General features: G+C 32.7%; 10 protein-coding genes and 1 non-coding gene across 11 annotated transcripts; 6 read left to right on the top strand and 5 right to left on the bottom strand.

Annotated features, from left to right (window-relative positions):
• Nucleotides 1-9875: 9875 nt before the first annotated feature.
• LOC130636856 (uncharacterized) lies at nt 9876-11255 on the bottom strand. The gene is made up of 3 exons (XM_057446706.1): nt 11218-11255; nt 10654-10921; nt 9876-10499 (listed from the first exon to the last, which is right to left on the bottom strand). The coding sequence occupies exons 1-3, from the start codon at nt 11253-11255 to the stop codon at nt 9876-9878; spliced, it is 930 nt and encodes a 309-aa protein (XP_057302689.1).
• A 149-nt stretch (nt 11256-11404) lies between these two features.
• On the bottom strand, nt 11405-11875 carry LOC130636855 (ATP-dependent DNA helicase Q1-like). The gene has a single exon (XM_057446705.1). It carries the CDS (start codon nt 11873-11875, stop codon nt 11405-11407), a length of 471 nt encoding a protein of 156 aa, XP_057302688.1.
• A 26258-nt stretch (nt 11876-38133) lies between these two features.
• Nucleotides 38134-38206, bottom strand: Trnak-uuu (transfer RNA lysine (anticodon UUU)). The gene has a single exon. It is a non-coding gene; the product is annotated as a tRNA-Lys (tRNA).
• Nucleotides 38207-39820: 1614 nt separating this feature from the next.
• On the bottom strand, nt 39821-48805 carry LOC130635879 (omega-amidase NIT2-like). The gene is made up of 10 exons (XM_057445396.1): nt 48702-48805; nt 42327-42445; nt 41451-41660; nt 40944-41037; nt 40732-40806; nt 40584-40662; nt 40461-40476; nt 40293-40375; nt 40115-40170; nt 39821-40038 (listed from the first exon to the last, which is right to left on the bottom strand). Exons 1-10 carry the CDS (start codon nt 48718-48720, stop codon nt 39968-39970), a joined length of 822 nt encoding a protein of 273 aa, XP_057301379.1. The 5' UTR covers nt 48721-48805; the 3' UTR covers nt 39821-39967.
• A 2550-nt stretch (nt 48806-51355) lies between these two features.
• On the top strand, nt 51356-59157 carry LOC130635878 (serine/threonine-protein kinase Chk1-like). Its single transcript, XM_057445395.1, has 14 exons — nt 51356-51452; nt 52039-52138; nt 53506-53629; nt 54031-54095; nt 54185-54254; nt 54368-54474; nt 55118-55199; nt 55416-55523; nt 56474-56555; nt 56688-56810; nt 56995-57169; nt 57699-57830; nt 57947-58051; nt 58162-59157. The coding sequence occupies exons 1-14, from the start codon at nt 51382-51384 to the stop codon at nt 58228-58230; spliced, it is 1413 nt and encodes a 470-aa protein (XP_057301378.1). The 5' UTR covers nt 51356-51381; the 3' UTR covers nt 58231-59157.
• Nucleotides 59158-63632: 4475 nt separating this feature from the next.
• LOC130635877 (uncharacterized) lies at nt 63633-71431 on the top strand. The gene is made up of 9 exons (XM_057445394.1): nt 63633-63897; nt 64039-64152; nt 66903-67061; nt 67841-67974; nt 68360-68456; nt 68680-68780; nt 69135-69298; nt 69723-69863; nt 70538-71431. The coding sequence occupies exons 1-9, from the start codon at nt 63808-63810 to the stop codon at nt 70639-70641; spliced, it is 1104 nt and encodes a 367-aa protein (XP_057301377.1). The 5' UTR covers nt 63633-63807; the 3' UTR covers nt 70642-71431.
• A 4309-nt stretch (nt 71432-75740) lies between these two features.
• On the top strand, nt 75741-83365 carry LOC130635876 (tenascin-R-like). The gene is made up of 12 exons (XM_057445393.1): nt 75741-75841; nt 75969-76026; nt 76795-77073; nt 77188-77457; nt 77547-77825; nt 77930-78208; nt 78312-78599; nt 78710-79012; nt 79122-79409; nt 80789-81085; nt 81163-81450; nt 82233-83365. The coding sequence occupies exons 2-12, from the start codon at nt 75975-75977 to the stop codon at nt 82460-82462; spliced, it is 2853 nt and encodes a 950-aa protein (XP_057301376.1). The 5' UTR covers nt 75741-75841; nt 75969-75974; the 3' UTR covers nt 82463-83365.
• Nucleotides 83366-87812: 4447 nt separating this feature from the next.
• LOC130635873 (uncharacterized) lies at nt 87813-121732 on the top strand. Its single transcript, XM_057445389.1, has 28 exons — nt 87813-89714; nt 90009-90086; nt 93942-94062; nt 94575-94674; nt 94846-94933; nt 95014-95113; nt 95408-95437; nt 97145-97217; nt 97460-97531; nt 97790-97858; nt 98103-98183; nt 98804-98906; nt 99619-99668; nt 101466-101515; nt 101963-102061; nt 102389-102479; nt 103386-103509; nt 103793-103886; nt 116149-116279; nt 116780-116914; nt 116990-117042; nt 117636-117737; nt 117823-117940; nt 118859-118924; nt 119222-119334; nt 119854-119947; nt 120530-120584; nt 121220-121732. Exons 3-28 carry the CDS (start codon nt 93960-93962, stop codon nt 121303-121305), a joined length of 2280 nt encoding a protein of 759 aa, XP_057301372.1. The 5' UTR covers nt 87813-89714; nt 90009-90086; nt 93942-93959; the 3' UTR covers nt 121306-121732.
• LOC130635872 (tenascin-N-like) lies at nt 105900-112377 on the bottom strand. Its single transcript, XM_057445388.1, has 10 exons — nt 112070-112377; nt 111686-111955; nt 111318-111596; nt 110930-111211; nt 110555-110845; nt 110146-110448; nt 109752-110039; nt 107216-107512; nt 106802-107083; nt 105900-106710 (listed from the first exon to the last, which is right to left on the bottom strand). The coding sequence occupies exons 2-10, from the start codon at nt 111822-111824 to the stop codon at nt 106451-106453; spliced, it is 2421 nt and encodes an 806-aa protein (XP_057301371.1). The 5' UTR covers nt 111825-111955; nt 112070-112377; the 3' UTR covers nt 105900-106450.
• Nucleotides 121733-123479: 1747 nt separating the features above from the next.
• LOC130635874 (putative ankyrin repeat protein RF_0381) lies at nt 123480-125809 on the top strand. Its single transcript, XM_057445391.1, has one exon. The coding sequence runs from the start codon at nt 123642-123644 to the stop codon at nt 125196-125198; it is 1557 nt and encodes a 518-aa protein (XP_057301374.1). The 5' UTR covers nt 123480-123641; the 3' UTR covers nt 125199-125809.
• Nucleotides 125810-127457: 1648 nt separating this feature from the next.
• On the top strand, nt 127458-135531 carry LOC130635875 (NADH-ubiquinone oxidoreductase 49 kDa subunit-like). Its single transcript, XM_057445392.1, has 14 exons — nt 127458-127616; nt 131149-131279; nt 131458-131561; nt 131639-131719; nt 131933-132053; nt 132492-132604; nt 133287-133361; nt 133449-133526; nt 133617-133702; nt 133878-133997; nt 134082-134307; nt 134897-134980; nt 135260-135317; nt 135397-135531. Exons 1-14 carry the CDS (start codon nt 127534-127536, stop codon nt 135432-135434), a joined length of 1398 nt encoding a protein of 465 aa, XP_057301375.1. The 5' UTR covers nt 127458-127533; the 3' UTR covers nt 135435-135531.
• Nucleotides 135532-144179: the final 8648 nt, after the last annotated feature.

The following is a 144179-nucleotide window of genomic DNA, read 5'->3' as shown; positions in this document are numbered from 1 at the left end:
TCACTTTACATAAACGCTGAACGATAGCACTACATTTTGTGAAATCTGAGATATACTATCGTGTAAATGCTTAAGCGATCTACACAGATAAGCACGTCAAGGGAAGGGCACAGCAAAGGAAGGCAAGGAAACATAAAGAGGAATCAGCAAGGCAGAGATAGGCAATGCACAGGAAGGTCATAGTAGGCAGGTACCAGAAAAAAAAGCATAGGAATGGTAGGCAAAGGTGCGGTAATTACTGGTAAGGCAGGGGCAGGCATGTTAATAGCAACTCTTACATACTCAGACGTTTACACTTGAGTCTTACTAAGGTTTTCAAAAATATTGGTCTTGAAAATTTTCCCAACATGTAAAACAACGACTATTATCAGAACAAATTAGACCAAGAAAGCATTATTACGCACATTATATGCAGAATCTTGGAACAAAAATTCAAGAAACAAAAAAAGTTTATATATAAACAACAATCGAGTTGTATATTATTGACGTCTTTAACTACATTTATCATGGCAAGATTTTTATCAGCGCACTTCAAAATTACAAATACAATATTACAAAAAATGACGATTATTAATAAAAAAAAATTATAAAACTGATATGAAGATACTAACTGGATGTCTCTAATTAGGATGAATTTGTAGTCTTTGTACAGATTAAAAATCGAGGAGAGGAACGTTTACAAATAAAGATATCTTAACTATTAAGGGACTTTATTGAACGTCCTTTAAGATTATGGTACAATAAATAATAATGATTTTCAACGTACACTCAACATTACTTCTATATGTTCCTAGCAAGTCCTTATACCACTAGAACCTAAAATTTATTCAAAAATTACAAGTAATAGTTTTTCATAAGCATCGCAAGAATTTTATGGCGTCTAACATATCGACTATAGCTGCTATGGCTGCTGCTCAAGATGCTTGTTTATTGGAGATACGGACTATATAGAACTTTAAAATTGACTGCATATGCGGACGCATAAAATATTGTTGCACTTGAGAGCACGTTTAATCTTAATGAAGTCAAAGGAAAAAATTAGTTCACTATCGTAAACAATGGTCGCATTTAAAAAAAACAACCTTTATATGACATTATAACATTACAATATATTTGCCAAACCTTTAATAACAAAATTAACAATCTTTAGAACGCTCCAATAATCCAGTGAACGTCTTTGTTGTTCCCTTTGTACACCAAATATATATAGGCGCATAAATGCTACGAGTTCGGGTTTTTTCCGATGTGATTCTCCTCCTTCAAATTTGGTTGTCTTTATACCTGCACAGCCTTTCACCCAGGTGCCAGCTTTACATTGTTCATAAATGCTAACTTCATCCGTTCCAACCTTACCAGTTCCAGTTACCAGTTCCAGTGACATTACCATAATTTTTTGGCGAAGTTGCTGATCGTTTTATTCGCTGTTGCTCTTTTTCTTTTCCAAAGCTTACAACGAGATAGTTGACATCAAGCCTATGTCTTGATTTATCTGTTTGCAAAATGATCAGAACTTTTCCTCTTTTGTCATCTCCTTCTCTGTTTTTAACAATTGGCTGAGAACAATTGACATCGTCAATGGATTCACCCTTTAGGCAAGGAATATATCTCTGCAATGCTGCCTTAACTTTTTTGTATCCGATTTGGTGAAAACAAATGGAAATGGTATTGGGAAATCAATGTAAGAGCTTTCCCTTACGATTTCCAGTTTGATTGCAAACTTTCCCACTAGTTTCAAAAATTTATTTTTCCATCGTGGCTTTAATGTAACATCAATTTCGTTGATCGTTGTGCAACTAGCTGCAATGTACCCAAGAAGTTTGCTGTTAGTCCAGCACAACTTTGTTTGATGGGATTATTATGATCAAGTGATATGCGCATTTAAGCAAGAATAAATTGTATATACAGCAACCAAAAAAATTCCTTTGACATTAAGGAGTTTTGTTTGATACGAAACTTCATAATGTGCTAACATCCAAAATACCAAGACGATAATGATGTTCTTAAACAAATTATATTTTACAATTTGCACTGGTTAGCCCCTCTTAGTACTACTTAGGAGCTTTGTCTTCTGTAAAAGTTTATTTCAAATTATGTTTTCTTGGTTTGTTTTTTATAATTCGCAAAATAACATAAAATTTCCCAACTTACATTCTCATGCTGTCTTGTATTTCCCTTGCTTAAATAGAAGAGGAGAAGGAATGGAGCAGGTAGGAAAAGGTATTAGAAGAAAGAATTAACCCCAAGACATGCAACATTTCGCAAAAATATGCACCCATAGGAAATACGAATAGAAAGTATTCTTATAGCAGTGTATACACCAGTGATTGACGTAACAATTATTTAAAAAATTGTTTAAATAGCTTTCCACTGATTATATCGACAGCAGCTTTAATTAATTAACATTTATTAACGTTTCTTTAGAAATATGGTATTTGATTTACGTATATAATGGTACAATCATTATTGTAGCGACAAAAAGGTTATTATATGACATAAGATGTGGTACAGAAACTTTACAAAGAACTGAAGACGTATTGTGTTTGATAAAAGGTTGGGTCGTTTTGCTCGTGTGCAGAATATGTATATCCTGTTTCTGTTCAAACTACGCAGGAAATAATGACATCACAGTACTAACACAAAAACTTACTTTTGACATCGACTGTAGCAAACATTTTAAAACATTTCTATAATAAAAGACGAAAACGTTTGTGTAAAGGGTGCACTAGGAACAAACATAATTTTTTTTTATACTAATTGACCTATCCTCGAAAATGATTTATTTAGGTACAATTGGACGGTAATAATAATGATGCCATTAAGAACATCCAAATGTTGCATCAAATTACACACATCAATTTAATGATTCTTAATATAATACTTTAAGACAAAATACTAATATTTGTGATAACGGATAACGGGAAACCTGGTCAGTAGCAAGATAGGGGAAGCAAAAGAGGGCAATGACACACTTATCACCCCCCCTCCCCCCTCCCTCTTTCTCTCTTTCTCTCCCTTCATTCTTCCGACACACCTACATAATTTGATTTGATTGTCCTAATTACCTATCTAGTCTGAGTAGTTAGGTAAAATTTTGACAATAGATCTAAAAATTGTCTGTGCGCACACAGTTGTTTGATCTTTATTTTTTTTAATCTTGGAAAGGTTTTTCACTTTCCGTTAATCAAGCTTTGATTAACTATTCTTTCAAGTTTGAGGCATTTGTTAGCAATTGAGGTACCAGGTCAAATGTTAAGTTGCTACTTTTTAAACCGATTCGTATATCACATGTCAGCGTGTATCTATACAGTCGACTCTTTAGTTAACGGAAACTCTAAAACCGGACAACTCTATTAACAGAATCCATATGGAAGAATTTAGTCTAGCAGAAAACACTCGTTTCAGCGAACGGCTTCTAATAGATTGCACAAAATAAACTTTTCCACTGGAAGTACTCTCTAATTAGACAACAGGGAATTAAATATAACTTTTGTTTATTATTATTATTATTATTTATTATTATTTAATTCGGATTCCATTATATTTACAAATGGTTCTTCTCCCTATAATTTTAAAAAATATCTTATCTGCCAAACATAATCTCAAACTATAGTATTTACAATATTTTATGTCTAGCGCACTGCCGTTAATTCGGACCCTCATCCGTGGTACGAGTTGCAATGCATAATAAAAGCAAAAATAAAAATTCCATAAGTAAAATTGCTCCGGTAATAAAAGAAATACATGCAAAGAAAACCTACCACTGCAAAAGACAAGTAGGCGTAAATAGTTAGAAGTACACGAAGGAATATGTCATATGAAATATCTACGTATGTAACATTTAATAGCTACCATTATAAGCATGTTATATCCAAAAGCTGTCAATTGTGTTGCTAAGCAACATCAAATTTTATGGTAATGATATATCAGTTTATTGCCTCTACAAAAAGTTCAAAAACTTTCTCAACATGCCATTTGGTTATGGAACGTCTTCGTCTGTTTTTCTCTCCCTGCGTTTCTTGCGTTAAGTTTTACGTTCTGACGGTCTGCTGATGAGAAATAGGTTTGCATTTTGACTGTCCGTGTGATTGATTGGCAATGATCGTCTCATCAATGATTTCTTTCTCAATTTCTCAAAATCTATCACTAAGGAGGTAATATCAAAACCAAGGCTTCTTTTCTGTCTTTGTAATGTAAATAACGCTCTGCCAACATTGTTATCTGCTATGTTTTTTAAAATTGGTTTGGGACAAGTATAATCTGATCGGCCATCCAAGCATCTTCTGCATTTTTGCAATGCTATCTTGAGCTTTGCTGCATTTGCACTGGTGAGTTTAACTGGTGAATCTTCATTCAATACTTTTACGAAGACACTGAACTTTGCATGAAAATTCAGATTGTTTCTATTCAATGGTTTTAACGTGACGTCAATTTCGTCGTTCGTCATACAGACGACTGAGATAAACTTGTGAACAATAAAATTGTTGTGGCACTTTTTTTAGTTTGATCTCTAAAATGAAATATAAAAAGCTGCCGTAGGTTTGGAAGATTTATACCTACTGAAACTTACGGCAAGAAAATCGATACGATATATCACAAGTAGAATTTAGGCTAGAAATCCAGACATACCTTCACTAACTGCTGGCAACATGCAAGGATAAGATAAATAAAACATTTTGTGTAAATCATGATTGTTATTTTACTTGTTGAATTACTTGTACTTGTTAAGAAAACTGTTTGGTAGCTATAACATTTTATTTCTTCTTTTTGAAATGATTAAGACAAAAAAAACTAAAAAATCTCACGCCCGTTTTAACCTGTATTTCCGTTATTTAGCAATTACGGAAAATATTTCAATAATTGAAAGTCAACAGGAAAATTTTTGTTCTGACACTGAGTATAGCTAGAAAGTAAATATTCAACGTTGTAGGAAAATCTTCTTTATTAGATAATATTAAAAAAGAATGTTAATAGATGAATAGAAAGGATAGCTACATATGGGAAATTTAATAATATATATGACAAATATATTTCTGGATAAAGGAGATGCGTTATTTTGAAAGATGTGTAATAGGCTTTCGTTACACTAATGCCATTGAACATTAGGTTCGTAAAAAAAAGTGTGTAAAATATATTTTTTTTCATTCTGCTGTTTAATGTTGACAATGTACGTTCACACATTATTTATTACACGTTCCTTGTAATTCTCATCACACACGCTTCATGTTTTGCTTTAAAATTTATTAACGGGATTGTTTTCAGAAATGGGTGTGCTATGTAAACAACATTCTAACATTATACTTATTCAGGAGGATCAAATAAAAGAATATGCTCATGATAGTCAAACGCTTTATATTTTTATACTAATCATTGCATGACTTAAACATATGAGAATCTCAAAGTAGCGAAAAACGATCTTTCTCATAGCCAGTCTACACGTTACTACAGAAAGCCCATAACTAGCCGAATTCCCGTGGAAGAATCCACTGAATCTCTCATTAAACCGATGTAAGGGATATCATACAAAGACATACAACACAGTAATTTGATATTTCAAAACTAACGTTTCAACCTCGACCCCGGGCTCTTTGTCTCTTTTATAACGGCATGGCATAAAGAAAAAAAGCCCTGAGATCGAGGTTGCTCACAATCTGCATTTTCTAACGCTGAAACAAAAAATCTAAAAATATAAGTATGTGCAACAAAAAAAATAATAAAAAAAATTATGAAATAAAAATAGAAAAATGTCCAAAAAAAGCAAAGGCGTATAACAACCGTTACGTAAAAAGCGGAATACGCTAAAACTATGTACTTGCTTTGCCATTCCAGAAGTACACTAGGAAAAAAAAGAACACCAAACATTAAAAAAAATCCAACATTTTTTGTTAAGTCATACAAAATCAGCTATTCAGTCTGTTGCATACGGCAAACCTTCCAAAGTTATACTCTAAATATAAGAAATTAATAGTTGAAACACACATGAAAAAGAGAAATATAAAACTTGAATCATTTGGTATACTTTATATCTACCGAAATATTTCAATCCAAAATATTAAAAGAACAGTTTGCTTTAACAGACCCAAACTTATAATCAAGAAAATCATGCATAAAATCAAAGAAGATAACAACCTCGTTCCCAGGGCATTTTGCCTTGTTGATAAAGCTGATAGCGGCGAAAAGGCCCTGGAACAGGCTGGTCACATGATCGCTTATAATATATGATAATTATACCCAAAATATAATTTATGCATAGTTGTCTTTCGCGGCAGTAACAACAAACATGGCAGCTGGGCTGTTGGTCTCCAGCTTTAAAAAATTGACTCAACATTAGAAAAGATTAGGGATTGTGATATTACTTATATATATAGCTAGTTATTAATATTATATGTAACATAAGACACCAGGAATAGATAGAAATTTAAGTTTTTAGTTGCATGTAAAATACAGGCAAATGTAACTACCTTTACTGATTTGTTGTGTAGCAAACCAGACATAAAGATGCTAATGTCACTAGCTTTACTGATTTGTTGACGTTGTAGCAGATTAGACATAAAGGTAGCTAGTTACCTTTTCGCTAAAGTAATTCAATAAGTAATAAGCCTTTTTTTCCTTCTGTATATGAAACAGCCTACTATGTTTAAACTACTTTATGTTGAGTGTACAAAGGAATATAGTAACTATATTGTTTTTTGTTTTAGTTTAGCTAGCTACATATTGCTAAGTTAGTAGTGATAACAGTGCAAATGTTTTAAGTCAGTTTTGGAGTACTTTTGTCACTGTCATCTTCACATTGTAATGGCTGAAGTTGTTAATACACCAACAAAGATATATACTAAACATGCCACTTTACCTAAAAATGAAGTGCTTTGTCGGTTATGCTGTATTGTCACTGCTCAAAACCATGTGACAAAATGTTTTTCAAAAAGTGGAGAAAAAATTTACCTAACATTTAAAATTGAGCAAACATGTGGAATAAGAATGTCACAAGATGATGGAATGTCTGATGCTATATGTCGTAAATGTATATCGTTTATTCAAAAAATGCATGAATACCGATGTCAGTGCCAAAAAAATCAAAGTTTACATAGACAAAATGTTTCAGTTAAACGTTGTGCAGTTTCTTCACCAAGTAAAACCACATCTGTGGCAAAAAAGAAGCTTTTTGAAAATAAACCTGCTCTCTGTGATGTCACAAACATACAAAGAAATAAAGAAAATTGTGAAAATTCCATGGTAGACTTTGAAAGTAAAATGTTGCTGGAGGTTGAAAGTGATTCTGCAAAACTTTGTAGGAGAACTAAACCATCATACTTACATGATACAAGCTACAATGGCTTACAGACATTTGGTTTCGAAAGTTTATGGGAAGAGTTAGAATCAAATCATTCTTTATTGTTAAAAATTTTGCTAGCAAGCACTGGTTAATTACACCAACCCTTGAGTAATAGTTTAAAAGTTAAACTTTGTTTTGTCTATTCAGTGTTAATGCAGATTAGATGGCATGAATTAAGTCGACTACAGAGAATTAACACCATTCTTGCAATTGAAGGAGGTTGCAGTAGACAGGTATTATATATACAACTCTATTTCAACATACTTTAGTTTTTATCCAAATCAAAATATCAAAAATAAAAAAGTCTATATACAATTAAATTAAACTTCACAAAAAAATCAAAAAATTTAAAGAAAGATTTTTATATTGGCTTAGATAGACTAGAGGTAAATTAAATACTTCCAAGTCGTTTATTTGATATTACATACATTTACAATTTATATAGTTCCAAAGAAGATTAAATCAAGTTGGATTTTGCTTATCGAATTCAATGCGAGATGTTTTGTTAAAATTAGCAGGTGGTCATTTTATGGAAAAGGCTGTTAATATTATCAGAAATGGTGGATCTTTGCGTGGTACATCAGATAACTGGGATATGAGGGTGCTTGTGGCTACAAGAAAAAATGTTGACAATAACGACCTCCACATGATGGCCAGTAATCTAATTGAAAATCGAATACCATTGCAACATCTGTCTAATGATATTCCTTTAATCAAAAGTGTACGTACTGCATCACCAAATTTGTTTATGCCAAATGTTCAAGAATGGCAACATTATGCTGACACCTCGAAAATTTTAATTGGGAGAATAATGTTGGAATTTCTTTCACAATTTAAGTTTTTAAAAAACGTGCTGCCAGTGCATTTACCTCACCCACATAGTGAATGCATGAAACAAAAATCAACCATTATTTCCATGCCAATTATTAACGCAAACGAATCAAAATATTCAGACTGTGTTGAAATTCTTAGAACGTTTGAAAATTGGATTGCAGAAATCTACTATCAAGCGGAACAGTTAGAGAAGTTACCAGACCCACAGCGGTTACCAAATACAGTAGATGTTGACTATCAAGCAGATCCTGGTCAGACCATTGGTCATGTTGTTTTTACTGAAGACGATCCCATGAGGGAAATGAAAATACCTTTTTCTGGAGACGAGCTCACAAGAGTTCGGTTTGCTGGTGCAAAACACCTTCTTGGTGGAGCACACACACCATCTGATCGTTTGGAACACTGTGCTCCATTTAAACCTGTGATGTGGCATTGCAAAGCGTCACTATTGCAGTACAGTTATTCCCTGCTTTATGCACCTGAATCAGTCAAAGAAATTGGAATTCTTAAATATTTCAGGGAAAAGTATAACCGAAAGGATGCGAAACCGTCTAAAGTGTTAGATTCATATGAAGGTAGTGAACAATTATTTTTAAGTACGGGTCGTGCCTACATAATCGTCGCATTAATGAAATTTCTGGGTATGAGCTCTCTAGAAGACAGACCATCAAATTATCCGTTTCCAGTCAACATTACACATGACAAAGAAAAGCAAAGAAGGTATTTTGATGATGTGTTAGGTACATTTCTTTAAAATTTTTTGTTCCAAAAATATCCAAATGTCACAGGAGGGGATGATTATGTCAAGAACTATGGGTTATGTTCGATTTTTCTTACTATTTTAATTTTGCAAATGAAGGATACAGCCAAAGAGGGTGATGGTAAACGTAACCTTATTAATCAAAAGCTTTTGTTAACTGTATTCAGATCACTAGGAGGTTTTAGTAAGTATTCTATTGAAATGTTCGTTAGCATTGCACAAATTGAATGTATGTTGACACCACGTTTATCAGAACAGTTTAAATATGGCTTTTTTGTTAATTGGAGAGGTGGTCCTGGAAATAATATGGAAGAAGATCTTGCTCAGGAAATTTGCAACAAGTTAAGCAAGAGCATTGTTCAAAGAATGGGCCCTAATAAAACTGTTCAATTTATTAGCAAGGTATGTAAAGCTGTAAGTGGTATCAGAGAAATTTCAGAAAATTATGACAACACATCAGGGATCCATCCTCTGTCAGTACAACATCAAACCCGTGATTCAAGTCAAGACGAAAAGGAAATGATTGCTGATCTGCTGACAATTAAGCCTTTTGACCATGCACCATTGCGCCACCATTCTAGTTTTCTGAATATAAGACGATCTCCACTTCGATATATCAACGTCATGGAACATCAAAAATGGATTAAAAAACATCTAAGTGAACTACCAGAAAATTAGAAGTATATAAGTTATTTGTGATGGTTTTGGATGGGTTTTTTTCTACTTTATATATTTTACTAAACTTTTACTCTCTATATATATGTTTTTATTTCAAATTTTTGGACAGTTTGTTGCGTGAAACTAGTATCAAGAAAAAAAATATATACACTCTTTTCATAAAGCATAGATATAAAAGGCTGGTCATAATCTTCCTTAAACAATATAATACTTTACTGACCTCTGTAGAAAGACTTTTGGTATTTTTATGAAACAAAGTGTATATGTATTTTCTCAAAAATACTTTGACAAAATATTTTGAACTTCTTTAGCAATGTTCTCATCTAACATGGATAAATCAGGGGCACCTGTGTTTGATTGTGAGCTTGTGTAACAAATGTCAGCGGCAAGCTCTTTGGGAGTCCCAAACAAAAATATCGAATTTTCTTCACTAATGTTGGATAGGGCCATACATAGTTCCTTATTTAATTCATTTCTTAATTTTGCTGTTAAACGAGTTCTTACAGTGGTTGGTTTTTCTACCAATTCCACTTTTTCACAGATTGAACAACATTTTTCTTGAAGTTCGTGCTTGAAACCAAAATGTTTTTGAATATGCTCCCTTAGGCAAGTTGATGTCTGGCAGTACAATTTCATATTTTTATCCACATTTGTTTTATTTGCCGAAACATCGGAATTATTGTAAAACAAAATAGCTGTTGCAGGTTGCTCACTTCTGCCAGCTCGTCCTATTTCTTGAACATAAGCTTCAAGATTGCTGGGTGGGGTAATGTGGTAAACATTTTCTACATGTGGAATATTAACACCCATTCCGAGCGCAGTGGTAGCAAAGATAACTCTGATCCGTGAGTTCTTCTTAGAAATTTCCTTTATGATAATTTGTTTCATAGCTTTTGTCTGTGGTGCATGGTATTGACAAAACAAACGACTAGATGGTGTTTTTTCAAATCCCACGTATTGAAATGTGCTTAAAATTCTTTCAAATAGATTAAAGGCAAGACCACAATATTTTAATTTGATTGATGATTGTCATTGGAAATTGTTCTCTTACTGAATTTAATGAATTTGCTATAGGTAACAATATATTCTCATAGCTTTCGAATCCAGAAGCATTACTTTTGCGGATCTTTTTGTCAAGAAATATGTTTTTGCGGTTGGGATTTACTCTGATAACTTTTGCTGTTGACATATTCAATGACTTCACTAAACTTGTTATATGATGAGGTGAGGCAGTTGCAGTAAGGGCTAACATAGATGCTTTTGGAAAATAAGTGCGCACTGTGGAAAGTTCTTTAAAATCTTTTCTAAATTCTTCTCCCCTGAAATGTATATTTAGATATTTTATTGGTTAATTTTTTTTTATATAAAAGTACATAGTCCTTTTTAGAGCAGCATCTTATTAATTTATTTTGTTATATATTTTTTATTAATTATTTTCTTTGTCAACCTGACAAAGAAATAATCGAAACGTAAAATCAAAATGAAATGAATAGTTTTTTTTGACTCCATATGTATAGCTAGCTATTCGAGGTAATTTAATGACATGACCAGCTATTGTACAAAAACCCAATCAGGACTTGCACCCGAACTGCAGAGTTGCAGGTAGCTTATCTACTTTAGGTTTTCCACAATACAGTACACATAGCTAGTCATAACATTGTAAATTACTTTAACTTAGTCAAAAATGTTTCTAAGATGTAGCTAACTTGTTCTTAAATATATATATGAGAAGAAAAAAACAGTATATATATACTTATCAAAATTCTACACAATGGGCCTCGTCAATAACAATTCCAACAACATTATCTTAATACACAGTTGACTTTAATAAATTTCTGCCTTGCTCGGAAAGTATTGCCTCTGGATGAGCGAAGAGTAGATTTATATCCCCTTCTTGCACCTATTTTTGATATATTGATTTCTTCATGAGTTTTCATTTCGGCAAACAAACTTTCATAAGAGCTTGTGGAACTATTATTGCAATGAAGTGACATTGCTGAAATACCAACACTGTTTAAAAACTGCACTTGGTCTTCTATAATTGAAGATAAAGGACACACCACAATAACGATATTCCTTGTACTTTTTTGTGGTATAACGTCAGGAAGAAGTTGAAAAATTAACGACTTTCCATAACCCGTAGGAAGGACAGCTACAACATCCCTGCCCTTTAAAAGAGCTTTAAAACATTGAACTTGTTTAGGCTTAAGGCAGTGAGAAGGAAAACCTTCGTGCAAATTAAATACAAAATCCAAACGTTTCAACACATCCATCTTTTGGCTATCTGCTATCTCGCTTGTATTAATGCGTCTCTGTTAAAGCTTGAGACGAGCGTCAAATTTGATTTCAAATTTCAAATTTCAAAAATGCCCAGTATATCTGGGCATTTTTGTATCACATGACCAGCCTGTTCCAGGGTCATTGTTGGCCACTCCGAAATAACGGCTCAGGGGCCACAAGACCCTGGGGACGAGGATGAGAAGATAACAATGCAGCGTTTTCGAATTTAAGAATCAAATATATTTAAGAATCGAATATTTCTATTTTATAGGGGGTAAACTGTGTATAATTCACTGCCACTTGAAAGTCGAAAAATCCATAATATGTCTCTTTTTATGAAGGCGCTCACAGGGTACTTCTCTTAATAGACGATACCAGCTATAGCTATTAGGCGATTTTTATTCTCAGACAGGACGGACATTGATAGCAGTTTTTTTTGTATTTATGTATATATATTTGCAAATTACTGAAGTCCTCATTCTGTATAAGTATTTTTAAATAAATAAATAAATAAAATAATGAATATAAATAAATATAATTCAAACGATCGTAACGTGACAAATGTAAACATTGATTTAAGTTTAGATTTTAGGTTTAGGTTTTTTATAGCGACATCAACACTGAATCACACAGTCTGTAGTATTAAAAAAAGTAACCACGGAAAAATTACTTTTTACAGTTTATCTAAATCCTTCTCTAGGATATACACGCTGTCTTTATAAGAATAGTGTGTTTTAATTTCAGCCTCCATGTTCTTAACTTTTTTGACAAATGCTATCCTCATTATTCTCAATATGTTCTTAATATGACTATGGCCGGAAAATATATAATGCCTTAATAAAATAAAGCATGCTATAAGTTACTATGGCAATTCTACTACATGTAACGGCCCATTGCGTGGACACAAAAAAGTTTAGTTCGTTAGATATACAATAAAGAAAGTAAACTTCTGATCAATTTTGTGCGTCATACAAATGTTCATATTTAAACTATCAAGCTCAGACATATTCTTAGGATATTCTAAACTTCTGACCCATTTTTCAGAGTATATTCTTACAAAATAAGTGCTTAAAGAAATTATTTTCCGGCTCAAGACACAACAACAAACTTAAGATATATTTAAGGAAAAATTGAGCTTTGGAAGAAACGGCTAAATAATCGTTATACAACCAAATTCAATTCTCTATCAAATAATTTAGAGAACACACCTTCTTTTTTTTCGCTTTCTCAGTAGTCCAATCGGTTTTTTACTTCGATAACTAAGTTTTGTTTCATCCCAAAGAGAACAAATTGAAAAAGTATAGCTACAATTGTCTGATGCATTTCCAATCAATTCTTTTTGTGATGTTATATCATCGTGCGTTTCTCTTCGTTTTAAAAATTATTTCTGACAACAACATTATTAACTTCGTTCGACAACAACAGTTTGTTTTTTACATTTTAAATTCGAATTACAGTCATATTCGAATGAGATACAACCTCAGTCCCAGAACACAAAAATGTAAAATATAGAAAAAAAATGTAAGCTTTAAGCTAACCTCATGATGATTGAACATTGATGAGTAAACACTGGCATGCTTTGTTTGAAGTAACTTTTTTCAGGATTAACTTGGAAAACAGACAACCTTCCTTCGCCTCGGTTTTCTTCTTTCAGTTGATTATCAACTTGTTTCCATGAGATATGGCGCGCACATGGTAGGCCGGGGGTAAAGTGAAATTATTTCAACCGTAACAGCGCTGTAGCATAAATGACAAATGGATCCCCTGTTTTCTTATTTAGCAGCTTACTTATTTTTTTAGTAAATTTTAGCGTACGGCCACGCCATAAGAAAGTGACTTGTGAATTGCGTGTCGTGGACTCACAATTTTACACACGCAAGGGAATTAATATATAGGATAAAGTATATGACATACAGGCTCAGGTCGTTTCGTTAATGCCAGAAAACTAGATCCTGTTTCAGAACAAACAGAGAATTTAATAATATCTTAACAACAAAAAACGAAAGTAAAAATAGAAACTTAGTTTGCTGCCTTGGCTCTGTCATTGCTTAGTTAAACTGAGAATATATGGAGCTTAATTAAGTCTAATTAAGTTGCTAACAGCAACAATAATCATCATATAATTCCGTGTTATATATTGCGGCTGAAACAATAACACTCAAACGTCAATGGCTTTTTCGATTTTACTTAAATTTAAAGCACCTTTTTTATCAATTCCATTGCCAGCCACTTTTTCTATTTTTATTCGGTCAAAAATTACTTGGTTTCAGCTAAATCACGAGCAGTAACGTATTTCACATTTACTTTAATTAGGTACATTGCCGACATCTGTGTTTTTCTCTTAATATTGAAGCAAAAAAGGATAAAAAAATATGTGTATGTTTGCGAGCTTAAGGGCGTTGTATTAATGTGTGCCTATAGCAGAAAGGGTGGAGTGTAAGCACTTACTTTCGGCACACAGGAAAATTTTAATAGCGTTTGTTGCCAGGTATGCTGACGTCTTTTACAAGAAACAGACAGATTAAAACTTAAAAATGTGTTTTAATCTTTAAGTGAATAGGATCCCTATAATTGGTTAAACTCTCTGTATCATGGTATCTTAATTGGATGAACGCCAACCTCGATTCATATTAAATTATGACAGCCTACTTTGTGTTCATTTGGCGTAATGTAAAGAAACCAACGACGAAACTGCACGTTACTTAGGAGCGGCACTTTTTTAATCATTTGGGTGAACATTATCCGCCCTGAAAATGGGTAATGTGCATCGACTTTCCCTCTTATGTTCAGCGTTCAATCTCTAATGTTCTGAAGCTTAAGTATGTTTGTTTCTAAAGATCCTAAAAAATATTTGCTAAAAAATCTCCCTTAACAATCGTTACAGTAATATCTGCGATGAAGTAATGCTTTTTAGTTAAAATTACTCATATTTACCAACTTCGCCACTTGGCTTAATATGATATAGTACAAATCCTTTTTAAAAGGTTGATAAATGCTGAAAGATTCAAAATTATAGTGCAAATATTATTAAATGCATATCATCCTCTTAAAAACAAGGCATGGGATGATCAATCTAAAAATATAAAGCGTTTGATTGACATGAGCATATTCCTTTAATTGATCCTCCTGACTAGGTACAATGTTAAAATGTTGTTCACATAGCAGACCCATTTCTGAACACGAATGCAACAATCCTGTTAAATAAATTACAAAGTAAAATACGAAGTGGATGTGAGAAGTCAGAGCAACGTTTAATAATGTGTAAAACTGTGCGGTTTTAAAATTAAACAGTACCATGAGAAACATTTGTTTTTACAAACTTACCTAATGTTCAACCACAGTGGTGTAACGAAGGCCTATTACGCATCTCAAGATGACACCTCCTTTATCGAAAATTTATTTGTCATACATATTATTAAATTCCTCATATTTCTAGTATTATTATCTAATAAGGAACATTTTCCTGCATATTTGCATATTTACTTTTTATATTCAGATGCAGAACATAAATTTTCCGGTTGACTTTCGATTACCGAAATCTTTAAATTAACTGGGAAATAAGGGAAATACAGGACAAAACGGGTGTGTCATCGGGGTAATTTTTTAGTTTTTTGTCTTAATCTTATAAAAAGGAAGAAATGAAATGTTATACCAAGCAGCTTTTTTAACGAGTACAAGTATTTGAAAGAACCAAGTCAGAAGTTCAACAAAAAAAATAACAATCATGATTTACACAAAATGTTTTATTTTACTTATCCTTGCATGTTGCCAGCAGTTAGTGAAGGTATGTGTGCATTTTCAGCTTAAATTTTACTTGTGATATATCATATTGATTTTCTTTCCTTAAGATTCAGTAAGTATATTTCTTTCAAACCTACGTGAAGCTTTTTATATTTTATTTTAGGGATTAAACCAAAAAACAGTGTGCCAAACTACTTTTAAAGTTCGTAAGTTTCTCGCAGATGTGTGCATGACAAACGACGCAATTGACGTTACGTTAAAACCCTTGAGTAGAAAGTACCTGAAAGTTCCTGGAAAGTTCAGTGTCTTCGTGAAAGTATTGAATGAAGATTCACCATTTAAACTCACCAGTTCAAATGCAGCAAAACTCAAGTTAGCGTTGCAAAAGTACAAAAGATGTTTGGATGGCCGATCAGATATCACTTGTCACAAACCAATTGTAAAAAACATTGGAGAAAGCAATATTGGAAGAGCACTAATCATATTATGGAGACAGAAATCAAGCCTTGGGTTTGATATTACCTCCTTTGTGATAGATTTTGAGAAAGAGAGAAAGAATTCATTGATGAGACGATCATTGCCAATCAATCAAACGGACAAGCAAGATGCAAAACTTGTTGAAAACGATGCCGATCGTCAGAAAGTAAACTTAACACAAAAAACGCGTGGACATAAAAACAGACGATCATTGTCAATCAATACAATTTGTAATCAGGATACAGTGCCATGTCACAAGCAAAAACTTGTTCCAGCAGCACATGTAATAGATATATGTAAATCTGACAATCCCAATGCCGACTGCCAGAATGTAAACTTTCAAGAAACCCGTGGAGATAAAAACAAGCAGAGGCGTGCCATGGACGAATGGCATGTTGTGAAAGTTATTAAACTCTTTGTACAGGCTTTTAAGGCAATAAGCTGATATATCACTGCCTAAAACATTGATGTTGCTTGGCAACTCAATTGACAGCTTTTGAACATAACATTAGAAACTATTTTCCTATTATTTTCATTGTTTCTCGTACCACGGATGAGGGTCCGAACTTACGACAGTGCGCTATACATGAAATATTGTAAATATTATAGTTTTAGTAGTTTTTTAGATTATATTTAGCAAATGTTTTTTAAAAAAATTAATTTATTAATTTAATTTGTATTTCATGCCCTGTCGTCCAATTAGAGAGTACTTATAGTAGGGAAGTTTATTTTGTGCAATACACCTCTTCCGAGACTTATTCTTTTGATGTGCCGCAACTTTTTCTGTTGAGTTTTATGAAAAACGGACAACAGATTTGAATTCCTTATCAAAAATGTCATAAACAAAGAAAATTTGGAAACAATGCAGCAAGTAAACAACCTGCTATTCTAATTTAAAAATTTGTGGCATGTATAACCTCTTTTTGAAAACGGGACGGGACATAGTAACTTGAGCATTAAGAAGACTTTAACTGTGGTATATATCTCCTCAAAATAGCACTTTCTGTTGGCGTATCAAGTTCAACTTTTACACATAAATTAAACAAACTATGCTGAATTCAAATATGGTATTCATATTTACGATGACTCATGGTCTCGGGAAAGGTGTTTTAGAACCTGTTCGCTGATACGAGTGTTTTCTGTTAGAATAAATTCTGTTAATAGAGTTGTCCGGTCTTGGAGTACCTGTTAACTAAAGAGTCGACTGTATAAATACATGCTGTTATGTGATATACAATCAATTTAAAAAGTAGCAACTTAACAGTTGACCTGGTACCTCAATTGATAACAAATGTTTTAAACTTGATAGAACAGTTAATATAAAAAACTAACAACTGTGAGCGCACACACAATTGATAGATCTAATGTCAAAATTTTACCTTAGGAAAGTCAAATCAAGGGCTAGCTCCAGTGTGAACGACTGTCTTAGGGAACACAAAGAATAAGTTTGTTACCGTTATCCAATTTTGAACAAACTTCTTTTTGATTTTTGCTAAATTTAGTAGAGTTAGATGTTTGCTGATCAAAAAGCAAATACCTGCATACCATTCACATTCCTCCGTGATGATTTTGATTTGACTAATCATTTCCCATTAATATTACATTGATAAGTCAAGACAACATTATTTGTTTTCTATATCTGAAATATTTTAAGTGACAGAAGTATGCATTTAGTGTACTCCCTGACTTAAAAATTTGTAAGGAGAATATAAAAAATGATAAGTGATAGGTGCAACGCAGATTTTTTAAATGGGGTAAAATCTAGTAGGTATATTATGGAGTAGCTTCTTAGTATTAACAATTAAATAAAATGAATAATCCCAGGTTATGCAAGATGATGACTGAAATTTGTACAAAGGACGAAGCCGTGGATTTATTAACGTACTACTAGCTAGTATATACTTTAATGGTTGCAATCAATGTGTGTGAGAAAGTTGGTAGCCGCAAGTAGCGACGATGGAATTCTTGTGGAATTTTTCAAAGGATTAATTTGTCTGGATAATTTCTCAGGCTTGCGACTAGAAATTTAACATGTTATTTCTTATGTTACCCTACCCGTTAATCAAAATGCCTCTAGATAAGGATTTAATGAAATATAGGGATATAATTATATTACATCTTTATGGATGAATATAGATTTTTATGCTATTTCTGTTTGTTCATTTGTCAGACTAGTAATGTTTGAAAATGTATCCTGCAGACCAAAATGCACTTCATTAAGGCAGCGATGCGTCGATTTCGACAAACTGGATCGTGTATCGTCTAAAATCGTATGCTTTCGGCATGTTCAGACTTCTTGAATTCAATTTTTAAAAAATGGTAGAGTTGGTTTAACTTTTTCGATTATTCGAAAGGTTTTTAACCTATCAAAAATGCTTAAAATCTCTACATCAAATGTGCGTTTAAAAATTTGAGTTTCTATATGAAGAGAAAACATTTCTAGAGGACGTTTAAAAACATCATGTCTTCAAAAAGGAAAAAAACAGAGTTTAACGATATTTTTATCAGTGAATGGGTGTTGAAAGAAGCGCTCTGGAGCGTATTAGCAGAAAACATTCGAAGAAAATTAAAATAAACTTCTTCTTGTTCTAATGTTTCACACACTATCACGCACTCCTCGATTAGGTCTTTTCTCCAGTCATTTTTTGGTCCACATACGACTTCTTTGACCTTTTCTTAAATTTGTAATTGCTATAACAATGACTGCAACAGCAGCTAGTTTAACTTCTACTTCGCTCTCTGAAGACAAGACATAAAAGTCAGTTATCGCGCATCACCTGTGAAGTGTCGATTTTATTTTTATCCTAAAAATATAATTTCGACAAATGGAATTTAATTAGTTGGACCGTGTCTCATCACCTAAAGACAGTCAAATTATCCTGTCTAATAGCAGTATGGGATTGACGAATAAAATATAAAGAAGAAATATATTTAACGTCAAAAGAGCTGTCTCTATCTATCTCCCCATCTCCCCATGCTATTTTAGAAATTCCACCTCCGCCAGCGGAAATAAATTATTAGCGTTAAGGGGCTTGCCAGATATGTGGATGGCAACAAGTCACTGTTATTAACGTAACGAACAGTTATGTTGTTCACCGAATGAAATCTAGAGTAAGACTATCAGAATAAATTTCCTTGTTCCTAAACCACCAAGACTAACTGCTATAGCGAAAAGTAAATTTTCTCGTAGACAGATCAAATGTGATTAACAACTACTATTACTGTGGGCTGTTGAAATAAGTCTTCAAATAAATATAGCAACAATTTTTCTACAAAAGGGAACTTATTCGTACAATAAGAATCTATATTCGTAGATTATTTCTCATAAGCCTTTCGATTCTACATTTCGCGTGACGTTAAAACAAGTACACTTATTGAAAAATTATAAGAGCATTTTGAAAGAACAAGTCGTTAAAAGGCGGTTCTATATATCACGGTTCATTAGTTATAATCGATCGCTCATATTTTGCGCATTTTTTACACAAAGTAGTAATTTTTCTTGTTATATATATGCTACACCTGATTACTGTTTTGTGTCAATACTACGATTTAATTTTGAGATATTGCCCGTTTAGTTTAAGGAGAAACAGGATATATATTTTGCACACGAGCGAAACGACCCAACCTTTTAACAAAAACAATACGTATTAAGTTCTTTGTAAAGTTTACATCGACTTATTAATCGACATAATAAGTGCTTTGTAGGTACAATTAAGATTGTATGTTCTAAAAAAATGTAAATTTAAATCTAAAGTTAATTAATTAAAGCAGCTATCGATATAATCAGAGGAAAGTTGTTTAAACAATGTTTAAAATATTTCTTATGTCAATTACTGGTGTATATACTGTCATAATGCATGCCTTTTCCTCTTCTATTCAAGCAAGGGAAATACAAGATAGCATTGAAATATAATTTGGGAAATTTTATGTTATTTTGCGAATCATATGAAACAAACCACAAAAATCATCACTTGCAATGAACTTTCACAGAGGGCAAAGCTTGAATACAAGTAACAAACATATTTTGAAATTCGGTTTTAAAAAAGGCATTATTCGCCATACATTGATTTGAACATTATCTATCTTCTCTGTGTTCACCAAGATCGTCGTTCGTACTGACGTACGAGCTATCCCTTTATTTGTCTTTCCCAATTATCTATTTAGATTGGATAGTTAGGTAACATTTTGACATTACATCTAACAAATGTGTGTGTGCACAACAACACTTTAACCTATTCAGGAGGATCAGTGATAGGGATATGCCCATGATAGTCAAACGCTCTATATTCTCAGATTTATCATTCCATGCCTTAAACATATAAAAATCTCAAAGTTGCGAAAAACGAACTTTCTCATAGATCGTTCTACAGTTTAATACAGATAGCCCATGATCGTTTCGTCAATGCCCGGAAAACTAGATCCTGTTTCAAAATAAACAGAGAATTTAATAATATCTTAACAACAAAAAACGAAGTAAAACTAGAAACTTAATGTGTTACCTTGGCTTTGTCATTTTTCGCTTAGTTAAACTGAAAATATTAAGCCTAATTGAGTCTAACTAAGTTGCTTAGAGCAACACTAATAATTATATAGTTACGTGTTATATATTGCGGCTGAAATAATTACGCTAAAACGTCACCTGGCCTTTGGGATTTATTTTAATTTAAAGCACCTCTTTTATCAACTGCATTGTCAACCATATTTTTCTATCTTTATCTGGTCAAAAATTATTTGGTTTCAGCTAAATCACGAGCATTAACTTAATTCACATTTACATTTAGTTAGATGCTTACATTAATGACAGCTGTGTTTTACTCTCAATATTGACGCAAAAGGGGTATCTTAGGGAAAAAATAATATGTGTATGCTTGCGAGTTTCAGGGCGTTGTAATGATGATCGTCTGTAGCAGAAAAAGAGGGGTGTAAACACTTACTTTTAGCACAGGAAATTTTTTAATACCGTTTAATGCCAAGTATGGTGACGTAGTTTACAAGAAACAAGCAAATTAAAACTTAAAACATGTTTTAATCTTTACGTGATCTGTTATCAATGCAAAAGAATTGTTCATAATGCAAACACTAAGTTGTTCAATTATACAAAATTGGAGACGAAAGCAAAACTATGGTAACTTGTCTCAAAGAAAAGGATTACTATAACTGGTAAAACTCGATGTATTTTGATGTGTTAATTGGCTGAACGTCGACCTAGATTTAAATTAAATAATATCAAAATATCACACTTTTTAATCATTCGGGTCATTATTATCCGGCCTGCTGATGAGTAGTGTGCATGGGCTTTCCCTCTTATGTCCAGCTTTCAATCTCTAACATTTCTGAAGTTTGTTTCTAAAGATCCCAAAAACAATTTGCTAACAAACCTGCCTTAACAATCGTTACAGTAATATCTGCGATGAATTAATGCTTTTTAGTTAATAATTATTCATATTTACCAACTTCGCCACTTGGTTTAAAATGATATAGTTAAAATCCTATTTAAAAGTTTGATAAATGCAGAAAGAGTCAAAATTATAGTGCAAACTTAATTAATGTTGCAACTACCTTATTTTGAATATCCTCCTCTTAAAAACAAGGCATGGGATGATAAATCTAAAAATTTAAAACGTTTGATTGACATGAGCATATTCCTTTAATTGATCCTCCTGAATAGGTATAATGTAAAATGTTGTTTACATAGCACACCCATTTCTGAACACGAATGCAACAATCCCGTTAATGAATTTTCAGGTAAAATACGAAGTTGATGTGAGGAGAAGTCTGAGCAACGTGTAATAATGTGCAAAATCGTGCGGTTTCAATATTAAACAGTACCAGAAGAAGCATTCGTTTTTTACAAACTTACCTAATGTTCCAACAGTGGTGTAACGAAGGCCTATTACGCATCTCAAAATGACACATCTCCTATACCGAAAATTTACTTGTCATACATATTATTAAATTCCTCATATTTCTAGTATTATTATCTAATAAAGAACATTTTCCTGCATATTTGCACATTTACTTTTTATATTCAGATGCAGAACATAAATTTTCCGGTTGACTTTCGATTACCAAAATCTTATATTTAATGCGAAATGAGGGAAATACAGGACAAAACGGGCGTGTCATCGGGGTAATTTTATAGTTTTTTGTCTTAATCTTATAAAAAGGAAGAAATGAAATGTTATACCAAGCAGCTTTTTCAACGAGTACAAGTACTTGAGAGAACCAAGTCAGAAGTTCAACAAAAAAAATAACAATCATGATTTACACAAAATGTTTCATTTTACTTATCCTTGCATGTTGCCAGCAGTTAGTGAAGGTATGTGTGCATTTTCAGCTTAGATTTTACTTGTGATATATTATATTGATTTTCCTGCCTTAAGATTCAGTAAGTATATTTCTTCCAAACCTACGTGCAGCTTTTTGTATCTCATTATAGGGATCAAAACAAAAAACAGTTTGCCAAACTAATTTTAAAGTTCGCAAGTTTATCGCAGATGTCTGCATGACAAACGACGAAATTGACGTCACGTTAAAACCTTTGAGTATAAAGTACCTGAAAGTTCCTGGAAAGTTCAGTGTCTTAGTAAAAGTATTGAATGAAGATTCACCATTTAAACTCACCAGTTCAAATGCAGAAAAGCTCAAGTTAGCGTTGCAAAACTACAGAAGATGTTTGGATGGCCGATCAGATACCACTTGTCCCAAACCAATTGTAAAAAACATTGGAGAAAGCAATATTGGAAGAGCACTAATCATATTAAGGAGACAAAAATCAAACTTTGGGTTTCATATTACCTCCTTTATGATAGATTTTGAGAAAATGAGAAAGAAATCATTAATAAGACGATCATTGCCAATCAATCAACCGGATAGACAAAATGCAAAACTTGTTGAAAACGATGCCGACCGTCAAAAAGTAAACTTAACACAAAAAACGCGTGGAGATAAAAACAGACGATCATTGCCAATCATTACAAATTGTAATCAGGATACGGCGCCATGTGAGAAGGCAGATTTGGTTGAAGCAAAACCTGAACCTTTGTTAATAAATATAGGTGAATCTGGCAATCCTAAAGACTGTCAGAATGTAAAGTTTCAAGAAACGCATAGAGATAAAAACAGACCAAAACGTTCCATTGACGAATGGCATGTTGTGAAAGTTATTGAACTTTTTGTACAGGCTTTTAAGGCAATAAGCTGATATATCATTGCAAAACAACGATGTTCCTTGGCAACTCAATTGATAGTCTTTCAACATAGCATTATAAAATCTTCTATTGTTATTTACATTGTTACTCGTACCCTGGATGAGGGTCCGAATTAACGACACTGCGCTAGACATGAAGCATTGTAAATATTATAGTTTCAGATTATGTTTAGTAGATGCTTTTTAAGAAAAGTTTTAATTTAATAATTTAGTTTGTATTTCATTCCCTGTCGTCCATTACGAGAGTACTTATAGTAGGGAAATTTATTTTGTGCAATTAGAAGCCGTTCGCTGATACGAGTGTTTTCTGGTAGAATAAATTCTGTTAATAGAGTTGTCCGGTTATGGAGTACCTGTTAACTAAAGAGTCGACTGTATAAATACATGCTGTCATGTGATATACAATCAATTTAAAAAGTAGCAACTTAAAATCTGACTTGGTAACTCATTTGAGAACAAATGTTTTAAACTTGATAGAAAAGTTAATTTAAAAATCTAATAACTGTGAGCACACACACAATTGATAGATCTAACGTCAAAATTCTACCTAACTACTCAGACTAATTAGGTAATTACGAAAGTCAAATCAAGGGCTAGCTCCAGTGTGAACTACTGTCTTATGGAACACGAAGAATAAGTTTGTTAATTGTATCTAATTTTGTGTAAACTTCTTTTTGAGTTTTGCAATTATCGTAACACCAGCGAGTTTAACTTCTACTTCGCTCTCTGGAGACATTTTGTCGAAAGAAAAATATTAAAAACCTGTTCTCATGTATCACCTGTCAAGTGTCGATTTTATTTTTATGCTTATAATATAATTTCCACAAATCGAATTAAATTTATTGGACCGTGGATCATCACCTAAAGACATTCAAAATATCATGTCTAATAGCAGTATGGGGTTGACGAATAAAATATCACAAAATACATGTATTTAACATCAAAAGGGCTTTCTCTATCTATCTCCCTATCTCCCCAGGCTATTTTAAAAATTCCGCCTCCGCCGGCGGAAGTCAATTATAATCGTGGATAAAGGGACATTCCAGATGTGCATGGACAAAAAAATACTATTATTAAAGTAAACATCAGCCATAATTTTCACCGAATCAAATTTAGAGTAAGACTATCAGAATGAATTTCCTTGTTCCAAAACCACCAAGACTAATTGCTATAGCGGAAAAGTAAATTTTCTCGTAGGCAGACCAAATTCAAAAAAAAAACTACTATTACTGTGGCCTGTTGAAATAAGTGTTTAAATAAATATAGCAACCATTTTTCTACAAAAGGGAACTTATTCGTACAACAAGAATCTATATTCGTAGACTATTTCTCATAAGCCTTTTGATTCTACATTTTGCGTGACGTTAAAACAAGTACATTTATTGAAAAATTATAAGAGCATTTTGAAAGAACAGGTCGTTAAAGGGCAGTCCTATATATCACGGTCCATTGATTATAACCAGTTGCTCATATTTTGTGCACTTTTTACACAAAGTAGTAATTTGTCTTGTTGTATGATGTATGCTACACCCGATTATTATATTGCGTCAATACCACGCTTTCATTTTTAGAATATTCTCTCTCTCTCTCTTTTTAAGAGTAACAGAATATATATATTTTGCACACGAGCGAAACGACCCAACCTTTTAACAAAAACAATACGTATTAAGTTCTTTGTAAAGTTTATATACGACTTATTAATCGACATAATAAGCGCTTTGTAGGTACAATTAAGATTGTATGTTCTAAAAAAATGTTAATTTAAATCTTTAGAAATTTAAGTTAATTAATTAAAACTGCTATAGACATAATCAGTGGAAAGTTATTTAAACAATGTTTTAAATAATTGTTACGTCAATGACTTGTGTATATACTGCCATAAGAATACTTTCTATTCGCATTTTCAAAATGTTGCACGTCTTGGGTATTTGTTTTTTCTAATACCTTTTCCTTGCTGCTCCATGCCTTTTCCTCTTCTACTCAAGCAAAGGAAATACAAGACAGCATTGAAATAAAATTTGAGATATTTTATGTTATTTTGCTAATGATATGAAACAAACCAAAAAAATCATAATTTCCAATGAAATTTCACAGAGGGCAAAGCTTGAATACAAGTAACACATATATTTTAAAATTCGGTTTTAAAAAAAGGCATTATTCGCCATACATTGATTTGAACATTATCTATCTTCTCTGTGTTCACCAAGATATCGTTCGTACTGACGTACAAGCTATCCCTTTGTTTGTCCTTCCCAATTACCTATTTAGACTGCATAGTTAGGTAGAATTTTGACATTAGACCTAACAAATGTGTGTGTGCACAACAACACTCAAACCTATTCAGGAGGATCAGTTATAGGGATATGCTCATGATAGTCAACGCTCTATATTTTCAGACTTATCATTCCATGCCTTAAACATATGAAAATCTCAAAGTGGCGAAAAACGAACTTTCTCATAGACTGGTCTACAGTTTACTACAGATAGTCCATGAAACAGCACATGACATACAAGCTTAGTTCCTTTCGTCAAAGCCAGAAAAACTAGATCCTGTTTCATATTAAACAGAGATTTTAATAATATCTTAACAACAAAAAACGAAGTAAAACTAGAAACTTAATGTGTTACCTTGGCTCTGTCATTATTCACTTAGTTAAGCTAAAAATATATCGATGATAATCTAGTCTAACTAAGTTGCTTATAGCAACACTAATCATTATATAGTTCCGTGCTATATATTGCGGCTGAAATAATTACGCTAAAACGTCACCTGGCCTTTGTGATTTATTTTAATATAAAGCACCTTTTTTATCAACTGCATTGTCAACCATATTTTTCTATCTTGATCTGGTCAATAATTATTTGGTTTTAGCTAATTCACGAGCATTAACTTATTTCACATTTACTTTTAGTTAGATGCTTACATTACTGACAGCTGTGTTTTACTCTCAATATTGAAGTAAAGAGGATATTTTAGGGAAAAAATAATATGTGTATGCTTGCGAGTTTCAGGGCGTTGTATTAATGTGCGCTTGTAGCATAAAGAGAGGGGTGTAAGCACTTACTTTTAGCACAGGAAAATTTTTAATACCGTTTAATGCCAAGTATGGTGACGTGGTTTACAAGAAACAGGCAAATTAAAATTTAAAACATGTTTTTATCTTTACGTGATCTGTCATCAATGCAAAAGAATTGTTCATAATGCAAACACTAAGTTGTTCAATTATACAAAACTGGAGACGAAATCAAAACTATGGCAACTTGTCTCAAAGTAAAGGTTACTATAACTGGTAAAACTCGCTGTATTTTGGTGTGTTAATTAGCTGAACGTTGACCTAGATTTAAATTAAATAATATCGCAATCGTATTTGGATGAGTACTTTGTGATAATTTATGGTAATGGAAAGAATCCAAAGACGGAAACGCAAATTACTTAGGAGAAACACTTTTTTAATTATTCGGGTCATTATTATCCTTTCTGAAAACGGGTAGTGTGCATGGGTTTTTCCTCTTATGTCCAGCTTTCAATCTCTAAAATTTCTGAAGTTTGTTTCTAAAGATCCTAAAAAGTATTTGCTAAAAAACCTGCCTTAACAATCGTTACAGTAATATCTGCTATGAATTAATGCTTTTTAGTTAAAAACTACTCATATTTACCAACTTCGCCACTTGGTTTAATATGATGTAGTTAAAATCCTCTTTAAAACCTTGATAAATGCTGAAAGATTCAAAATTATAGTGCAAACATAATTAAGTACCGCAACTACCTTATTTTGTATATCCTCCTCTTAAAAACAAGGCATGGGATGACAAATCTAAAAATTTAAAACGTTTGATTGCTACGAGCAAATTCCTTTACTTGATCCTCCTGAATAGGTATAATGTTATAATATTGTTCACATAGCACACCCGTTTCTGAACACAAATGCAACAATCCCCTTAATGAATTTTCAGGTAAAATACGTAGTGAATGTGAGGAGAAGTCTGAGCAACGTGTAATAATGTGTAAAATCGTGCGGTTTCAATATTAAACAGTACCAGAAGAAGCATTCGTTTTTTACAAACTTACCTAATATTCCCACAGTTGTGTAACGAAGGCCTATTACGTTTCTCAAGATGACACATCTCATTTATCGAAAATTTATTTGTCATACATATTATTAAATTCCTCATATTTCTAGTATTATTATCTAATAAAGAACATTTTCCTGCATATTTGCATATTCACTTTTTATATTCAGATGCAGAACATAAATTTTCCGGTTGACTTTCGATTACCAAAATCTTATATTTAATTGCAAAATAAGGGAAATACAGGACAAAACGGGCGTGTCATCGGGGTAATTTTTTAGTTTTTTGTCTTAATCTTATAAAAAGAAAGAAATGAAATGTTATACCAAGCAGCTTTTTCAACGAGTACAAGTACTTGAGAGAACCAAGTCAGAAGTTCAACAAAAAAAATAACAATCATGATTTACACAAAATGTTTTATTTTACTTATCCTTGCATGTTGCCAGCAGTTAGTGAAGGTATGTGTGCATTTTCAGCTTAGATTTTACTCGTGATATATTATATTGATTTTCCTGCCTTAAGATGCAGTAAGTATATTTCTTCCAAACCTACGTGCAGCTTTTTTTATCTCATTATAGGGATCACAACAAAAAACAGTGTGCCAAACTAATTTTAAAGTTCGCAAGTTTATCGCATATGTCTGCATGACAAACGACGAAATTGACGTCACGTTAAAACCCTTGAGTAGAAAGTACCTGAAAGTTCCTGGAAAGTTCAGTGTCTTCGTAAAAGTATTGAATGAAGATTCACCATTTAAACTCACCAGTTCAAATGCAGCAAAGCTCAAGTTAGCGTTGCAAAAGTACAGAAGATGTTTGGATGGCCGATCGGATACCACTTGTACCAAACCAATTGTAAAAAACATTGGAGAAAGCAATATTGGAAGAGCACTAATCATATTAAGGAGACAAAAATCAAACCTTGGGTTTCATATTACCTCCTTTATGATAGATTTTGAGAAAATGAGAAAGAAATCATTGATGAGACGATCATTGCCAATCAATCAACCGGATAGCCAAAATGCAAAACTTGTTGAAAACGATGCCGACCGTCAAAAAGTAAACTTAACACAAAAAACGCGTGGAGATAAAAACAGACGATCATTGCCAGTCATTACAAATTGTAATCAGGATACGGCGCCATGTGAGAAAGCAGATTTGGTTGAAGCAAAACCTAAACCTTTGTTAATAAATATATGTGAATCTGGCAATCCTAAAGACTGTCAGAATGTAAAGTTTCAAGAAACGCATAGAGATAAAAACAGACCAAAACGTTCCATTGACGAATGGCATGTTGTGAAAGTTATTGAACTTTTTGTACAGGCTTTTAAGGCAATAAGCTGATATATCATTGCAAAACAACGATGTTGCTTGGCAACTCAATTGATAGTCTTTCAACATAACATTATAAATTCTTTTATTATTATTTACATTGTTACTCGTACCCAGGATGAGGGTCCGAATTAACGACACTGCGCTAGACATGAAATAATGTAAATATTATAGTTTTAGATTATATTTAGTAGATGTTTTATAAAAGAATATATAATTTAATAATATAGTTTCTATTTCATTCCCTGTCGTCCAATTGAAGAGTACTTATAGTAGGGAATTTTATTATGTGCAATTAGAAGCCGTTCGCTGATACGAGTGTTTTCTGTTAGAATATATTCTGTTATTAGAGTTGTCCGGTTTTGGAGTATCCGTTAACTAAAGAGTGGACTGTATAAATACTTTCTGCCATGTTATATACAATTAATTTAAAAAGTAGCAACTTAACATTGGACCTGGTACCTCAATTGACAACAGATGCTTTAAACTTGACAGTAAAATTAATTTAAAAATCTAACAACTGTTAGCGCACACACAATTGATAGATCTAATGTCAAAATTTTACCTAACTACTCAGACTGAATAGGTAATTAGGAAAGTCAAATCAAGGGCTAGCTCCAGTGTGAACCACTGTCTTATGGAACACGAAGAATAAGTTTGTTACTTGTATCTGATTTTGTGTAAACTTCTTTTTGATTTTTGCTAATTATCGTAACACCAGCGAGTTTGACTTCTACTTCGCTCTCTGGAGACATTTTGTCGAAAGAAAAATATAAAAAATTCTGTTCTCATGTATCACCTGTCAAGTGTTGTTGTTATTTTTATGCTTGTATTATAATTTCGACAAATCGAATTTAATTTATTGGACCGTGGATCATCACCTAAAGACATTCAAAATATCATGTCTAATAGCAGTATTGGGTTGACGAATAAAATATCAGAAAATACATGTATTTAACTTCAAAAGGGCTGTCTCTATCTATCTCCCTATCTCCCCAGGCTATTTTAAAATTCCGCCTCCGGTGGCGGAATTCAATTATTAGCGTGGATGAAGGGGCTTGCCAGATATCTGCATGGAGAACAGATTACTGTTATTAACGTAAACAACAGCCATGTTGTTCTCCGAATCAAATCTATAGTAAGACTATCAGAATGAATTTCCTTGTTCCTAAACCACCAAGACTAACTGCTATAGCGGAAAAGTAAATTTTCTCGTAGACAGATCAAATGTGATTAACAACTACTATTAATGTGGGCTGCTAAAATGTTCAAATAAATATAGTAACCATTTTTCTACAAAAGGGAACTTATTCGTACAATAAAAATCTATATTCGTAGACTATTTCTCATAAGCCTTTCGATTCTACATTTTGCGTGACGTTGGAACAAGTACATTTATTGAAAAATTATAAGAGCATTTTGAAAGAACAGGTCGTTAAAGGCCGGTCCTATATATCACGGTCCATTGATTATAACCAGTTGCTCATATTTTGTGTACTTTTTAAACAAAGTAGTAATTTGTCTTGTTGTATGATGTATGCTACACCCGATTATTATATTGCGTTAATACCGCGCTTTCATTTTTAGAATATTTCCTGTTTAGTTTTAAGAGAAACAGGATATATATATTTTGCACACGAGCGAAACGACCCAACCTTTTAACAAAAATAATACGTATTAAGTTCTTTGTAAAGTTTATATACGCCTTATTAATCGACATAATAAGCGCTTTGTAGGTACAATTAAGATTGTATGTTCTAAATAAATGTTAATTGAAATCTTTAGAAATTTAAGTTAATTAATTGAAGCTGCTATCGATATAATCAGGGGAAAGTTATTTAAACAATGTTTTAAATAATTGTTACGTCAATGACTTGTGTATATACTGTCATGAGAACACTTTCTATTCGTATTTTCTATGGGTGCCTATTTTTGCGAAATGTTGCATGTCTTGGGGTAATTCTTTCTTCTAATACCTTTTCCTTCATGCTCCATGCCTTTTCCTCCTCTGTTCAAGCAAGGGAAATAAAAGACAGCATTAGAATGTAAGCTGGGAAATTTTATGTTAATTTGCGAATCATATAAAACAAACGAAGAAAACATGCTTAACACTGAACTTTCAGAAAGGGTAAAGCTCCTAAGAAGTACCAAGTGGGATTAACCAGCGCAAATTTTAAAATGTGTTGTGTTTAAAAACTTCTATTATGGTTACGGCGTTTTGGATGTTAGCACAGGTATAAAGTTTTGTCTCAAACAAAACTCCATAATGTATGATGAATTTTTGGATTACTGTATGTAGAATTTATTCTCGTGTTATATGTGCATATTACTTGATCATAATAATCCCATCAAACAAAGTTGTGCTGGACTAACAGCAAACTTCTTGGGTACATTGCAGCTAGTTGCACAACGATCAACGAAATTGATGTTACATTAAAGCCACGATGGAAAAATAATTTTTTGAAACTAGTGGGAAAGTTTGAAATCAAACTGGAAATCGTAAGGGACACTTCTAACATTGATTTCCCATTAGCATTTCCATTTGTTTTTACCAAATCGAATGCAAAAAAAGTTACGGCAGCATTGCAGAGATATATTCCTTGTCTGAAGGGTGAATCAATTGGCGATGTGAATTGTTCTCAGCCAATTGTTAAAAGCAGAGAAGGAGATGACAAACGGGCAAAAGTTCTGATCATTTTGCAAACGGATAAAACAAGATATAGGCTTGATGTCAACCATCTCGTTGTAAACTTTGGAAAAGAGAAAGAGCAACAGCGAATAAAACGATCAGCAACTTCACCAAAAAGTTATGGTAATGTCACCAAAACTGGAACTGGTAAGGTTGGAACGGATGAAGTTAGCATTTATGAACAATGTAAAGCTGACACCTGGGTGAAAGGCTGTGCAGGTATAAAGACAACCAAATTTGAAGGAGGAGAATCACAAGAAAAGAAAAAACCCAAACGCGTAGCATTGATGTGCCTCTATATATTCGGTGTGCAAAAGGAACAGCAGAGACGTTCACTGGATTATTGGAGCGTTCTAAAGATTGTTAATTTTGTTATTAAAGGTTTAGCAACAATATTGTAATGTTATAATGTCATATAAAGGTTGTTTTTTTTAAATGCAACAATTGTTTACGATAGTGAAATAAATTTACTTTTTGATTAAGATTAAACGTGCTTTCAGGTGCAACTATATTTTATGCGTTCGCATATGTCAATTTTAGAGTTCTATATAGTCTCTATCTCCAATACACAGGCATTTTAAGAAGCAGCAATAGTCGTCATGGAAGTCTGGTGACGGTTATAGCAGAATCTATTATTTGCAAATCAACTTTAAATAGCTTTTAGCTTCTTTTGTATAAGAACTAATTAGGATCATATAGAAGTAACTTTAAGTTTACGTTGTTAATTATAATTATTTGCTTTACTATAATCTTCAGGCACATTAAATAATGAAACATAGAACTTAATAAATTCTCTTCCTAGTGAAGATATCTTCATTCATGAACCTTTCTCTACTCGATGCTTTTATTCTACACACAGACGACGAATTTATCATGATTGGAGGCACTACCAAGGAGAATTTACTGGAGGCATCCAGTTAATATCTTCACATCAATTTTATAATTATTAATCATCATCGTTTGTAATATTGTATTTGTAATTTTGAAGTATGCTGGTAAAAATGTTTCCATGATGAATATAGTTTAAGACATCTTAATACTATACAACTTGAATGTATCTAAAACTGTTGTTTTTATTTTTTAATGAACAACGTTCTTAATTAGCAATCTTTAATCATCCCCAAAAGTCATGGGTCTTGCCCCTATCCACTCCCGTCATTTAATGTTCAAGGATTAACTTCAGGGTAAAAGGGGGAGGGGGGATATCTGCAGGATATGTATGTTCTTTTGTTGATTTTGTTAAACTTTTTTTTTGTAAAATTGTGAGACTCGACATATTTTGCGGACGATTGTTGCGCCCATGCTGTCAAAGAATTATGGGGCTTCAAAACAGGTAATGTTAGATCTCTATTATTGATGTTATTCTTCATTCTTGCACTTCCTCAACAACAATTCGTCGTAAACAAATTATTTGAAAAGTCAAATTCACGAAGTAATGCGCAGTTGTAGACAACTTTTGATTATGAATTTGTTCTTTTTTGTGATCATTTTCAAACAATAGAGACATTGCCTTTAAGATAACGGAGATTGGCCTGTACCCATATGATATGAGGTTCAAGTTCCCACGCACCTGTAAATGTAGTGTTGTCAGCAATCTAAGGACCACCAATTGGTTTTTGTGGAAAGCAAGCAAGTTAGAGGAATGTTAGACATATCTCAGGCGATGAAGTAAGATTACTACAGTAGGAGTGGAGGAAAGCCAACCATTAGAATGAATCACCAAGAACAATAAAATCCTGCTTTACTTATTTATTTCAGAGTTTGATAGTATCCGTTTAGTGCTACAATAAGTTAAAACCTGCAAAAAATCGCAAGTTTGTTTTGACGAGGAAATAAAAACAACACGAGGTTTCGTATTTGGTAGAAAATACTATAGTGCTAGCTTTAAGAAGGCCATGAATACCTTTTAACGATTTCAAAGTGATTGTCGTTGCCTCGAGTGACTTTATGTGCGCTAATTTTGTAGCTTGTTGAATGAATATAGCTAGCTAGGTAACTAGTTTTAAGCATTTTGAACATTGTTTATTAAAAAGCTTGATTCTATGCCATGCTAAGTGTTACATAAAATAAAATATGGATATCAAGTACACGCAGGAAATTGTTGATGTTTTTAGTTGTGCTTGGATATCGACTCCTATTAAGTAAACTTTCGTGTAATTTACTATAAAGTCTAAATTTTGTTTAGTTTTGATATATTTTAACCCCCTGTAGCGTTCTAATACAATCATAGTTCCCAGGGTAACTAGAACATGATGACGAGTTAAAATTACCCCGAAAATATCAATATGTCTGATAACGTTAAATAACTGTGGTTAATAGGAGACTTTCAAACGGCCATGATGTGTTTGGTTTCTCAAGGAGTACGTGTAAATCCAAATTCCAGCTCTTTCAGGTCAACCGTTGAATTACTTTTTGTTTGTTGACATCACGAAATCAAGTAGCCATTAGGACTCTTGCCAACTTCTAAGCATTGGATGAAGTCAAAACGAAATGGTGGCTTGTTAGAAACGCCACACTATATTAGTATGAAGTATCGGAAAAAGTAGCTACACTTGGAAAAAGAGAAGGATTTAGCTTGAAATACACAGTTACACAAAATTACGCAGATATTAAAGTAGAATTTGTTAAATGTAAACACTATACAAATCGACTAATTTTTAAGGCACATCAACAAGAAACGAAGCAACAACACAAAGTCTATCAGCTGTAGCAGTTATCTTCAAAAGGCGATGCACCTGAGTATATCTGGGGATGCAAAGAAATTTTATTAGGCTGTTATGTTAGATAATAATTTAATACAGAAATACGATAGTGTAGAGGTAGTTGCTTTATCAGGCGGAATTCGTAAACATTTAATGTTAGCCAATCGATCTTATTTTATTGATTTTCATATATTGAATAATAAAGAACAATACCAAAGAAATATGTTATTCACATTGGCTTTATGTAGCCATTAGCCATTGTTATAAACTTCCATTCAAGCAACTAGTTTCTTTGGGGTTTTTTAATGCTGACAACAAAAATCAGGACGGGTAATGTTATCTACATTAAGTCCCTGTTCTAATAGAGAAGGCCAAAGAAGTCTTACCAATTGTGAAAGAATGTTGTTTCTCGCCGTCAAAAGGTCTCATTTATAACTCTAAAACCGTTTTACTCGCGTCCCACGGCCAATCGTTTTACTATGAAAAGTGATAGAACCCAGTAATATCATAAGTTTATCGCCAGAGTCATGTTTGTCAAATCTGTGACGCAACTTATAAAGCGCCCGTTATAAAGACAACGAAATGTAGTTTATAAAACTGTTTACGCTTTCTCACCGCGCGTTAAAAGTGTGGATTGGTACCACAGTAAAAAAAGTAATTTTAAAGTCATTTCATCACTTAGTAATCAGCACTTGCTAAGTTTTTTTATTTCAAAATTTGTAAAATAATTAATATTATCCTCATACTTTATTATTATTTTTAGAATTCTCGTCTGTTTCACAACCGCAGTTGATGTAGCATTTAATTTGACGTCGGATGAATCTAAAAAGGACACATTACCGTACCACAGCAGCCATGCAACCCAATCATAAAACATCATGGCCGTCGAATTACTGAAACATTTGGGGAGACGTATGATGCGAATTTTACGGCAGCCTACTATTATTCCATCAGAGGACATATTATGGAAAAGAACCCCGTAATTGACGGCATTACCAACGTTCAACAGAACTTATTGTACCATGCTGATACTACATTTCCAATGATATCGTCAAAAGCAGTAAATTTGATATTATTGTTATGTATTGAGAGGTATTGTATTTTTGATCCTTGTAATATTGTATTTTCAAGATACATACCTTGTTTCTTCTAATTTTTCAATATGGGTATTACGTGATTTTTTTATTGACATGTCACAGCAAGGTTGTGTTAAGATGTTTTCTAATTTAAATAAAGAAATTATGCGCATTTTTAAATATGAATAGCTTTTTGGTTTTTGTTTAATTTTACATGAATCTAGTTTAGTTTCTAACATGCTTTTACTTTGGTAGTTTGTTATTTCATGTATACGTAATTTCATTTATTTCATGTTTACTTAGCCTGGGACGAGTAAATGAGTGTCATTTTTGCAAAGAAAATATGTTAATCAATGCATATCCCTTAACGGAAAAATGTCATAATTTATGCAGCATAATTAAATCTGAAGTTCTTTGAATGTGAATATTTTAAGAACGAAAAAAGATTTTTAAAAAAATTAAAAAGACTTGTTAACCAACTTTTTATGCTCTATAATATAAACCCAACATCATTTTATACCTCAGATTTCCTTAAGATATTTTCTTACTGGTCATATAGGCTTATTTTCCAAAAACTCGAATAACCTTATAGATCTTATCGCATATTTTAGTTTTTGTGACGTATCGCTATTTTATTCATTGTTGTCAATAGGTATCATTAGTTGTCACTTATTATCTCTTGTTGTATGACTTGTTGTCACTTGTTGTCTCCCGTTGTATCTCTTGTTGTCACTCCTTGTCTCTCATTGTTTTGCTTGTTGTCATTTGTTGTCTCACATTGTTTTGCTTGTTGTCTCTCGTTGAATAGCTTGTTTTGCTTGTTGTCACTTGTTGTCACTTGTTGTATGGCTTGTTGTCACTTGTTGTCTCTTGTTCTCACTCGTTGTATGGCTTGTTGTTACTCGTTGTCATTTGTTCTCACTTGGTGTCAGTCGATTTCACTTAGTGTCATTCGTTGTCACTTGGTGTCACTCGTTGTCATTCGTTGTCACTTGGTGTCACTTGGTGTCACTTGGTGTCACTTGGTGTCAATCGTTATATGGCTTGTTGTCGTTGTTTTTTTTTATCAACGATCGCTCACATGCAGAGAAGTGTTAAGTGTAAAAAAAAGTGTCAAATTACAAAAATGCAAAAGAGAAGTGTAATAATGCGGAAGAGAAATGTTTAAAGTATAGAAGAGAAGTAAGCCATAAGGGCCATTGTAAAAAGTTTTTTTTTCTTTTTCTTGATGTATTTACTGCAAATCTCCTCGATAACTTATTTTCAGCATTAAGAAAAAAACAATTCTGCGTGGCTACCGGGCTCAGCGACATTTAATACGGGTTTCTCGTGTTCCCTGCCTCGTTTTAAAGTCACCTTAGAACCGAGGCTTGGAATGGTAGAATATTGTCAAAATGGCTACGGAAAGTAAATTAAGCATTAGCGCCATTAATTTTGCTTCACATATGTCACCCTAAGTGAAGCAAAGAAATATTTAAAGTTTGATATGCCCCACTTAAGGGGGATTTTCACGAAGCGAATTGAACGGCGAATTCGACGGCGAATTGTATCTGAGCATGCGCAGTTTTGTTTGTTTTGATTTTGCATCAAAATATTCGCTTCGCTGAAAAGTAGAAACAGTTCCTACTTTTTAGCGGCTAAAGGTTTCGCTACTAGTTTTTGACCAATCAGAACTTGGTTAACTAATGTAAACAATGAATTTGGCGCCTTATTTATTTTGTCGTGAAAATTAAAAAGCGAATTCGCCATCGAATTCGCCGCTCAATTCGCTTCGTGAGAATCCCCCTTTATGAAGACAACACCAGCAGCGAAAATTTCAAATTGCTGCCCCAGTTATGAAGTCATAACATAGGCAGCAAGTAAACCAACGTCTACCACACACAAACAGTTTTTTCCCGACCACAAATCTTTAAAATAAAGTGAACAAAACACTTCTAAACAATGTGCTTAAGACAAAAGCCACTACGTTCAAATTACATTCCCCCCGTATATGGATTAACTTCACTTTTCATTATTAGCATTAATAGCTTCACTTGTTGAAAACAAAACTGTATTGAACCATGATGTCGCATACATTTAACTTAACCAGCTTTTGACGGAAATGCGCCTAGACAAATTAACCTTACAAAGTCTTTCGAAAAATTTTAGTCCTTATCTTTTGTGTGTCATTTATGACATAAGTAATATAGCATGTAACAAATGTAACTGTGACAAGTCTTTACACATTGTGTAAAGCGAATAGAGTAGAAGTGTGCACAAAGTAATGTTTTGTGGCTAGATTTGTGGCTATAAAAATAGCCGTTTTTGTTGAGCAATGACGACGTTTAAGCTTCGACCTTGACGCTTTAAGGCATAATCAACATCCATAGCGGTAACGGTCTTGCGTTTAGCGTGCTCTGTGTATTTACATCAAATCTGGTTCATCCTTTAATTAACAGTCATGAAAAACTTCACGTGGTTTTTACAACAATAATGGTAGCAATGCTGCAGCCTAAGTGGAGCAGCAAAAATGCGTTTTTACGATGCTCCTGTTATGAATTCATAAGTGAAGCATATGTTGAAATTTTCACTGGTCATGTTATGAAGTCATAAGTAAACATGCGTTGAAGTTTTTTCTGCTCTTTTTAGGTATCATTAAGTGAGGCACAGAAACATTTTTATTTCATTACTCGTGTTATGTTCTAGGTGAGGCATCCAAAGAAAAATTAAAATATTTCTCTGCTTCACTTAGGGTGACATATGTGAAGCAAAATTAATGTGAAATTTATAAAAAGGGTGAATGTTTACGAATCAATACTTGATTCGTTGTGCTTGAAAGTTAATTTTAGAAGAAATACACGACTCTGTCTAAATTAGCGTTGGCTTGAAAAAAATATAGGAGAAAGTATAGAAGAAAAACAAAAAGTGAAAGTCGTAAAATACGATTGTCTTTAGAAAAAAAAGAAAAGCTTATGCGCCCGATGAGGGACTCGAACCCGCGACCCTCAGATTAAAAGTCTGATGCTCTACCGACTGAGCTAACCGGGCACGTCTAGATATGCCTAATTAATTTTATTGATAAGAAACCTTTTGTTTACGCGACCATCACTATTTCTTGTTTTCTATTAATATTTGAATTTGTTTATTTAGTGTCTAGTTACATTCTTTTGCGGTGGACGTAATATATGCCTTTTTCATAAAAATATATATATGTATATATGTTTTATTTTTTAGAATATAAGGTTGGGATTTTAGGCTAGAAACAATATTGTTTAGAGCGATAGAAAAGTTCAAATAAGGTAAAGCTAGCCTTTTTTGACAAAAAAGACGTGTAAGCGTAAAACATGTTTAGTCCTTTTTAAATAATCTATCACATCGAAAAATTTAGAGTAAATGTTAATCCAAAGTAGTTTTTAACCCACTAAAAGTTAAGATTTGCGTATCATCAATGCACTGGGGACAAACGCGTTCGGACGACATCAGTTCAAAACACTTTCTATTTTCCGAATAATCTTCTGCCACGGTACAATAGGTTTAAACATCAATTGATTAAGCAAAGAATTTTTGATTTCACCCAATCGCTAGGCAGCCTTTTCTTACATATTTGCCTAAATTTAAATATCCTGTATAAAAATTTTCTTTGTTTGGACATTCCTTTTTGAGAACTTTCTTTGTTGACTAAAAAAATGACTTCTTTTCTTTCTTTTCCTTTTAGATAAATAACGAAAACAAGTTACGCTGATGTAACACCGTTCAAATGAACGCAGCTTTAAAATAAGTATTTTTCAACCAATATTTTTGCCACCTCAAGCTTGTACAAGTTTGATTGCGTACAAAAATAAAACATCTTTCACATACTGAAGATGCAGACACTTGGAAAAAACATTGAATGTTAGTATTAAATAGTTTTTGTTGTGTCAGATATTTGTCTTGCATTAAATTTCAGTGATATTTTAAAATTGGGGAATTAATTTTTGTATAAAAAATAAAACAAGGTTTATGAATTAGAATCATCGTCACGCAACAGTCTGTGAAACAAATTCCCAAAAAAACCAAGCATTTAGCCATCCGCGAAATTAAAATTCCGCGAAAATTATCAAATTTCCCACAGCCAATCTGTTCCCTCACGTTACTACCAAACTCACGAATTAAAATACAGTTTGTAACGCAATACTTGCAAATTATTTTGCTGATAATGGGACCTATCATCCCATTATCAGCAAAATAATTACAGAAAAACCAAAAAATGAACTTGCATTACTCTTCGTTAACTAAGAATTGGTAAAAATGTTTTTCAGAGGACAGCATTGAAGTTAGCAAAAATGACCAAATTTTGGCACCAAACTAGAAGCACGAAAAACTTGGGTAAATTGGTCAAAATAGCGGTGTTGTAGTTCTTAAAAAAATTAATCTTTCAATTCTTTAAAAATATCCCACGTAGAGCAGTCGCTGAGGCCGGTGAAAAGAAAATTAGAGCAAAACTAGAGAATTCTTTTTTTCCAAACGTTTTGCTATGTTAATTTATTTTCACGAATTGACCCTACATATTTGCTAATAGGAATAAAATTCGCTAAATTCACGAAAATTAATCTTCGCAAAAATTAATTAACTGATTGTACTAGGTCAAAAGAAAGTTGCTTATAACAACACGGACACACAAAATAAAATCAATATAAAAGATTTATTGTAAATTAAGATACATAGATTGTAGATGCGTAAATATGTTTAAGAATTAAAGGCATTCCAGTCACCTTTCCTTTTAAGAATTCTATTCTTTAGTTTTATCATCGAGCGTCAATTCGAGCAGCACTAATATACATCTGATCTTTGTTGTGACTGAATGGGAATGGCAGTACGTACTGTGTCAACCACTGCTAGATCTGAAAAATCGATACTTAATGTAATCTTCACAGTAATAATATCGCAGAATTAATTAGCCCCGTATTCATTACTAACCTAAGTCTGAGTATATAATCTCCTCATCAGAACCAGCTTTTGCAATTATTTCTGCCCTAAACAGATTTGTTGATAACACGTTATAAGATTAAAAACAAACAAATTGATTCTCGCAATGAGGTTACCATATTTATAGCATTTGTTTTTTCAAAACGCAACCACATTATGAGCTACTTACCAGGGATTACAAACAGTGCTGTGGCCCCACGCTATGTACGAAGCATTCTCATCTCGTGCGGGAGAACATCCAGCTATATATGCCTAGAAGCCATTATAAGTTGTTATAATATCAAATCTATAGCAATCTTATAATCATAAATTGGATGTCTATGAATGTATTGGGTACCTGATTATCACACGCTCTAAAAAAATAAAAAAACTCTATGACTATTCGCAGTTACGTGAGATAATATCTTAGGAAAAGTAACTGATGCCAGTTAAATTATTTTAATATTGTATAATTAGTTACCTTGCTCTAACAAGCAATTCCCAATGCTTTGGTCCAGTTGTTATACTAAATGCACCAGGATAAATAAGCAGGTGACAACCTAATGCATTAAAAGAATTGTTTATCTGATGTCTACTGCTAAATTTTCACTACACAAATGCAAATGTACCTTCTTTTTCATATACTTTTGAAAACCCAGGAAACCGAATGTCATAACATATACCTAAACCAATTCTCCATAGTCCTGAAAAAGGCAAAAAAATAACAAACTAAAAATATTAAATATATATAAGCATAAAAAACTATTTAACAGCGCAAAGGCTTGTTGTCCACGATCAATCGGGGAACATGCAACGATATCAAACACGTTGATATATTTACCAATATTGAAAGTGGTAGTTTTATTTCCTGGACTAAGAACATCTGATTCAGTAAACTTAATTCCACCTGGCACGTCGACATCAAAAAGGTGAACCTAAAAATTTGGTAAAGTTGTTAAATATTTGCACTATGAATGGGCTCAGTAGACAATCCTGAAAGGGTGATTATTCGAAGCTTCTAGGCAGGGAGAAGCAATGGGGTTTAAGTAATATCTTCTTTTATCTGCAAAATTTCTAGTGTCTCACCACTAAATCAAGTTAAATATAATTTACCATATTAGGTATTACGAAAATCTTACATTATTAGGTATTACATTAATCTAATATTTTATTGGGAAAAAATTAAAGTACTTGACAACTACAATCTGCTCGTATATTTTGCAAAAACTGATAATAAAAAAAAATTTGAAACAACAAAATAGAATAGTAATACAACTATGGATAAAATTGAAATATAGAACAGGTTAATTGTTTTTTAACATCTGTATTAAATCAGCTGTATATATACCTTTCGATGCTTTGCTATTTCATTGCCCTCAGGATCGTATACCAAACATGTATTGTACAACTTTCCATTGTCTTCTTCTGGAATTGAGCCACCAATCAAGTATATAGACAAATCTTTTGCGAGACTAGACAGAAAGTTACTTGAATCTCCTGGTATCTTTTCAGCATATTCCGAGAAATATTGTACACCATATGGAGAGTTAAAACATTCCTATAAAGAATTTAACTTTGTGAAAACCATTACTATATATATATATCTATATATTTAAAAAAAAACACATTTTTTGTTCTATATATTTCGACTTCGAGACTTCATCAGTAATAAAATTTATTACTGATAAAGGCTTGGATTAAAATACTTGAATTAAGCATATTCCCAACAGCAAAAAAAGGATTTGTCAAGAGCAACTAAGGATATTTGGATTTATTTCTACAATTTTATACTTAGGCACACTTTTGTACATTTTTAACTCATTTACATAAAAAGTATTGCAAAAAAATGTTTGTCTTGGTTACAGCAGGTACACTTTTAAAATAAAAATAAAAGTTTCTTCCATGTAGTATTCATTTCTTAAAAAAGGTAGACCATGGATTCTGTTGAACCCACGAGGAAGATAATATGCTGTTAGGTGGTTTATCATTACTTTAAAATTTATAGTTTTAATGTTCCATGCACAATTAAAAGCAGCCTACTGGCCAATAAATGTGTTAAAAACAATCAAATGATAAATCAATTAATTTACTTAATCCCTTTTTATAACGTTTTCATCAGGATAACTAAAATGTGAGGTTTCAGTACTGCAGCCACCTCTTATGAAAGTCAGTACATAGAATCTGTATACAACCATAAAAAAGAAATAAAAACACATGTACTTACTGGTAGACAAACAACATTCGCTTTGTTTCTCACAGCTTCTTTCACCAATTCTTTGGCTCTTTGGAGATTTTGTGGCTTATTTGCACCTACCTTTAGTTGTAATAAAGCCAAACGAATACCTAAAAAGAAAAATATAGAAATTTTAAATTACAAAGAGGATATATAACTACCTTAATTGTTCTTAATTTTCATGTAACTAACCTTAAAAAATCTCCTTGTTTGAAAAAAAAAATTAAAACTAATAATAGTACATGATTGTTATGAATCATTATTAATAGCCTAATACACAGTATGATTTGTGATATACGATGTGAACTATAAGACAAAATGGTGTCATGTAAACACCTAACATCTGATAAAAAAGAACCAAACAAAACAGGTTTTAACATGGTAAATTTCTGCATGAATTTAGCCAAACCTTAACCACTTTTAGTAGTTTAGTGGTTATCACTCTCTCACTTTGTGGGAGAGACCGGCGTTAATTCCACTTGCCGGCGATTCAATATGGGAGAGTGAATGTTACCATAGCCCCGGGGCAACACTTTCCATTCACACACAGCTGCAATTTCTATCTGTGACCGATTAGCCTTGCAATAAAACTTTAAACATTTCAGAGAATGGGTCTGACGAGAACACAAGCTCACATGAAACATTCACGGTTTTTTGAGTTGTTTTTTTTCCTTTTGGTACCTTTTGTGTTCTTGTAGAAAACTTGCTTTAAGTGCATGGAATGCCTTCTCCAAAATCTCAATGGTAAACTTTCCATCAAACTCTTCTACCAATTCTTCTTTTATAATGTTTTCTGGCTCTTTCTAATACCCTGGTAAGCCCATAGTTCAAAATTTTATAAAATTCACGAAGCTTGAACTTTTCCTAATTGTTTAATTTTTGTTCCTTTTCTTCAGAAGCCATGTTGTTGTTGTCGAATGAAAACATCAATAAAAAAGTTCATGTTTTGTTGCAAATGTTTCCTACAGACATGGGTCGCGTGGAAATAATGCTGCAAAAGAACATTTTACATAAGAAGGTAAAAAATGTTGCAAAAATCATGCTCCATTATCAAATCAGTTTGATAATGCTGCACAAATTTTGCAACACTTAATCAAATTGCAACGCAACATTTTTTTGCTGCGTGTGGAAATGTTGCTCGTGGCCCCTGAGCTTAATTCTACATATGTTCTCACATAGCTGAGCAATCAAGGAAAAATAAAATGTCATGATTTTAATTTCAAAGGACTTCTTATTTGAGGCGCTAGTTGTGCATCATCATCATTCTCATCATCATTCTCGGCTTAACGTCCGTTTTCCATGCTAGCATGGGTTGGACGGGGTATATTTATGACCCTCTTCCAATCTGATCTAGACTGTGTTAGATCTAAACTCAACTTCCTCTCTATCAAGTCTGTCCTTATAACCTTCTGCCAAGTCTTTCTCGGTCTGCCTCTGGGCTTTGCCCCAGGAACTATCACGTCTCTACACTTTCTTACCCAATTATTCTCCTCCATTCTTTCCAAGTGCCCCAGCCAATTCAATCTTCTTATCTGGATAGCATCTTTAATTCTACGGAGAATGAGCCTGCTTCTTAACTCATCTAAACTCTTTCTGTCTCTCAGACTGGCGTTACACATCCACCTAACCATTCTCATATCATTTCTTTCTAAACGGTCAAGATCTTCCTGCTTCACTGCCCATGTCTCACTACCGTACAACATAACACTTTTTACACAGGCCTCATACAACCTACCTTTTACCTCAATTGACAGGGCTCTGCTAGTCAACAAAGGAAGTAACCCCCTGAACTTTTTCCAAGCAGAACCTATCCTGCAAGTAGCACTTCTTCCAACACCCCCTTCACTGCCCAACATATCACCTAAGTAACAGAACTTCTCAACTATCTCTAACGAGCCACTGTTGTACATCATTAAAGCTGGAAATACTTTATTCTCTATAATCTCACCTTTGCAACGCTTGCATACAAACTGAATGTCAGCTCTTAACCTTCCACTAATACTACTGCACTTCTTATGTACCCAATGCTTGCAAGTCTGACAAAAAATTGAGTTACTACCAACCCCTTTCCTGCAAACTCCACAAGGCCACTTTCCAACTACAAGGTCACACTTGGCTGTAATGCTACTAATCATGACTTTAGACTTTGCTGTGTTTACCTTTAGCCCTTTCTCTTCTAGTCCTTTCTTCCACTTCTCAAACTTTTCAACTAATTCTTCCATCGACTCTGCTATGAGAACCAAATCATCTGCATACAATAACTCCCATGGACAACCTGTTCTGAACTCCATCGACAGCGCTTCTAAGACTAGAATAAACAACAAGGGACTAAGTACAGAACCCTGATGTACACCAACATTTACACTAAATTCATCACTAGGTGAATCGTTAATCCTGGCACGACTTCTAGCATTGCTGTACATAGACTGTACCATCGTAACTAGCCACTCATCCACACCTAATTTTCTCATAGCCCACCAAATAACTTTACGTGGCACTCTATCAAAAGCTTTCTCTAAATCTGCAAAGGCAAAATAGAGATTCTTTCTCTTTTCTAAATACTTTTCCTGAAGCTGTCTGAGTAAAAATATTGCATCTGTAGTGCCACGCCCTGGAACAAAACCAAATTGCATCTTATCTATATCAATTCTTTCTCAAGTAACTTATCAATCACTCTTTCAATAACTTTCATTACTTGATCAACCAACTTCAAACCTCTATAGTTACCCCTTTCTAATGCATTACCCTTGCCTTGAAACAATTCACTATTACACTCGACTGCCACTCACTCGGAATAGCACCATCCTTTATAATCTGGTTAGCAAGACTTGTAATAAGCTCAACTCCAATATATCCAGATGCTTTTACCATCTCTGCAACAATACCTGATAGTCCTGCAGCCTTGCCAATCTTCAATTTCCTAATAGTCTCCACTACCCATTCTGTCTTGATCTGCATAGCTGGCCCTTCTACAACATCATCATCAGACAAATTATCCTCGTCCCAATCAAACTCAGTGTTAAGCAACCTCTGATAATGATTCTTCCAAGCTACCCTTTTCTCCTCCTCTGTGCTAGCCAAAACACCTTCATCATTACGTATACACTTCTCACCTACATCTTGATTAGTCTTCTTCATTTGCTTTGCTATCTTGAATACCTCATTGCGCTGGTCTTCCCTTCTTAACACATCTGCAAATCTGTTTCTCTCTGCTTCTGATTTTGCCTTATACACTGCTGTACGAGCGCGACGATTAGCTTCTAAGTAAATATTTTTACTACCACCTGACTTCCACTCTTTCCAAAGTTTCCTCTTTTCCTTTATACACTGGTCAACCTCATTATTCCACCACCAGGTCTGTCTATGTCTAGCTGGTCCTTTCGTCCACCCACAGGTATCATCAGAAGCTTCTAGAAGACAATTCTTCAAAGTAGTCCAAGTACTTTCAACATTGTCACTATCACATTGACCATTGTGGGCTAACTGCTGAACTTTTGCACTAAATTGTCTTGCTACAATCTCTTCCTTCAGCTTTCAGACTTTTCGACGAGGCCTGTACTTTCCCTTGGCTTCTTTAACACTCTTCAAGATAATATCACAAACCAGCAACCTATGCTGGGAAACACACTCTTCCCCCGATATAACTTTCACGTCCTTCACCACTTTCTTGTCTGACTTTTTAAGCAGGAAGTAATCTATCTGTGTCTTACAACCACCTGACTCATATGTTATCAGCCTACTCTGTCTCTTACTGAATGATGTGTTGCAAACCACCATGTCCGTTGCCATTCCAAACTCAAGCAATCTCTCCCCTTCCTTATTTCTGCTCCCAAATCCATAGCCTCCATGCACAGCTCTATAACCTTCAGATGACTTCCCAACATGACCATTAAAGTCGCCGCCCACCATGACAAGTTCAGTGTCTCCAAACTTTGATGTGACTGCTATTAACTCATCATAAAACTTATCTTTATCTTCCTCACTGAGTCCACACTGTGGAGCATAAACTGACAGAGAAGTGACAATCCTATTACCTATCAAAAACTTATAACACGACTATTAACACGCATAACATCTATTACTTTTTCTACCCACTTCTCTGCAACGAATATGCCAACTCCTCCATATCCATCACTATTACCGATCCAAAAAAGCTTATACCTTGCCCTCCTACCTTCCACAAATCTCACTAAAGCTCCTCTCCACCTGACTTCCTGAACACAACACATATCAACAGATCTACGTTCTAACATTTCAACTACTTCACCTGCTCTACCTCTCAGAGTACCAACATTTACACTAGCCATCCTCAACCTAGTGTTATCTACCTTGTGATGTGATAGCTTGGTAATGGTCTGATGATGCTCACACCTGACATCTGTCCTACCGTGTGCGACACTTTCACTCCTTAGAGTTCCAGCCCTGTTTACGCAGTTTGTCTGATGATGTCTGATCTGTGCATGATTTTTATTTTAAAGGACTTTTATTTGAGACGCAAGTTGTGCATGATTTTTATTTTAAAGGACTTTTATTTGAGACGCAGGTTATGAAAGTTACTGATTATTGAACATATCACACATTTGTGTATGTTTTTATTTCAAAAGGATATAGGAAGGCAAATATAAGTAACAAAATATCAGGGTGTGACTATAAGCCCATAGGATAAAGCGCAGTTACAACCTTTGTAATTTGGGACGGCATTTGAAATAAAATAAATCATGCACACACCTGCTTTTTTTTTCGTTTTATTGCTTAGACGGCTAGTATATCATGTTAATTTATTTTTTTAAAAAAACAACAAATCAATCGTGCAGAGATCGATGTGGAAAGTATGTTGAATTTTTGTAACTTTGTTGCGATATTATATTAATTGTTTTTGGCTATGAAAGTCATTAATAATAGTGAGTGAAAGTCATTAATTTGTGAGGGTTACTGAAATACTACATAACAGGGTCACGTGCCAATAAAAAGGACTAGAGCTAGCCTGAAATTTTTAAGGAACAAGTAGATCGAAGCAGCCATCAAGGCGGCAAGAAAAACAAATATTTACAAAATGATATCTGGGGTGACATGAACTTTTAACAAAAAGTGAATATGTCATTGGGAATGTCTTATGATATTCTTTTAGGTATAAGTCTAACTTGTAAAAGTACCTTGGGATCCCTTAAATATATCCTTTCATCTACAATATACAAAACCACACATGTTTGCAAGACCCAACAAATATTTTCAGCCACACTTATCATTATATTTGGGGGTTATAAACAAAAAGAAAATTTGCCAATACTGTCCTAGATTGGAGACAGTAAAATCAACATTATCAAATTTTGAAAGAGAAAACAAGGAACATTTAAGAAAAATGAGTGGCATATTTGGATTTATCAGCAGAAATTATATAACATAGGAGATTTAGAATACCAAAAGATTATTAGAGCAGGATTTATTATAATTTCAACCTTTTAAATTTTATAAGAGTTTGGCCATTACTTCTAATTGCAGTTGAATTTTTTTTACTGCAGTTAATTTGTGCTGATTTCTTCATAAAGTATCAAAAGATTGGCTACTAATAGAAGCAGTTGTACTTAGTGTATAAATTTGAAAATTTGCATGATTCCATAAATTTTGATGCTGAATTTAAATATGTTGGTAATTTTTGTTGAAAATGGTCAGAAAATTCCAAGCATGTTAACCCTGATCCGAGAATTATACATTTAGCATTTAAAAAATAAAATGTTTATATATGAAGGGTCAGATAAATCGGATTCAACGATATTATAGCTAGGCAACATGATTGAATATCTTCTTTTTCTTTACTGAGCTATAGCCAATTGGGCATCACATACATCTTGTATAACATTTTAGCCTTTTGATTTGACAAAAAAAGTATCAATTCAATGTTAATTCAATGGATTTGGCAAACCAGTCTTAAGACCAGCCACCCATTTGTGACTGTTGGAATATTCGCTAGGTCATTCTTAAGATAAGATTCGTTTCAAGATTGGGCAGAACATATACAACAAATCATAAACCATAACAGGTACTGTCCTGTGTTCAATTAAACAGTCATGCAATGCATTTTTTTGCAAAAAAATATACGCAGTAAAATACATGCAAAAATATTTAACATGTATGTATGTAGCTAGCTAGCTAGATAGAGGATGTTGAGGCAACATGTCCTACTAGCTATAACAGAGAAAATATATAGCATAGTGTTAGGTAAAAAGACAATTTCATTAAGTAATTAAAATTTAATTTGGCATGTAAAAAAAAGCTTACTGTTACCAAAACACCGGTTTATTTGTCGGAATTGGAAGAAGGGGGCTTAAAGAAATACTTACTATGAATTCCAAAAAAACGAGTACCTACATTTGCCAACGGACGCCATTATTTACATCGAATATTTTTCGAATGTTTCAAAATTCGTGGAAATGTGATGAAACTTCAGCCTCTTCATTGGTTAAAAATATTCCCGCGTTTCCAATTTGCCGAATCATCATTTTTGCATAAACAAACGCCATGTGATGTGGTGCGAGGAGACTTTTTGAGTGATCTGGTCTGAAGGAAAATATATGGGCATTTGATTTGTTCTTTCACTCGATAGAATAGAATATGGGACACATCTGTAGCACATATAAGTATAGAAATTATGTGTAAACCTTCAACTAGCTATCTGTATGTAAAATTTCCTAAGAGATAAGCAACATTGATAAAACAGAAAGATTTATTGCTACGCTACGCGCAGAGGCATAGGTTCCTAGCTAACTACACAAATGATCGCTGATGTTTGCATATTAGTTGTGAATTCACAAACAAGCTAGTCTTCTACCTCTTGCACTTTAATTAGGTCACCATAAAAAATGTGTCATATGTCTATGTGATCCTATTCAACTTGGCTGTATGTTTTTCAAAGATTTTCTGATTAGCAAAAGTAAGGTTGATAATATGACAATTTAGCATCAATTAGCCATTCCCTTTTACTGTTTTTTGACTAGACTGGTGCAAACATAACAGATTTTCAATGGTGGTCTTGGTTCTTGTACCCTGGGCTATGTTGGTTATTCTGGCCTAATACATTGGAAACACAGTCCTGATATTTACTTGCATGTGCATTTAAGTGATTATGTAATGGCCAATGGAGGTAAAAATGTCAACAAGCCAAGCAGACAACTTACCTTTATTTTTGCACACGCAGGAAAAACACAGCACTATGATTGAGTGTATTAGTTTCACCCATTTCAAATACTCTCAGTCAGTTACTTTTCTTAATAAATTCTACCACTCACCCTGGAGTCGATAGCTCAGTTGGTAGAGTGTTTAATTCATGTTTAAGAGCTTGTAGGTTTAAATTCATCTCCACATAAGGCTAGTCTAATTGAGCAGCTTAAAAATGGTTTTGTATCTTGATTTCTGCATTGGAAATGATATTTTTGTATGTTATAGAGGATAGAAGGTTGTTTATATGTCACGTTTTGTGGAATTTTTTTAAAAATCTTCTTCGTTTCCAAGATATTTAGCTTCCAAGATTTCCATCTGACCTTATGACATCATCATTGATGATGTAATAAGATAGTAAGCATAAATCAATATTCAAAATATCTTGCAAACTTACATAATACCAAATTTTAAGCAGTGTGGACTTTGCTCTTGATGATATTTTGGCATTTAGATCATATTAGGTTTTATTATTTCAAAAAGTAAGATGCTTTTTTCACCTAATTTCTTCGATCATTGTAGTCTGCTCTTTATATTTATACTGTCCATTGTGTTAGACGCAATGTCAAAACAAGTACGTCACACTGCAACTCATCTGTAATGTCAGCATGTTTCAAAACTTTTTTATGATATCATAAGATCCCAGATTTTAAATACTTAAAATTTTAAATATCTTTAGAATGAAAAAGAATTTTAAAGACTTAATAAACAATTTTTTATTGTAAATTGTATCCACATCAATGTAATTAAAAATTAACAAAATACGACATTGTTTTTTTTTTTTACATAGATAAACTTTTGGCTTACACTTATGTTCACACCAAATTACAATTCTTTTTATTCTCCACAACATATAAAAATATCATTTTTAATGCAGGAATCTCTTTAAATGGAAGTGAGGCTAACCACATCAAATATAAATCACTACAGTAACTACAGGACTTTTAAGCATGTTATTATTACTATCTCTAGCAAATTGCGCTTTTGACGTATATTTTCTCTTTTCTTTTTTTTCACCCAGACTAACTAGACGAGTTAGTTTACCAAACTTCTTTAAAAGGACATCAAAGTTGGGTTATTATTTTATTTTCTGGTAGTAAAACAATTACAGGGAGAAGTACCACAGAATACCATGGTACCGCAGAATACCTTGGTACCGCAGAATACGAGTCTTTGTAGTACCTAGGGATTTTTTTAAAGTAAAAAAAGTAAAAAAGTTAAAAAAATGCTGAAACATAATGAAAAAATATTGAAGGGTGCCAGGAAAGATTTATACGATGTAAAACTACAATAAAAACATAAAAAAATATTACCGTAATGCTTCGAATAAACGCCCGGGGCTTTAATTAAATTTTTTGACATCTTGGAGGGGCTTCTATTCGAGGGGGGGGGGGCGTTTATTTAAAAAATGACTGAAAAGGAGGGGCGTCTATTCGAGGGGGGCGTTTAATAGAAGGGAGCATTTATTCAAAGCATTACGGTAAGTTCCATATCAGGACCAAATTACATAGCCTATGCAAATTTCTGTGATATTCTGTGGTACTTCTACCTGTAAAAATATATCTCATCATTCAATGTTGCTTTGGTTATTTCCTGGTTTTATTTTTTTGTGTTTTTTTAAATTATTGTTTATTTTTATTGTAATTAACTAATTCTAGACATGTAATTCAAATTATTATTATTATTATTATTATTATTATTATTATTATTATTATTATTATTATTATTATTATTATTATTATTATTATTACTACTACTATTATTACTATTACTATTACTATTAATTATTATAATTAACTATACAGAGTGTCTAGAAAATACAACCAAAAAAGTTATGTCTGTTTATGAACCTTTTGTTGAAGGATGGGATTTTGTGGAGACACTTGGTGAAGGTGCCTATGGAGAGTAAGTAAGACAGATTTATTGAATATTGAGATAAATTCACACTGAAAATACAGTTCCCTGTGGCTCCGCTGCATGACCTTTGCATTGCAATTAAGTCATTAATTTTTTTTAGAACAACATACTACATTAGTGATTTTTAAATAGCTAATGGTTTTGTTCTAATAATGTGTTTTACTCAGAGAATATGGCCAGGTACACTTTTAAGTGTATTCTGAACTTGGTATATAAAGCAATTTAAAATGGTCCATGGCTTTGTCAATTTTAGTAAATTGTGCCAAATGTGTCTAGTTTTTTTATTATAAACAAAGATCCTAGAATGAATATTTGAGTGTCCAATGGTGAATTCAAATATTAGCTATATATAGATGCCAAAGTTTGACTAGCACCTATTTCACACCTAATGCCTTTATAGCCCACCAAATAACGTAATCTTTACTAAAATCTTTTTCCAAATCTACAAAGGCAAAATAAATATGTACTGCAATTTGTCAACCTCTGCCTTCCAATAGATACTCCATCTAGTCTAATGACAGGAAATGTAATTTCATTATTTACTTTGAGGTCGCAATTTTTCATTTTATTTTAGGGTCAGGCTGGCAATCAATAGGAAAACGCAAGAAGCAGTTGCTGTAAAGATTGTAAATGCAGACAAACTTGTTGGGAATAAAGATAATTTAAAAAAAGAAGTATACTTATCATTTTTTACTGAAATTATTATGTGTGCAGACTTTCTCATTCTAACATGTGTGATCACAATCACAACACACTCACAAACCTGCATGCAAGCCTGAAACAGACTTGGGTGTGCTGTTTTAAGATTGTAATGCAGAAATTTATTTTTTGTAGGACGACTAGTTAAGAGTTAAGAATCCAGAGTTCCCACCCCTCCTAAAAATCCTAAAAAATTCTAAAATATCCTAAAATTTCCTGATTTTTTTGCAAATACTCCTAAAAATATAACTTAGAAAAAAATTTAATTATTTTTTATTTTCCAAGTTACCCTTGTCACTAATTTAAAATTCTCCTCAAATCTTTTAAATTTTTGTATGTCTTTTCCCCGCTTTATTGAAAAAATTTCCTAAAAAAACAGCTCAAATTCTTCTAAATTCTCCTAATTATCCTAAAAAAAGTTACTTGCAAAATGAGTGGGAACCCTGGAATCACACATCCAGAAACTAGCAATTTTGTGTGTGCAATTTACCACACAACCTTTTCTTCGTTGACAAGACAGCAGCTGTATACAAACACTGCAAATAAGATATAACAAATTGTGTTCTTAAAGAAAAAAATTGGAAACATGGACATTTAAGTCAACATCCAATCATTAAAAAAATTATAATTTAGTGCAAATGAAAGTTCCATTTAAATAGTGTAGCATTTAGGCAAAGTTTGAATTCAAGTTCACAACAATAATGCTGTGTATATCTTGGGACTATTTTACCTTTTGGTTACGAATAATTTAATGGTTTACGCATATATGGATAGGATGGATCTACCCTTCACCATCTAAAATAAATTAAGGATTGCCAGCCCAAAAAAATCAAAAATACACAAGATTAATTAGTTTACTTAAAATTTTATTTTTGTAGTGTAAACAAAAATGACATTCAAACGTACAGATACATGATTTCCGTTATATATGTCTCATTTTCTTTGTTAGGAAGCCTTGTTACACCTTCGTTTGACTAAAAAACCATGTCCTTAAGGATCATTGACTGTTATTTTCAGGTTTCTTTGCTGAACAACAAAATGTTCTCAAACATTTGTACTTATAAACCCCCAAAGTTAGCTCTTAGTTTTTTATGTTTTTTTCCTATAATTACTAACATGTTTTAGATTGTGATTACTACTTATTGTGAATGTAAGGTAATTCTATCTGTTTATATAGATCAAATGTTGTAAGGACTTTTTAATAGAGAACAAATTTTCAAAAATCAGCACAAATGTTAAATTCATATTCACAATGTTTTCATGTCTTTAAGTCTTTCCTTGTTTCTTTTATTTTTTTTCATAAGATGCACCTCTGTTTATCTACCTTGTGTTTTATGTTCAGGTGTGCATCCACAGAATGTTAGAACATAACCACATAGTCAAATTTTACGGTCAGAGAACAGAAGCTGATCGTATCTATTTATTCCTAGAATATGCTCCAGGCGGTGAGCTCTTTGACAAAATAGGTATATATTATCACTTTTTTTGTTTGTTTTTGTTGGTTTGTTGTTCACAGATATTGTACATATCTACTAAGAAGTGAGTTATTCATGTTGGTTGAGAATATAATATCCTTTAGCCATATCTTTCTTATATCTTGTAACGAAAAGACACTTTTGTCAATTAAATGTAGCTTTTTATGTTAATGCTAAAAATAAATAGAATCCTCATGTCTACAAAGTTTGTACCAACAAGTGCAATTTGATGAATTATTTTTTTCTTTGTATATTCTTTCTTACTGTTGATTAAATTCTTAACTCCTAACAAATATTTAGTGATCATATTGATGATTATGTGCAAAAATGAAGTTAGAAAATGTCTCAGAGTTCAGCATGTTTGTATTTTATTTCCTCCATATTTTTTCTAGAACCTGATGTAGGTATGCCTGTTTCACAAGCTAATAAATATTTTAAACAGCTCATCAGTGGGTTGGTAAGTCACCATTTTTTAATATTTACATCATGAGCCACTTATGTGTAACAGAGGTGTTATCGTTTTTATTATGTTTTGATATCGTTTAGGAGTATATTCATTCAAAAGGTGTTACACATCGTGATATTAAACCAGAAAATCTGTTAGTTGATATAGAAGGTTTGTAAGACAAGTGTAATTTGTGCTTTAATACTAATAATATTAAGGTGATACATAATATCAATCAGTTTTGTATACTAAGTAAACTGTTTAATATATTTTTCTTGTTTTAGAGAATCTAAAGATTACAGATTTCGGGTTATCAACTGTGTTCAAATATAAAAATAAAGAGCGTTTGTTAAAAAGATGTTGTGGTACACCACCCTACGTTGCACCAGAGGTATTCTTATGTTATATCAGTTTTCAGTACATCAGCCAAAAAAACAAATGAATTTCCCAAATTTCTTTTTAGGTCCCAATGTTTTTATTTCTTTATTTTTTACTCTTGTTTTATATAATAAATATTTATTCTTGCACTATATAAGAATGTAATAAGAATGTATATTATGGTGATAAAAACGGACAGCATTCATATGAATGCTCGGTAAAATATCAGTTGTAATTACATATAATCGATATTAGCTATTAGTTAGAAATAGGGAAAGTAAAAGATATACTATTTTAATTAAAATATTATTTAAATAATAATTACTAATATTGGTTACTGGTTGTTACTAAAATGTCTGTTTTGGCTAGTGTAACTAGAAAACCCCTCTCAGTCATGGTAATGCTCTTATGGTTGTGGAAATGTCATTTTCGAAAGAAACACTCCATGCCCATACCAATTTTTTATATCTAAAACATAAAATTAGGTGCTTTCTCTTCTTTCTTTTGAAATTTTATCGCCTTAGACAGAATATAAATTATGTAATATCAGCTAACTGGGTTTTGTATATTTTATATAACCCAAAACAAACATAAAAATCTTACTTATTAACTGTAGGAATTGTTTTTCGGATATGAAGAATATTTAAATGTTGTAGGTATTGAAACAAAGTGAATATAAAGCTGAACCAGCGGACATTTGGTCTTGTGGGATTGTTCTTACTGCTATGTTAGCTGGAGGTGTGTATACCTTATGTATTCATGCTACTTCAGAAAATTTCGATTCGATCAATTGTGCATAACTTATTTAAGATTTACCTTAATATTATTGTGATTTTTTTCACCTATTTATAAATGATACCTTTTAGAGTTGCCATGGGATGAACTTTCTAAAAACTGTAAAGAATATGTCTTAATTAAGATTTCTTTCACCTATTTATAAATCATACCTTTTAGAGTTGCCATGGGATGAACCTTCTAGAAACTGTAAAGAATATGTGAACTGGATAGAGTCAAAAAAGGTGCATACGACACCCTGGATTAAAATTGATACATTATCATTAGGTAAGTTGTGTTAATCTAAACAAGTCTGCATAATGTAAAACAGGATATTAATTTTCGTCAGTCACTATAAAGTTATCAATTAATATTTTGCACGAATTAAATCAATTGAATGTCATAAAAAAATTGATTTCTGTAAGAGACACAAAATACTGAGTTGATGTATCTAAAAAATAATTTAAATCATTTTTCCAAAGTTTGCGAATGGCAAGTTTACCAATTTTTGTTTTTGTTAGAATTAATTTCATTTGTGGTGTCTTGGATTAAACAAGAAAATTGTCGTGTAAACAACAACTTTCTGTGTTAATAATCGCTAAAAATTCTATTCGAATATTTTTTTACTTTTTATACAAACAAATCTTATATAAAAGTTTCAAAATTGTGTATGTGGAATTAGATGATCTAAGAAAAAAGGTGAAAAGTTTTTTTCGAAGGATATTTACAAGATAATGATAAGCTTGTCAATAATTTTTGGTGAAACTATAGTTGTGAAAGCTGCAAAAATTAATTTTTTCTTGGTGGTGTCTTTGCTTCTGATCTTAATCTTTTACCTTTCTTTTGTTTTGAGAGGGGAGGAGGAAGGAATAGTAATTCTGCAAAAATGCTATGAAATCTACTCTAAGTGTTTATACTAACTGATTATCATGTCTAAACATGAAGTATATGTGTAGCAATTTTAGCTCCTGCTAGCGTTGATAGCCTGAATATGTTTTAAACTTATTGTTGTGCCCCTGCTTCACAGGAGCGTATGTTTCAGTGCTTGAGTTTTGGCGATACTTAAACATATTTTTTTGATTTTGAAATTTAGGTAAATATAAGAAGAGCTTAAAGTGCAAACGTCTTATATACTAAATGGTTGGCATGCACTTATCGATTTGGGAGTCATCCATAAGTCTGTAAATCAAAGTTATTGGTGTTAATAAGTTTCCTCAAAAAATTATTTTATTTCATAGGTTTTCTTAAAAAGATTTTGGTTGCCACACCTAATCAGAGGTATACGATATCTCAAATCAAAAAAGATAAATGGTTTAATAGGTACGCCAGGGATTTTTGGGAAATAATAAAAAAGAATAAAAATCAATTGTTGTCTTTAGTATATGTTTAATGATAAATATTGGTCTTAGGATAAACGCTGCGATTCTTTTTAAGATAGTGTACGTTTTTTAGGTCATATTCTGGATCAAAGAGTAAAACTCCTCGGACAGGTTTTTCAAATTCTGAATCACCAGCAATGAAAAGACACTGCTCAAACACTGAGGCTGTAAGCCCCTTAGACGTAAAACATTGTAGGTAGGTTGTTTTTGTATGTAAAATAGAGGAATGCCTGGAATATATAAAAGAACTATTGGCTACCGTATTCTATACAGGTAATTTTTAATTTTGTGTTTAAACAAGTAGTATTCATCTTTCTGTATTTCATGGATTCAGAGCAACTTACAATACAGAATTAAACAATTCGTATTTATTTTCATAGTAACCGCATTTCGCTGTCGCAACCGGACCCCTCTATTTCTTCTCGTGATACGTACGAGAATGATGATCACGTGAATGATGAGAATGATTTAAGAGCGCCGCTATGGTATTCACAACCGACACATATAGAAGATATGTTGCTGAGTCAAATATCTGCAACACCTGGTTCGTCACAGGTAAAGTACTGTACAAGTCTTTTATATCCATTACTTTGTTCATTCTTTTACTTGTATGCGTTATAAAAATTTAATTTTTGTTTGGTTTGCTTACATTCCCTACATGAAAAGCTTATATAAAAGAAACCAGTAACCAGGAATTGTAAATCCATGCGAAGCATACTTTTCACAAGGAGTTTTATTCAAATGATACTGTCATAGATGTAAAAGAACTCTTAGTAAATATCTGACGTCTTCTATATTACCTTTTTTTCAAACTGTTGCATTTTTGCACTCTTTATAATTTACGTAGCGTACTAAATGTTTTTTCTAAATTTTTATGTTTTCTTTAAGTAATTCACCGTTTACACTTCTTATTATGTAATACCCCTTCTTTACTCGGTGTAGAGTTTGTTATTTACGTTTTACGCGCCATATTTTTCAAGTTTTGGATCGTTTTGGTTTGTGTACGTTTAAGTTAACCTAACACTCGTCTTTTCGAACTAAAAAGGTCGTCACTTTGATCGGTTAACAAAAACTTATGTTTTAGAATCCATTCACTCATCTTGTAAAACGAATGACCAGATTTAATGTTGGTATGGGCTTAGATGAAGCTGCTAAGAAAATATCGAAAACACTAGAAGATTTATCGTATTCCTATAAAATAACGTCACAGAATCAAGTAATTATCTTTTTGTTACTCAAATCATAATCGGCATGTAGTGTGTTTTTATCTACACCGACATCTGATTTGAATTTTCAACAGTTTAACGTTTTTTTTATTGTTGCTAAATTTAGATAAGAGTCACCACAATAGATCGAAGAAAAACTACTTTGGTATATCTTATCAACTTTATTGAAATTCATCAAAAACCGTTATTGGCGGATTTTAGATTAGCTAAGGTGTGTAACTTCTTTATGCAAGTGTGCCTAACTTTTCAAATTTATCGAAGTGTCCTTTGGTACGTTTAATTATGTGGTTTTTATTTATTTTGATATTCTTTATTTATCAGGGTGATGGGCTCGAGTTTAAAAGAGAATTTCAAAAAATCAAAAGAGAGATGAAGGAATATTTAGTATAGCTGATTCATTTTCGCTCAGTTGTACTAAATGAGAAATGCATTGGATGAAATTTCACAATTACGAGGTGAACACGACAATATTACGTTTTCATGGTGATCGATCAACGTTAATCAGACTGCGTGTTTCTTCAAAAAACCTTAATTGTTCGCTGTTAACACATTTCTCATGCTGTCAAAAGTATAAATCACTTCTCTTATTTGGTGGAGATTAGGTCAGCTAATTAATATAATTAGATTATTTCCTACTAAATATTGCGCACAGGATTTCGGTCCGTTTTTGCGATAATAAAGCAAAAGAGCTAGTCCTGAGTGATAATCTGTAAGAGTTGTGCCGGTTTCTCTGAACGGCGCTGATATTTAGTTAAAACGCTGTGTTTCCCAACTGGGTGACGTAATTACACTGTATGCCTTCTATGTGTACTTTATTTGATTGTCCGACAAAACCGTGTAGAAAATGTAAAAGTTGATTTAGTCCTGGAAAATCTGAAAACAGCTATTTTAGAAAAATGTTCTGCTAAAAAATATACGCTTTTAATAATAATCTCTTTTTTAATAATAAGTCTCATAAAAAATCAATACTTTATCATGCTCCTGTTAAATCTGACATAAATCATTATATTAGAATTTTTTTAAGTACTGGCCTTAAATTTGCACCTTATTGTTAAACCATTGCTGTTATAGCCCTAAGCAGCTGCTAATTTATCCCAGACATAACTTCTTTTTTTTTTGATTCTAGACTTGTAGGGAAAAGGAGAAAAGGTGTTGACTTTATGTTCATATACTTCTTGTTTGCATTTAAGAAATGCTGAACATTTTATTATACCTTCTTATAACTTTGCCTTTTATTTATCGTTGGTTTTTGTTAAAAAATGTTTTGTTAAGTAATTTGTAAATAATATACTAAAAAAATATATTTTTATGACTATATTTTTTTATATGATTCTCTCCATCAAAATATTTTCATTTTGCCGAACACATGAGAATTACGAACCGTAAACGGAATTGCTATGTTTTTTCAAATTCCCAAAGAATCTTCCTCACTTCTCATCTTTATGCAACAGTATAAAAAAGCCACCTTGTGTATATTAATAGTTTATGCTTTGTAGGCTCTTAAATTTCAACCCTTAAAACTCTTAAATATACATAAACATTCGTTTATGTATATTTAATCTTTCTTTTGAAAGCCAAAAGGTCAAGAAATAGCAAACATATGTGACTCGAGTAACAGTGCAATACTTACTGAAGTAAACTTTTTTTTTTGATTTCAAGGATATTTGAACTTCAGAAATGAACTTAAACATCTGATAAAACCTTTCAACACTTTTCAATTAAGAAGTTTTAAAGCAAGATTAACCAAATAAAATCTTATTCTTGATAGGAAGCCATAGTAAGCGATGCATAGCCAGGACTAAACTTTCGCTTTAATTTCTATTAAGATGCGTCTTCTGGAATAAAAGAAAAACTATACTTACACATATCACCGCTCAAAATTGCATGCGCTCGTGATTTTCTTCACGAATGTTTTGTTTTAGGCAAATACCGACTCATTGGGTCAACCCCCTACGGCTTTTTGTTAGGGTTGTTGTTTTTTTATTTCCTCGCCTTCTGCGGGAGAAAATAATTTCATATTCAAGTCCTATCCCGGCAAACACTCCTTTTTTGCTGTGCTTCTTTTCCATGAGAGCGTGGAAAGGAGCATAGCGAGAGAAGCATTTTCCTGGCGTTATCCGCCCAGCCTTTGTTGTAAAACTTAATAAAACACAGACGTATTATCATACTCTTCTTTCTTTTTTCATTAATTTTTCTTTTTTTTCTTTTTTTATTTAACAATTAAATTCAGCAACTTTTAACGTTTTGAAATGTTTTTACAGTGTGCTCTTGGTATAGGTGGGATGATTATAAAAATTAGCAACAAATCGTGATTTATATTTCTGAGAATCTCATAATGTTTGATAAAAATACTCTCGGTCTTCATAATAAGCCATTTTATGCTAGGTGTCTTCGCCGTTTGTACAGTAGATTCTCAATAAAACGAACATCGAAGGAAAATGAAAAATAGTACGTTACATCGAGAGTTTGTTAAATTGACAATTGAAAACAATTGGTAATTTTTTCCATAATATTTATTTGCTTTGATTTTATGACAATCTATCAAGAAGGTGTTTAAAAGTAACAAGTCTTACAACTTAAAAAATTCAGTAGTAAAAAAAGATTATCCGCTTCTGCTTTAGTAATAAAATTTCTGCCACTTTTTCAGCATCTTTTGCTTGCCATTACCTTGGTGAAGACAGCACAACTGAAGAATTTCTAAAGCTTGATGGATTTGATCTTTCGTTGTTGGTAACATTTTCCTGATCTACATCATCCACATCATTCTATTTATCACCAGCTGCATCAAGCTCTGATTAAGTAAGCCGAGCGATGATTTTATAATCATATACGTAGTCACGAACTGTAAGATCAATTAAAGGTTCATACCTATCTTGAAACACTTCAGGCTTTGCTGCAGGCAACTCAAAAAGAGGCATCTTCATCAATCTGGCTTCGTGCTTGGCTTTTAGAAGTTATGCTGGCTTCCCTGAAGCAGTTATTTTCCTTGGTGAGTCGCATTCCCAAGCTGCAGATAGCAAAGCCATGACCTCTAACATACTAAATTTTGTATACGATTTGTCTCTATCAATGCTTGTAAAAGAGCGCCTAATAATTAAATGACGGTAAAATGCTTTTAAACTTCTAATATCAGCTCACTCCATGGATTGCATCTAGACGTTATGTTCGGCGGTAGAAAGCTAAGTTCAATTGCTTCCAGGTCCTCGAATGGGCAAAACAGTTGTTGATAATTATAGCGGTCTTGAGCTGCAATTTCTTAGTCAAACTTCTTTACCCATATCGGAAAACAAACCTGCATTTATCTAACTCGTCTTTTGAGAAGGATAATGACAAGTCCAATTTTCACAGGAAGACTTTCCGATTTCAAACATGGGTAGATTTTTTTCTGTAGCATTGCAAGCAGCCAATGCTTTAAGTCGCACTTGGTTTTTCTTACCATTACTATAACGCCCTTTCCAGTACAAAGACTTATCTGAAAGTGCTTGGTAGAAGAGACTGATTTCATCAGCGTTGTAAATATCTTTCGGCTAATACTTTGACAGAATGGTTGACAAATAGATAGCACTCCAACTGGCTGCCATTTCTGCTGTTCTGGCGTTCTCTTCCCCTAACACAGATGTAAAGATAATATTATATATATATTTGCTTTTATTTATCTACACATCAGAGGCATGAACTTGTGATAACTCTGATAGTTTTTTGTTAGGCTTGGGCTTTATCTTTGATGATAATTGTTTATGATAATCGTTTGTAAAAGTATTTGCGTTCTAAAATTGTCAACAAAGGAGAACCTTAACCCTAAAGACAAACACGTTGTCTATATGAAGAAAAATTAATAGATAGTTTGGGATTTGCCTCTTTTTTAACTTTTGCCCCTAAATTGGCTTATTCAAGTTCCAAAATATTGCGCTGAAAGCCTTCACAAAATGCAGGAGATTATATATAGAAATATAGATACGCCATATTCTATGTAAGATATATTTTCAAAATAAGCAGTAGTAACATCGAAGCAAAATAAAGATAATGCAGAGAAGGACTATAGTATCTGACAACGACCAGTCCTCCTTTGTATATTTCCCGAATACTTTAAGGACAAGTAATTTTCGCGGGCAGAAATTTTCGCAAGGATAAAAAATCGTGAATTTTCGCAAATTCTACTTCTGGAAGAAATTTTACAGAAAAAAATTTCGCGAATTTTCCAAAATCTTCATTTTTGGGAACAAAAATTTTTGCGAATGACAATGAATTTCAATGAAAAAAAAATAGATGGACCAAGTGTGATAAGTGCGCGGTGTTAACAATGCTTCAAACAAGACCGACAACACTCTACTTAGAATTGGTTCACAATATATATACTAAACCTGTGGAAAAAAATTGATGGGGGAACTTATTTTCAATTTCGTGATGACACTTCCTCCTTTAACTAGTACGAGATCAACAATGCTTCCAGTGCGTCTCAATTTCCACAAAGATAGGACTGACAAACCAGACATGATCGAAACTGCCAACGCATTTGTTCAATCGGACGACAACAGAAAGCAAGTACTTTAAGGGCAGAAATTTTCGCGATTTTCGCGATTTTGGCTTTTTTTCGCGAAAATTTCTGCCTGGTAAGAAATTTAACCTGAAATTCGCGAAAGTTATTTTCGCGAAAAATCAACCTTTTCTAAAAATCGAAAATTTTTTATCAAAGTTTTAAAAAGCAGAAAACTCTTAAATAACGAGGGCTCTAAAGACAAGGGTAAAAATAACAACTCTAAAACTGGCTCCAGAGCCCGGGAAATTAGCTAAAAATTGAAAAACGGAAGGGTTTTAATATTTTCGTATCAGAAATTTTAAATTTCAAGACAAAAAACGAAGAAAATAGTGAGGCAATAATTTGGCGATTTTTTCTATATAATATTTGATTGTTTCTTGTATCAAGAATTACTCGATAACAATACAATTTTCTTGCTAGACTATCTTCTTTTTTTTTTTTTGCCGCTTAAAAAAATTTTACGAATATCTCTACTCCCATATGCAGAATTTTGATCCAAAGTTGAATTTTTCTTTCTCTTGTTTTTCTTCAACGGTGTGGCGGGCATGCTATGGAGCATATGTGTATATTGATGAATTAATAATTGATTAAAACACATGACAACCCTATAAAAAACACCACTTCTAGTCAAAAAGGTGGGGGAGCTTTAGCCCCCCTAATCCCTAGGCTCTGCCGGGGGTGTTTGAGAGCAGAAGAATACAGCATATATGAAGTTAGAATTGCAGGAAAACTAATTAATTATTTAGGTTATAGTGACAGAATGAAGGTTTCCTTGTAAATTAAAGTTAACTGGAAGAAGCGAGGTTTTGAATACTTTTACAAAATTCCTTCAAAATTAAAAAAAAAAAATTACACTGACAGTAATTTTTTTCTTTACCTGCGTTTCCTTGTATTCCAAATTAGTGCTTCGTGAGTTCGTTAATTGAGGTATTTTAGGCTCGCGTAGAGAGGAAATTTAGATTGAAAAACGTGTTTAAAAGTGTTTAAAAGACTCTTGTTGAAAAAAAAAACAAAGGGAAAAGGGTTCGCAAAATAAAGGGGTGTTCGTGTTTGGGTAAAAGCAATCGGTATAAACAAGACACCTGGGCTTTTTGTTTACACTTGGACGGAATCTGTTCAGGTTGGCAATGGGGGTAAATAATTAGGAGTAAAATATCAAACCAATAAAAAGTCATTAAAAAATAATTTTTAAACATATGATGGCAACTATCAACGGCTTTAGGATTTTTAATATTCAACTAATGGAATACAGTTCATTCTCTCTTTTGTTTGGTTTAGGGTTTTGTCCGTCGAAAATTTTCCCACGGTTACGTGGTAAATTAAATGACGTTTGCATCAATCAAATATCGAATCAATGAATTGAACACGACTGTTGTTTTTGTTTTGCTGAAAAAAAAAATAACGAACGGGAATAAAAAAAACTTGGGAAAATGGCAGGAGCTTCTGCAGTTTCTATGCTTTCTTATAAGGCCCCTCGTTGGGCAGCGAAATTGAAAAATATGCCAGCTTCCTTTATTAAAGTAGGTGCTTTGTTATACTGTTTAAATTTTAGCAAATTGATGTTTTTTTTAGTGAAACTCGGCTGCGAATTTGTTGTTTGTTGCTGTTCATGGCTAGTTATATTATAGCTAACTGTTTTAGGTGTATTTCTTTATGTTTAGCTTGCCCATAGGCCAACACCTATACAAGAATGGCAATTAGATGAAGCTATGGAACCATTTAAACTTTACATAAAAAGGGATGACCAAACTGGCAATCTACTGTCTGGAAACAAGGTGAGCTTCTTATGATACAGAGGTAGACAAAAGTTATTAATACGTAATATTTCGTTGGTATATCAACCAACTTTCTCAAACGAATACTTTACAATTTGGTAAAATCTAGAATATATACTATTAAAAACGTTGCCTTGGTAACATAAGAAGGCAAGTAATTAAAAAAAATAAAATATATTATCACTAACTTAATGGTTTCTATAGCGTTCACTTATTAAGAGGATGGTTTCTCTCTGTCCGTACGTTTTTTCCGGTTCCAATCGTGGGTTCCGTATAGACAGCAATGCTGCGTCACCAACGTTCCTATCCAAAACTTTTCCTTTTCCAACAATAGCGAATCAATTTCACCCTTCGTAAGATTTTCAACATTATTAACCACGTCAATAATAATAAAACGAATGTTCCGCAACGCGTCGTTGGTACACTCTTCCGTAAAATGTCATACTATTCTACAGGATGGCACCTTCTTTTTTATATGCAATTTGTAATTTGGCAGTCTTGATTTCCAAGATACAGTTGAACCAACTCCTTGCTTACCACAATTTTTACATAATGCAACATACACAACGTTACTTGTGGTGCAAGTGCTGCTCCGTCTAATTCTAAATGTATTCCTTGTTGCAAATGATGTTAGCTATACAAGATGTTTCATCAACATAATTTTTGCAAGAATCACAATTTTTGTTGCACTTTATATAACCAGATGACATATTTGCGGTAAGATCAGGTTCCATATTGTATGGACTGCTACGTAGTAAAAGATCTCTCAGGTTTCGTTCCCTTTTATTCGCCACTAGTATTGATCCTTTGGGAAAGAGTTTGTTAAGCTCAGGTTGTTGTTATAGAAGTGATAAATTGCGGTTGATTATTGAGCTAACGTCTGGTCCCCTGGGATTGAAACAAGCGGTGAAATTGACTGGATTCTTTTGAGAACGTTTCGTCATCTTTTTTCTTGCTTCAATTCGTGTCATTTGTGAAACCATTTGAAATGAATGATCCACACATTTGCTCTTGTAGCCCCTTTGTTTCAGATACGATGTGTATTCCTTAGCCTTTTTCTGATAATTTCCGTCACTACTACATATTCGTCGAAGTCTCAATGCCACACCTTTAGGAATGCCTTTAATAGATGATTTATTATGGCATGATGTAGCATGAAGATACAAGTGTGAATCAGTAGGTTTGCTATAAACAGTGGTAGAAATAAAATTATTACTCAACTTTAATTGTAGATCCAAGCAACACAAGTCACTACGCCCTATTTCAATTGTAAATTTTAAATCTTCGTTCAATGAATTTAATAACATAAAAAATTCATTTAATCTTTCTGTTGAGCTACACCAGAGTGACAAACAGTCATCACGATACCAGCCATAGTATAACATTTCAGGATAAGTAGATTTCATGGATTCAAAAACTGCATCATCAATAAGCGAAATGGTTAAATCCGCATATGAACAGGAGTTTGGGGCACCTGTTGCTGTTCCATTTTTTTGTAGTAAGTTATCACTGGCAAATAATGAGTTGTTGTTAAAAAGGCATATATTGAGTCCTTCAATGATGCATGAGGTTGACAGCGTTTTGCTTGCTCGTTTATCCAAGGCTGCTTTAACTGCTTTTATGCCATTCGCGTTATCAATACTTGGGTACATGTTTATAATATCAAATGATACTAACATTGCATTGTCTGGAATACCATTAGCGCTAATTCCATCTATAATGTCGAGTAAGTTTGCAGTGTTTTTTATGCAACTACAAAGATTTTCCGTTAACGGGGCACAAACAAGTTCTATAAAATAAATATATATAGAACCTTACCATAAAAATAAAAAAGTAGATAATAACTTCACGAATATATTGGTTGTGATGTGAGGTAATGTCGTGATTTTGAGTTAAGATGAAAATGTGCATGCATAAAGGCAAAATTTATGAAGAAAACATGCGAATAGGCAAAGAAATCAAGTTAAAAATGCGAATTATGTTTACTCCTAAAAAGTGTTGATATATAGTTGAGAAATCAATTATAGCTCTTTTGTGATCTTTTATTCTTTAATAACATGTAATAAAATATAAATTAAGGTTATTATATACCTTAATAAGAGACAATTTTATATTTGCTCAATAAATTTTTGCAAAATTTAATGTTGGAGATGATGGTCGCAAAATGTTTCATTTGGCAGAACATATTTTTGTGATTGAATACATTGTATCGAAATTTGTGGATTATTACCACATATTTCCAAAATTTTGTGGTAATGTATCATAATAATTTTTGTGAATGGCAAAGATTCCGTTACTTCAATACATGCAAAATCAATATTTTGCACATATATATATATATATATATACATAGCTATCTGAAATTTAGGTATTTTTAAATGTGCAACAAAGAACTTAGCTTAGAAATAGTATATTCTGTGGAAAAATGTTTTGTGGATGACAATGTGGCATAACATACTTTTGTGAATTTGAGCTTAATCTTTAAAAATCAGGTCTAAAAGATACTTTGCAAAAATTTTCTTTTGCAAATAAATTGACCCTTAATCAGACAGTCAATCTGCAAATAAATTATACCTTTATCAGACAGTCAATTTGCCTTATGTTGTCTTTTTCTTGGATGTCAGGATTCATACCCAGATACAGAACTTTAACATTCACATCTTCCCTATATGTATATATATTTTATGTGTGTTCCATAAGTTGTATATTTATTAAATGCTGTTGACATTATTCCTGCTTTTAATTTTAAGGTGAGAAAATTGGAATTCATTTTAGCAGATGCTATTTTAAAGGGAAGTTCTTGTGTGATAACATGTGGTGGTCTACAATCTAATCATTGTCGAGCAACAGCAGTTGCTGCAAGACGACTTGGACTAAAATGTCATTTGTTACTAAGAAGTCACAACTTGGTATGTTCAGTTTTAGTACTTAAATAGGAAGTTGTAATTGCTAAGTAGAATATATTTTTAAAATTGTTTTTCCTGTATAAGTAAAACCTTTATTTTAATAAAAGGTCAACAATAATGCTGGTGACAACGATAGCAAATGTTTTTCTCAACTATTTTTCAACTGGAATTCTATAGTGCAAATTCTAGTGCAATTCTAGTGCTTACAGTAGGGATATTGTCAGTGAAAATTATAGATTGGAGCTAATATTTGTTGTGCATATTTACTTAGGTAAAAAATAAATTTAAAAAAAATGTTTTTTATATATATAATATATCTGAGTGGTCTCTGTTACCCAACTGTCCCATCTTTTGTGCTTAAAATTGCACAACCAAAACCTTTATTTGTATTTTTCCAAGTCAAAAGTAAAATATTAAGAAAAAATAGTCCTTTAATATGTATAGAAAAGTGACTGCTTGATTATATGATGTCGGAAACACCAAAGTCTCTCGAAACTTTCACAAAATCCACAAAGTGAATGCAGTACATTCCTTTATACCTTTCATAAAAAAAGTTTCAAATATGGTTGCCATAGAATTGAAATTTGCATGATGATTGATTTCACAGCAACTATATTTCCTTAAAAAAACACTGACTGACCCTCTTTTTCTTAACCATGTAATGAGAACAATGTAACAGGAAAAAAAATGTGTAGCAAATAGACGATTATATTCTTGTAGCAGGGTCTTGTACTCTAACTGATTGGGAATATGATTATGGGTTTACATTTAAATTTGTGTAGGAAGAAGATGCAAAAGTGGTCACAGGAAATATGTTACTTAATCGAATTCATGGTGCTAAATGCCACATTGTCAAATACCAATCTCTAGCAGGTGGTTTAAATGCTAAAATGCTGCAACTTGCTGAAGAATTGAAGTACCAAACTATATAATTATTTATTAAACGTATTAAATATTTCTGAAATGTATTAAATAATGTATTCTATACAAAGCGTAAGACGGCACTCCACAGTTGGAAAGAACACATCAGTAATAATGTTCTAGTTTGTTATGTAAAGTGCGAAAAATACAGAAACCGTCAAGAGAGTCCTTCAAAGTTATTGATTAATTTGTGAAAATTTGAAGATAGCAATGTGAAACCCTAAATGTGACTACCAATTTTGTCTTCCAGTCATGCACATATGTAAAATGCACCAGTTTCTGAAAAAATATTTTACTGACAGCAGGATAACCTTTTCTAGACTTGTCACCAAGAAAAGTGGTGCATCAGAGTTTGACTTATACTTGTATTTATGTTTTAGAAAACAAGGTGAAATTCCATACATAATTCCACTGGGTGGTTCAAATAATCTTGGAACATTTGGAATAATAAGTTCGTTTTTGGAGCTTATGGAGCAGGTAAAATTTTAAACAAAACATTCGTTCATCTATAATAATTCATGGAATAAAAATTTGTGTTTTTCAAATCATCAGATGCTGTAAAACTCCAAGGTAACCGATAAAAACATTATTGACCAAATTTCAACCACTTCCAACAACAACTTTGAGTTTTTTTGGTTTTATATCATTTAGCAAATTGGTGCAAAATTCTTGTTTTTGGTAAAGGGAGTGATATTTTTAGGATGTTCTAAAAAACTTCGATGACATTGTGTTGGCCACTGGTAGTGGTGGTACATTGGCTGGCCTTGCTGTGGCAAATTACTTAACTGGTGAGAAACTAAGGTGAATTGAGTTCTTTGTAAGTTTGCTGCACAATAGAATTCAAATTACCACTGTAATCTTCATAAGCCAATCATCCAGTTCGTTACATCTCTTATCAAGAAGATCCCCTTCTAATAATGAAGCGTGTAAGAGTCAATAAAGTAATGTTGCATGCTTGTACAGTTTATTCTAGTATAGTATACGAAATATTAATATTTTTTTAAACATTGTTATTTTTGTTTTTATATATATAAATATATATATTTTTTATGCGGGTTTAATTATAAAAAATGGTTAAATGCCAGTAAAAGAATGGTGAAAAATACATAGTGTATCCTGTGTAGGTTAATGTATATGTTCATACTTTGATTGCAGGGTACATGGAGTTTGTGTTTCCGATGACGCTGATTACTTTTATAAGTTTATTGAAGAAAACCTTCTAACTTATGGTATGAAGCGAGCAAAGGCTAGACAAATATGTGATGTTATTGAAGGATATAAACAACCAGGCTATTCAAAAACAACTCCTGAGGATTTAGGTATGTTAAAAACATTTCATAGTTTTAAACAGCATATCAAGTTAATTTTAGGGGTAAAATAACTTATAACGAAAGATCATTCTGCTGCATTGCCATTATGGTCATCCAGGCTCGTAGGAAGCAAAATCGTTTTTATATGGGGGCAATGATGATATAGTATCTACCGAACGGCCTACTGCGATTGGCCTTGAGGAGCAAAAATCTTTGAAAATAGACAGTTCAGAATATAATATATAAATCCTATGCAACTAATGTATTTTAAAATCTCATTGTAGTTTGTGGCGATTAGAGAAAGAGAGCATTATGCTTTCTCTCCTCAAAAGTATTGGAGACGGGAATGATGATCTCCGTTGTCCCCTCCACCTCCCCCCTGTTGCTACGGGCATGACATGCTAGTTACCATTTAAATACACATATCTTCTAGATCTTCTTGTGACAATCTGTCAACAAAGTGGAATTCTATTGGATTATGCATACACACTTAAAGCTGTAAAGGGGATGCTAGCTGAAATGAAGACAAATCCATCTCGATTTAAAGGAAATCGAGTTTTATATATACATACAGGTAAAATTCGTACTACTTGTTATATTTATCTTAAAGTAAAATAATTTTCTTTCTGACCTGGTCGTTAAAATAAGGTTACTTACATTTTTTATATTTAAGTTATTTCTCGTATTATATTTTTATTCATTTGCATATACTTTATTTTTATATAACGTGTGTGTGTTTTTAAAGAGTTACGAAACGAGGTGTTGATCTTAGACGACTGACACGAAGGTCCAGCTCACCGTATATTCAATGTCCATAATTTATTCTACTAAGCGCTTTTCTTGCTTTTAAATCAAGTTGTTTGATAAAAGAACTTTTTTGACCTAGCTAGGTTGCATATAAGCTAGCTAAAGTAATAACAATGACTTAACAAATATATACTTAAAAAATACAGCTCCTCCTGTTTCTTGCTTGCTCGAACAAACGTTTCATTGTTATGTCTGTATCCTATTTTTATGTATTTATTTTCTGGAAAATATCGTTAGAAATTAGAAAATCACAACAAAGTAATTATTAATTAACAGTTTGTCCATATTCTTGCAATAAAGTAGTTGTACCCAATGTTATGTAAATGTGCAAGGATGAAGAGTAACAACAATAACATCTTACTTGAGCCGTTTTGTAGCCCTTTTAACTTTACTCACAAGCAAAGATAGAAACTGACGGCAAAAAATATCTTCTTTTTTTAGGTGGCACATTTAGTATATTTGATGGAACCGTAAATGATATTTTAAAACAACGAAGTGAAAATATCCACGTGTGGAATGATGACGAAATAAGTGAACAAAAATAGCGATCGATTTTTTTTAACCGTTCCATTTTCAAACATTGATTGTATTTCTAAGATTGTAGCTTTTAAATGGTGTGTGTTAAATTATTGAAAAGTTGTAGAGTTTCTGTAAATAGGTTTTAAATGTGCGCATATGGAGAAAAAGACATTTATTTTTTTATTACAGGCTGCGATTGTCAGTATTTTTATTATTATGATAATACGAAATACTATGACCCGATTAAAACGGTAATTTTTTTTCATGTTGCGGCCCAGCATAGAATAATACATACATAAGACTAGAGTATAATGTCTACTAGTTTCCTTTTAAAACTGGACTCCGCTCCGTAATCGGAATGACGTAATCTTTTTAGCGGGGAAAAAGGATTAGGCTTTAGTTTACCATGGACGGGATAGTAATAATGACTATAGCCATTTACAGTGAAATAGTTGAAGAGAGAAGACAACCAAGTATAATTTTGGATTCAAAATTCATAGGATTCATATAGTATGTTGTGTTTTAAAAAAAAAAACAGTTTGTATAGATTTATGCTATTATGACTTGACGGTTTCGATTGAACTGATAAACCATCGCCGTCCATGGTAAACTAGAACCCAGTCCCATCCGCGCAATATCCATAATGGCGCATGTCCTGTCTGAATCGGTTTATTATCAAGCTTGCTACCTTATTAAACGTAGTTAGGAATTTTATGTTTGATTTGGAACCTTGTATCCTAGATTTATTTGTAAATTATTTATGTATTTAGTATTTTATTCTCTTTTTTATGAAAATAGATAAAATAATAACCTTGACCTCATTTTGTATTTTTATAAAAAGTGACCAGCTATTTTTGTAATACATATACCAGTAGACGTCCGTTAATTCGAATGCCGCCTAATTCGAACTTTTCGTTATTTCGAACAAATTACCAAGTCTCTTGAGTTTGGTTTAATAAAGTCATATATTTTGAGCTGCTTAATTCGAACTCCGCTAATTCGAATATTTTGCTAATTTGAACAATTTTTTAGTCCCAAGGTTACATTATGCTTGTTAATTCGAACTTTGTGTATCGATAAATAACATCTTATTGGAAAAATAAAAAAAACGCTTTCATTTTTTTTTTTATTATTATTACATCAATGGTAAAAAATTTCTTTCAATTTATCAATTAAATCGGCATTTCCAATAAAAATAAAGATTACAAGGGATTTTTCCCATCTCGAAGCAAACAACGTTGAAATATTTTTATAACAAGTTGTAGTAAAATTGTGATAAAGTTATATTAGCATAAAACCTTAAAACGTTTATTAAAATTCTTGTTTCTGAACTTCCGATAATCCAGACATTCGTTAATTCGAACAAATAATTTAGTCCCTTGCGTGTTCGAATTAACGACGGACGTCACTGGATTCCGATATACTTTATATCAGGTTTAGACTAAAAACAAATATAACAGCATTTTTGAAAAAAACGCGCGTAGAATTACATTGTAGTTAACGCAACATTGTTATAAACTTAAAGTTTTATGTCTAAAGCACGATGTCTATTTTCATCTTCAGTGTTAAGGCTTGGTTTATTGTCATCGATCTGTAACGTTTTCAATGTCACTGACGTCATTTTAAGCTTAGTTTTTATACGGATTAAATTTTGCGTTTTTCGCATTTTTATAAAAAAATTCACATAGCGAGATTTAATCAACAAATATATGGCTTTTTTTCTCTTTTTCATTTGGATGTAAAGTCAAACTGTAATTCTCCAAAATTTTAAAAAATCCCCTCAAATCACCTCTAAAAGATTATCCCTCCTCAATTTTAATTCCACAAACTTTTGCGTGTTTTTTATTTTTAAAATGCATGGAAATGCTGCATATATACAGTAATAATTTGTTCTTCACTCGTCGCGTAACCTTTAAAATCTCAAATCTAGATTAAACAAATTAATTCAAACAAGACGTATGATATACGTAAACAACCTCGCGAATAAAGTTTACAAAAAGCTGTCAATCAGATTGTGATTTCTGTTACGAAGTTAGAAACGACATATTATGCTATTCAGATAGGCTATATTTTGAACGGAAAACTCCTCGAATTTGAAGCCCAGAAGAGGAATGCAGAAAGTTGGTTGTCTTCGTTTCTCTCTTACGTAATGTTGGGAAAATTTTGCAGACTACTTTCCAGGCATTTGGGAGACCTTAAGTCTGCTTACATTCACCTTTGTAAAGTTTGATGGAGACACTTTTACTTTACCAGTTAGTTAAAAAATGCTTTTGAACACTTATCTTATATAACAGCAAAAAAAAAAAAGAAGTAAAAATAATTACCAAGATGAGATTCGAACACACGACTACTCCCGTTTCGGTGCTCAGAGAGGCAAAAATTTCCATTCTTGTGGGACACATTTGCGTTTTAATACAAGCTCACGAGCTTGTAAAAAGAGTATGTATAAATGTCTTATATCTTCCTTCCGATTAAGAAAAGTTCTGCTTTAACTTTTGTGTGTAGCTCTGTATTTCTTCCTCCAAGGTTAGCTGAATTGATATTCCATCGTGTTGCATTCGTGAAAATAAACTCTATTCAACAAGGTTTTTTGCAAGATTGAGAAATCTTCCTCCTCCTCTCCAAATGGTGTTGAGAAAATTACAACATGTTCGTGCATCAATAAATAGGAAATACTTTTTAATACACCTAACTAAAGGAGCAGCAGCTTTTATTAACATTCCTTTCTGATCACTTTGTTAAAAAATAAAACTTGGTATTAACCCCTTGATTGATACATAGCATTACAATGATGTCAGTATCTCCAGTTGCAACAAGAACAGAATTTCGTTCACCTACATTTAATTTCAGTATCCACATAATACCATTACAATGGTTACCTCTTGTCCATCCTGTCTCAAGCTTATAATTCTCAAAATGGATTCCTTTGATTTAATACTATGAACCTATGCTATGAACCGAATAATTCTTCTTTTTTTGTGTGTGTGTTAAGTGTTTAACACGTTGGAAAAGTAATTTGTAAACCAGTGTAATCATGCCAACCTTAGAGTTGGCGAAAGCTCACTTGCCAAAAAAAATAAAATATTTGGATATTTAAATTGTCATTTTATTCCACATCAATATGAACCGACTTACCTGACAAAGTTTGGTTGTAGTACTTTTTTATCCTGGGTTAAAGCTTTTAATGGCTAAGTTAGATATTTTATCACAAATAGCTTATTGCATATGAGGACATTTGAAGAAATGCTTTGTATAACTCGTCAAAACTTGCTGTATGGCAAGATGTGCATGAGAAATTTAATATAAGTAAATCTCCCGGCTAATCAAATTGTCTCTTTTTTGTCACATGGTCAGCTCTCGCCAAATAAAAATGTAAATAACAATTTTTATTAAATACAGTATATGGTTTACTGAGGATGTTTCATCGCTGCTGTTGTAGAAATTGTAAAAAGTGTAATTTTATCTCACAAATCAGACAGACGCGAGTAGAGTTTATAAGACAAGTTTCAACAAGAATTCACTTAAAAACAATTTTTAAAATTTCATAATGTAGATTTTAAGGGAAATTTCATAGATGTTGTTAAAGAAGATTGTAGAAAAACTTACTTTGGCCGTCAAAGAGAGTAGAGTCTCGTATTTTGTTCGTCTGTCATCTTTTCGCAATTTTTTAGAAACCAGGGCGTTATAAATATCAAAAACCGCATTATAATCGCATCTAGAATTATGGTAATTACCTCCGTCCAAACAAGTTTAAAACAAAAGGTGAAACCAAAGAATGAGTCTACTGACAAAAACATTTTAAAATTTTTTTCTCGTTGAAGATTTAAATAAAGCTTATAGATAGAACCACAATGGCTGACTCTTTGAACGCAGAGATAATTTGTGGCAAATCCAATGACAGCAGGCGGTACAGATCACATCATAAGAATTATGGATGTTTAGCAAATACATTATAAATTATCACATAGAAATCATGAACTAGGAAGTGTAGTAAAAGTGATTAAAATAAACTTCTTATGATACAGTGCCAATTTATAATGGCTTTGCAAATTATATTTATAATGGGTGGTTTCCATATCACGACCTTTGAGGCCAAGTTGCAAAAAAAGTGCAGTGGATTTCCATCTACAGAAGGTGCTTTATCCTCGTCAGCAATTTTCCTCACCTAAAAACAAAATTTTCCACAAAGGCTGACAAAGAATTAAGTTGGACGAACAGTTTAAACTATTTTTAAATTTTTGGTTTTTGAGTATTGTTATTTGGTGAGCTACTTACACCAAAATACAAATCAGTGCAAAGTTTGGATACATCTATAGCGTGACGTCAAAACGTATTTTATAGCTATAGAAAGTTGAATAGAACTTGAAGAATATGCATGCCTTTCTTCAGAAATGTTAGTATTATGCGCAAAAATAATAAATATGCGTCAAATATTCTCTCCAAATATTCTCAACATTAGGACCTCAGGACCGACCAATCTATTACAATTACCATTGATAGAACTGTACAGTAAAATGCTCGGGCACAATTGGAAAAAAAATTAACAGGCTCTACATTTAAGCGGTGACAATTTTTTACTTCAACTGAACAACCAATCCTAATCCATCTTGATTATCATCGCGCAATACTTTTTTGCAAAATTTCAAATTTTAAAATGGCTGACAACAACGAATGAAATTGATGTTGATTTGACACTTTGATAAAAAACAAATCAGGAAAAAAGACTCGAGTATATCTGCATATGCAAAAAATTTTGAATACTTATTGGTGTGAAAGGGTCTACGTGGTGGTTCCTAACCTTTTCTCAAACAGTTTTGTTTATTTGTCTATTATTGAATAATTTTGATAATTAATTTACTTTTTAAGTTCCAAGCAGCAAATATATTCTTTTATATTAGCCATTTCTTAATATGAACAATTATATTGACATAAGCGCGTGCAATGAAAGTTGATTGTTTGGCTGGCTGCAAGATGCAATTGTATAGAAACCGCCTTGAAATTGTTTTTGAAGGTCGATTGTTGTGTTGACGTTATATAATCACCACATCAATAAAACAAATTGTTCATTACGTAAACAGTTTTTTTTATTTTACCGCAATAAGAATTTTTATGCAAGAAGTTGGGTGTCGATTATTTCTTTGTATTGGTTGTTGTTGTTGTTGTTGTTTTTACTGAGTATTTTTTTACCTTCGCTAGTTTCTGGTCCTGTACTTCTTGAAGAAAAAGGTATAAATAGACAAATAAATATGTTTTGTATCTTTTGTATACTTTTTCAGTAGTTTATTAATAAAATTAACAATCATGTATTTTATGTTATATATACATAAAACTGCATGAAATTTAATTTCAGTAGAGCTCCATGATGCCATGTCTGCTAATCTTCCATCTGGTTATTTTGTGTCAATTTCAAGGTAACATAACGCTTCAGCATTATTAAAATAATTATCGCTAACTAATTTCCCTTTATATTTCGGTACACCTACAGTTTAATAGCTGAAAATTGTCCAATTGATGATAAATTGTCAGGCCAAGAACATGATTATAGTGAAAAATACACTTTGACGATTTTTTGTTTGTATCTTTCCTAACGATTTTTGTTTTATGATTAAGGGAAGACAAAAAAATCATTACATTATGCTTTCAGATCAATTTTTTAATCAAAATGTTAAAATTACTTTATAGAGCTTTAATTATTAGTTTTATAGCTGATAAAAAAATATTGTAAAATAAAATAAACTGAGGAATAAATCTTTAAATTTTTAAAAATAATTTTCGACAAGTTTAAGCTTCCAACTGAATATTTAACCCCCATCGTACCTTTCTTTGTAAAAAAATCCATTCTTTCTTTCAAACTCGGTTGCTATAGCCAAAATGTCAGGTAATGCTGCTAAGTAATTGCTAAACGTACTATTCAAATTTTATAACATTTTACCTTTGAAGAAAGTTTATTGTTATATAGGCCATTTCCCTTTAAAGCACTAATTTGTATGTTTTTTGTAAGGCTACAATCAGTTGCTTAACTTTCCAAATTTTAGTTGCTTAACTTTTTTAGTCTTACCCTAAATAAATCTCACGCCCTTCCCCCTTGTTAACCAAGCTTATAACAACGTTTCTACTATTATACGCTTTGGCACGCCTCGTGTTACTTCCCTGTCCCTCTAAACTGTTTCTTCGCTTAGGTATTTATCAGCAAGAACTTCGGCCTGTAGTTGACATAACATCCATAAGTATCGATGGAATAGACTTAAAATGGAATGCATACCCCGGTGCACGTGGCTACAAACTAAAATACTACACCTTTCCACAATCAGCCAAAGCAGAAAATAAAACAATTCTCCTTGGAACATCTTTTACTTTGAGTGGTTTAAAATCGGGAACAGCTTATCATGTTTTTGTAAGAGCAATTTTGTCTAATGAACAAAAAGGAGAATGGAGTACAGCAAAGTATTTTGTCACAAGTAAGATAATCTTTATTGTATATTGCTGAATCTGAGTTAAAACGAAGGGATATTATATTTCACTATTATATGTTTCTTTGTGTCACTATTAATTTTAATCCATTTTTACATTAGGGGGTTCAAAACCAGTACTAAAAGTGAGAGTAACAAATATTAAACGCCATGAAGCAACTGTTGAGATTACGCCTGACCCAACCCAAGAATACGATGAATTTATTATTGTTCTTAAGCCAGAAAACGGAACAATGATAGAAGTAAAAACACAGTTAAAATCATACACATTTAAGGATCTTCTTGAGAACACTGGATATTCTGTGCATGTCATTGGAAGAAAAGACAATAAACCAAGTACAGTTACACAATCAGGATTTCGAACAAGTTACAGTAAGTACTTTTTACTTGATCATAACACTCTCATCTCAAACACAATTATTACAAAACGCATTATTACAGCGTACATTATGTTATTTCAGAACTTTCAGTGGTACAAGAACTTAGAAATGATGAACCGAAATACGACTCAGTTGTTATCCATTGGAATGAACTACCTGATTCAACACCTGTTAAAAATTATATTCTCGAATATTCAGAAGTAGAATCTACTCTACTAACCAAGACAGTTACAAAACCACCAACAGATATATCTGGACTAACTCCAGAAAGAAGTTATAGTTACCGAGTTCACGCCGTGGGTACAACAGAATTTACAATAAGTCCATGGTCAAAGACCAATTTTTTTAGGACTCCAAAAGGTAATTATGGAAAGTGTTACGTGCTTACAATAACGTAATATATTTACCAATAGATAATATTATGCTTCACTCTTCGCCACTTCAAACATATTACATTTCTTTAGAAATAATTGATACACCGACGAATTTCACCGTACTTAAAGTAAGAGGTGTTGTAAAATTAACATGGTCGCCTTCATCACAACAAAGTCAAATTAAAAATTACATCATTAAATATTATCAAGCGGGATTTCATCAACAAGTTCGATATAAACAAGCGGGAAAAGAACTTCTATACACACTAACAGAACTTGAATCAGGATCAGAATATTTTGCGCAAGTGCAGGCTGTTTCATATCATGGTACTGTCAGTGGATATTCATTAGCAATAACATTTGTAACTCGTAAGAAGATTATTCTAGTTTATATTTCAGAATTATTTACCGTGTCATAAAAAATGTATTTTTTAATCATGTGTGATCATTGCATCTATCTACCTCCTTTTAGCCGGTCCAAAACCAGTGGCATCGCAAGTGATAACAGAAATCTCTACAAACTCAGCAAAAGTTTCTTGGACGTTTAAATCAAATCAAAATCATGATCAACTACAAATTATTTTAAACAACGTTCCTAAAACTCCAATAAGAACGATACCAATATTGAATTACAACGATACCAGTTATATACTATCTGACTTAACTAGCAACACACCATACATTGTCCAAGTGCAGACCTTAAAAGGCGGGTCTAAATCAAGCGATGTTATTTATAGCTTTAGGACAAGTTTAGACACAGGTAAGACAACTGAAATTATAAATTTCTTAAATGTAAAAATGTTATATTTTTTATAAAGAACATATTTCTTCATACTTCATAGTATTATTATCACCTATGTTCCTTTGTAGGAAAATTTACACTTAAAATAACAAAAATAGAAAAAGGTGTACAAATCTTCGATGAAGCAAAAATAATATTTGAAAAAATATCAGGAACAACAGTGACACTTTATCAAGTCCGAGCGCAGTTCCAACAACAGGTAAACAGAAGACCAATAATAAAAAACGTGACAGCTGATCTAACAGCGACAAGCAGTACGATAACATATAAACTACCTTTAATATCTGGATATGGGTTTACTATAGCCGTAAGACCAATCTTTCCTGAAAATAGAGTTGGCCAGTATTCAATAGAAGAAGCTATTGTAATTCGTAAGTACACACGTCTTCATGTTTTCGTTTATAATTTCAGAAAAGTTCTTTTGGAGAAAAAAATTGGTCATTCTCTTAAACATATTAAATAGTTTTTATATTTTTTTAGCATTTGGCAGACCTCCAACAGATATTGAAATTAGAGATATAACTGACAGAAGTGCTACAATCTCATGGCCTAACCCATATCAAGGAGAACAAATACAGCATAAATACCGTATAGCATACATCAACTTAGATGATCCTACAGACACTCAAAACTTTTTAGTATCGAAAAATTTCCACACGTTCGATACATTCAGAGCAGATAATAGATACAGTGTTTATGTAAGCACTAAATTAGATGCTGACAGTTACAACGGCACTGTGATTACAAAAGAATTCCGAGCTGAAAGAGGTAACATTATTGTCTGTTATTTCTTTTTATTGTGCATTTTTAAAAATGGAAAGGTCTGCATACAAATAATGTTTAAAAGTTATATAAACAACACTAATTTAAAAATTATTTATTTAGCAAGTTTTAGAAGTTTTAGCAGTCTGATGTTAATTTTTAAGAACTTTAATTCTGAAATATTTTGCAGTATTTTTTTCCTTTTCTTTCCTACTTGTTTCTCAAAGCTTTGGCTGTTATATCTATCAAGTATTATTTCACGAAAACAACAAAAATCATGCCTGTTTACATAAAACACCTATTACCCATGTTAAAAATATATATACTTATATGCACTTTCATTTCGCACTTTTAGGAAAGGACTCTCCAGTACTAAAAAAGTACATCGGTTCTGCTTTTTAGGGCTCAGTCAAAATTCATATAAAAAATTTGCTTTTGATACTTCTCCGTTGTGCTTCTTTCGCTTTTAAATCTAAACAATTTATTTTTAAGCATATAAAAAAGAACTGTCGCAGAGCTCCACATTACTGTTTCAGTATTGTCTTAAAATTTATAAATCTTGCAAACTTTAAACCTAACGCAAAAGTTTATATCAAGCAAAAGTAGTTTTTGAGGTAATCAAGTTTTTAAAAATTTTTAAAATGTTTTAACAGATTAACCCTTTATGTTATGCATTTTTGAGAGAAAGTTTTACTACGCGACGGGGCTTCGTTTTTGGTACGGCGGTCCCGAAGCCACTTAATCTTGTAGGAAATTTAATCTACTATCAGAAAAACAATCTACAGTGTCCAAAATTCACAAGATTTGGAGATATAGCTTTTTCAAAATGGTAGCCGCAACACCACCCACCCTGTTGGTGGCACGGAGTGAAAGTGTTAAGTTTTATTCCAAAAGGAAAAAAAGACTGTTTTTTATAAAATTAGGCAAAATTTAAGAATCCAGATCTAAAAATAAAATGTTTGAAAAAAATGATCCTCAAAAGGAAGGTTGCGTGTCTTCTCGCATTGAATGATTAATTAATCCCCTAAGTTCTCTATGACGTGGTTTGTATACCTATCCAAACACATTAATTTGCAATTATCTTGCCTGTATTTTGTTTATACTGGATATTGGTGTTTTAAATATTGTCTTGAGCTGTATCGCCTAAAAAGAACAACTATTACTTAATAGTTTTTAAGTTACTTCGTTTTATAATCCATCATTTATTTTTCTCATTCAAAATAACTTTGATTTCATGCTTCCCATATATTCTTGTATGTCCTTTTTCAAAAATTGCAAGATTGCAAACATTTCTTGCGATATGGAAATAGGATCAATATTATAAATTCAAAGATTGCTGTCATTAATGATTTCCAGGTATTGAATTCAATGTATTTGTCTCATAGAACAACCACCACCACCATTGGTTACGAAGGTTATACCAACTAACGTCTATGCTGTTATGTCATGGCAACGTATTCCAAGACGTAACGACATCAAATCATATGAAATTAGAGTTAATTCGGCAGATACCAAGTTGCAATTTTTGTATCGCACTAATGCATTGGATGACTTCTACACATTTACAGATCTGCCGGGAAATACAAGTCTTTTTGCACAAGTCAGAGCTGTTGTATCAGATCAAAATATTGCAAATAGAAAAGGAGAATGGTCTCTTGCTGCACCATTTACGATTTATGGATGTACGTTTTAAATTCTTTTAATTATTTGTAACTTTACGACTAAATAGGTTTATTATACTTTTAAAATGTTTTCTTAGATTCTAAAACTATACCAACGCCAGAAGGTGTGAAAATAACAGTGTTGGCAAGAAGTTACATAATGTTAAAATGGACCCCAGTACCTAGAAAAGACATCGTTCGTTTTGAACTCAAAGCTACCGAAATTGCTTCTAATGAAATCCTGATGAAAAAAACGGATCATAGCGTAGCTGAATTCAACTTCACCGACTTAAAGCCTGCAACGGCTTACACGTTAAAGATTCGAACAGTGGCATTGTATGATCGATTAAGTGAATGGAAAATAATTGAGAAATTCACCACAAAAGGTAAGTATAATACTATTACATTCATAACTATAGCAAGCTATTTGTGTGTTTATTTGCGAAAAAATATTTTATTGTCGCACTATTTTACCAAGTGACTTCTTAACACCTAATCCTCGGATAAACGTTTTTTTCTTTTTTTAAAAAAAGTTTTTCAATTTAAACCGCAATCGGGTGCTTTAAAAGAAACCTAGATGGTTCATGTTAAATAACATTGGATAGGCAACCTCATCCTTTTCCTAAGACATACACAGCACTTCTAATAGGAAACTGGCCTTGGGAGTTATGGCAGTCTAATTGTGAGGTGGTTTTGGCCAGATTTTGGCCTGATATATTCGCGACCTGAATACGTCATTATTTAAACAAGTTGAAGCTGTTCTATCCATTCAAAATAAAGATGTTGGTGAACTGATCTTTCAATTTCCAATGAAACATTTTGACATCATGTTGTCATATACACTAATCTAAGAATAGGATGAAACCGTGCCTCTAAAAAAAATTGACATAACAGCTAAACTAAGCGGTTTCTAAGTACTGTTTCATTGGCATATTTTACTTTTAACTTATGTGTAAATATTATGCTAAAGATAGGAGAAGTTGGAACAACAATACCTGCTTCAAGCAAAAGTATAGTGAGCTCCATTGCCTGTAAAACATTGATTATATAAATGAAGTTCGAAAAACTGACAAGAATGTCGGTGTAACAACAAAATACAGTTGATTGTATAATTTATCATGTTGACTGTCTTATTTTCATCTCTGTAGTAAGATTTTTTAATATTTAGAAGCTGAGAAGAAACCCTCGGTAACATCAACATTAACAAGTGCTCAACTTACTGGTATCGTAGCGGCTGTGGTATTCTTAGCGGCGATCATTGTCATCGCGTGTCTAATTTACCAACGAATGAAAATAAGAAAAGCTGAATCGCAAAATAATAACAAAAGTTCAATAAATTTAAAACAAGAAATCATTGGTCCTATTAAAAGCGACGTGTTTTTTATTGCCCCTCAATAAAGAGAGGTCAGTAAACGGCGTCAGTAAGAAGGAGTGCAAATTGTATAAACTTATTCTCTAAGAAGGAGTGCAAATTGTATGAACTTTTCTCTAAGAAGGAGTGCAAACAAATTGTATAAACTTATTCTCTTATTAGATGCTTTATGTTCTACGGTGGAGGTATATGTATGGGGTGAAGGATTTTTGTTTGTCATATTTTTACGAAAACAATTACTAAACAAATCTGGATACTTACTTGTTTTTATGTTATTTCACGTGATTGTTCTTAGTTATGTGTTTGTTTTGCGTCATAACAAAATTGTGTTAAGTTTTTATGCTTCACCGCGAAAACATAGCTAGTTACAAAGTTTAAGACCTATAGCCACTTTCTCTTAATGCTTGTTTGAGCTGTTTGATTGCTGCTTCTAAGCATGAATTATGACAGATGCAGCTAGCCACAAGATCTAAAACATTATAAAATTTTTAAGGACAAGGTAAGGGTCGGAGAAAGATAGCTTTTTAAAAACAAATCAAAGCGAAAAAAATTTAACCTGTAATCGTAGTTCCCCAGTTCTTTCAACTTTGACATAATTACAAAGTTATAGCTCTGAAACAAACTGGCAACCAAAATAACTTAAACCCAACCAAGACAGGTAAAACACAAACTGTAAACAAATGGAGCTTAATGGAAAACCTGCGATAAAATACAAGCTGTCAACAAGGATAGCCCAAACTTGTATTAGGAAAACTAAGGATATAAAACTTTGGGGTGTGTGCTACGTGTATGTTGCTACAATGCGATGCAACCGGGAGAAGAAAGCACCTTGAACTCGCTTAATGCAGAGTAACTTGTAAAAAAACCCAGCCGTTTCTCAATTGTGTCCACTGCAATCATGCTAGTGAGTGGAACGTCAACTAAATACACATGAATGGTACTATGAGAAACTGTCTAGGTTAACTCGGAGACATAGCGGATAAGAGCTGCTTCTGATAGAGATTAAAGCTCGTGCGACCAGCGCTAACAGAAACGTTTATAAAAGCGAAGGCCAACAGCATATGATGATCTAGAAGCTGGAACCATTGCCTGAGATTGGAAGTACGTTTCCATTAAAGAAAGATTGTTCAAATACCTCTATCAATCGTCGTGTGTATAGGGTCTGCCGAAGAAAACAGTTGTTTGAAGAGTCAATACCTGTAAGCGAGAAAGTAGATCGGCTGCTAAATTGATATGACCAGGAATGTGTTGAAGCAAAATCTTAATGTTTAGTTGAGCTGTAAAGGAGAACATATATTCAATCAGGAATATTATGTACTTGTCTTGACAGGTACCAGTTTTCCAAACTTGGACGATGGATGCATTACAGAGTATAAATTGTTGGTTACGCCATTAAGAAAACCCATGTAAGGACTGCGCGACAACTGCAAAGAGTTCATGAACATTAATGTACAAAATGACACACCGTCTAAGGCCAAGGTGTGTAAAACTGGATATTGTTTATAGACGGCTGCAAAGCACAAACATGAGGCACCTGTGCACAAACAAAAAGAAGCCGCCGTGACTGGAGCCTTTTGAATGAGGGAGACGGCATTCTAATCAAGACGAAACTCCAACTACCATCGAATGTCTGCCCGTGCTTGAGCATTCAAACAAATGTCATCCTTACATATACTCTCAATAACTACAGGATCATTCTTTGGCAGTGCGCTCAGGGACAAATAATGAAATGGATGAATGAGAGATTTGGCACCTCGGATCAGATGATAACCACTTAAGTTCTTTACGGATAGCTTACTTGGACCGAACTAATATCAAATTAGGGGGTCTTGCAGGTATGAATGGCCCTTGGTACCCAACGTCAATGCCAACGCCAGATAAAATAATCGACCCCACAAAGTTAAGATCGATATGGATGATCATTCAAAAAAACTGAAATAAGTAACATTAAAAGTACATTGTGTGGCAGTTGATTTGGTGATATTGTTACGCTCATAGGGACACTCTATGGCTAAATTGACCTGGAAGAACACCGGAGACACGAAGTCGCTTTGAGCCTTTTAATGTAGAAGTGAAGTCCTTGAAAAGGGAGAGAAAAGGCTGGCTGCACTCCTGCAGGGCTAAAACGATAAAGATGGTGAATTTTGACCTGTCTATGCCGCAACACCTCGCAAAGAGCCTAAGGATAATAAGTGCCAACTTTTTTCCAGCGATAGGACACTTGAAGAAGCGTTTTTCAGATGTCGGATGTACATGACGTCGCTCACCCTATTTTAAGAATGTGTATATTTAAAAGTCATTTGGTACTTAACATCCTGCCATATGTGGACTAGCCGAAAAATGTTAATTAAGCTGCAAAATCACACATACATGCATGATGTTGTAAGACCTGGGAAAAAGAAACAAAAACGCGCTAATAAAGTTATTCCAACAAACCATTCAGGAGGAAAAATCATTCACACCAGGGCAATTGTTTTGTTGTGGCACCAATGTGACAGAGGGAATAGATCCACTAGAGACGTTAAAATTAAATTCATCCGCAGATGGAACCGTAGAAGAAAGTAAATGGCCAATATTGACATAATCACCCTTTTGGATGCGCTTGAGGCAATTCTGGTAAAGACACCGTACGCGCTGTGGTTACCTGTAAAAAGCCCTGTCAAATAGTACGAGAAGTACTACCAGTCCTAGCTATGTTTTCTACAAACATAGCCAGGACTGGGGCACAACAATGACCCCTGCAGAATTCTAAAAGTAACTTCGAGCTGGATAATGTTGCTCAGGGTAATTCTATTTGAAAGTACTTTTGTTAAGTCTATTCCCCTGGGTAGGCCAAGCCGTGTAGATGTTTCGTTCTCCAGACGAAGAGGGACAGGCATTATCGTGACTCCTACTGCAACCCTAACGTCGCAGCGTTTGTATTGCACATTGAAACCATGTTGGTTGTAGTAAAAGGTAGTACTGCTGGCTGCCTTGTACAAGTCTCGACCTTCCACGGGACTGGTGAAAATAAGGTCAAGATAAGGAAAGTTTGGCAATAGTATGCACACATTAGAAAAATTATTTAAATTTTTTAACCTGGAAAGGACTATTATTCAGAAGAATCGATTATTACTATTCTTATGCTATATGTATTTAATCATTTGAAAGCTCCTTTGCTTTTTAGCAGATATTTTGTCCTTACATTCTAAGCGCTGTGATAAAAAACGCATGTAGTTGCCGCTAAAAAGGGACAAAGTTCCTTATGTTTCTATGACAGCATCGACTTTTAATGACTTTTCAATGGGTTTATCTCATGCACTTAAATTACATCCTCATCATTTTCCCCCTCTTTGTCGTCCACGTCTATTACAGAATGGATAATTTCTTCATCTGTGATCAAGCTATCTGTTGCAGTAACCTGAAATGCAATCTCAACAAATTCTCCTGCTGTTAACTCTTTAGGTTGGGATCCGTTTCTTGTAACTCGGCTAGGTCTTCTTTCAAATCTTTATCATTCATTATCTTCAATAGCATCAATCTGACGCTTGGTAAAATTTTTGCCTTCCTAAACCATTAATGACTGCTTCTTTTGATAAATCCTTCCATGAAGAAACAATGAGCTGCATTCCTCGAAGTACTGAAATTTTCGGCAAATCCTTTCCTTCATCAAGACTTTGAATCATGAACTACGACGTCGGTATAGAGCTTTGAGACACTTAATGACTCCTTGGTCCAAAGGTTGCGGAACTGAAGTCGTATTGGGTGGTAGGAAAATAAGGTTTACGTTTGTGAGAATATTAATGGTTGGATGGGCGGGACAATTGACAATTATCAAAGCGATTTTTCGATTTTCTTTTTGGAATTATTGATCGATATTTCGAACCTGAATCCATTCTTCGAACAAGGAGTTATCTATTCAACTTTTCTGTTGGGACCTCTATATCTGCGAGGCATGGAACTTACGTTCTTAACATCGAGGGTTTTTCGATTTACCAATAACAAATATTTCCCGCCAGTTGGATTGGCTGCTAAAGCCTGTTATCCTTCCCTGCACATTATCTTTCCACAAGTGCTGCAGAGATGATGGATCGAGTGGAACTTGATCTAGCACATGTATAGTATACGAGGCGAGGATATCAGAAAGCGAAAAAGAAGCGTTGGAAACTAGATTGGTCCAGGGCCTATGACTATGGTCAGCAAATCCTCAATGCGGTAAAAATGGACAAGTAGAGTCAAATAAGTCTGGGTCAATGAGGCATTTCCAAACATGTAAACAAAGATGGTACCTTGTTTCATGCCATGCTTTGATTTTAATTATGCTATATATGTTATTATTTATAGCTAGCTAGCTAGAAAACTCTTTAAAACTTCTTTGCACATATGTTACAAAGTTTTAAAGTTAATTAGGAATGTTGGGGCAAGTTTTACCCTAACATTTCCATCTGTCTCTAGCCATGACAGATAGATAGATAGATGTGCATATTTTACATGGCTAGCCTCACAAATATCGAGGGATATACCCTGTCTATTATTTCCAGGAGGGGCCATGGCGTAGATGGAGAGTCCTAGAGTATTTAATGCTCATTTTGAGCTACGCAGACCCAATTAGAGCCCGCGCTCTACTAGACAACTCCCGGCAACATCCAACGGCCCACACAGTGTGCCATCTTCCCAATTTCCCTCACATGGCTTGGGTTAACCCGGGGCTATGGTAACATTCACTCGCCCATGTTGAATCGCCGTCAAGAGGAATCGAACCCCGGTCTCCCGCACAGAGTACGAGAGCTATAACCACTAATCTACAGCGCCACATGGCCATGGTAGGTCATTCCACACTCTCTGATTTGGTTGTTGTTTTGTTGTAGCAGTATTTATAGAAGGGACCAGACAGGCGATTCTATGGGGTGGTGGCTAGTTTGTATTTGCGAAAGTAGATTGATAATTTTTGATGTGTTTTGAATTCCGTCTAACAGTAATTCTGTTCTGCCCACCCTGTTCTGGATCCTGTCTAGACCAGTCACACTTAAATTGAAACTTTTCATGCCAAATCAGAAGGGTGAAATATTATATCAGGTTGTAGTAATGCCCAACTATACCTTAGTATGCAAAAGAAATTGAATCATCTGATCAAAACAAAGGTTAAGAAAGATTATGATAATAAGAAAAGATAAGAACCTATAACATTTTATTTTGTTAAAGGGAACCCAAGGTATACCATGATGTTGAAAAAAATAAATTTGTTAACAAACATTTTAGGCTTTATGATATAAGTGCAACATCATGTTATACCTTGGGTTCCCTTTAATGTCATTAAACTTAGCGTATATATTTTTATATTATTGCATAGGATGTTCCTCACGGCTGTTTCGCTACGGTCAAACCGCGAACAAAATTAAAATGGCTTCCACAATTGTTTTTAAAAAATTGTATTTTTATCAATTTTTAAATCATTGTAACTTTTTTTGTAATATTTTAATTTTACTGAAAAACGGTCTTCCTTTCTTCTTTATAATAAAATAAATATGTTTCATATGTGTGCTAGGTACTTTGAGTACTTTAATCGAACAGAACACATAAAATTGGAAAAACATTATTTTTCCGCAAAAAGCATGCCATCTATCCAACCTAGTGGCAACGCCGCGGTGATAGCTACCGACCTAAAATTTGGCACAGGGAGCCTGGTGACGTGGTAGTATCGGCCTGTAGCGTGCACCGTCCTTCTCGCAAACTATAAACCACTTAAATTTTAAGTTAAAGTCTTATTCTACCGCTAAAAAAGAGCGGATAAAGTTGCAAAAGTGGTGCAAGGCAATACAATATAATATCATCCCTTTTTTGTTCAAATAAGTAAGCATCTATAGATATAATAGATCCAGACTGTTGCCATCAAATGATTTGTTAGGTATGGTTTTTGTTACAGAATGATGGAAACACCGTGTTTATCGCGTCCTCTATAGCTCGAAATGGAGATATGGTTCTGAGTGCGGAAAAAAATAATAATGGCAGAATAATCGAACGTTGCTATATACAAACGCACGCTGTTAATATATTTCTTTTAAGCGAGACGACAGATCAAAACCAGCTAAGTGATTCTTCTTTTTCATTGGGAATATCCCTGATTAATTCCTTGAACTTTGAAGGTGCCTGTCTTTTTTAAATTGTTTTAAATATTTAGTTACGTGTTATTCTCGCTGTTTTTATTGTCTGTTGTTTATATTGTTATTGTTGTGTGTTCTTTTTGTGTGTGTGAAGTTTGTATTTTTTTCCCTTCAAAGTTCTTTTTAACTAACTACTGGGTATGGGATCTCAACAGAAGGAATACTTGAATTCCATTGGGTAGAAGGATTCCTGGATTTTTAAGGAAAATTTTCCCTCTGTAACTAAGGTGGAGAATCCAAAAAAAAATTACAAAGGGTGTAATTTTTGCTTTGCTAAATAAATTTAGCCAGAGTTTTTTAGTTTTGTATAGTTTTGTACAGCTTTTGCTTTCAGTAGGTTTCGATTTGCTTTCTTTTAATACATTTAAAAATTTGGCTAAGATGTGTAAAAAAAAACATGTCAAAAACAGATTTAAAAATCAGAAACAAAGATTTGACTTTTTTTCCGACCGTACAACTGTCGCGCGCGCCAAATCCACCATTTCCCGATTCCTTCGCTAATGAAAGAATCAGATATGAAACAAGGCTTCAAGATTTGTTAAATAGGAATTAACAGTTATCTGCTGAAAAAGGGCAGTCGGTGGTAAAAATTGAAGACTTAACGTCTCGGTTAAGTAAAGTTGAAGCTGAGTTTCACACTTTTCAGGATAGGAATGAGACCTTGCAGTCTCATTCAGGTTGTGGCACTTTGAAGGATAAGGATGTGTATCTCACGGAAATTTCTAATAAGTTAGCATCCACACAAAAAAAGTTCGGGACAGCCTCAAAAACCATTAAAGGTCTACGTCAGTCTACTTTTCAGGCTAAAGCTTCTTTGTGTCGTTGTAGTGAGAGAGGTGACCACGATCTCATTTTTGTTAAGTCGTATGAGGCCGAAAATTCCTCCATATTTGAAGGTATTTTTTTAACAAAAGATGGATGTCCCCTTAAATATAAGACTACTTTTGTCAACTTAGGCAGGTGTAGTAAGTCCAACTCAGAATTGTCACAACGCAAGCTACGTAGGAGATCCAACCTGTGCATGCACGTGCTTAGTTTTGTTTCAGGTGATGGGAAGGTGGAAGAAGTTTCGATGTTTTTTTGATGAATCTGCTGCAGAAGATCCCGTCTCTTGCACATATAGCTGCAGAGATGTCAGGTATTATCAAACCTCTGTCTCCCTCTGATGCTGTCCAACTAAGGTGCCTTTTAAGGATGCCCACTGCTGCATTTCGTAGGTTAAGGTGTGTTTTAACAAATCTTGGTGCTAATATTTTGCCATCTGAGCCCAAGATGAGAGTCGAGCAAGTGAAGATGACAAAACATGCAAAAGAGAACACTGTTTCTGTGAAGCTAGTTGATCTCTTTGCTAGTGCGGATGATTCTTCCTGCTCACCTACTCCTGTACTAAGGGTCACTGACTTGAAACAATATGTTACTGATGTTTTTGTAGATCTTAAGACACGTAATCATGTGCGTTTTGATGACTTTGGTGGAGATATTTGGATTGTTTTTTGAGGGGACAAGGGTGGTAAGCACATAAAATTTCACTTTGAATTTGTTAATAGTGTTTCTTCTGGTTCTGTTTATGATGTACATATGTTTTATTTGTATCAGGTTTCAGATTGTTGTCAGAACATGGCCTGTGTTCTACGACCCTTTTGTGATGTGATTATAGAAATGCAGCAGTCAGAATTCCGTATGGATGGGCATAAGGTTAAGGTTTTTCTTGAGGTGATTATCATTTCATCGATGATGTTCTTGGTCACCAGGGTTCGTCTGCTTCATACCCTAGTGTAAAGGACTATGTTGAATTGAGTCACCTGCAAAACCACTGTGGGTTACCTTACAGGCCTTTTCATTGTGACATAGCTCGTAGAACTGTTAAAGATCTTGAGGCTAGTTACTTTGAAAATTTGGCTGAGGATCGCACTGGTAGTTTAAGAAAAACTGGTAGGTATCATGAATCTATTGTGGGTGATGTCATTTTTCCTATTACGGATCTAAGTAGAGTTGTTCCACCCGTTTTGCGTATTGTATTAGGCATCACCCTTAAGCTGTATGAGCTGTTGTTGAAGTGTGTGCGCAGGTTGGATGCATGCGACGATATGCCCAGCGATAGGTCAGATAATGTTAAATGGGTGACGAAAAGCGTAGAGCTGCGGGAGAGCGAACAATAATCCTTAAGGCAATTAGGGGGTGAATACGTAGACCTGGCCAATTTGACAGACAGGTTAAGTGCAGGGCTAAGACATGATTTTGGTGAACTTGAAAACATCTCTAAAAACTCCTCCCTGTTATTAAACTTGCTTAATAACAGGGTTTGATACTGATGTTAATTGGGTATTATGTGACACATGTGAAAAATGGTCACATCAAGTTGGGAATTGTTTGGGGAATCTGAAGAGATTACTCTTGAGAGATTTGCGTGCCTAAAATGTTCAGGAATAGGTCGATTAGATCTTCATTCACATTTGGAAAAAAGAATTGATGATCTAAAGGAACGCTGTGTTACTCTAGACGATTCCATTTTAGAATTGGAACTTAGGTGTAAGGTCCTTCAGACTAAGTGTGAAGAAACCATGGGACATCGGGAGAAGCAACTTCTCCAGTGCCTTGATGACATCAAGGTTGTACGACAAGCATACCATAGTAATGTATTTGTTGGCAATCATTGCAAAGTTGTTCTGAGAAATCATGTTTGACTTTGTGACGTGATTGCTGACAATGCAGATCTTCACGAACGATTTCTGTGTGTGTTTGCTTTATTTAGTCAGATTCAACCACTTCTTTTTTGTAAACGATTTTTAACCGATCCCGAAATAGATGCCTTAGAGAGATTTTGTAATTCATTTGGTGACGCCTTTCCAAAACGCTTTCCTGAAGAGACTATTACATGCAAACTAGTGAGTTAGTTTTTGATGTGCCACGATTTGCAAAAATGCATCGGACTTTAGGAGTTAAAAAGGAAGTAAGACAGTTGTACGGGGTCAGGACCTGATCAGGTCCTGAAGATCAGGACCTGAAGCTAACGTTGTTACTGCAACGTCAGGAATTGTGGAGCAAGGCCAATAGGAAGCTTCAGATGGGGTAGAGCGTGTCTGTGTTCCTTGCAAGGGGAACGGACAGAAAAGTTTTTATAGGAAGGGTAAGTGTCCTTATTGTGGCCACTGTAAATAATAAATGTGAAATTTTATGTTCCTGTTTATATTTTATTTAAATGTATATACTGTATATATAAATTAAGAGTTAATATGTATCTATTTATATATCATGAAAGATAGTAACAATGCTGTAGTTTTTATTCCCTTTAGTTCCAGTAAACAAGTTCAGTTCCTGTTCCAAAGTTTAGAATTAGTATTACGATCAAAGTTTTCTACAAACAGTAAGTGATTTCTACACTATAAATCCATCTGAAGATATGTTTATTTTATATCATGAAAGATAGTTACGATTATGTAGATTGTATTCTCTTTAGTCCTAGTAAACAAGTTCAGTTCCAATGTTTAGAATTAGTATTATGATCTCCAAAGTATTCTGCACAATGGTAACACTATAAATCCATTGCCTTGGTACTTGCAAATACTGTCTCTATAATCTAGAAATAATTAGACTTTCTTATTTTATGTTTAGATTTCTGCATGGAAGACTTCAAAGATTAAATTATTACAATGTATATATATATTTAGATTGTATAAATTAAAAAATATTTTATTTACAAAATAGTTCTGTAAATTTTTTAAAAATATATATATATTGTACACTATACTAAGACTACTACTTTTTCGGACAATTTCGGACATGTTATATTTTTAACTTAGAAACTTAAAAATGCCTCAGGATTAAAACAATTAGTTCTTTTCACCTGTTAAATTTAGCTTGTCAATTAAATTTGTATGCAAAATAGCTTTTTCACGTATTTGGTCCCAAAACGTCAATTCGGACAGTTTTGGGAGGGATCATAATTTTATTAAAGGCACTCTAGATTAGAAAAATGAGCTTTCTAAACCCAGCAAACGAACTTATAACAGTAACCGTGGTCCTAAATGGTCTTTTTTCCAAAGATTTCTGATAATTGGCCCAAAAAGGCCCAAAATATCAATTCAGACACTTTTGGACGCATCATAATTTCATTTAGTACACTTTAGAATGTCTCAGGGCTAGAAACGATAAGGATTCTGACCAAATTGAACCAACCTATAAGTTGAAATATGGCACTGTTAGCTGTTTTTCGTACATTTAGCTTATTTTGCCCCAAAAAATACCTTTGGACGACTTCGGACAGTATAAAAATTTAATTACTTTTATCCTGAATATCCCCTCTAACCTATGGATCGTAAAAAGCATCTTATCCTGGCCTAATTTTCCAAATATTGTGGAAGAAGTTGCTTTAAGTTACGTTTTTGGGGACATTTTTCGACATTTTGGCCCAAATTAAGCAATTTCGGATAGGTTTCCAAAAAAAAAATTATTTCTAATATGGACAATTTATCTGAGATTGATATCCTTTTTACAGAATGTAAAAATCTTATTTCGTTCTTGAGATATCTTGTTTTTGCTGACGGGCATATTGCTTTTTCCCGCAGGCCATTTTTGTTCGCGCTGAAACAGCCGTGTCCTGATCATGGGATAAAAAGCCATGTCACTTTGCTGGAGTTAAATTTTTTCTTTAAATCTGGTCTTTATGTATCTGTAGGGCCCATATTATCTCTATAACAACATGTAGTATTCACCTGGTAACAAGCATAATGTAATACCGGGGCATTTTATGACAAACCTGATAAAAGTCAGGAAAAATCACAAAACTTCAGCACTCAATTACATGCTAAACAAAAGTCATGACAAGTCAAAATTTTTTGTTTATCTGTAAACAAAAGTGGTATTTTGTTCTAAAACCATCCCACAAAGCCTAAACAACGCTATATTTTGTTATGAAACTATCAAAAAAAATTTAGCAAGCTTAAGCAAAAAATACGACCGTATTTTGTTCTAAAACCATTGAAGCATGATAATGATGTCTCAACAACTCTCAACCTTTTAAAAATTTCCAGTGTCTTTTAATTTTTAAGTAATTTTTTAAAAGTAATAGGGTATTGGTTGATTAAACCATGATTTTTAAGTATATAAGTTGTGAACCCTTGTTTTTTAAAATTGATAGGTTTAGTTTTAATACTAACACTGATTAATCCATAACTTCTTGCATTACAAAAATGATATAGATATCATGTCACATAGATGACATGATAACAATAGTGTTTAAAATTGAAATGTCGTGGATCATTTTGGACGTGTCTTGTATTTAGATAAAATACGTATTTCAAATGTCCTTTTTGCTGAATTATAATTATTTTGTCACCTTTTTCTTAAAATTTAATTTTAACTTTAGTTTTAGTCAAACTTCATCATGGCCATGCAAAAATATTATGTGATTAAAGATACCAACTGTAAACAAATCACTGCAATCTCATATAATCCTCTTAAACATGAAGTAGTGGCTGGGTGTGAAGGTATGTGTTCTTATATCAACTTGTAAGCTTCGTAGTTTTTTGTTTTTCCTGTCTCAACAAATTAACAAAATAAAATGGTTTATGTCAAGCTGGCACATTGCTAAAAAATAACATGACAAAGATCTAACAATTTTATATTAGAACTATAACTTCTTTCAGTCGTTTTCTTACTACAAATCTGAAAAGTTTTCTTAAGAGTTGATATATTAAATTATTAATTGCATAGAGCAGACAAATATTTTTAATAATGTTAGAATGGTCCTTAAAAGCATCACAAAAATAAAATATGCTTTAATCGATAAACTTTTTGGTTTCTAATTTTAATGACCTTCCAGTGAAAAAATCTTTAGTATTACCAATACTTGATGTATATAATCAATGTATACTCTATTAATTCTATGTAGAATCATTGGCTATAATGAGTTATGGTATAATTCAGTACTTATGGACCTACTTTATTTGCACTTGTGTTACAGAAGGTCCAATAAAGCAATCTAATTATTTTGTTTCAGACGGTACAATAAAGGCATGGGAATGTGTTGGTGATCATGTCGGTAGACTGACCCGTGTTTGTCATGAACATGATGGTTGGATCAACTGCTTTTTATACTTGTATGCCTTACTTTTTTTTTTCCTTACAAGTAACTAATGTTAATCGAACTTATTTTGGTCTTGTTTGGTATCAAACTTTGTAAAATGGAAATTTTAACTTTATATTCTGGTACTTTTGAAGAAAGAAGGATGAAACTGTTTTAAGATATTAATTGAGTTTCGTTTTCATAGGAGTGATATGAAGCTTCTATTATCTGCAGCTAATGATGGAAAAATTATTTCTTGGGGTCCTAATATGTTGCCAACATCTATCACAAAAGTAAAAAAAAATTGACTTCAGCTTTACTTATTTTATGGACATTGTCAGTTTCTTAGAGTATATTCATTATTTTGCTGCAGATAGGCAGTCCAATATATTGCATGGCATGGAATGTACGACGTAGTCAAATTATATTTGGTTTAAATGCAGCTCTAAAAGTTTATCATCTTAAAGATCCAAGTAAGTATTTTAATTTAATTGGCTACTTTTCAAGTTACTTTTTAGTACTGTATTTTAAGTTGAGCTTTGTTGCTGTAAAGGGTTGGTCTGATTTTTTCTGTATGTAAACATTAGACCATGCTTTTCAACTTTTTACAAGATTGTTTAAAATACTTTCAAAGGAATAGAAAACGCTAAATAGTGATAGTAAACAGACTAGTAGTGAGATTTGAAACCATGCTGTGGAAAAGAAAAGTTGATCAATCCGTCTGTAGAATATAATTACTTTTAATTTTTTTCTCTATATATATTTAGTGAAGGATGGGAAACTCATCAGTAATAAAGGTATATATGATATGCTGCATTGCAATGACAACAAAACCCCATCAACCCTAACTCACACTGCATCTTCAAAATGGAATTTTATATACTAAAATTTGCTCTAAATAATATATGATTGTGGCATTTATTCTCTTATATATATATAGGTATGCCAAAAAAACTTGAAAAATATCCTAATTAACAAAACCTTTTTAAACAAGCACTAATAAATAATCTTTTAATAAAAATATACTACTTTAATGCAAATGTGATGAAAAAATTGATTGTCAGATGCTGGTCAAGAATAGGTTTTTTTTATTTTGCTTTTTTAACCTTTCTTTACAAAGAAGTGGATAATTGTAGATTGCTTTGTTGTATAGTTTTAAAAATTTTAGAGAACATAGAACTTAATAGTACTAACAATTTTGTAGTTTAAACTTTCAAGGGTTATTTTTTGTTTGTTTTGTAACCCACAATTTTACACTCAAGAAAAAAGTCTTTCTATTACATTGTTTCTAAATTAGGGACAAATTGAATTTTTAAGATCCTAGACATTTTACTATAACTCACATAATCAAATCTTAGCATCATTTTATTTTCTCTAAAAATAGAACAGGTAATCCAAGCCTAATTTTTTTTTTTTTGGTAATGTAATAATGTAGATTTAGTATTACTGTATATATTGTCCGAAATCACAGTATGAATAATTTCTTCTTCTTAACATCATTTAAATTTTGTTGTTTCGATACCGTCGCGTAGAATTTAACGACATGTTTTGCTACCATTTTAAAAAATAATCAAAAACAGGGGTTTCTTACAGTAGAACGACTTTACATGTGCAAATATATGGTGCACGACATTAAAAAAATGATTTTTATGTTCTTTGAGGTGCATTTTCTTAAAAATACTTCACATTTTTTCACTGACAGTCAATGATTCCATTATCGTCATTATCGCAAGAACTTTCTTTTTTCTACTAAGTTGAAATTTGAATGTTTACATTTTTTGTTTCGTGCGAGAGATCGTGGGAGATATAGGCATCGAAAAATCTTGTTTTATACTTCTATTTTGTTTCATACTACGATTATGTACGAATTGTACATTAACGAAGTTATGTTTTCACAGAAGATAATAAGAAAGGAGAGGGTTCATTGCTGCTTTTTTAAAAAAAATAGTGTTTGTCAATTTTGCCCAACACCTTAATTAGGATTGTCGCAATAATGCCCAATGGAATAAACTTAAAGCATAGCTTTCCACCATTGTACAATAAAACAAACAAACGGAATGGCGACTAACTTGCGCATGAAAAAATTCTTCGACAGCGCAAACTTTTTTGTAAAGATTTTTATGAAGAAGAGAAAGCGCTAGAAACTTTATCACAGACCATGGAGGCTTAATTATTATATAACGAGAACGTCACACAATTATATTTCATTGTTTTTTAACAAATCAAAATAACGCATTTATGCAGTCAGGGGGTTAAGGAATAGATAAACGCGAAAAAAACGAAAAACAAAGTGTCGCTCTGCCTGAAAACATTCTATGTGCAACATTTTTGTAACATGTATTAGTCTTATAGGTAGTCATGATATTGATTGTTTTTGTTTCATATTTTAGTTTAGCTTACTGTTATGATTTTAATTGAAACTTTAAACCTGTGAAGTTTAACTTTGTTAAGAAGTAGATTTTACTTAAGAAACAATAAGTTTTCATCCTTTATTTATTTCACAGCCTTTGTGGCAACTGATCACACAGACCTTGTCAAAGGAGTTGTATGCCACGAAACAAGAGTTTTTTCTGTAGGGTGAGAGTTTACAGACTACTTTATAAGAAGGTTTAGCTGTTTATTTTTTTAAGTTTGAATGAAAGCTTTGTTCTCACATATGTCAAACATGCAGGAACATTTACATATGTGACATTAGATATTCCAGAGTTTTTAATAAGTTTAAATTGCATACGCTAATTTAAAAATTTGATGGCACATTACGTGATAATATATACTTATAAAAAATCCATTGAGAGTTAAATGAATAATTTTATTTTTAGATATGATCGTAAACTGTGTATATATGATTCCTTTTCATATCCTGGAAAATTTGGGTTAAAGCTGGTAACATGGTATTTTTTTATTTTTTTTGACTATTGTTAGAATAAATCAACACCTTGTAAACATTGTTATAAGTTTTGGTTAAAATATATTTTTTTCCTATTCCTACTTCACTAATTTCATTTCCATCCAAAAAAAACCATTAATATTTTGCGAGCTTTACGTTTTGAATTTCTCAAAGGTTTTTTAACAAAAGCATCAATGTTTTGTTACATTCTACAAAAACATTCTACCTAACATGTATGGTATAAATATTTTTTGCTTTCTAGTTTATATCCTGCTCACGATGCTGGTATAACAACTATAGTTGTCGCAAGAGACAATGAAAACAACACTTGGTTGGGTTTTTTTTATCTTTAAATTTGTTTTTTAAAAGGCACTTTTTGTGGCAAGTTTGAAAAAAGTAATGAGACGTCCATGCATAATTTTTAACCTTCACACATATACAATTTTATGGGCTGGGATATCTAAGTCAATTTATTTTAGTTTTTTATGTTACGTCTTATAGTTTTGTTACATATAAAAGTTACCCTTTAACGCAACTTTTGGTATTTGTAGTAGCTATAATTTTGATTATTCTAGGTTGTTTACCGGTGGATTTGATAAAACTGTAAAAGTTTGGTCTCAAGATGGACAAATTATGCATAAATTTGATGGCTTTAGGTAAGAGATATGAATATTTCTTATGCTAGGAGATGCATTAAGTAAAATAAAAGGACTCGATTTAATACTTAATATTTACTAGTCAATAAAGCCTGTAGAAAAATCCATTTAAGTCCATGTAAGAAAAAATTGTTTAGCTGTTGCCTTTATTGTGTAGAGCTTGAAGCACTGACCACAGTTTTTGTATTATTATGAGAGATAAAATATAAAAATCAGGTGTTTTTTTTAATAAATAATATCAAATCAAATCAATTTTTTTAATTTGCTGAATTTGAATATGGCGAAGAAGAAGTTATAAAGAGATACATAATTCTAATTCTACAATATATTTTGCTCAGGCTTTTAATGCTATGATATTCCTAGATTTAACTATATCGTATTTTATCCCTGCTGTTTGGTATATATTTTTTAGTGTTCAGCAGATTGTCACTGGGAAAAATCTTTAAAATAAAATAAATATTGGAAGCTCTTGTGCTGGCAGAAGCATTTTATTTATCTCGTTACTATTTATTATCTGTAAAATGTTTATTTCTGACTCAAAAACAAACAGTTTGTAGCATAGAACCACTATTTAAATTGTTTTGCCTGTTTTAAGATGTTACAATATTTTATCACTTCAGCACAACAGTATCAAGTATATGCTATGTGGTCCCAGCAAAAACAATCTGGATAGCTGCTGGCATGGCAGATACACCAATGTATGACCCTAAGTCTGGTGATAATGTATGTAATCTTTATGTGTCTTTGCTGCACTTTTTCGACTTTATTTTGTATTTAGCCTTGAATTAAGAATTCCTATGCTGGGTTAATAAAATCTGAAAATACAGCATTAAAACACACAACAAAACTAAAAATACTGTAAAGAGGATTTAGAATAAAATAGTTAGTTAAAAGTGTAAGGTAATGAATATCTAAAAAGGAACTCTTTAAATTGTTATCACTTTAACCAATAACTTTTTCTACGAAACATCCCAATTTGTTATGAAGCTGTTAAAATGCAATAACACATTTTTTTAAATTTTTATGTCAAACAAATTTAAACAAACTACTTCAAAAATAATCTAGCAGATGGAATGTGTAGATAAGAATGTATTTTAGTTGGATTTTTTATCCACCATTGCTGTTTGATTTACCTTTTCTGTTTTGAAATTTTGTTGATATTTGGACACCCCTAAATTATTTAGAATTATGCATTTTTACAACCAGTCCAACTTGCATGATTTCCGGTTTATTTTACTAGTCAGTTGTTGTGTAAATATACAATGCCTATGATTTTTGGTATTTTTTTCAACTACCATTTTTTGAGGTCTTGGTTCAGGAGTTTATTTAGGAAATACATCATTCTTATTGTCCATAAACAGGCCTTTTAGGAAGACATGCGCCATTATACGATATTGTCAAAAAAAATTAATATTGACAAAAATACGTTATATAGGTTTCGGAGTTTATTGGAACATTCCAAGAAAAAGATCAAGATACAGAAAGGTAAGTTTGGCTTTTAATTTTCCTGGTTGACATCAATCTTACCAGCATAATTTTGTTTGATACATTGTCTCTCGCAAAATGAATCGCCTATATTAATACGTTAACTTCGTGTGCTTTGTGTGTATATTTTGCCCTTAAAATAGAAAAAATCTGTCTTACTTAATGTTAGAACTGATAGATCGGTGTCCTCTTTAAAAAACGTAATATCTCCCCAGCCATTTATCAAAAACACACAAGGATCTAATAATGTATAGGATACACATTATTTTGATCAGTGCTTTAAACCCTAGCCAAAGGAACCAGAATTTAGACAGGTCATTAATGATGCTATATCAATATGTAGATTTTTCTACGGGTCTAATAGCTATTTTATACACTTATACTACTCTGCTTTACTGTGCCTGCCTGTCTGCAACCGTTTTAACATTGCATCACGCAATAAATAACACTGATAACAATACATTGAATGAGATAAATAAAACCATATGCATGCTTAGATCAGTAAGTTATTTCATTTCTGTGTGATCATCTGAGACAAAAATTAGTCAAATCCACCATAGTTGGCTAATTTAATGGATAGCTAAATCTATTTGTCAAAAGCAAAGATCCTGTTGATTTTCTGTTCAAGTTCTACGCAATGGAACCCATTCTAGTTTCTCAATTTGTAGTCTGCCTAAAAGTGGAATTTTCCCTTTAAAATAGTATGCTACAAATAGTGGAAAAAGTTTTCTATTTTTGAAGCATTTTTTTGTATATGAGTAGCTTATTGCTGACATCATCAAAATTTATATTTTAACTGTTTGCTTCCTAATTAAGTGGATATTTCAACTTGTCATTTACTAGTAAAAAGATTAAGCAGTAAACAACATTTAAAATTCCACAAAGGATTTTTAATAAACCTCCCCATAATTTTTACATATTTTGGACAAATATTTAATTTCTTTCTTTTCATTTGATAAATATATAGAGTAATTAATAGTAAATTGTTTTTTTTATTGTTAATACTATAATTTAAATGAAAATTATGAGAGAAGAATTTTTTCAGTCTAATTCATAATTACTTAAAATAAAGAAAGCTCTTATGCATATTGATTGGATTGTTGTTTTTAAAGCTAAATAAAATTAAATCATTAGGCTTACAAGATTAAATGCAAAAATCGTCAAGTAAAGGCCTATGATTAACAGTATAGCACCAACGTGGTGCTATATTAAATCGCCCACCCCAAGTTATGATAGTTTAGAGCAAGCTTTTGATCCAAATGAAAATGAAATGTTGTGAGGAAATATCTTTTACCCCTGAGATTGTGTAAGGCTACTGTTTTTACTTGAGAAACATAAACAATTTTCACAACTGGTATTTTATATCGATGTGTCAATGATTTACAAAAAGAAGAATTAACGATTGATAACAAGTTGGACTAAATTGTTTATTATATTGTTAATATAAACAGTATAATTTTATATTTTCAAGCATTGGTTTTCCATATTGTTAAGGTCAAAGGATACCACCTCCTTGCTGTTGCTGCCATAGCAGTTTTAATGATGATATTCTGTTTGGCAACATTAGATGTATTTTGTTGGTGATGAAACTCGTAGGAATGTAAACAAACAGTTGATTTAAAAACATAATTGCACATTTTTTATACATAATATGAAATAATAGTCCTACTTTTGAAAAATCAGTTGGTTACACTGCTATGCGAATACATTAGCTTGTGTGAGAATGATCAGCTTTATTAATTGCCTTGTAGTTAGGTTTGATCAAGAATTTGAATTACCACTAAATTTTATCTTTAGGCAATTTCTATCTTTGCTACAATTTATACCAGACTTGAATCAACTAATTGGTTTGTTCTTTTTTGTTGATATCTACTATCTTTTAATTTCTAACTTTAAGTTTTGTAAAGCAGGTGTCAATGTAAAGATAGAGTTATCACACATTGTTAATAAAAATGTTATTCTCTATTTCTTCATACAAACAAAAAATTCAGAGAAAGGGAAATTCAAAAGAAATTTGAAATCTTCAATTTCCTTCTTCAATTTGTTGAGCTATGTCCAGTTTTTAAAAGTCCATGAAAATTACCATATATATATATTAAATCAGATGCCTTTTGTTGTTGTTGTTGTTGTTGTTATTGTTATTGTTGTTGTTAGTGCTAGTCTATTGTCATTTGAATTGATTACAAGAAGATGCAGTCACAAATTACCTTTTGTTTGACCTGTTAGCTATACGCTCCGTATTATCTAATTTTGTATGCAGCAACAGACAGTGTATTATCTAATTTTGTATGCAGCAACAGACAGTCGTCGACAAATACTTATGTGGAAGTATAATCCAACTGGCTGCATCACTGCTTTAAAACACAGAAACGCTGTGGAATGTTTAACTTATAGTGAGTTATATGTTTGTATAGACCATAGAGCTACATGTATTCCAAATATATCTTTCTTCTCTTCGCCGATTTATTTCTTATTATTTTATTTCCCCAAGTGTGTAGTGTGTAATTATGATGATACTAACTCAAACTTCAAAGGATCTGCATATTTCTTGTTCAAAACAAGACCTGAATAAGCAAGTCAAACATCATTGATTTATCCGTTTAATTATTACATGTCTTCTTGACTTCTTTTATTTTTTTTCTTTCTACGGCCTTAAGCATGCTGTTTATTTTATTTATTAGATTTATCAAAAACTTTTACTGTTGCATTTATTATTTTAGCTAAAAAGGTCCCACTGCTGATATTTAGTGGCGATAGTGCTGGTCAAATAATGAAGTGGGAGAGATTACAATCAAATACATTTATGTATAGGTACACCATGTGTTCCTTGTTTTTGTTTTAGTCAAGTAATCATTGAACTATAGGAATCGATAAAAATAATTGGAAGAGAAAAGATTAAACAAATTTGGTTAAAAATGTAGGGAATATTCCTCGTTGTGTGTGAAGAGCTGTTGCACCTAACTTGTACTTTGAATACATTTTTTTAAAAAAAAACGCCATGAGATTTGACCTTGTTTTTGTGAAGGTTTTTCCTTGAAAAAATGTATTCGCCCAGTATAATTTTAACATTTCTTTTGTCCTCTAATAAGAAGTGGTATCTTACTATCTATTTGCTTAATAGTTCCAAAAAACATCATTGTATTATCAGTGGCCATTTTTTTTAAATTATATATATATTGTGAACTAGTGGTTGATCAACTTATAATGCTTGATCAACTAATAATGCTTGATTATTGTTTGAAATTAAAAGCGAGATACATTGATATAATACCTGCTAGCTTCTATTGCAGGCACCCATGTTAGGCAAGGTTGTTTGAAAAATTCCCACTCACATTTAGAAAATTATGTTACTTAACGTTGTAGACATCAATATCCTAGATTTTGTGATTTTTCTTAACCAATAATTTATTTAGGGCAACCAGAATTTCCCTAATATGTGTACTGAGAATAATTTTGTTTTACCTGCATGAGAAGAGTTTTTCTCCATATTTTTCGTAATTTTCCTACTTAATGATTTTTTAGTGACTTTACTAACCTCAATCAGAAAGTTCATTAAATAATTTTAAAATTGAAAAGAACAACTGAAAAGAAATGTGAAAATTTAAGGTATCTGGGTATAAAGGCGTCTGGGTATTAAACTTAGTTGAAGCTGTGAAAAACCTTAAAAGTTTTCTATATCAATTATTAATGGTGTTTAAAATATTGTTGTTTTCCTAGCAAAGAGAATCTTCCACGGAGTGAAGCTGTTGCTCAACTGGCTGCACAAATTGCTGAGAAATATGATTGGGCTGCTACAGATAAAAGTAAAATTCGTGAACAGTTGCTCTGTAAAGGAAATAATGTAAGTAATTACGATGGCCTGTTGTTAGTCTGTGAGATATTCCAGGGAATCGGCCTTCATACACTATATCGTACATAGCAGTATTTCGGACCTCCCCCTGTTAGCGTGTGATAAAATTTACTAGGACGGACTTTATTACTATGATTGTACTTGCTATATAACATTTACAATCCCCTCTCCCCTCCACCAGTTATGAAATATAGTATTCACTGGTTAATGAGATATAGTACACGTAAATACTTTAGATAAAAAATTCAGTTAATATCGCAATATTTTATGATAGCCAAACGATGTGCAAGCTAATATTGCTGCAATGAAATTACTGTTTGTGGAGGAACTTGATTTGTTGCTGGTAGCATCAGAAGATAGCAGCATTTGTGAGTTCTTACCCTCCATTTTTTATATACTGTAGTAAAATATCACACAAACACACACCACTATTTTTTGCTTTGGCATTTTTGAGTTTTGGTGTGAATTACCAATATAGGGTCTCAGTTTTTAATATTTAGCATGTATTTTAGCATGTAAAATAATATAACAGGCACAACAAAAATAATCTTTGGTACTCAGCTGTCATACCTAACAATTATTTCTTAGTGAGTAATTTTATAATACAGAGGTTGCATATTTTTACTGCTTGCCACATCAAAAACTTTGTTCCGAAATCTCCTGAAAGCGGATGCTTTTTTTGCAACAGGACTGATGAATTTGAGCCGTGTTTTTATTAGGAAATAAACGTTGTTTCATAGTGTATCGAATAGTCATTTTATTTTCATTAGAAAGGTGATATTTGTGCATCATTTTCAAATCAGATAGCTTTCACTACACAGCGGTTTTGAAGGTGATATAACATGTACTAGATAGGAAAAAATAAAAGTCACACAACACAATGAAATTTGTATGAAAAATGTTTTATGAATGACAAGCACAAAAGAATGAGATAAATGTGGGGAGGGGGGGAAGGTATTCGCAATGTTGAAAATAATATTTTTATGGTTTCTTAAAAAATGTCTTCTCAACTCTGAACTTATGTATTTTGTTTGCAAAGTTTCCTATTTACGTAGAACTTATAACGGTGTGGAAATGTACTGTTTCCATTATACGAGATAAAATTGTTATTATTTTAGAATCCAATGAAGCTAACGCATACTGTCTAATATCAATTTAGTCTTACATAATTAATCCAATTTAAAATGTGTCTCTGATATTGAAAAAAAAATCTGATTATTCATAACTCTTTATTGGGTCATTCCGTGTCATGTTACTGTTTTTGATAAAATTTGCTTCTTTAGCTATGATTTTTGTGAATATTTTCAGGACTATATTTATCATCTAAGATGTTTAAATTATCAGAATACACCCTCTGATGAATCATTTTCATCAATTTTCATTTTTGCATGATTTTTACTTTTTTGACAATTTTAGGCCATGCTGAATGGCCTGAATATATACCTTCCCCATGCGTCCCCACTTTTTTTTGTTGATACTACAAGTTCATGGATGAAGTGAACTGTGAAAAAAGATTCAGCCTATAAAGCGACGGTGACCATTGGTTTCTGCGGTTTTAAACAATGACCTAATTTTTTTCAAATTCCCTGCGGGTGTATTTTCAGGACCCAATAGCTGTTGATCTGACTTAATAATAATTTTTTTCATTTTCTTTAACCTAATGGTCCTCTATGTGTAGTCGTATAATCAATCACATTTTCCTTATTCAAAATGCCCAATTTTGGTCGCGTGCACTTTAAAATTCCATTTTTTTGTGCGCAAATGAATTTTCAGCACTTTTAGGCCGCCATTATGGCTTGAAAATTGCCCGAACAACTTTTTTGTTTGATTTTTTCCATAGTACTCATGGATATGTTTGAGATTGTTAATTTTGAGAATCTTGATGCAATTTGATCAAGAATTACTGGTGCTCAAAGTCTGCCAGAAATTGGTTCTGCACCCCAGAATTGCGATTTTACGAGAAACTGGTAAACTTTGAAAAGGCATATTTTCAAAACGAGAAAAGATACAGAGCTGAAATTTTTAGGATTAACTCATCTTAAATGTAGAAACATTCCCACCAAATTTTATTAAAATCTGAGATGGTGCATGTGGGAGCCCTAGTCCACTTCAGACACTATTTTGAAATTTTAAGACTGTGGCCATCTACACATTCTGGGAGCACTTGCCTTGCATCCAAAAGTTATTTAACTCGATGAAAGCTTTTTAATTTTATCAAATTAGTCTGAAATTACCACAACAAGCTTTTACTTTTGGTGAATTAACCAGAGTAATAAACTTCTACAAAGAAGCTCCCACAAGTGTAAAATAAATTCGATTTTTTGTCTTTTTTCACATAATAACTAAGTAAGGCAAAATAACTAATAAGGCATAAACCCGGTGTATGAATAAGGTAAAAGAAAGTTTGACTATTTCATGGATACGTATTTTTCAAAAAGGTCAACACATTTCTAGTGACTAATCACAGTTACGCACATGTTGGTGCTAAGTTTAAGGTTTTTCCCTGATGGACAAACTTGCATCGACAACGCATATATGCTAAAACAACTGATTTTGTAGAAATTATTTATAAAAATGAAAATAATATTACTATTTATACAAGAAGTAAAAAACATTTGCCACCACCTGAAACGTATTTAAAAGTTAAAATATTTATCAATATCGTATCATACTTTTTACAATCTATAATTACTGCAAGAGCTTAAATTGCCTAAATTCATGCTTTTTGTAGTACTAAAGGTAGATTTTGCCATATATGCGATAGAAGAAGTGATTTTAAATGCTGACCTTGTACTTATTACTAATAAATAATATTTCTTCATATCATAAAAACATCTAGCGTACACAGTTTTTATCTGCTTTATATTGACTGAGACTAACATTTTGACCAACATTACTGCTACGGAAGTCTCATGCGTTATGTATTGGAAACTTAAGTATACAGTTTGTTTCCTGTCTTGATTGCAGTGGCAGCAGGATCATCCATCTCATGAATGGGATTATCATGCGGTGTGCCGTTTGAATGACCGTTACTTTTTGAAAATCTCACGTTTCCATCAAATCTATCAAAACTACTTTTTGATTTTCTTCGGTAAATTAAAAACGCAATTGCAACTATTACTATCAAGATTAGTACAGCTACTACTATACCAGCAAGTTGAGAATTTGTCAGTAATGATTTCTCTTCGGCTTCTAAAAAAATGTTTTCGTGGAATATTATGATTTAGCATTTTTTTTAAAAGATAAAATTTAAAAAATTATATTTATTGTTTTTTGTACTTACTTGTAGTAGTAAATTTCTCAAGCGTTTTCCATTCACTTAATCGCTCATACAATGCCACTGTTCGAATTTTTAATGTGTAAGTCGTTTCAGGCTTTAAGTTTGTTACTGTAAGTGGAGTTTTAAATGATTTTTCTGTAAGGATTATGTTGTTACTGACTTCTTTAGCTTCGATTTCATAATAAAGGATGTCTTGTCTGGGTACTGGAGCCCATTCCAAGATTATATATCTTCCTGATACACTTGTTATTTCCACTCTTTCTGGATTAGGTATAGTTGCAGAATCTAAAAATAAAAATATTTAACATAAAGTTTCTATATTTACCTAAATGCACTATTGACTTCTTAGGTTGTCTTATGGTTAGGAAGTTTTAGTAATAAAAAATAGTAATAATAAAACAATAATGCAATACATACATCCGAGAATTTTAAATGGCACAGGAACAGACCATCGACCTTTTCCATTTTCACTTGGATCTATTGAAACAGCTCTGACTTGCGCAAAAAAGGTTGTATTACCAGGTAGCTCTGTAAATTTGTAGAAGTCAACCAATGATTTAGTCTGATAGTGAAATGGCGTTTTTTTGGTATCTGCCCAACTTACTCTAATATCGTATGATTTGATATCATCACGCCTTGGAATACGTTGCCATGACAAGACAGCATAGTCGTTAGTTGGTATAACCTTTGTAAACAATGGTGCTGGTGGTTGTTCTATAAGTATTAAATGTTGACAATAAATCCCCAATTCGTTTTTTGAAGGAAAACAACATGCGGCTGAGTGCATAAAAAAGGTAAGAACGAAGTTTAGAATTTTCCATTGTTACAGCTCTACCAAACAGTAAAAAGCGAAATCAACAAATAAATTTTTAATGTTTGTTGCTTGAAGGGATTCCTGCATTGAAAATGATATTTTATAGAGGATAAAAAGTTGTTTATCAAGTTTTTGGAATTTTTTAAAAAAATCTTTTTTCGTTCTCAAGATATCGAGCTTAAAAGATTTCCTTACTACCGTATGACATCATCATTGATGATGTAGTAAGGTAGTAAGCATAAATTAATATTCGAAATATCATGCGAACTTAAATAATATCAAAGCTTTTAAGCAGTATGCACTTAAGCTCTTAATGATATCTTGACATGTGTAAAGTTTTGTAGTATAAGAATGATCTCATCTTTAATTACTGGTACGTCGCGTAGAATGTTTTCACGGGGAGCGACATTTTTATTTTTGCTTTTTTTCGCGTTTTTTATACCCCAAACTGTGACTGCATAAATGCGCTATTTTGATTCGTTAGAAAAACAATGAAATATAATATGTGACGTTTTCCTTATAAAATAATTGAGCCCGCGTGGTCGCTAATAATTTTATACTTTTAAGTTTTTCACTGCAAAAACACGCGTACATTTTTTTTTTTAACCCGTACCTTGAAAGTTCGCGCCTCGGAAGAAATCTTTCATGCGCAAATTAGTCTCCAATCCGTTTGTTTGTTTTATTGTACAAGGGTGGAAGGCTATGTTTTAAGTTTATCTAGTGGGCATCATTACGACAATCCTAATTAAGTTACCAGGGGGTGGGTAAAATTGACAAGCAGCAATGAACCCTCTCCTTCCGTGTTATCTTCTGTAAAAACATAACTTTGTTAATGTACAATTCGTACATAATCGTAGTATGAAACAAAATAGAAGTACAAAATAAGATTTTTTGATGCCTATATCTATGGCTATATCTCCCACGAGAATGCAATCTGGTTGATCCCTCCCACGAAACTAAAAATGTAAACATTCGAATTTCAAATTAGTAGAAAGAAGAAAGGTCTTGCAATAACGACGCGAAAATACAGCGTTTTTATCTTGGAAATTCTCTATTTACGTTGATTGTTTAAAAAAGTTGCGAAGTGTATCAACTTTGAAGTGCAATTGCCTGGGGTAAGGTTATTCCATTTTTTCTAATTTTGTTGTTTCTACTTCGCAAAACATAGTATTTTAATATTCAGCGACTGTAAAACGCATTTTTAGTTGTTAAATATTTTTTTTGGGAGGTCAATTTGTCAAAATAGGGTGTTTTAGAGCGTTTTAACCATGCTTTGATAGCGCATTTACCAGGGCAATTTTTTTTAGCTTCCAATATTTTTAGGTTTTCTAAAAAGCTTACGTGATATAATTATGGAATCATTGACTGTCAATGAAAAATGTGAAGCATTTTTTAAAAAAATGCACCTCAAAAGATATAGAGATAAGTTTTTTGTGTCGTGCACCAAATACATGCGAAGTTGTTTTTGTGTAAGAAAACCCCCTGGTTTTCGATTTTTTTCTAAAATGGTAGCAAAACATGTCGTTAGATTCTACGTGACGAGAAATATAATGTCAGCATTTTTCAAAACTTTCTTATGACATCATAAAATCCCGGATTTTAAATACTTGAAATTTTAAATAACTTCAGAACGAAAAAAGATTTTAAAAAAAAATTCAAAGGACTTGATAAACAACTTTTTATTCTTCGCAACATATGAAAATATTATTTTTAATGCAGGAATCCCTTTAAGCGTTTCTAAACCCAATGTGCCATTAACACATTTAACCCTTAATTTGATATCAAATTATTTTTTTTAACCTTGGCTTACTGCAAGATTCAAGAAAAAATTGATAGTTGCTCAAATTGTAAAAAGTTCACTAATTTGAATTGTAAACGAGCTAGCGATGATTGAGAGTTTAACATACTAGGAAGAGTAAAACTTAGGGTAGTACAAACTCCATTGATTTATCAAAATAGTACCTCTTAAATTTTATGAAAAATATAGTGTTATATTAACTGCCAAATTTCAAAATTATGACCACATTTGACATAAAGAAAAAATCAATTATAGCTTGTATATAATAGATTTCACTTTTAATAAATCTGTCTTGTCATTTTTAACTTTACAGTGTAAAAACTGAAAGAAAAATATCATACCTCTACCAGCTCGAAATGCTTTTGTAACCACAGTGCCATTGTAATCGTCAGAATCTAATTTAGTGCTTACATAAACCCTGTATCTATTATCTGCTCTGAATTTATCGAACGTGTGGAAATTTTTCGATACTAAAAAGTTTTGAGTGTCTGTAGAATCATCTAAGTTGATGTATGCTATACGGTATTTATGCTGTATTTGTTCTCCTTGATATGGGTTAGGCCATGAGATTGTAGCACTTTTGTCAGTTATATCTCTAATTTCAATATCTGTTGGAGGTCTGCCATATGCTAAAAAAATATAAAAACAATTTAATATGTTTAAGAGAATAACTATTTTTTTCCAAAAGAACTTTTCTGAAATTATAAACGAAAACGTGAAGACGTGTGTACTTACGAATTGAAATAGCTTCTTCTATTGAATACTGGCCAACTGTATTTTCAGGAAAGATTGGTCTTACTGCTATAGTAAACCCATATCCAGATATTAAAGGTAGTTTATATGTTATCGTAGTGCTTGTCGTTGCTAGATCAGCTGTCACGTTTTTGATAATTGGTCTTCTGTTTACCTGTTGTTGAAACTGCGCTCGGACTTGATAAAGTGTCACTGTTGTTCCTGATATTTTTTCAAATGTTACTTTTGCTTCATCAAAGATTTGTACACCTTTTTCTATATTTGTTATTTTGGTTGTAAATTTGCCTACAAAGGAACACAGGTGTTAATAGTACTATGAAGTATGAAGAAATATGTTCTCTATAAAAAAAAAATTTTATATTAAAGAAATTTATAATTTCAGTTGTCTTACCTGTGTCTAAACTTGTCCTAAAGCCAAAAATAACATCGCTTGATTTAGACCCGCCTTTTAAGGTCTGCACTTGGACAATGTATGGTGTGTTGCTAGTTAAGTCAGATAGTATATAACTGGTATCGTTGTAATTCAATATTGGTATCGTTCTTATTGGAGTTCTGGGAACGTTGTTTAAAATAATTTGTAGTTGATCATGATTTTGATTTGATTTAAACGTCCAAGAAACTTTTGCTGAGTTTGTAGAGATTTCTGTTATCACTAGTTGCGATGCCACTGGTTTTGGACCGGCTATAATGAAATAATCAAACATGTTTAAAAAATACATTCAAAAAAAAATTAATCCAGACACATAAAGTAGATTAATCTCCTTACTTGTTACAATTGATGTTGCTGTTGAATATCCACTGACAGTACCATGATATGAAACAGCCTGCACTTGCGCAAAATATTCTGACCCTGATTCAAGTTGTGTTAGTGTGTGCAGAAGTTCTTTTCCAGCTTGTTTATATTGAGCCTGTTGAGGGAATCCTGCTTGATAATATTTAATAATATAATTTTTAGTTTGACTTTGTTGTGATGGCGGCGACCATGTTAATGTTGCAGCATCATTTTTCTGCTCAAGGACTGTAAAATTCGTCGGTTTATCAATTATTTCTAAAGAAATGTAATATGTTTGGAGAGGCGAACATTGAAACATAAAATTATCTCTTAAAAACAATATATTATGTTATTGTAAGCGCGTAATACTTTCTATAATTACCTTTCGGAGTCCTAAAGAATTTGGTTTCTGACCATGGACTTATTGTAGATTCTGTTGTACCCACGGCGCGAACTCGGTAACTATAACTTCTTTCTGGAGTTAGTCCAGATATATTTGTTGGTGGTTTTGTAACTGTCTTGGTTAGTAAAGTAGATTCTACTTCTGAATACTGGAGAATATAATTTTTAACAAGTGTTGAATCAGGTAGTTCATTCCAATGGATAACAACTGAGTCGTATTTCGGTTCATCATTTCTAAGTTCTTGTACCACTGAAAGTTCTGAAATAACATAATGTACGCTGTAATAATGCGTTTTGTAATAATTGTGTTTGAGATGAGAGTGTTATGATCAAGTAAAAAGGACTTACTGTAACTTGTTCGAAATCCTGATTGTGTAACTGTACTTGGTTTATTGTCTTTTCTTCCAATGACATGCACAGAATATCCAGTGTTTTCAAGAAGATCTTTAAATGTGTATGATTTTAACTGTGTTTTTACTTCTATCATTTTTCCGTTTTCTGGCTTAAGAACAATAATAAATTCATCGTATTCTTGGGTTGGGTCATGCGTAATCTCAACAGTTGCTTCATGGCGTTTAATATTTGTTACTCTCACTTTTAGTACTGGTTTTGAACCCCCTAATGTAAAAATTGATTAAAATTAATAGTGACACAAAGAAACATATAATAGTGAAATATAGTATCCCTTCGTTTTAACTCAGATTCAGCAATATACAATAAAGATTATCTTACTTGTGACAAAATACTTTGCTGTACTCCATTCTCCTTTTTGTTCATTAGACAAAATTGCTCTTACAAAAACATAATAAGCTGTTCCCGATTTTAAACCACTCAAAGTAAAAGACGTTCCAAGGGGAATTGTTTTATTCTCTGCTTTGGCTGATTGTGGAAAGGTGTAGTATTTCAGTTCGTAGCCACGTGCACCAGGGTATGCATTCCATTTTAAGTCTATTCCATCGATACGTATTGCTGTATGTACCAATCCAGTGAGCTGTGCCTGCTCTTGCTGATAAGAATCTAAAAAGTAGTTTGCACTTCATACCCGCGTGTACTGTTTTTGTTATGTTTAAGATTGTGATAGATTTTTCGAAATGCTTCGGATTGTCTTGTACACTATTTGTGGTCTGCATAAAACGTTGTAAAGTTGTTAAAATGCTAATAAGAAGTATTATTACCTCTTAATTGTAAACAGATTGCAACCAGTAATATTAGTATTCTCTTCATTGTTTACTTTAACCTATAAACATATCAGTGAAATGTTACCTTAATTTGTGATGTGTTACATTGCTCTACGTTTGAAAGAAATTTAAATGACAAAACTTCCTGTCTGCTAAACTGAGGAAATTTTTTTGTTTAATGATTTCCTTTTTTCAGTGTTTTTTGGAGACAGAACTAATCGAAAAATGAGTGAATTAACAATAAGTCTAAAATTTTGAGGTAAAAAATAAAATGTGATATTTTCACTGAATTATTTTTACTGAGCACATATTTAGGTATTAAGGCGTTATAAACCATTTTCATATATATTTTTATAACTCCTTGTTCCAGTTTTTGATAATAAAAATAAATAAATGGTAACCGCCTAAAACAAATCAAAATAATGCCAACCAAGAAAACAAACAAACAAATAAACAAACAAACAAACCAGGAATAAAACCACATACAAACAATAATTATTATTATTGGTTTTAGCCGTGCGGTACGTGAAATGAGAAAATCTGCTGTGACAACAAAGTTTAATAAAAAAATTGACACAATATAAAATAATTTTTTGTTTATACTTTACACGCTGCACCTTCTTTGTTAAACTGACATAAGATCCTGAATACTTTGTAACTTGTATAAAAAGCAACACATTAAAAGTTATGTAACAATTGGTAAGTTGAACTTAATTAGGACATTGTATTATTATGCTAGTTGGATAATACAATTAGAATATGACCAATATAATAAGATGTTGTTTTTTTTGTTATGAAAATGTTAATTTGAAATTTAATTGTGATCTTTTAAATTTTAATGACTTGTTTGTTGTTGTTTTTAACGATTATGTAATCCGCTTATGACGCTTTAGTACGAATTAAATGGAATGTCTTCCTACAATTTTTTTTCGATTTCTGCCCTCTTTGGGCATATGATTTATGATTTAAGATGTCTATGAAATATATTAGTGGCAAAAGAAAATTTGCTGTGTTGTTGTTTGATGTAGTTGTTTTTGTTGTTTTGTGGATGTTTCGGTGTTTGTTATTGATACTGTTTGTTTTCACTGTGGTGGTAATTTTGTTTATTTTAGTGCTGCCATAGCAGGTGGTGAAGGGGGGTAGGGTTGTTGGGGGTAGTTGTTGTTTGTTGTTGTTACTGCTAGAGGGACGAGGTGTAGCGTGTTGGCTTTTGATGTTGTTATTGCCGTGTTTGTGGTTGAATTACACTTTTCGTGTTTCATAATATCTGCGTTTAGATTCCACAATAACATATATATTAACCCGTTAGAGTAACATTGAAAAAACGTGATTTTTTATCAGTTTAAATTTTACGAACAACAAGAATGTCAGAATATAATATTAACATACTTATTAAATCACATAACGTCTTAGTAAAAATTTTTTGAAAGGTCTGTAAGTTATTCCCTTTGACTTCTGCATTTAACTGTATAGGTTGGTTACAATATTTCTTGCTTTGTTAAAATCTCTGTGGAAATGGTTTTTCAGTTTTTTTTATTTTACATTTTACAACCTCCCTGTGGGCTTTGGTTACTTAGATCTTGTTGTTTATCGTTGCAATGGTTGATTTTTTGTGTTGCTTGCAGTGCATACTTCAAAGCTTTTTGTATACCTTTCTTCTGGAAAGAATTGATAAATTTTTACTTTTTGATAAAGTTTTACATCTTGTGATGTTTTGGAATCAATTTTTTTGTCAGATTATCACATTTGGGTTTTAACTAAGGACCATGTTTACCAATGAAAATATAATATTAGCAAGGAAATTTGGCATGCTCCTGTAATACAATTTTTGATATGAAAAAATTCTGTCACTTCTGTTTTTGCCTTACTTAAATTTTGATATATATTTTCATATTGCTGTTTTGACATTAAGTTACCTGTTTTTTTGTGGTCACAGTTGTAATAGGTTGACTGACTCTAATGAAACAGACCTTTTACTAAATTAACAACTTACTAAGAAGTTATGTGATTCATTAATAAGTACGTTATTGTATCAAAGATACATTTAAAGAAACTACAAATTAACATCGGTGCCTAACTACAAAGTTCAATGTTTATCTTCGTTGATTCTCCGTAAGTTATTTCACAAGGATTTAAAGAAAAATCAGATGGCAATAGAAAATACACTGTTTTGTAAAATAACAGTATTAGTAACATGGCTATAGACTATTTCATGAGGCTGTTGAAAAGCAAACTACAGATTTTGTTGCGTTTAGATCTTTGTTCTTGTTTTGTAATTAAAATTGTTTTAACTCACCCACACTAAAAAACTCAAATCATTCGTCATGGTTCCTCCCTTGGAAATCCTAATTTTTTTAATAGGCACTAAATTAAAATTCGTGACGCCATTATAACTTAACATTGTATCAAAGGATAATAATTGTAATCACTTTTAGTGCACTTCCGACTTGATTCATACATTTGTATTTTAAATATAAAAAATGGTGCCAAACATTTTTTTGATTTCTTTCAATTTGTTCCTGATCGTCATTATTATTTTTTTCTTCTTCCGATCATTCACGTATAATTAATTAAAGTCATAACATTAGCTAATGTTATCCTGTCCTGTCGCCATAGTTATTATTTTAAACCTAAATACTTTATTTTCTGTCTTGTAAAACACGATTCAGTGTGGAGTTTCAAGTAGTTATTCCGCATTGTCTGTCACAGTCTGGTAGTACTAAAGTGCAATGCCCAAATCTTAATCTGTAGATGGGAGAACTAGAGAGAGAGAGATGATGTTATTTCTGACGAAGATTACGAATTTGCGGAGTGATAAAAATGTAAATAGCTTGTAGTTACCAACATAATAGTTAGAATATGTGGGAATTTTTATTTTAAAAAAGTCAAAGCGACATTATGTATTAAATTTGTAGCAAAGACATTCCGAATGTATTTCTATTAGCTTTGCTTTGTTTCGTAGGGAGGGTTATTGAAAAGCATTCCAAATGTTTTTGCTTAAATTTTTCTTAACGCTTTTGGTTTAATTTTTTGAACAACTATACCTAGTATAAGTATCATGTAGAAATTTTATTAGTTTGAGCAATTAAACAACCATCGAAGTAGAGATATATTGACAGAACAATTAAGCTCTCAACTTCAAATAGTTTCATGTTGTTATATAACATGTAGCCACAAAATCCGCGCTATAATGTTAATGATATCATTCAAGAACCAGAATTACGTTGCAAGCTGTCAATATTCTCTGTTAATGTTATTTAAGGTGTTTGATGATTTGAGTATATTACGTGAGAATATGGCCTTAGGTTTTTTCGTTCGCAGGGTTTATTTCTTTGTAGCACGAACGTAGCTCGCACGTGGTGCAGGAATTGATGCTGCTACCTCTGAAAAGTTTTGCAATGTTTTTTCTACCTAGGAAATGGTTCTAAAGTTGACACAAAAACTAGAAAGTGAATTTAATGTGTTTTATTTCCTTGCCAAATTACCAAAAAATTCACTGTATAATTTTCTATCTTTTTGTCTTTTTTGTCGCGATTCATTGTTTTTAACGTGTTTTGCTTTTTTTTCCCTATTTTAATCGTTTTTTAGATCGTTTATTGTATATTGTTGTATCATATTTCAATTTGTTTTCAGACGTTTGGGGTTTTGATCATGATGCTGTAAATATATTACAACAAATGAAACCAAGCGAGGAACAACTTTCCAATAAATTTGCTTTTCTACTTCAAAACAATACTGACAGAAACGATAATTATGTAACAGACGTAAGTAAAAAGGCTATCTCATACAGGAAAAGAATCTATGTCGAATGAGAAGTGAAATAGCGTAGGTTGAAATTTTAATAAACTTTAAATCCTCGAAATTACTTGAAAACGTGAAACAAACCATAAACATTAGAATCTCAAACACTTTGAAGTGTTTGTATTGTTTTCTTAAGTCTTCGTGTATCATTAAGCTGCTAATTGCTTCTTTTGTTTTACTTACATAATTGTTTTAATAGCCAGTAATTACAACAGACATAAAATTAGCCCAGTGATATACTTTTGATATACTTTTTTTAACCTTTACATATAACATTTGAATAGAAACAGTAGTAATGCACATAAGATATTTTGGGAGATTTGCTACTGGGCTGCTCTGAACAATACAGTCTTAATTTGTTCTGTTGTTAATAACGGAAATTGTAGAAATAAGTAACCAATGAAAATGTAAACACCCGAAACGTCACAAACAAACGTTTATTTGACTCTGACCTTTTCCTCAGATAAAAACGGATTGCGATTCGGTCACAAATCGGGTGGCAGGATTCGTATGCAAGACAGTGTTTGCAGAGCACACGCAATGTGTGACAGGGCTTGCTGTTGTTGGAAGGAGTGCTGGATATGATACAACTTATCTGGTAAGCGCATTTCAGATTTATGCGTATATAGAACCCTGTTTTGTTTTTCAATATTGAAAAAATTTCTCTCCTTAGATATCGTCAGGATGGGACCGTAGAATACTGTTATGGGACCTCGAAAAAATGAGGTAATTGCTAAAACTCCAATGATTGGTTATCCTTTGATGTATTATTGAGGTTTCAAACCATCGCGTATTTTGATTGGCCTAGTTTCGAAGTGATTAAGCCGGTTATGAATGCCATTGGTTGACGCAAGTTGGCTGCGGTATTAAGATAGTTCAAGTTGTAGGCGATCTCTTACGTTATAACCTGTGTCCCTTTTGCTTTTAAGTAATAGGTTGATCGTACTTTCAGACATTGTATCGCAGTTTATTTTTTTACCAAATAATAATTAGCTTCCAATCTTAAACATATTCCTTTACCTTTTCTGTGCCTTTCAAGTTTTTTGTTATTTTCTGCAAAATTTCAAATTTTTTGTCCCTATGATTTCTTGTCACGAAAATTTCTTACCTTAAGATGCCTGCGAACCCTTCTAAGTTGCAATTCCTTTAACCCCGAAACCCCTATATGGCTATTTTTCTCTCTTCTTCACATCCAATCTTGATAAAAAAGAGTATTTGTTGTTTGCAACCGCGCTACTGGATAAAGGAAAGAGACGGAAAAGAAGATTCGCCCAACTTCTTGCGATGTTTAAGAAAAGTTGATATTATTTTATGTTTAGATTACATGATTCTTTTCGTAACATGGACAGTAAACACGGTTTCGAAAATGAAGAATTGGCGGCTGATGGTATCATATTTGATTTAGTATATTGCGCTCAAAGGTGAAACCCTATTTTTTGGCACACAAAGCACTTCATGCATGATCACAAAGAAAGTTAAATCCCAGTTTACATTTATTTCTTCAAGGAACGAATTCGCTTATGCGTCTTGCGATAAGTTGGTTTATATTCGCCAGTTCGCAGAGCGTGGATCAGATATGAAGCTAAAAGCGGTATTACAAGGTCACGAAGCTGAAGTCACACAGGTACATATTTGATGTATAATGTCATAAAGTTTCTCAGATTAAGTAACATCGTTTTTATTTTGCATCATTACACATACATTATACCGCATTTATTTTGCAACTCTTTTACTCCCCCCCCCCCCCCCCCCCTCCCCCCTTTCTTCCTCTTTTTAATTTTCATTGGATAAAAACCAAAGGTTGTCTCAACACTTAAACGCGACAACTATTTTTAACCTACTTACTTATCTATACTAACTTTTATGCGTATTATTTCACACTAGTCGTTCGCCAGTAGAGTAGAAGTAGAGATAAGGTGCAATGTGTACACATTTCACCTTGACTCTACTTCTTGGATCCTTGCTCCAAAATTTCATGGACGGGAGTTATTGATATGAATATAGGTGCGATTACAATGTAGTTTTCAATTCAATAACCCCCTGTATTTCTAGAAATTGCGGAAAGACCACAGAAGTATAAGCGACCATTTAACATTCAGGCAAAACAAGGCTATTTTTATAGAGACTTCTCTTTGTAGAGAGTTGGAACGTTTGACCTAATTTCATTATTTTTACACATAATAGCTTTTGCGCAGTGAAAAAAAAACGCTACTTCGCGCGTTTAAACTTTCGCGCAATAGTAATATCAAGGTATTTTGCGCTTATGAATTTTCGAAGTTTAAATTCCTCATAAATAATTAAGAAAAAAAAAGTAAATTCCGCTAAAATAGTGGTGCTATTTCTCAATTACAAATTATATTTTCGCTCAAAACATGGTACGTGTAATTTCTGTGCTAAATTTGGCACATAACAATTTTTTACGCAAACGTGCGAAGTTAATACGACTAAGGTATTTACCATTTCATTATATGATTTTGTTACTAGGTTAATGCGAAACCTTTTTTTCACGATATAAGTTTTCTCATACTTAAATCACTCTTAGATACGATGGAACGTTGTGCATCAAAAATGGATCAGTGGATCGGAAGATGGAACAATTAGGATATGGGTAAGTTAAGCCGTGGCATGAAGTAACGCCAGTAAAACTTGATTGATTGCCCTCTTTGAAATGAGCATTCACTCTGTCAAAAGTCCAGTCTAAAGACTACAGTTAACAGTATTACTCGAACCTGTATAATTCAAAACTCTATGTAGATGGAGAAAACTGGTTTGAAAACTAATGGTTAGAAATACGCGAGTTCTACTGGAATTACCGATTCTATTAACCCTCCCTTGAAAGTGGGAATACGAATTCACATTTAGTATTATCGAATGAATGATGTGAACCCGTCTTAACTTGTTTTAGAGTGCAGACGGATTAAGTTGTGATTTGGTGTTGTCAGCTTATGGTAGTGTGACAGCTCTCTGCGTTGACATGGTAAATGGATGTGTTGTTGTTGGTGTACAGGACGTTATAAGGTAGAACTTCTTGTTGATGTAATATTATTAGATCCTGAACAGTTCAATCAATTTTCTTGCAACATCAATGTCTTGGTTTAGTGTCTTGTATAAAATATATGTTAAGAAAGTTAATTTAATCATTTTAATATTATTTAATACATATAATGTGAATTTCAACTTCAGCAGTTTATTTTTATTTATTTTTAGGGGCGTTTAAACAAAAATCAAAAAATAAAATATTAAATCCTATATTCGCAAAATTCACGAAATTTAATTCTCGCGAAATGCTAGGTCTTGCAAAAATTAATTCCCTGAGGGTACTGTCACAAGTAATGGTAGACCTACGTCATAAACATCTGATTAACAGCATTTTTTTAAATAAAATTTATCACGAAAATATCTTGAAAACATTTTGATGGTACCAAAAAGAATTCTTTAAAGTTGAGAAACAACCATTTCTTTTCTAAGTTTACTCACTTGTCAATATATATGTTTGCAAAAGCGAAACAATCATAATCTTTCAATTACGTTTTATAGGGTATATGACATCAAAGCGAAAAGTATTGTCCAAACAAATATTGGACACTTAGATGCAGTGAGGTATTTGATCCATATACCAGAACGTCAACAGGTAATGAGATTTCGATCTAAAAAGTAAATTGGAAACAGAAGCAGCACATGCTTGCTTTTTTAAGAAGTTTGTAAATCTAACTTTGATTGTACCGTAAAAAAAAAAAGAAATTTGGTATATGTGGCGATTTTTGTCAATTACGCCGAATTAATTTCGCGTCAAATTTAAAATTTGGATTGATAACATCAAAATGATTGAAAAATAAATATATTTTTTTACTCGCCAAAATAAGTTCATGCCAGATATCAATTATTTGCCCACACATCAAAAATGCAATTTTTGACCATCACAAAATTAAAACCATGCAAAAATTTCTCCTCTTCAATGTTAACATAGGCAATGGTACGGCAATCTTGTCTTCAAATGAAACATATTTCACACTGTCAGAAGTATTTAAATTTTATTTTCGATCAAAATAACCCCAAAAATAACGAAACAAAAAATATAGTATAGTTCCACATACACTCGATGAAACTGGCAGTTGGAAAAGTGTTGAGTTGACAAACTTATAAGTTTACTACAATGAAGGATCAAATACATTATGCATAAATAACAAATAGGTATTTATGGGTTTCTATTTAGTACGTGTCTGCATCTTGGGACTGCACTGTCAGACTGTGGAATGCTTATAAAACAGGTGATGAACAGTTCTTTAGAATGAACATTGTGTATTAAATATTATAAATTAATCTGCGATTCCTCCAATTATGTATTGTAAACCTATTCTTTTTACTTCATCACTTCTGTTATTAAAGGTTTTGTGATTAAACAAATTTTTTGCGTGTTGAAAGCAAAAGTTAATGCTGCTGTAAGCTGGTGTAATAAATATAAAAATTTAATTAGAAGTGCTTCAACGCTGAAATTGGCAAAAAGACAAAATTTGTACTTTGGTAAAATGTAGGTTGAGAAACCAGCTTCAAAAATGCGCTAACTTACCTTTGCAAAATGTCTGAATCATGAAACAGTCAGCTCCCACATCCGGGGAGGCCCGAAATATGGTGGAATCGGGGCATTTTTACGTTAGCAAAAATTAGCGCGCTTTTGGAACTAATCAAATAACTTAAATTCTAAATTGCTTGTAGTTGCGTTCTTTGAAATTCAGCCCTTTTCCCAACATATTATTTCCAAGCTGTAGCTATTTTAATCTTTATGTTTTTAAAGCAGTCTCCCTCAACTCCCATAATCCTCCAATATTACACAGTTTTCAGAACTAATGCTATCACAGCAGATTTTGCAATGTTTTCGATGATCTTTTTCCTTTCCATAACTTAGTTACAAAACGACGAGCATCAATGGCTGATATCAAAGAAAAACAAAGTGAACAAACTCAAAGTGAAGAGATTGAAGCATCCGCATAGGTTTAACTTTGCATGGTTTCGGTTTTAATTGAGGCATAGTTGTTTTTACCTGGTATTGTTTTTGACTTATTTGCGCTTCTCCTTGATTTCTGTACTATTTAAAACAATGTGAAAATGGAAATTCACCGATTTTATACAAGTGTCACTTTTAAGCGCCAAATTCACCTTTTACTAACGTATTTCAACTCACGCCCTGCACGAACGTTAGGCCAGCTTTGCTATTAGTTTAGTAATAATTTTTTCACTGTAGTTAAATAATTTTTATTAAGAAAAAACGACAGGTTGTAAATACTGTTTGTATATATTTGTATTTAGTTTTAAAACAAATAATTTTAGAAAAATACTTGCTTATATTGGAACGTAGACCTTTTGTATGTATACCTAAAGATGAATAGATTTTAACTACATTTTTACAGATTTTATTCATGCGTCAATACATGTTTCACAATTTACACAAAGAATAATCCACATATGGTAAGCAGACAGTCGTGGTTAGCATAAATTTGTTGCAAATAGCTAGTCATTATTTCCCTTAATCGGATAATCATGGTAAACACTCTCTTATCTTAAACAGACGCTCGTGTAGCGGATACTTACCCTGACAAAACACTCACCTCGTTCAGACAGCTGTGGTAAACAATCACTTTCCCTGAGCAAACACTTTCAGTATTACTTATTTCTCCTTAGTTATTCCTTTGTACTCATTTTTCTGTAGTTATTTTTCTGTAGTTACTTCTCTGTAGTTATTTTTCTGTAGTTATTTTTCTGTACTTATTTCTCTGTAGTTGTTTCTCTGTAGTTATTTTTCTGTACTTGTTTCTCTGTACTTATTTTTCTGTACTTATTTTTCTGTACTTATTTTTCTGTACTTATTTTTCTGTACTTATTTTTCTGTAGTTATTTCTCTGTAGTTATTTTTCTGTAGTTATTTTTCTGTAGTTATTTTTCTGTACTTATTTTTCTGTACTTATTTTTCTGTACTTATTTTTCTGTGGTTATTTCTCTGTAGTTATTTTTCTGTACTTATTTTTCTGTACTTATTTTTCTGTACTTATTTTTCTGTACTTATTTTTCTGTACTTATTTTTCTGTACTTATTTTTTTGTAGTTATTTCTCTGTAGTTATTTTTCTGTACTTATTTTTTTGTAGTTATTTTTCTGTAGTTATTTCTCTGTATTTATTTTTCTGTACTTATTTTTCTGTACTTATTTTTTTGTAGTTATTTTTCTGTAGTTATTTCTCTGTAGTTATTTTTCTGTAGTTCTTTCTCTGTAGTTATTTCTCTGTAGTTATTTTTCTGTAGTTATTTTTCTGTACTTATTTTTCTGTACTTATTTTTCTGTAGTTATTTCTCTGTAGTTATTTTTCTGTACTTATTTTTTTGTAGTTATTTTTCTGTAGTTATTTTTCTGTACTTATTTTTCTGTACTTATTTTTTTGTAGTTATTTTTCTGTACTTATTTTTCTGTAGTTATTTTTCTGTACTTATTTTTCTGTACTTATTTTTCTGTACTTATTTTTCTGTACTTATTTTTCTGTACTTATTTTTCTGTAGTTATTTCTCTGTAGTTATTTTTCTGTACTTATTTTTCTGTACTTATTTTTTTGTACTTATTTTTCTGTAGTTATTTCTCTGTACTTATTTTTACGCAGTTACTTTCTAGTCGACGCCTTCAGACGTTAGTAGAAGAAAAAGGGAAGGGCGTTTACTTCATATATTGAGTGAGAGGTTAAAGATTGGGGTTCTTAGTTGACGGGAACAAAAGAATGAAAAACAATGGTAAATAAAAAGCCTTTGCGAGTAAAGAATTATCTTTGATTTCGTGAAATAGTAACTTTCGCAAATTTAATAATAAGATAAATCAGTGAAGAGTGAAAAATTGCAAACCCTGCAACCCTTAAAAAGTAATAATAGAATTGTAACTTTGAACAGAAACGAGATTCTTTTGTTGTGACGTAGCTATCGCCAGCTTTCCGGATTTCCGATTATTTGACGAAATAGCCATGGCTTTAATCACACAAATTAACGTTGTAATTTGAACCTAATTAATTTTGATTAAAAAGAATGTTTTATTACCAAACGTATCTAACGAAACAACAGAATATAAACAATGTTTTAACGTTAGTTTGTAAATAATTATTATACCAGTCATAAAATCAGATAAATTCGTTAAAATCAATATGGTATTACTTTGTATGGTGTATTGCAACTGAAAAACGAAAAAGAACTGAAAAAAAAACATTTGTTTAAATGATAATCGTCAAAGTGGCAAAAACGTCATAAAAAAAATTGTACAGAAGTAACTTCGCATTTAGGCCGTCACAATAATTACAAGATGAATATGCATGAATTAGACGAAAGGAACTGGGAGAAAGTATTTCAAATAGAAGGTACATATAGCTTTCCTAAGCCCAGAAGATCTTTTTGGAAAAGACAAGGCGTAAAGTTAAAAGGATTGGGTAATTGCGTAGCGCCTAGTTTGGAAAATGAGAACATACGTTCAATCGGAAAGATCGATGAAGCTGCTTTTTACAACGCTGTTAAAAATGGAAAAACTTCGCAAATAACATCATACCTGGTACAAGGATTCAGCGTGAATAAAAAAAATAAATATGGCGAAACGGCGCTTCATATGGCTGTGAAATACAAACTTGTGACTGTGGTGAAATTTCTTATCAAGCGCGGTGCAGATGTAGACGCCCTTGGCGTAGAAGGGGATACGCCACTTCATTTAGCTGTTGCACGAAACCAGAAAGGAGAATACAATGATATAATTCGAATTTTAATGAAAAAAAAACCAGAAGTGCGTATACAAAACGCAAATAACCAATCCGCATTGGAGTGTGCTTTAAAGCATGGGTACATCTCTACCTTCAAGTTAATCCTGAAATACCTCAAAGGAAGAGACCTTATTATAATTGATACAGCACGGTTAGCTGCTGAACATGGAAATGTAGATATTTTTACATTTGTATTTCGAACGTTTAAGGATGTCTTGGTAACAGTCTCAGATGAAGATGGAAATAACATATTACATCACGCCGTTGCCATGAAAAGCATTGCACTTGTACGAAACTTCGTTTCTTTGGTTGATCAAAACAAACAAAACAACGATGGAGAAATTCCCCTTCATCTTGCTGTTAAGTATGGACTTAATGAAATCATAGGTATACTCTTAGCGCGGGAACCTGATGTGAACATACAAGACAACTACGGTAACACAGCACTCCACCTTGCTGTCAATGTAAGTTTGTTGAGCTGTATCCTGCTAATAGATATAACAGACTTATCGTTACAAAACAGAGATGGAGAGACAGTACTTCATAGAGCATGTCAATCTCCAGATATTAATTACTTGGAATTAGCTATGTACAGAAATCAACCGAACACGTTTACATCTCTACCAAGAGATGTCATAAAAGACATAAAAGATTTACAAGATAGATTTGGAAACACAGCTTTTCATTATGCGTGTGAGCAAGATGAATATGACATGGTAAAGACTTTAGTCGACGATTTAGGTGCTGATAAAGAGGTGTTCAATAAAGAAGGAAAGACTGGCCTAGATGTTGCCATAGAGATGAATCACCTGGCCATTGTAAACTTACTAACAGATTCTGCAACATCAGTACATTTTGACAGTTGGCACGATTACATGTGTGTGATTTGTGAGGAGATACCTTTGAACATTATTTTTCAATGCAAGAATGGTCACATTTACTGCGATGACTGCGACTGTCAGCAACCAATAACCCGTTGCAGAAAGTGTGGCGTAGCAACCACTGACAAAATAAGAAATATTGAGCTAGAAAATAGGTTAATGAGGTTGTTTCCAGCTGTGGAATTTAAACAGACTAACAATGATCCGTTCGAATCTTTGTTTACTTATTAAATAAAATAACTTAGACCATTTTTAAATAAAGCATTGTAATTGGATCGATTTAAATTAACTACATTGTACTGCAAAGAAATTGGATTTTAACGGATGTTGTTATAACAAGTTTAACCCCAAACCAAATTGTTGGTAAGGAAGCAAAAGACTAATCTCATCCCCAAGACATCTTAAATTTTTGGGAAATCAGTACAATGATTAACTCCCTCTTCAGACAAAATGCCCTGGAAACGAAGTTTAAAATATATAACTTCTACCATTAGGGTTCCCAGCATACACAATTTTTTTATTCATACTAGTTGTTAGCCCGTGACAGACAGACAGACAGACGTATACGGCCATTATAATATAGATATACGAACTAAAGAAATTAAAAAATCCGTCACGGGCATATAGCAAAGTTTCTCAAATAGCAAATATAAAAAAAAAACATCTTTTCATATTTTCGTTTGATTTACGCTTTGTTCTCCTAACGGTGCTAAATAACTTTATGGCATTTTTTTTGCGTCACTCACACACTCGCCAACTCACTCGTTCACTTACGTACTTTCTTACTTACTCGTTCACTCACGTACTCGCTCACTCACTCGTTCACTTGCCCACTCACACTCGCCCACTCGCTCGTTTAACGTACTTCTCAAAGTAAGTTGCACGATTGTTGATTTTTTTTAGTCGATTTCTCTTTGTGACTCTCTCTAAATTGTTCGTCATAACATCTTCGAACAATGCAATTCGCTCCATGTATTTTTCGGTCTCTCTTTGTGAGTAGTTTAAGCTGCATCAGAATTTGTGATGCGTTTGATTGTAGTGTTACTTCCCTTCACGTGACCACAACAACACGAAGCCCGAGGGTAGTAATGGCCCATTATAGTTCATATAGTATATGTTTTGCTTATTTTTTAAAATCCCTGTAAGTGTTTGCGTGTTTTTGCGCTCATGTTTAGGAAAATAGAAGTCGTTGCAGTTAAAAATTTCGGTAAAATTTACGAAACGGATTTTTCATTATCACTACTAATGACAAAAGCGTTTCGTAAATTGTACCGGCATATTTTACTGACGTTTATGGAGAACAATAAAACAGAACGTGAAGAAAATGTGCTATACAATAACTTTTTTTATTTCCCTTAGCATCCTAAATATTTTTTTCATATCCTTGTCACCAGGATCCCTTGGCCCCTGAACTATTATTCAATTTAAATCAAAAGAGCAAAATGCCCTCGGAACGAGGTTGACCTTTTGATTGGAAAAGAATATTATCTATCGTTTTCTCGCGACAGTACTTGGATGGCTTTTTCTTTCTTTATTTCATACTGCTTTATAAATTTTTAAAAGAAAAAAAAATATTATTAGTTGCGACTATCATTTTTGATTCCTACGAGAAGCAATATGAGGCGAATTCAAAACGCTAAATGTGAACACTCTTAAAGAAACCAAACCAGCTATTATGAATTTGTTCTAGTGAAATTTTTCCAAAAATAATCAACACTAATAATTGCGTTAGTTAAACTTTAGAGGAAAATAGAAGGAACTATGTGGAAGGTTTTCCAGAAGCAATTTATACCGCGTTTAAACAGCAATAGAATGTGTAGTGTCGCTGTAAATACATCAACGTGACAACAACTCTTGTATATATACAAGTCTCCAAAGAGTACTGATATATGATATATTCACTACTGAGTTAGAAAGACCTTAGAAATCTAATACCTGACGCAAGAGGTTAGATATTAATGTGCTTGTTTATCACTTAAATGTGTTATATCTTCAACCTTGTCCCCAGGGTTTTGTGCCCCCCACCCTGAGCCGTTATTATGGAGTGGCCAACAACTTTTCGCCGCTATCAGCTTGACAAAATGCCCTCGGAACAAGGTTGTTATATACTGTATAGCTAGTTACATAAATCGTTTTTCTTTGGTTTATACGCTCCCGGGATCTGTAGCAAAATATGTCTTGTGAATAATTTCATTTCAGCTGTAAATTCTTTTTGTGATGTTTTCAGACCACCAGCCTGTACAAGGGGTTTTTGGCCGCCGGCCTCGATGTTAAAAAGGCAAAAGTCCCTACGGACGAGATTGGGTCCTTTGGTTAGATTTTAAAATAACACTTAAGTTACAACAAAGCAAACATTTATTAAATACATTAACTAAATAAGATCGTATTTTAAGAGACAAATTGTTAAAGTATTAAGCTGGACTACATTGTCCCCAAAAACTATAAAAACATCTGCAGCCCAATCACGGTGCTACACAGGGGCGCGCGCTAAATTCTTGTCTGTTTTTTCCTGACTTGTGAGTTATGGTCATATAACACACGCACCAAATTAAAAACTTAATCCAAGATGGCTTCCACGTTTGTGAAACTTTTGCGTGGAGCCCCAAGACGTTTGCTCCGGAAAAATGGACCTATTCAAACATATTCAAGGTACACTATATATTTTCTTATCGCTGATAGAATTTTCTATTTTATACCTATTTTGTTTGTATGTAATTCGTACAATTAATGCTAATTTTTGAATTACATAGCTGAGTGGAAGGTGTGACTGTTATCCAAAAATGGACTTAATATTCTGATTGAGAGATGGAGGTTTTAACTGAAGAAGGACTCCCTTTTCATTTATAAAACCAGTAGTTTTCCTCAGGCAGTAAGAGAAATCCTACAGTCTTGGTTAGTGCACACAGCTGTTCACGGCTGTTTCGAAGCGGACAAAAATGTTACGAAAAAATAATTCGATTTACCCTCTCAGTTAAAACAGGATATCTCAAGATCGAAATAAAATTTTTATATTCTGTAAAAAGAATAATAATCTCAGATAAATTGTCCATATTATTAAAAGAAAAAAAAATTTGGACACCTTCCGAAATTGTTATATTTAGGGCAAAATGTCTAAATATGACTAAAAATTATCATTTAGATGAATGTCTTCCACAATATCTCTAGAATAAAGTTAAGGAAACATGTTTTTTATGGTTCATAGGTTAGGTTAAATATCTGGAATGACAATTACCTAATTTTATTATATACTGTTCGAAATTGTCCAAAGGGTTATTTTTGGGCCAAATGTGAAAACTATGTGAAAAACGTTTAGGTTTTTTGCACAAAATTCATGACATATAGAAAAAAAAAATTCTCTTTCGAACGACATATTCTATATACCATGAAAATATTTGGAGCATCCCTTTTTTCTGGAAAAAGCATTTTCCTTCACACCTTCAAGAAAATATGTGCAGAATGAGTTAAGCAGATTTTTTGTAAACATTATGCATGATATGGAACTACCGTATAAATTTATGCATAATAATATTTTTTTGATAGTTTAGTTTCACCATCGATATATATATTTTTAGCGCCAAAAGAAGTCTTTAACTTAAAATTTAAGTAGTTTATAGTTTGTGAGACGAACGGTGCACAGTACTGGCCGATATAACCACAGTCAATCGTTTCTCTGTTAAAAGCGATGCAACATAGCAATATCGGAAAAATATCACAAAATACATGTTGGTACAAACATGTGACGCAACTGTTGTTAATGAAACGGACTGATACCGTTAAAAAGTCAGTGAAATGTTGTTTACGAAACTGTCTCTATTTCTTCAGTGCGCGTTAACGGCTAGGATTGGTCCCACAGTAAAAAGTGACTTATTTATCTAAATTTTCAAATAAAGTGTAATCGCTAAGTTCCGGCAATCATGTCAAATTAAAAAGAATGTTAATTCTTGGAGTCCAGATGTCTCATTTATCACATTTACAAGGTCACAGTCCAAAATACGTTCAATTAAGTCCCACAGTCAATCGTTTCACTTTTTTTGTATTGCTTTAATTTTACTGAAATGAAAAGTATTAAAACAATCTACTTTTCTACTTCTTAAATATATAAATATGTTATACATATTTACATGTCCACCACACATATTAGGGGTAAAAACAAGTAGTTTAAAGTGCATTGATTTGAATCCCACTCTGACCTTAGTTAACGTTCAGAAATAGCACAATTGAGTTGCTAGAGTTGAAAATGGTGCTGTTGGGAGACATGTGCAATCACATTTGCTTAGAAAAGCAATGAATCCATGCGTAAATTACTCTTAGAATGATTTAATTTCTATACATTCTACATGCAAAAACTTAAAAATCTCTTTTAAAACCTTTTATAAATTAGAACGATGACCAATTGATCTATTAAAATTGTAGGGTTAATTGTAAATTGACATACATTTAAAAAATCAGGAAGACCTGATCTTATTAAATTGTGTAACCGCTCATTATTATTTAAATATCCTTATTCAAATTAAAATATCGCATAAAAGATAATAAACTTATGTAAAGAGGCTTATATACCACTGACAAGTTTGTGTCAAATGTCATTACGGTGTATAATTTGTCAACCCCCATCAAGGTTTCGATGTATCGATCTAGCTTTTATACCACAGGGATACCTGAAGTTGTAAAATCAGAAGACAAAGGTATAGCCACAACTTTTTGTGCCTTGTATAGCTCTTTCTATTTCTTTTTAGCTTATTTCTCAGTTTTAAACTTTACTTTAAAAAGAATTTTAATAAGAACATGTACTATTCGTGACACAGCACCATCCATGTCATAGAATAGTAAGCAGGGCTCTAAAAACAGCAAAAATTACAAGTTAGGCAAATATAGCAAAACTAAAAAGTAGATATCTCAGGTACAGTTACATTTACCACAGCTACAGGTCAATCCGTGTCATATGAGGGTAACAAATGGTTAATAGCAGTGTAAATATAGTGTATGCATACAAACCACAAAAGCCACATCGCTAACATTGTTTCTCACACTGTAATTGCTATCCTGAATAGACAGTGTTCGAATTAGTGCTTTGCACTTGCAAAAAGCAAAGGGCTTTTAAAAAGTGGAGCAAAAATACGATGCAATTTCTAGCATTTTCTTACATTTATGCAAAGCATTACATCAAGCTATGAATTATATAGTATCTAATCATTTAGGTTGGTAAGAAACAACTATGATTTATAGCCGTATTCTTTGTGGTTCTGAAATCTTGTTAAACGCTCATGGATTATCTTTCAGCGAGGTTATCATTTTTAAATGCACTCGTTTTGCCCCCTTTCCCCTTCCCCCAGTCTGTGGGCAAGAATGTGCATTGACTTTGTTTCGTTAAATATATGGCACTTTGTATGTCGCTAACATATTTTTCAAACGTTTAAAGCGTAGATCCTTTGAAATATATTTTTAATGGCTGAATGCATGAATTCGGAATTGAGAGGTAAAGAATTTATTTTGGTACGCAAAAAAGTTTGAAGATCCCTCTAAGAGAAGAAGTGTTACAAAAGGAGCAAGCAATAACACAGTGATGGACATTGCTGATTTCACTTTGTTCAACCTAGAAAGTGAAGAAGACGATGATATTGAACTTTTATAAAAAAAATTTAAGTTGAAAGTTTTCTATAATAAAAAGGAAATTATTCGATGAATTTTGGTTCACTGTTGGGGACATTTAGTTTCTCACAACTTTTGCCACTTCTCTTATTATTATTTTTTTTTTGTTGAAACAGAGGAGCTGGGAAAAAAGTTATTCTAACTCATCCACCGTAAAAAAGTGAGCATACGAGATAAGAACCAAAAAACAAAAATAAAGTGCCCAGACATCGTGATCGCTGACCAATATGTGTGTGCTGATTGCAGGTAGAGGAGCTTTGTTCTATAAATCCATTGCTGGTGAGAAGAAAACTCGAAAATAAACTATAAAATCATACAAATATGTTATACCATTTAAATATGCTGGACATTTTCTTCTTTTCCTAAAATCGCAAATTTTCCCTTGTGCCGCACTCCGGAGACTGAACTAGTAAAAGTATAACATGTGCAAAACATTTTTTATATGATAAATCAAACTAATAAGGTTTAATAAAAATATCTTATTTATAAATAATTATATATTGTTAAAAATTTGCCTAATTTTCCCTTTCAGGTCAATATCTCAAGTTGATCCTAAAATTGCAATGAAAGATTTCGAAAAAGTTAAGCTTCCAGATGACTTAGCTGAGTATACTGGCCATGTCATGTATCCTGATGAATTTACTTCCAAATGGGATGAAGAAGGTAGAGAGAAGTATATCTATGAGAGACTTTTTTTTTAACAAACCGTGTTTACTCTTTCCATGCATACAATTTTATTTTTTAAACTTTTGATAACAAGTTGTTATAATAGTTTGGATAGATATCAAGAAAATTAACTGTTTAGTGACAAAAGATTTGAATGACTGTAATTTTGTTTTAGAATTCGTGGCTGAAAAGGGTGTCAGCAACATGACACTAAACTTTGGACCACAACACCCTGCAGCGCATGGTGTGTTGCGTATGGTGCTTGAACTGAATGGAGAGGTTAACTATTTTCACTTTTACAAGTCATTGTTTATATGGTTCTTTATATCATGTTATTCTGTGTTGATTGTTTTAAGGTTGTTGAAAGAGCAGATCCACACATTGGACTACTTCACAGAGGAACAGAAAAGTTGATAGAATATAAAAATTATTTACAGGTGTATATTAATTTAAACACACCGTAAATGCTTTACCATTACAGTCTAAGAACGCCCTAAAGAAATGTGCCTTGATATAGTTTTTATAATTTATACTTATTCAAACTTTTAAACAGAGTGCAAACAATAGTTTCAATTGATTTTTTTTTCTTTTTAAAGTTTTGTTGTTGTTGATATTTCCTATATTGAAATTATTAATTCGTTTTTGCATAGGCATTACCCTATTTTGATCGTCTCGACTACGTGTCAATGATGTGCAATGAACAGGCGTATTCACTAGCTGTAGAACAACTGCTTCACATTGACATTCCGGAACGTGCCAAATGGATACGAGGTAACTACGTTGTAGGGTAATTGACTCATGATAAATCTACCACCGTGGTATATTTGCATATTAATATTTTGCATTTAGTTTCTATTACGCATTAAAGCTAATACAGGTTGACTTTTATGGCAATAATAATGGCTAGTTAGACCAAAGAGTATACGCAAATAAGAACCTATGACAAAATATTAAACATGTTGTTTAAAAAAAAACAACTTAACAACAGAGATTTTACAGGGAATTTGTTCGTTCTTTGCTTTTTGCTAACCATAATGCGTCTATATGAAAGGATCAATAGTTGTACTGTAACTGATCTTCTGTTCCCTGTGTCTCTCTCAGCTGCGCCACCCAGTTAAAATGCTATATGATTTCCTGATTGATGACAGTTTTACACAACAACAAAAAATTTCACAATCGCCATAAGCACTTGCAATATTTTTTTTTTAGTAATGTTTGCAGAAATCACGCGTATACTTAATCATCTCATGGGAATTACAACTCATGCTTTGGACGTTGGAGCTATGACACCGTTTCTTTGGATGTTTGAAGAAAGGGAAAAGGTAACAATTTTTTTTCGGAAAGAAATTTATTCTGACATTTAGTTTAAATATAAAAAGAAATGCACGTAAAGTTTTCCCTTCAGTGAATTTAATATTCACATGACCTGTCTTGCAAGGTCCAAATATTGGATAATTAGAAAAGAGTTTTGCGAAGCTATAATATTATTCCAGGCCAGGCTACGTGCTTTTGAGCTTCATAATTTTTATCAACTATAAAAAAAAGAATAAAGAGACACAATGAAAGAATTTTTGGTTTTTACAAAAAATTTGTTAATTTAACTTACTGGGATTTTTCTTACAAATTATATAACAAACAAATTATAACGTGACTAAAATTCTCGAAAATTATTCAACTGAAGGTAGGTTGCATTTTTAACCCTATATGTGCTGGGGGTGCTGACATCAGCAATATTTTTGGCCCAAATTTGCCTAGACAATATTTTTGAGGAGCACCAAAATAGCCCAGCTGAAATAGGGCTAATGGATATTTTTTTAAGCAAATTTGTGAATACATAAAAAAAGATCAGGTAAAAGATCTATTTACTGAGAAAAACGAACAGATACATTGACATATGTTGATTATGCTGGTTCATGACAGTTTAACTGTCATTGATGAAAATGAGAAACTCTTCAGAAAAATTAGAAGTTGAGTATTTGGTAATGGGAATGTATTTTTATTTAGCTGATGGAATTTTACGAGCGTGCTTCTGGTGCAAGGATGCATGCTGCGTATGTACGACCGGGTGGTGTAGCATTGGTAAGGAATGAAATGCTGTTTGTTTTTTCATTGCGTTTGTTCATTTCTTCTTTGCTTGATCTTAAAAATATTTATGCGTGTTTCTAGGACCTTCCATTAGGATTGATGGATGATATTTGGTTCTTTATGTCAAGATTTGGTCAACGTGTTGATGAAATGGAGGAGGTAAAGAGTTTTGTTTACTTGATTTTAGTCAATGCCTGCTAAACAGTGTTAATCGACTAAACAGTGCTTATAACTTCATATTTTTTGTAGATGTTAACTCACAATCGTATTTGGAAACAACGTCTTGTTGATATCGGTGTTGTTTCTGCTGAGCAAGCACTTTCATATGGAATGACGTATGGATTTTTGTTCTTACTCTTTTTATTTTTTATTGATCTTTACTTTTACTTAAAGAAAATCATTCCTGATTCATTTAAAAAATATTTAATGAACAACTTTATATTATCAGATCATCGTCTTCCGTTCACTTGTTTTTTGTTATGCATTATTCTAGTTGAATAATTTTTATAGAGGCGTGATGTTGAGAAGTGCTGGTTTCAAATGGGACTTGCGCAAGACGCAACCATACGACGCGTACGACAAAGTTGAGTTTGATGTTCCGATAGGAAAGAATGGGGATTGCTATGACAGGTAATAAGAAAATTTATCCGTTTTTTACTTTGTTTGCATGTATAGGTGTGGTAGATTTGTTACCATTTAATTTGCTTTACTTAGGTACTTGTGTCGCGTGCAAGAAATGCGAGAAAGCGTCCGCATCATTGAACAGTGCTTAAATAAAATGCCGGCAGGCGAGATCAAGATTGACGATGCGAAGATCTCACCGCCTAAACGCTCAGAAATGAAAGAATCCATGGAATCTTTGATTCATCATTTTAAACTGTACACAGAAGGATATAATGTTCCACCAGGTGCGACGTACACCGCCATTGAAGCTCCAAAGGTATGTCTTACGCAACTTGACTCATATCCAAAAATACTTCGATATCTTTATCTCAAGAATTTAGCTCCAATCATTAAATACATTGAAACAAGACAGCTAATTCAATTTTCGCCGCCACAAGTGCTTACATAAGCTATTTCTATGTTTGATTTGCGCGTTTTGAATTTTACCAACAAGTTTAATGTTCAAAGCGCACTTAGTCAAACCATGTTTATTTGGTCAAACCATGTTCTCTTTAAATGTGGTAATTGTTGCACATGCGACTAGCAGATTATAAACGCTCTTTACAGCGATTACACTTGCGCGACAAACAGCGATTATGTAGAGTATTGACCACTTGACGCTTTTGTCCATTTTTAAAAAGTAAAAACACTGTCTTTGTTTCATTATTTGTGTTTAAAATTGTCGTGTGTTGGTTACTCATGACCGTAAAATTAGATGGCGTTTTTTGTTTACTCAACCTACATTAAGTAATTTTTGTTTTATCAACTTTTATGATTGTAGTTCGTTGTCATTCTTAATCATACATATATTGATTACTTTGGTTGTGAAAGGATAGCTAGACAGAAAAGTATGTTCGTCTTCTTAGGGTGAATTTGGAGTTTATTTGGTGTCCGATGGTTCAAATAAACCATATCGTTGTAAAATCAGAGCACCTGGTTTCTACCATCTGGTAAGTAGCGAATTGAAGTTCATATTTTTTGTGCAAAAAAATGTAGGAGTATTCTTTTTCGCGGGAATTAATTTTTGGGAATTTCGCGAATTTTTCTCATTTACCGAAAATTGGTTACGCAAAAATTATTAGCCAACTCGCTATATTCGCAAAAGTTAGTTTTGGCTTTTTTTCTTTTTTTTTTTTTCAAAAATGATTTTTAAGATTTATGTTATAAATATGTAAAATTTTAACATAGAAGTTTTCGCTCTGCTATATTGACTACATGTCTTTCTTTAGGCCACTATGGAATATATGACTAAAGGTCATATGTTGGCCGATGTTGTTGCGATTATTGGTAAGTCTTATCGTCTCATTTAACGGTTTTTAGGTTATATCTGTTATTTTTTTGTATACTACTGTTTTCTATGTTCCAGGTACACAAGATATTGTTTTCGGCGAAGTGGACAGATAAATATATATATATATATATGTTTTTTTTTGTAATGTCAACCTTGTAAATAAATTAAAATGGCGGTCGATGTAAAAAAAAGGTTGTTGTTGTTTCCAAAGGACAGGTGTGCCTTCGATGTATCGCTGATACAATTCGACAAGGGTTTGAAGGAGAATGATATTATTATAACATGATAAAGACCTTATTGGGTCATGGTCTTTCTTAACTTTCAATCATGTCAAATTTGCACAACCGTGTTTTCTTATCACGTGTTACCTAGGTGTTCTCTTGGTCTGGCTTTTTACACATTTTTTTTTATAAGCAACCCCACTTTTTGATTCAGGGTTGGGGTTGCTATGGAATTTTAGAAATTCAGGGCTAAAGTTGCTTAGTAGGTTGCTAAGGAAAAATCGACCTGGAAAGGGTAAGGAAGGACTCGATCACGCAAACACTATCACTCCCTGAATTTTTGATAAATTGTCTGGCCTTTTTCATTGCATGCCAACTTTACTGTGTCAGTTACTGAAACTTCTGCTTTTTGAGTTTTGCCGAACATCATCTGGTTAATTTTATAAAATATTTTGCTGGGGAAAAAAGTTGCTTGGCTAAGTTCAGGACTGGGTGTTGCTAAGCAGTTGCTTAGTGTTTTGGCAATTTTCAGGACTCAGCCCTTAGCAACCGAGTTGCTAAGGGCTGAGTTTTAACAAAACTTGGCGTGGTAACAAAAACAAGCACGCTGAACATGATAAATTTTTCCAAACTGTTGGCCAGGAATAAAATTAAGCTTTCGTAAGTGCAAGTGTTTCGGATCCTGAACTTCTGACTTTTGGGACTTTTGGGGAATATTTATAGCCAATGAAATTAGCTTTTCATTGCTTTGGCCAAAAACTCTTTACATTTGTCATATTAATTTAAAAAAAGTCGGAAATCCCTGCACAAGCTGTTTTGGACAATCATTTTTCTGTTGAATTGGCAAATTTGAACGGAAAAGTTTTAATACATTCAGAGGCGAAAAATTCGATTTAAAAAATTATAATTTTGCCTAGTGTAAAAATGCCAAAACTCAAGAGCATTACTTACAATGTATGTTTCGAAACTGACTGCTGATGTATCACAAGCATTACCTCAGCGAGCTTATAGCAGTGGCATTGTAGTGTTAAAGTTAAAGCAGAAATGGTGTAGTGGTAGTGCATTCGACTTGTAATCATAAGGTTTCAGGTTCGAGTCCCCATGCCGGCGCACTTTAAATGTAGTGCTGTCAGCCCATTTGTTGCCATCTACTGACCGCTAACTAGCTTTTGTGGCAGGCAAGCAAGTTAGAGCAATGCTATACGTATCTCTGTCGGGAATGTAACATAGTTACAGTTGGAGGGGAGGAAAAGTCAACCGTTAGGATGATATCCCCAAGGACGTTAAAACTTCCCGTTACTTACTAAAGCGCAGATTAACCTATAAAAGACGTGTTTACTTTCCGAGAAAAGGATTTAAGCAGTTCTGCAATATTTAAAACTCAATGACTGTACAACTGTGACATTTGGATACAGAGCTGAACGCAGTATTACATGAAGTCCTGTGAAATATTTTAATTACCCTTTGTTAAATTATAAACAAAACTTTCTTTAGTTTTGGGTTGCATTTATAAGTTCTCTCTACCATGTCATACTTCAATATAGCAATGAAAAAGGTTACTTCCTATAACGTAGAAGCTAGAATGTTATCAAAAAAAAATTCAGATACAGTGAAATCATTTATTGCATGAATGCAGTTAAGGAGACTCCGACTTGCTGGAAAAAGTTTCTTTCTCTATGACATTAAGTTGTGCAGATCTGACGTGGAATGAACTTGTTTCAATAGAGAAAAGTATTGAGAAAATGAGCGTTTTTTTTAGTGACCATACTTTTATCGCTAGTCCAATAATGAAAGAAATAACAGTCGAAGAGAAAACAAAAATTCTTGAAAAGGAAAAGTTTTTGCTAAAAAAATTGAACATTGATAAAATTTTGAGATCTTCCAAAATGGAACATCAAATCCTTTGGATGATAATTATAAAGATGTTCCACCAATAAAACAGATTCTTTAAGAAATAGTAATTTGTGAAGATGACTTTTAAAATGCCCTTTCTATCCCTGATGGCAATGACTTCAAAATTCAGGCGTCCTCCAAATTCTTCTTTTGGTAACAATTATTTCGATGAAGTTTAACTGTTAGAGAGCAAAATAAATTAGCAATCTGTTTAAAGCTGTTACATACAATGTGCTTACTTTTTAAAATCTGAAGATGTGACATCTGAGGCGGTCGATGAGTTGCCTGAAGATAGCATTGATATATTTTACACGCAACATGATAGATTGTTACATGGAGAGGCCTAATACTACCTTTTATAGAAATAAGAATTATGGACAACTTCTGTTATGCCGAATTTATTGCAAATTATTACTTGCACGCAATAGACAACATCTTTAATGATAACCAATCAAATGTTTTACAGCAGTGAAAGAGAAAAGAATCCAAATGTAAATCAAACCATAATCTTCTTATTTAAAAGAAATTAATGTTATATTGAAGAAGAACTACTTTGTTCATCACTAACATACTGCCAAGCAGTGAGCGGGATTCGATCCGCGGTCCCCAGAACTGGGAGCCGCAGATACGGAAATCCGGATGTGCTATGATAAATATTCACCTATGTGTATACACACCATCCGGATAAACTATCTGAGTTCATCGCTAACATATTGCCGCACGTAGTGTAGTGGGTTCGTCTGCGGCGTAAACAGTTTATTTCAGTTGACTAAACCTCTTCTTTAAGAGCATTGTACTTTATTTTACATGATTTGTTATTTATTCGACGTTTTGTCCCTGCTACCACATGGATTTATTTATGAGAATGGGAACTTAAAACAAGAATATTTGTAAACACAGCACTTGACATTAGATTCGCGTTCGAATAATCTAAGGGCCGAACATACGTAGAAAATATTCGAATCAGAAAAAACTCTGAAATTCTTCAATTTTCAGATTGTTTGAGTTATGAAGAGCGAATATAGCCTAATATGCTTTCAAGGAACAAAAAATATTGTTCGACTTAATGAAATTTTCGAGTTATGGACATTCGAGTAGTAGAGAGTTGATTATGAGAGTTTATTAGGAAACTAGTGGAAAATCCACGGGGTTCGCCCGTCCTTTTTATACCGCATTGCGTTCTTCTCACTATTGCGCAGCTAAGCTACCATTTTGCGTAACAGACAGACAGACAGACGTATACGGGTATTAAAATATAGACTAGTCGTTAACCCGTGGAAAAATCCACGGGGTCGCCCGTCCTTTATATATCACATTTCGTGTTTCCGCCATGGGACTCGTCTGTCGCGGACAGACAGACAAAATACGGCTATTATTAAAGAGATTTTCACGGTGCATACGAATTGGTTCGAGTTAAGGAGCGGTTCGAGTTAAAGGGTTTCGTGTTATGGAGAGTCGACTGTATTCAAGACAAAAATAACAACGTACAAATGGAAGCAAAGATTATTACGTAAATAACAGTTTTTTATCTTTAAAATATAATAGCTCTAAATCAATCAATTACAATGATTTCAGTTTAGCTTCATTTTGATTTTCCACTGCGTTTCGCACTAGCGGTTTGAAAAAATCTTTGATGATGGGAAGAGTAGTGTGTTCAGACTTCTTTTTCTTTTTCGCTTTGAGCACTCCCTCAGTAAATCTTCCATTGGTCTTTCTTGTGCTTATGGCACCCGTAGCTGTATACTCTAACAACGAACTCAAGATCTCTTCATTTTGAGGTTCAGCATAAAAGTCATTCAGCAAAAATTTCTAAATTGATCCAAGATCATTTGATTTTTAATGGTGGCAGGCATTGTAATTGTAATTCTTATTGTCATCAAATATTTCTTGTAACTTTACAACAAAATGGAATAAATTTCTAAATGATGAATTTTTTTGTTTTCATTAATAAAAACCGAAAATAATTTATTTGATTGAATTCGAATTATTATTGAGGAAACCCGTACGGTTTATTTTTATGTGGAAACAGTATTATATGCAGTGAGAAGTGAAAACACAAAACAAAATTTCGCTTCTTCGAAAAAAGCTTTACTTGAAAAAAACAAAATTAGACACTTGGTGGAGAAAAAAGCACAACTAATTGTGATGTTAACCTTTCCCAGAAAGGTAAGTACGGCTTTGTTTGAATAAATTTTGTAAAATTTGGATTGTGATTTTTTTTGAATTATAAATTTACAGCCTTCAGTTTTTTATATATTTTTTTTTATTTTATACTTTTTTTTCAGCTATGGCACAAATACGATCAGGGACTGGCCTTGGAGCTATTGAGGTTAAGGCTATCATCAACGACACAGGAAATTTGAAAGATGGAGGGCCAATGGATAAAGGGCCAATGGATACAGCCAATGGATAAAGAAAGCAGATGCGAGATTGGTGATTACGCTGGAAAAAATGAAAATGTTGCTGCATTGCGCAGATTTCGATCAAAATACCCCAAATTAAAAGAGGGTACAGTATGTACTTTTAAAACAAGAGTTATCAGTAAAGTGAAAAGAGCTACCAAGGAAAAGCGTCAATTCGTTAAATCTTTAAAAAGATACACTAAGCCAACAGATCGTCCTTTACTTTTAGGTGACCTTGTATCAAGTCAAGGAGCTCCCGTGATACCCTTATAACAAGAGCTTTGGCTAAAGCGGCAGCCAGAGTTATAATCGATGAACACCTAGAGTAGTCAAAAAAAGTATCGACATTCCAGACGGTGCAAGACTAGAGATTGAATATTCATTCCATTATGAGATGGTATCGGAAATAGAAAAATATAATATCCCCGCACTCCATGATAATCAACATTGAACAGATTCCTTTAAAGTACGTTTCAACTGCAAATTACACTCTTGCCGAGAATGGCTCAAAAACCGTAACATTAGAAGGTGAAAATGATAAAAGAACAATAACTGGAACATGGTATCACTTTTGCCGATTTAATTAATTTACTGTGGAAAGACCGACTAAAGTTTACCTCGTTTTAAATTTCCTGAGTGATTTAGTACAAATGTTAACTCCGGGAAAATCACGAGGCAGTTAAGCGAAGGTGTAAAAATCAATGAAGTAGATGTCAAGCTTCATTGGACAACTCTTAACCCTATTCGGTCCGGGGCTTTTCGAACATACTATGACCGGGGGGGGGGGCGGATTCCGCCCCCCCTCAATAATTTTTCATAGGGTTGTTCAAATTGAATCAAACTTTGCACACTTATATTACGTCATAAAAGGAACAAAATGGCGCCAATAAACTTTCTGTGACGTCATCAGAAGCTTGAAAATTGTTAAAAATGCCACAATCTGCTTGAAATATAACTACTTTTGTTCTAGAGCGAATTTTTACATTCTGTTTGAAGTTTGTGAAAGATAAATAAAAGTTATTTAACATATCTTCCGGTTTTTACATGGATCGGATAAAAAATTGCCAAAAATTGCCCAAAAATCCGTTTTTTTCCGATTTTCGGGTAAAATCCGACAAAATCGGGAAATCGGATTAGTCACGTGTTCAAATTATTCCAAATGATTCTTCTTGATGAAACAAAGTTGTGTTGCAAGTTTCAAGTTCTAAGGATAATCCTAACAGGAGTTATTATATTTTTCCCATTATAAGGATTTCATAGAGATTTTTAGGGGTAGTTTCGAGTAATGGCCAATATCAAAGCCTCTGAAAGGTATGGGACCTAAAAAATTAGCATGCAGGTGTCTAATAGATAAATGTTAAAACTCAGTAAGTATCATAGCCATATAACAAAGCAATCAGGAGTTATTAAAAAAAAACCGTCAGGGGGGGGCGGAATCCGCCCCCGCCCCCGGACCGAATAGGGTTAAGCCCCTTCACGCCCAATGGGTTGTCGATTTTTACAATGAAATGACTTCATGTAAAGGTGAAAAGATCATTGATAGTTGGTGGAGAGCAGCTAGTATTTCTGATGCAATTCGGCTCAAGACAAAAAATCTCCCTCCAATCGAAACTTTCCATGAATCAACCCTTTGTTAGAAAATGACTTACTGGAATCCAGACTTATGTGATTTAACTATCGAAGAAAGGCAGCTCGGATACTCCCCACGTGATCATAACGAAGATGAAAATGAAGATGTATGGGAGAGATCAGCTCTTGATGCCTTCAGAAAAGATCCGTATGTTCTTTTTAAACTTACGGATCTGTTGTATTTCTTTTTTATATTTGTTTTTATTAGTATTTGACTAACAGAAGAAAGTAATGGACATAAATAAAAACAGTTTTCTTTTTGAATCATTAAAAAAAATTTCTTTTCACATTGCCTCGTTCGCGAAAGTTAATTCTCGCGAAACATTGTCAAATGGTTCATTTACGAAAGTTAATTCTTGCGAAACATATTTAAATGGGTCATTCGCGAAAGTTAATTCTCGCGAAATATCGCCCAACAAAGTAAATTCCAAAAATTTCGCGATTTCTTCGCCTCGCGAAAATTTCTTCCGCGAAAGTTTCTTCCTTTAATGTACACCTTTACGGGAAAACTAACACTCCATTGCAGCTCATTTTGTGATCGGATGAAGTAAACATCACACTTTTATAAGAGTTTATTAAGGAGAAAACACGTTTTTTCGTGATAACTTCTCTTGCCGCGTTTTGTTTTTAATAAAAAGTACACATAAGTTGTATCTTATTATTATTAACGTTTCCTGAAAATTTGAAAGAAAGTGATACGAAGAAAGTTAAAAAACTGGAGAAAACATGCTTTCGTCTCTAACAAACTTTTATAAAAACATATTTTTACGTTCTTTTTTCCGATAATGTAAAACGATGGAAATCAGTAGAAACGCATGTACACTTGAATTATCGTAAAGGTATATATTATTTCTGAGTCAGTCAAATGAACTAAGCTATGAAATTAAAATTTCCACTTTATAGAAACGCTATAAAAGGGCAAAAATCATATGAGAGGTGTGATTATCGCCAGAAAAACAGATTTTTCATCTTGTGAACATCGTCATTTTTTCGTTTCTCCTGATAAAAAGAATGAAGATGTCAAGTTTTTGATTATTGTTTTTAGGTTGCGAACATGGAAGTAAGGAACTTGCATCCATCGTTTTCATATGGTATACGTTTTTCCCTTTTGTTTTTTATTCTTTCGGAAACATATCCAAGAGAACTTCATCCACAGACATGAATGTCTTTTTTAGTAAATGGAACACACAAAAGATTCAATAATATGAACATTAATATTAGAAATTTCATCCCTGTCACCAATTCTTGTGCAGCATTGTTTTATCAAGTAATTTGAGAGGACGTATCTTTCCTGTGCGGTTGAAAGAAGCTGTGTAATCACAACCAGTTAAAGCATGAAAACTTGGTAGTGCTTTGCAAAGTGATTCGCCACATTTCTGAGATATTTGGTTTATGCTGATATACCTTAGGCTATTCTTTGTGAAACCACACTTCCAACCAAACCTTTGTACAGATATTCATAAGATCTTGGAGGAAAGAATACGGAATGAGAACAACTCTTTTAATTCTATTGAAACACTGCGTGAGGTTCTAGCAGGTGTCTGTATAGAAACTTAATTTGAAATTTTGGCGGTTGTGTGACTAAATTATTCGTGAATAACAATTCGCAACTATGATTGGTTATAAAAACAATTAGATAATTTGATGATGAATTTGATGATAATACCAAAACAAGAAGCCACATTGAAATTGGTAAAATTTCTTTTGTTCTTATGTAACATAATTAGCGAAGAAGCACGTGCTCGACACTTTTGTAAACAAAAAGAAAAAGTTTATATCTCGTTTTAAAACGACGTTCAGTTATAAGAAGTTATTTCTTTAGTTAGAATAAACATTATTCCAGCACACATTTTGTCGGCACTCGTCCGGCGCATATCTATTTATATTGTTTTTCATGATCAAAGTGGTATACTCAAGCCTGCAAAAATAGGTGTGTATCACCACGTTAAATAGTGAGGTAAGTTGTTTCGAATAAAATATCCTTCTGGAATTAGCTTCCCCGTGGGTGCACAAGTAATCCTGTTCTATTTTTTTGTTCATTTTTCCTTCTAGAGCAGTAAAGTAACAACACACATCACCACAGTTGACAAACAATTTCCTTCTTTATCTAATATTGCCACAAAAAATCATTATTTCAATAGCTAGTGAGGAATTCTACTAGGAAAATTGATCCTTCCTTAAAGCTTGTAACCAATTTTCAGGTCTTTTCTGCTTAGCACCCGTGTTTTGATAAGCAACATTTCAATTCTTGATAGGCGGTTTTATTAATTTATCAATATGAGGTGAATCTCGTCGCCTTTTTTGATTGCAAACTCGACGTAATATATCACATGCAACTGGACCCAATGTCGATGGCAAGTCAACGAATAAAGAAAGAAAAAACATTCCATCAATTATAGTGATGTCCACATATCTTGGATCTACTGTTTTTACTCTCTTCTCTAATTCATTTAATAACTTCACCTTCAGAGTTTTCTGCATCGTGCCGTCAGCATGACTTAATGATAAGGGTACAGTTGTCAATGGATATTTCAACGCTCTTGCCATGTCCACTTTTGCTTGCAAGGCGTGGAATAAAATGCTTCCAAACAGATCTCTGGCCATGGCTACTTTATTGGTTTTAATAATGTATAAGGATATTTGTTGCATGATTTAATAAAGGTATTTCGAGCTGCAGTACCCATATCTTCAATTTAAAAAGAAAAATTGTAGT

This window comes from Hydractinia symbiolongicarpus, chromosome 3 (genome assembly GCF_029227915.1).
Source record: "Hydractinia symbiolongicarpus strain clone_291-10 chromosome 3, HSymV2.1, whole genome shotgun sequence".
Classification (NCBI taxonomy): Eukaryota; Metazoa; Cnidaria; class Hydrozoa; order Anthoathecata; family Hydractiniidae; genus Hydractinia; species Hydractinia symbiolongicarpus.
This window is presented reverse-complemented; position numbering and strand designations above follow the sequence as displayed.

Excerpts from the sequence above, each read along its gene's own strand:
- LOC130636856 (XM_057446706.1), bottom strand. The coding sequence starts at position 11,255 with ATGACTAGCTATGTGTACTGTATTGTGGAAAACCTAAA. Across the intron at positions 10,922-11,217 it reads TGTATTGTGGAAAACCTAAA|GGGAGAAGAATTTAGAAAAG; the intron begins GTAGATAAGCTA and ends TATACATTTCAG. Across the intron at positions 10,500-10,653 it reads TAGCAAATTCATTAAATTCA|ACAAAAGCTATGAAACAAAT; the intron begins GTAAGAGAACAA and ends CATGCACCACAG.
- LOC130636855 (XM_057446705.1), bottom strand. The coding sequence starts at position 11,875 with ATGGATGTGTTGAAACGTTTGGATTTTGTATTTAATTTGCACGAAGGT.
- LOC130635879 (XM_057445396.1), bottom strand. Across the intron at positions 40,807-40,943 it reads AACTACCACTTTCAATATTG|GACTATGGAGAATTGGTTTA; the intron begins GTAAATATATCA and ends TGCCTTTTTCAG. Across the intron at positions 40,171-40,292 it reads AGCACTGTTTGTAATCCCTG|GGCAGAAATAATTGCAAAAG; the intron begins GTAAGTAGCTCA and ends AAATCTGTTTAG.
- LOC130635878 (XM_057445395.1), top strand. The coding sequence starts at position 51,382 with ATGTCTGTTTATGAACCTTTTGTTGAAGGATGGGATTTTGTGGAGACA. Across the intron at positions 51,453-52,038 it reads GGTGAAGGTGCCTATGGAGA|GGTCAGGCTGGCAATCAATA; the intron begins GTAAGTAAGACA and ends ATTTTATTTTAG. Across the intron at positions 56,556-56,687 it reads AAAGATAAATGGTTTAATAG|GTCATATTCTGGATCAAAGA; the intron begins GTACGCCAGGGA and ends TACGTTTTTTAG.
- LOC130635877 (XM_057445394.1), top strand. The coding sequence starts at position 63,808 with ATGGCAGGAGCTTCTGCAGTTTCTATGCTTTCTTATAAGGCCCCTCGT. Across the intron at positions 64,153-66,902 it reads ATCTACTGTCTGGAAACAAG|GTGAGAAAATTGGAATTCAT; the intron begins GTGAGCTTCTTA and ends TTTAATTTTAAG. Across the intron at positions 69,864-70,537 it reads AGTTTTATATATACATACAG|GTGGCACATTTAGTATATTT; the intron begins GTAAAATTCGTA and ends TTCTTTTTTTAG.
- LOC130635876 (XM_057445393.1), top strand. The coding sequence starts at position 75,975 with ATGATGCCATGTCTGCTAATCTTCCATCTGGTTATTTTGTGTCAATTT. Across the intron at positions 79,410-80,788 it reads AGAATTCCGAGCTGAAAGAG|AACAACCACCACCACCATTG; the intron begins GTAACATTATTG and ends TTTGTCTCATAG. Across the intron at positions 81,451-82,232 it reads TGAGAAATTCACCACAAAAG|AAGCTGAGAAGAAACCCTCG; the intron begins GTAAGTATAATA and ends TTTAATATTTAG.
- LOC130635873 (XM_057445389.1), top strand. The coding sequence starts at position 93,960 with ATGGCCATGCAAAAATATTATGTGATTAAAGATACCAACTGTAAACAA. Across the intron at positions 94,063-94,574 it reads AGTAGTGGCTGGGTGTGAAG|ACGGTACAATAAAGGCATGG; the intron begins GTATGTGTTCTT and ends ATTTTGTTTCAG. Across the intron at positions 103,510-103,792 it reads TGCTCTGTAAAGGAAATAAT|CCAAACGATGTGCAAGCTAA; the intron begins GTAAGTAATTAC and ends ATTTTATGATAG.
- LOC130635872 (XM_057445388.1), bottom strand. The coding sequence starts at position 111,824 with ATGATAGAAGTAAAAACACAGTTAAAATCATACACATTTAAAGATCTT. Across the intron at positions 111,212-111,317 it reads ATTCTTTAGGACTCCGAAAG|AAATAATTGATAAACCGACG; the intron begins GTAATTATAGAA and ends ACATTTCTTTAG. Across the intron at positions 107,084-107,215 it reads GCCATTTAAAATTCTCGGAT|ATTCTGCAACTATACCTAAT; the intron begins GTATGTATTGCA and ends TTTTATTTTTAG.
- LOC130635874 (XM_057445391.1), top strand. The coding sequence starts at position 123,642 with ATGAATATGCATGAATTAGACGAAAGGAACTGGGAGAAAGTATTTCAA.
- LOC130635875 (XM_057445392.1), top strand. The coding sequence starts at position 127,534 with ATGGCTTCCACGTTTGTGAAACTTTTGCGTGGAGCCCCAAGACGTTTG. Across the intron at positions 133,362-133,448 it reads GACCGGGTGGTGTAGCATTG|GACCTTCCATTAGGATTGAT; the intron begins GTAAGGAATGAA and ends GCGTGTTTCTAG. Across the intron at positions 133,527-133,616 it reads GTGTTGATGAAATGGAGGAG|ATGTTAACTCACAATCGTAT; the intron begins GTAAAGAGTTTT and ends TATTTTTTGTAG.